This window comes from Cyprinus carpio, chromosome B19 (genome assembly GCF_018340385.1).
Source record: "Cyprinus carpio isolate SPL01 chromosome B19, ASM1834038v1, whole genome shotgun sequence".
NCBI classification, from domain to species: Eukaryota; Metazoa; Chordata; class Actinopteri; order Cypriniformes; family Cyprinidae; genus Cyprinus; species Cyprinus carpio.
The window spans coordinates 13,928,324-14,050,219 of NC_056615.1; the positions used below are offsets into that span (position 1 = coordinate 13,928,324).

Here is a 121,896-nt window from a genome sequence, read left to right on the forward strand (position 1 = left end):
GATTGAGATCGAGATGTTGTGCTTTGAGCGGGAGCAGATTAAGATTAAGGAGCTGCACACAAAGGATCAAGCTAAGATGGCTAATGTTGTGCCAACAGCATCACCAACCAACACCAAGCACTTGGGATATATGTCATATATGCACAACTAGTTAACAGTTTGAACGCACTTACGCACATATAATGTGCCTTTCATAACCACACCCTAATTAAAGACTTCCTGTCAAAGTTTTCAGAATTTCAAGAAACACGTGTTGCAGTGCCTCCTCAACGTTTCTCCCTTCCGGAAAGATATACTTACCCAGCGGGAACGGTGGAATGAGGGAAGCACAAAGCTCAGGTACTAATACTGTTGGACATATTAAATAAAGTTATACAACATTATATTTCAATCTGAACAGAAAATTACAATTTAGAAGCAGCAAATCTAAACCAGTTTTATACATATTCGTTGTATGATTTTCATACCAGGGCAATTAGTGACCTGCACATGCGGCTGACAGGCAATGACAAGAAGCTGAAAGCAAAGTTCTTGTCTACAGTGAAGGCCTGCATTGAAACTCGCCATCCAGACTTCTTGGGAGACCATCAGCATGTGAAGCAGACAGTGACCTGTACATACATGCTCATACGTATTATTGTTTGACTCGCATTCAACCTTGTCGTCCTTCACTCTTTCTCTTCCAGGATGCCCATTAGTTCTTGATGGTTTGCCTGTCTCATCTGAAAGAGGAGGGCGAGCTTCTGCGAAGCTACTGGCCTACATACACATGCCCAGTAGCTAATATGGAGTTTAAGCTCAACCGACTTCGCACCTGCAACAGGTAATACCACAAATCGACACCTGCGCTCGTTTCAGACTCTCAAACTCATTTATGTGATGCAAAAGTTCTTCTTTTGTTTCACCTGTGGCTTTAAGGGGAGCTTTAGAGAGGATTCCAACTACCTCTCTTTGGTGATCAGTCCTCAAGGATGCCTCACTGACAGCCTGGAACAGTACTTCAAGTGAGTGGCATTACTGATTTTATCATATTAGTAGAAGGAAGTCAATAAGTTTAAGCAGTTTCTGATTGGTTGATTTCTGTGTTGTTTGTTTTCTCCAGACATCTTCATTGGACTGCTCATGCAGTGAGTGTGCCGGCGCTAAAGCCTCTAAGGCCCTGGAATTAATCACCTGTCCACGGTACGACATCATATTAATCAGTTTGTACCTTGTAGAATAACTAAACATGAAGTTTTCTCATTTGGTGCATGATCTTCAACAGAAAGCAAAGAGAAAACAGTTGACAATGGAAAAAGAGGAAGAAGACTGCAAATAAGCCTGGAAGATCACAGGAAAGATAGACAGCAATTCGTAGATAGATAGATAGATAGATAGATAGATAGATAGATAGATAGATAGATAGATAGATAGATAGATAGATAGATAGATAGATAGATAGATAGATAGCGGCACACAGTAAAAACTAGCTGGTGTTGTGACATCTGGGCAGCAATTTGAATTGTGGTGAGAGTTTTTTCTATATATTCAGTAATCTAATTCACTCATTAAGCATTGTACTCAAGTTTCTCTGTCTTGTAGGGCACTACACCAGTTATATCTGTGTCATTGGATCTGAATGGCTGGAATGCAGTGACAAACTCCATCAAAAATCCAACTGGTCAAACGTGTCACGTAATGTGGGAAAGAACAGCTACATGCTCTTCTATGTGAATAGTTAAAAAGTATCACAAAACTGATGCACAAAATATGTTCAGTGCTCAGTTCAGTTGCATTAAGTCAGCGCTGATTTGTAGTTGAGCAGTTTTAAAGAGGAAAGGAATTACATTTGAAGCTTAACATCAGTTTAGTGAAGAACTTCTGGACATGCGCTTTGACATCACAACTTCAATGCACAAGATGGAAGACTGACTGGAAGTTCCAGAAGAGTTTTCACTGTCCTGCTGCACAGGTACGGGTCAATTCATTAAACATCTGCCCTCTGCTGACCAGTTATTGAACACACAGCTAAATTATTCTGAAAGACAGGGTCAGGAAGACATTTTCAGTGAAATACAACATTTGAATAATGATTAGGCACTGAACACTATGACATTTACTAAATTGGTTTCTTATTTGATGTATGATCTTTAACAGAGTGCAGAGATATGAAAGTGATACACTGAAAAAAGCCCAAAACAACAGAAAAAAAGCAAGAGGAAGAATACAGATTAGCCTGCAAGACCACAGGAAAGATATAGACAGCGAGAAGTAAATATATAAATAGTACCACAATTCCAGTGCTCAAATAGCATTCAGTGCTCAGTTCAGTTGTATCAAGTCACTGTTGTTTTGTAAGTTGTGAAGGAACCACATGTAAAGTTGAACATAAGCTTAGTGAAGATCTTTCTGTGGCTTCTCTGGCTGATGGTCTCTGTGCAGCAGCTCATCTGTCTTCCTTGATTCCTCGTTGTCACGCTGTGCATTGCATCCCTCCATCAGAACATCCCTTTGCAAGGCCAGTTTCTCAAGACTTTCAGTCAATAAGTGTCTGGATGGTTTATTAGCTGTACTTCCCCTGGCAGGCAGCCTTAAGGGTTGTACAGCATTTGTTTCATGGCCATCTTCATTGGAGAGATGCATTCATCTATTCAACTACTCAACTAGAGTTTATCATGTCACCCTGGTGTTTGATTGTGCCAACATCCTACCGACCACACCAAAATGTTAGATCAAGTCTCCACATCAGAAATGTCATATCCAGTATATCTGATCCTACCAGCAAGTCTTGTCTGGTACCCAAAACCAGTGTTTTGTCGGTTACCCAAACTGTATTAACAATCCACTCTCAGCCAATAAGTTGATTGAGAAAGCCAGAGCAGAGCAAAACCAAAAGTAATGATGATAAAGATAAAAAAAAAAAAAAAAAAATGAGCAGTTTATGGAATAATGACTTTGTCTGATACCTCAAATGTTGTTATACCACAACAAGCAATTACAATTAAGACAAATACACTTTGAAATTACACAATAAGATTAAACATTGATGGAAAATAATATAAAATATAATATAATAATGAAATGAGTGTAAAATTGTTTCAAAAACTATAATTATAATTAATTGTGTTTTCACAGGAAGGGATAGGGTAGAGAATCTGCCACATCCACAGGGGATTAGTGAATTTGCTTCAGTGCTGTACACAAAGTGTTGCCTCTAGTCTATGCCCTGGTCCAGGAGGGGAGCATGTGCAACAAGAAAAAAAAGACTGCATGTTAAATGAATAAATGTGTTAAAATAAGTAATGGTGTCAAACAATTCATTATTAGCATACTGTACGTTAACATGGACTTTTAAGAAAAATGGTTCTAAACAGTACCAGAAAAGGGTTCTTCGGCTTGTAACAATAACAGAACCCTTTTTATAGTGTTCCATAAAGAACCATGCTTTGAAAATGCTATATAGGTGTAATACATGCTGGTGTGTAAATCAAAGCGCACGACAAAGGAGATATCTAAATAGTTCTTTTAATGATCACACAAGAAAAAGGGCACATCCAAACACAAATCCAAATAAACGACCATCACATTAAACATCAAACATTACACTACATTAATAGCGGACAAAGGAATACTGGAGAACACAGACTATAAATAGAGAACGTAATCAGAGGGAAACAGAAACAGGTGTGGGGCTAATTAATTAACTAAACAATAACAAAAAAATAAAAAAAAAAAGAAACCAATAAATAACACAATTCCATAACTGTGACAATAGGACCTTAATGGTGTTATAAATAACCTTTTTAATGATAGTTTATTTTCATTAATATTAACATATTTATATTATTATTAATATTATCTGTGTGTATTATTTATTAATATTGTTTTTTACTACTCTATCTGCCTAGTATTACAATATCCTACAGTGTCTATTAGGGTTTTACATAAAAACAACAACAACGTGTCATTAATGACATGACATGTGAATTTGTACCAAAAATGACAGTGCCCTAACAACAGTTATTAGCAGAATACAACAATAAATGACAACTGACACTGAACATAAATAAATACTTAAAGAAGTAAAACACAATAGAAACTGGAAATAGTGAAATGAAGAACAAGTTCCAGTGAAATACTGTATTTTCGTCATCCTCTATGATGCCTGAGAGTCCATTATCATGTATTTTGGTGAGACTGAGTGGCCGTTTCTCTCTGCAGATGATGAGGTTGTAGGATGTGACAGCATCTGAAATACATTATTGAGTTCAGAGTTACAGTGTGTCTCCTTTCATTTGTTTTTGTAAAAACAAAACAAAACAAAAAAAAAAAGGACCACAAATTACATATTTTTGTTACTTAGTGGTGAAGAGGAGAGAAGTAGCCTATCCCTAACTGAACAGGGCTGGTCACACTTACATGTTCTCTTAAACTGAAAAGAGAAAAAGACATGATTTGTATGAAACCAGTTACCATCTGAAAGTTAAAGACATTTTAAGAAAGAAATCATTTACCTGCTGAGAGTGTGTTGACAGTCTGTGTAGTTTGATAGCTGAACTCCAGAAAATCAGTAGGCCTAATGAGCCATCTTTTTTTAGAGTGTAGCATCTGTTAGTAATAAATAAGTATAATTAAAAAAAAAAAAAGAAAATTCCAACAATATTGATTATAAATTCAATGTCTCTGTTATTTACTTAGTGGAGAAGAGGAGTCTCCTCAGCCAGAGCTTCTCACACTTAGACTACATCTGATCAAAAAAAACGAGAAAAGAACATGTTTGTTAGAAAACCAGATACAATTTTAAAGTTAATTTTGTATTTAAATTTAAGAATGAAATAATATTCCTGTTGAGAGTGTGTTGACAGTCTGTAGTTGGATCACTGAACTCCAGAAACTAAATGATGAAGCGCTTTGACCGTTACAGATTTGAAAAACAAAAGGGCGGGAATAAATAAATATATATAAACTTTAGTATTATTCAAAAGAAGAACATAGCCCTACTAGATGGCGTCTCTAACGGGCCAACACTTGTGGAAAAGGAGTTTGTATTGAATTATATTGAATAATTTAAATTTTAAACCATGTGTTTTAATAATGTTTCGTCATGTTTTAAAGACATTTGTTTTGACAAACATTCTAAAGGACACGTAAAGTATTTGATAATAATTATCAATTTAACTGTTAATTGAGATCCCATTTAAAGTATAATAAAGTATATTATTTCCATATTTCTGTTAAAGTATGTTAACGTGTACTTGTTTACATTGTTCATTTTCGACACAAAGTATCACAAAACAAATCGTACGTGTCAGAACAAGAGTGCCACCAGAGCGCGCTAGTACCCCGTTGGGCCGTGAGGATTTAATTTTGGGCGGAGGCTCGTGAGCACGTCGGTCCTCCCATTTCTATGGTCTTCTCACGCAACCAACGGCCATTTTACAAAGCAAGCCTCGGGAGTCCAGGTTACCAGCTCCACTGTAGTTTTTGAATATAGTCCGTTGTTTAACTCTATCTATTACTCTCGAAATATTTTAACGGTTTTCCCCAGTCTGCTTGTGTGAGAATGTCTCGTGACCGGTCCCGTAACCGTGGAGGATTCCAGCACCGAGGCCGCGGAGGAATGGGGATGCGCGGCGGCATGGGAAACCCTAACTTTCGAAATCAAAACCAGCATCCTTATCAAAACCGGGGAGCTCATATGGGTGGCGGGTTTAAGCCGAATCAGGGAAACCAACCCAACCAGCCCTCTACGCCACAGAAGCCGCAAGAATCCAATCAGAACAAGCCAGCGGTCCAGTCACCTCCGGCGCAAGCCCCGGGCCTGACCCAGCAGAGCAACAACAAAGGCCCGTCGCCGCAGCCGACCGCCAGCCCCGTTCAGCCGAAGATCCAGTCTCCACCGCCGCAGAATACCGTGAAGAGCCCGGACCTCGCTTCCCCGCAGAACCAGCCCAGAAAGAACCAACCTAAAGTTGGGATGGGAAATGGCCAAAAACCGCCTGTTCCGGTGATGAAAGCCCCAGAGCAGACACCTCCACCACCACCACAACAACAACCGATCACCAAGAGCGAGGACAGCTCTCAGCCTCAGGTACCATTACTTCACACTTGGGGAGTGGGGGACGTATACAATAGCGTTGTTTTTAGTGAGAAAGTAAGGGATTTGAGCACGTTTCATTTATGAGATTCTTTCTTTTACCACACACATTTGTTCGGTAACGTTAGTTGATGTTACTGAGAGAGATCCGCCATTTTGTAGACGTTTAAACAAAGGTTGAACTCCATATTGGTCCCTTGGTGTCTCCGTCCCTATAAAACGCATTGAAACCTGATAGTTTATACGTTTATTTAGCTTTTTGAACGTTTAGGACGTGTTTCTCTCTCTCTCCTTTTTTTTTGCCAACCTTTCGGTGTTTTTGTGTGGCCAGGTTGTTTGATAAAAGTAGGTAATGTTTGACTTGTGCATTGTAAATGGCTGTCGTTCACGCGCACTGCAAATGTGTCAAGTAACACTGATTTGTCGCTCAAATCTAGCCGCACGATAGATGTGTCTTAGATTTACGTTTTTATTTTATGAATGTTTGTCAGGAATTGAGAGCAACGCTGTCTTTGCTGCGCAAGCCCGGCGAGAAAACCTACACTCAGCGTTGCCGTCTGTTCATTGGGAACCTACCAAACGACATCACTGAACCTGAATTCAGGAAACTGTTCGCAAAGTATGGGGAGCCCAGTGAGATTTTCATCAATCAAAGCAAAGGTTTTGGATTTATCAGACTGGTAAGATTTATAGCTTAAACATAATGCTAACAAACGTATTTCTGCAACTAAAATGCGCATATAAGATGTGTGTGTGTGTATATATATATATATATATATATATATATATATATATATATATATATATATATATACATACATACATTTATATATTTATTTATTTACATTTATATTTTTATATATATATATATATATATATATATATATATATATATATATATATATATATATATATATAAAAATATGTATCAAAAGCTGAGCTGTTTTTAAGAATCCCGTGCCTTGGCAGAGATCGCAAAAGCTGAGCTGGATGATATTCCAATGAAAGGCAGACCACTTAGAGTTCGTTTTGCCACTCATTCTGCTGCACTTTCTGTGCGAAACCTGTCTCCGTTTGTGTCCAATGAGCTGCTGGAAGAAGCCTTCTCTCAGTTTGGAATGGTGGAGAGGGCTGTAGTTATCGTAGATGACCGTGGCCGCTCAACAGGGAAGGGCATTGTTGAGTTTTCTTCCAAGCCAGCTGCACGGAAGGCCCTTGATCGGATCAGTGATGGAGTGTTCCTTCTCACATCGTAAGATGACATTCTCTTCTTTTGTAAAGTTTGGCAGAAGAGCAATTTTGTGAGGTTTATAGAATATTGCTTTTTTTCTAGGGCACCCCGTCCGATTGTGGTTGAATTGTTAGAACAGTACGATGATGAGGATGGTTTGCCAGAGAAACTTGCACAGAAGAACCCCAGTTATCAGAAGTAAGGTCCAAATGCTTCATCATCATTTTTTGCATTCTTTTACTAGAAACCTAGTTTCTTGGGATTAACAATCAATTTTAAGTTATTAGCTGGTTGTAAATCACCTTTTTCATGTAAGTGAAGTTGGATAGATGGTCTGACAAGCATTTGAGTGAGATCATTTGGTAGCTGTAAAAAAAGACGTTATTCACCACATGTATAGTTTTGAAAGTTGAGCACTGGTTTCTTCATTTTTTTTTTCTCTTTCTTCATAGTTTATTTGTCATAACAGAATTATTAACGGCTGTGATTTGACCTCAGGGAGCGAGAGCAACCTCCTCGGTTTGCCCGTCCTGGCACCTTTGAGTTTGAATACTCCCAGCGATGGAAGTCTCTTGATGAGATGGAGAAACAACAGAGGCAACAAGTGGAGAAAAACATCCGTGAGGCCCGTGAGAAGCTGGAAGGAGAGATGGAAGATGCCTATCATGAGCATCAAGCAAACATGCTCAGACAGGGTGAGGATTGTCTCTGCTGAGTTGGTGTATTTGTTTGGCCTTTTTGCTATTTTAAAAAAATAAAAATGATTATGGGGTGAATAATTGATTTGGGGGATCATTTTGTTTCAAAAGACCTTCTTAGACGTCAAGAGGAACTCCGTCGCATGGAAGAGTTGCACAGTCAGGAAATGCAGAAGCGTAAAGAGATGCAGCTCAGGTATGTCTGATGTAGTGTGTTGTGGTTCTGGAAACCTTTGATGTAATAGTATAGTTAACTGATTGGTTCTCAACTTCAGGCAAGAAGAGGAACGCCGTAGAAGAGAGGAGGAGATGATGCGGCAGAGAGAAATTGAAGAACAGATGAGGCGCAAACGTGAGGAGTCTTACAGAATGGGTGGCTTTATGGATAATGTAAGTAATGCATTCAGAAAGCTCTTAGCATTTAATTACCATGTTGGTGAAATCCTTTCAAGTAAAGTATTTCCTTTTTTGTAGAGAGACCGGGAGATGAGAATGAATTCTAGTGGAGGCCTGGGGTTGGCTGGTAAGATGCGTTTTGTTTCTCTATGGTTCATTGTCTAATAATTCAGTGTTTCCACACTTATGTGTAAGAGTTTTGATGAAAAACTTGTACTCAGTCTACATGCCTTCTGACCTTTCTAGTTCATACTTTTCATAGCAAGTAGAAAGCGTGTGGAATGTTCAATGAATTTTTTTTTTTTTTTTTTTTTTTTTTTTTTTTTTTTTTTTTTTTTTTTTTTTTTTTTTTTTTAAGTAAACACTGTATGTTTTAGTAATATTTCAAGACGAACATTTACTAGATGAAGCAACTTAAATTTGTGTCATTCTTAAAAAAAAAAAGTGCAGTCAGCGTTGGCCATGAAAGAATCCGAATCAGGTTCAGTTGATGAAGAATTTAAACATCAGGATGTTGCCAGACCTTCCACTCAATTGGCAGTTGTGATACTCCTTAATATTCAGTGGGTGCTCCTAACTTAAAGTTGGGAGCACCAGTGCTACCAAGTAAAAAAAAAAGTTAATTTCAGCTTCTCATTAAATCTTCTAACCAATCAAATGCCCTCTAGAATCTGAAGCACCTGCCCCCTGCACTATAAATAGACGATGGATCGCCGGTTGAGATCGGTCACTTGTTCACAGGATTTGTATTTTCTGTATGGTGAATGGCACATATGCCCTATATAGTGCACTAGGGAACGATTCAGACAGTGTAAATATGCTTTACATTGGGGCAAAAGAAGTCTGTTACGTGCTATGTCGCGCTATGTCACGCTAACCCACACACTGCGCGCACACAGTCTGCTCCGGTCCAGGGACATGATAGCACAGAGCCAATCGCATGTGCGAGTCAGCGCAGACCACAAAATGTATTGGACCCATTTGAATTCTACACAGAATGCTATATTTTATAGCAATATGCATGAGATTGTGGCTGGTATACCCTGTCAAATGTGGCTTTACGAACGCTATTGGCTATTTAAAAAGAGCGTGGGGCTGCTTGATATGTCCCACCCTGTGTTCCTGTTTCATTTAAACTGACGTCAACACAGAATAACGGTGCATGTTTCAAGGCACTTCAGTGGGTCTTTAAGACTATCGGGAGCTACAGAATGACAGCACAGACATTTTATGTGATTACTCAGTGTTTTTAGTCAGTAGTTTTTCCTTTTTTGAGTGTGTGCTCTCATTATATAATCATTAGGTCTATTAAAGCATGGTTTATCAAATAACACAATACATTTTACAGGGTTAATGATACTAATAATGTATTTTTATTTATTTATTTACTTTTTTTTTTTTTTAACAAACAGATATGCCGTTTGGGTCACCTAGCCAGAAGTTCCCATTGACAGGAATGAATTTTGAAGGACACCAGGGAATGGGGGGAACAACACCAGGGGGCATGGCGCCCAACGAAATGGTAATGTATCCCTGAGTTGAAATCGAGAGTGAATGCGGTGTGTGTGTGTGTTTTTTTTATGCACGATAACATTTGAATGGAGCTGTTGTGGTTCATAGGAATTGAGGCCATTTTGTGTTTTAAGGTTTCGTGTGGAAGTTAGGTGTGGATGGATTATTTCTATACTTGTCAGTGGGCAGTGTATTTTGCTCCCTGTTGTGATTCAATTATAACGTCTCCATCTATTGGCAGAAGTCATTGTCAGCACTCAAGTTCAGCTCCCATCACTTTCCTTCTCGTTACTTTTGATGTCTGCCTGTACTAAAGCCCAAGAATTTTTGCTTGCAACACCTACTTGTAAGTCCTGTCTAAATTGCAGAAAAGACAGGCATGTTTACGCTCTGTTTGATGTGTAATCTTTAAATTAGCAATGTGCCATCTTTTCAAACACAAAGTCTGGTGAAATAATACCCTATGACATGCTGTTCTTGTTTTGTGGTGAAATACCTTTTGTAGGGTGTTTTTTTTTTTTTTTTTTTTTTTTATTGCAAATCCATGTCAAAGTCATGTAAGTGCTACATAGGTTCCCACATGGAAATGCTGTTTCCATGCTTTGAGCTCGTTGACCGACTGGGCATTTAGTGCAGATAGACTTAAAAGCAACTTAATCACAAAATGAATGCAACATAGTTACAGTGACAGTGTGAAATGATGTGGCTGAGCTTTTGAGGAGCTGTTTGGAGATGTGATGGTTGGCATACGTATTTAAATTTTGTTGATATTGGATGGCAAGAGTGGAACTCTGGAGTTTTTCCTTGGACGTGGCACACATTTCTATAAACACCAAGATATAATGCTTTTGTCCTACCTGGTGTACTTTTAAATATTTCTATTTTAATTAAAGAGTTTAAATATTTGTTTCAAAACAATTACTACAGCAGTTTGTAGTAATGTAGCTATACTGTGATGTACTGTTTAAGCCTTTTTAATCCATACATAGTGAATTTTTACGACGTTTACCTGTCCTGAGCCTTTGCTGGGAAAATTCTGTGTGTTGCAGCAAAGTAATTCAGCAGCAAAATCAGTGTTTTACTGATTGTTGAATGTGTTGCCTGTGTGCTGCTTTCACTGCAGTATCTTTTAATAGCTGAACCTTTTTGACGCCCTAGTTACAGGCAGTGTTGTTGGGAATATGGAATTGCTCTTTCCTTCCAATAGGCTTCAGCAAGTATCAGAAATAGCTCCACATTTCAAAAGGTGTTTGATGCGTATAATGTAACCAAAAAAAAAAAAAAAAAAGGTGAAACCTTATTTATGGGCATTTTCTCATTCTGTGTTCAAATGTAAAACCTGATTTTGGTATTATTTTACAGGTTTAATATAATGAGTTTATTAATACAATAGCCCAGTGCTTCCCAAACCTGTCCTGGAGGACCCCCTGCCCTGCTCATTTTGTATGTCTCCCTAATCAGACACCCAATAGTTCTTGCAGTGTCTACTAACGAGCTGATGAGTGGAATCAGGCGTGTTAGATGAGAGAGACAGAAAAAGTGCAGGGCAGGGGGGCCTCCAGGACCGGTTTGGGAAGCACTGCAATAGCCTACTATTAGCAAAACAGAGGCTTGATTTTGTATTAAAATTGAATTAATTGTTTAATAAGTGTCTGAAAGCAAATATTTTGTCTAAGTACACATTGTAGTTGCATATCTGAATGTTAAAAGTGGAGCTCTCAGATTTAACACTTAAAGTCAACATGAAATCAAAATGGACCTTGTGTTTTTACTGTGCATTATATATGTGTGTATATATAATTTATTTTTTCTTTTGGTAATTATCAAATGTTATTACTGGCTCCACCTAAAATGATTGCCTTTGTTGGCTTCATGGCCACCTACATTTTGTCATATGAGTGCTGGTTGTGTTTTAGGAGGAGAATAGTCCTCCACTCACCTTCAAATCTGACTTTGACTGGTCCTGCTTTGAATTTTTTTTCCCACCTTGTTGGCTATTGTTTTACTGAAATGTTGCTTTACAGAAGAAAAATGGGTTATAATTGCAGTTTCATGTTGGCTTTAAGTGGTCAACCTTTTATGCTGAAAGAAGTGGACTCACAGCAAGCAGATATAATGGCAATTATTTTTGCAAGTTGTCAATGTGTAGTTGCACTGTTTAATTTTAACTTACCGGTAGTCATGTGCTTTGAAAGTTTTTAAAGAATTATTTCAAATCTGCGTTACTTTTTTGTACAGATGGGTCAATCTTGAACACTTTGAAACTAGATGTGAATTACAAAAATGCAGCTTGCATTTTTACTGCAAACTCAGAATGCTGTATGTCACGTTTGCAGACATTCCATTTCATCTAGTTAACCAGCAGCACTACTGCAGGTTCTGAAAAGTACCGGATAAACACTGACAAACTGAAGAAATGTGGTTTAACATTGAGCTTATATGATGGATAAATAGTAGGGGTGTGACGAGACACTTATCCCACAAGACGAGACTGGGTTCACAAACTGAAGGCCACAGCAAGGCCAAAGCATAGTGTACAGTCAGCAGATTATTTTGCAAAAAAACCTCTGCATGGTGATAAAGGCTACACTACGTTATTTTCCTGCTTATCATGTGGCTGCTTGCCTGATAAGTAAATAATTGAATGTAGGGCTGTGCGATATGGACAAAAAAAACCTATCATGATTTTTTGATAAATTGTGATTTCGATTTTAATCATGATTTTAACACACAGACATGCTTTACAGTCATAAATGCATTCAGTATAAATTTGAAACCTATTTCCAAAAGAAAACCAATGAGAGCTTTTAGAGAGTTGTAACATGCCTCTAGAACAGACATAAGTTAAAATAATCACTAAGTAAAGATGTCAAACAAAATGTCTAGACATATGGCAAACAAAAAAAATAAATAAATAAAACCCCTGTCCAGGGCTTTTCTTCTTTTTTTTTTTTTTGCTCTCCATGCATTGGTCATAGAGCTCATTGTAGCGGTGCCTCAGGTGCTGAAATATATTTATTGCCCAAGGTTCACACGTACTCCGTTTGCAGTGCGTATACAGTATGTATATGAGGTGCAGAAGCAGCAGCGAGAGCGCGTTATTGTAACACGAAAGCACATTAAAATAATGCGCGAGCGCGAATCTCTCCACTCGCACGCAGATTTGCTTTGTCACAAAACCAGACACGTGTGCTCAGATACACGCTGCTCTCGTCTGGAGAGAGTTCGCGCAATTAAAACATGTCTCCACTCACTCACTCACAACTCTCTCTATGCTCATGCGCTAGATATTCATTCTTTTCGCACCTCTCGATTTCTAACCTTTTCTGTTCACATCTTTTACCATGTGCAGTGTGAATGTTCTGATCCATTAACATGGGCTCGGAAAAAATACGCATTACAGACAGTGTGTGTGAACCTGGAGTTAGGCATATGCCCAGTCTGTCCTGTTCTCGTGCTCCACTTAGGTGCGCTGCATTCTGATTGGATCGGATAGCATACTGCGGGAGGTTGGAACTGCGAAAAATCGTGCTATAAAGCGATTTAGAAATCGTGCACGTTCAAATCGTGATTTTATTACAATTTCGATTAATCGCACAGCCCTAATTGAAAGCAAAATTAATTACCTCAAAATGGCTCTCAGTACCTGCTTTAGCACTCCATTATCAGTTGTGGTTGTATCGATAACACACCACTAGATGGCGCGAGTGAAGAATCAAATTTGTATTGCAGGGAGCCATGTAGAAATATAAAAGAACTATGCATGGTTCTGCTCTAAGCTTGTGAGTTACAAGTTTGTGAAAATACTGCTAGTGCCATGTACGTAAAGCAGATGATGAATGTACATAAGATTCACAAATACTACGGCGTCTCTCTCCCATATGCTGTCCGAGCTGCGGATTTTTGTGTGCGCACAGATACGGTCTATCACAGCGCGTGAGTACCGCACTGAAATCTTTCACGCTGTCATGATTGAATGGCTTAAAACAGCTTTAATGTTTAAACTGACAAGGCTTAAAACACATGAGAATGATAAACTTTCATGAGGAAGCAGCACTAGCGTCTGAACGATCGTTCAGATAGGTGATTAGTTAAACACTGGAGCGTCCTGTTAACCGCAGGTAACGTTAAGCATATTGTATTTGCAGGTGAACATAAAATTTTTTAACATACCACTACTGGTGAACGAGGCAGTGTAATGCAAATATGTCTGAAAGGTCTGACATATGCCAATAGCGCGAGGATATCGTCAAATTCTTGCCGAGATCATTTGGATCTCGTCACACCCCTACTTAATAGTTTGCAGCAATTAATTTTTACTAACTTTTTTTAATCTGAAATCACAATCTCTTTGAAATGTAAAAGTGACCATTAACACGTTTTAAAATGCAATATGTATAAAAGATGTTAAACCCTTCATAAATACAAACCTTTAGAAATTGGTTTTAGGAAACAGAATAATTCTTATTAAAACTAATGTGTTCCTAATGTAGATGTTGGTAGTTGCCCACATGGCTCAGAGGCTTTTTGTGTAAAAGCACAAACCTCTCTACCATAATTATAAGTTTGGGGCATCCAACGCATTTCTGCTTTATAATCTCCCATGCAAATGGGGCTAGTAAATGTTTCCTGCAGCATTTATCACAGCAGCGCTATTGGAATGCATTGTAATGGGATTTGACTAATAAATACATTACCCTCTCTTCCTTTTCCTATGTCACCTCTGGCACCTGTGGATCTGCGTGTTGGAACGGTTTCGCCGATTGTTTTCCTTGGATCCCACTTTTATAATGCTTTGCTCAAAATACTCTTGGAACTCATGGAACTTGTTACCCCTTTGTTGCTTTTTCTCCCCTACCCATGGACGTAAACTCCATAATTTCTACAAAACTAAATACCCAACTGATACATAACTGAAAATGGTCAATGTAGCGCAATGAGCGTTTCCCGCAAGGTGGCCCAGGGGGTCCAAGGGGCATGGGTGCTGGAAACCCAGGATTTGGCAGGGTCCGTGAGGAATATGAAGGATCTGCCAAGAAGCCACGCTTCTGATCTGGCACTATAAAATCAAAATTTGTATGTGGAAATCCAGAGGCTCGATTCTGGAGTAACAATTGATGTATTTAAGTTTAAAGAATTTTCTTGCAGTTTTAGCCTGAAAACTCATCCCATTTGTGGCAAGATTTTTTTTCGTCCTATTTTTATTTTGTATTCTTAATAGGTTATATAGTAAAACCATTGAAGCCAGCAGTGGCTTAGTGCTACCAACATGTAATCCTCTTTCTTACTAGTCTTTATCTTGTCATGTTACTTGTGTTATACTGGTGAATATTGTAAATTGTTCTGATCTTACTATGGCTGTGTTCTGTGCCATTCACATTTAAAATACTACATGTACATTTTCAATAAAGAGTGCAGTTGGTTTTCCAAAACCCCAATCAGGTGTTCTTGGCACAATGATTAAATTTGTGAAGTGTCAGACATCAGACACCTGACACGTAAGATATCGGCACCTAGTGCTTTTACTTTTTTCTTTTTCTCCATCTTAAAGGTTGTTGCATATGAACCCCTTTATATTACATTTTAAAGCTCAGATTTATTGGTAACTTTGAACAACTTGGCTATTAAGGTAAATATGGTTTGATGGTCCGATATCAGTTTTCATTTTGATTTGGAAATAGGCTATATAGCTGAAACTGTTAACTAGACTTGTTTTTGTTTTGTTTTTACTTTGATTTGGTTTCATTGGTTAAACAATTGTGCCTGTTTCACACATACACCGATTGCAGTGCATATGCAGCCTGTGTGGTTCTTATGTGATGCAGAAGCACATAGAACGTCTTTGCTGTCTGCTACTGATCAGTAGCTGTATACCACAAACATAACATTTATCCATTGATTTAAATTTCAAAATCCAAACAGTGTTACTGAAAATGCTTTTTCAGTATTGCGATTTTGTACGATTTTCTATCGTACAGTAATACAATCTATCATAGAAGTAATCACATTTAAACAATTAATATAAACAATGTATTCAATTATTTTATGTTCAAAGGTAGTAGGCTATCATAAACATTTTAAATAAACTTACCATTGACAGACGCAGTCAACTCTTATGCTTTCTTTTGCAATTAAAACTTTATAAGCTATCTTACTGGTTGTAAAGAATTTTGTTTTTGCTATGTCCGTGAGTGCCATCCATTGTCACCATGTTGAGCACTTTTTCTTGCTGTAAACCTAGCCAAAAAGCCATGTGTTGACGGTGAATCATGCAGTTTAATTCTATGCATTTGACATAATTACAAAATTATTATAAAAATCCATGTTAATTTTTACTTTGAATAATGCCCTGTCACTTCAGCGCATGCAGCACAGCAGTGATTTGGAATGATTTGTACAGGAATAATTGCTGCAGATGCACCGCTCCAGGAACACATTTTCGGAGCGCATCTTTGTGCAGTGTGAATGATCTCACCTGTTAACATGGGCATGGGTAAAAATATACACTGCAAACAAAGTGTGTGTAAAATAGGCTTTAGCCCTGATCGGTTCTAGAACTTTCCCTATAACACACAATGTTATAACTTCAATCATACATTACATTTTAGTAATACATTTTTATTTTCCAAAAAAAAAAAAGTCTTTACGCTGCAGAAGGCAAGTTAACTGGATTGCAATTTTAGAAACAAAAAAAACAGTACACTCCTTTCAGAAGCAAATTTTGAGGTTTATGCAGCATTTTGTTTCCACAGTTGCGTGAAAATTTCTGTGCTCTATTAAAATCTAATTCTGCTAATCCATTTTAGAACATAGATTTTTATTTTGTACAGTTTATACTGGACAAGGCAGCAGTTTAAGGCTATTTCGTGACTGATATTTTTTTTAAAGTTTTTTTTTTTTTTTTTTTTTTTTTTTTTTTTAATATGAATCTATGAACTATAAATAAATTTGCTGATTTTTAAGTTCATTTAAAGCAACTTTTAGTCTTGTGGGTTTTCTTTTGTGATTACTACCAAAAATCATATATAATATCACTGTCATTTTTACAGTGGATAGCAGTACACATGCCTTTGTTGCAGCCATAAAGCAGTCTGCCCTTTTCACAGACAAGTACCTGCTCACCAAACTTGCATACTCCCAGAACAGACATTTGGACAAGACAAGCCATTTGCCTCATTAGAGTTCCCATAGGTCCCCAAAGTCTTAAGGCCCGTTCACACCAAGAACGATAACTATAAAGATAACTATAAAGATAACGATATTAGCGTCCACACCAGCGAACGATATCTTCTGTTTATTCTAAGCGCACACTCGTCTGCCGCTTTAAGTTCTCGAGCGCGTTACAGCAGGATGGATTCTGATTGGCTGTCAATTTTTTATCATTCATCAGCTGGAGAAAATCGTTTTGAAAGTGATTCCAACGATATAATTTTTCTTTGTCTTTATCGTTATAGTTGTGGTGTGGACGCTGCTGTTCTTTAATACTGAAAACGATTTTTAGAACTATATCTTTATCGTTATCTTTATAGTTATCGTCCTTGGTGTGAACGGGCCTTAAGTCTTAAATTTACTTCTACAGTTTGAGAATTTTTATGACCTTAAATTTGATATAAGAAAGTCTTAATTATGACTTCAAGAGGTCTTAAATTTGTATATGGACCAGAATTGTGATACAGCCTAATGTGACATTATACTTAAAAAGGCTTTGATTTCATTAAATAAAAATGAGTGCTGCACATTCAAAGTCCCTTGCTGGCTGCTTTGTGTACTGCAGTTACTGGGGAAACCGTTGTTGGTCTGCAGTTCCGAAAGCGCCTCCTGCTGGCAGAGAATGAATGTGCATTTTTAATATGCCTGTTGTTGTTGCCAGTTCCTATTTGCAATACCGGAGGCTGTAGTTTCAGGACTGCATTTCTAGGACCCCATCTTTTTTAAATTTTTTTTTTTTTTTTTTTTTTTTTTTATGTATGTATCAGCGGCTCATACCATTTTATAGCACTTGCTAATCAATTCTGTATATTATTATTTTTAAGGAATTGTGTAGTATATTGTATATAATTAATTATTGTCCCAACCAGCTCCTAACCCTAAACATACTCTCTTGAAATATTTAACCGAATTTATTTCAGTATATTCTGGTTTTAAATTCATTTTTCTTGTGAAAAAAAGACTTCTGTATATGTGAGACTACAGTTCATTAGCCGCAGCGCAGCTTCACATCTGATGTGTGACCCACTTAAAGTGCATTAAATGGTAAAACGATTGCAGTACAAATTAGTGGGATTTTAGTTCTTTAATAAATGTAAAATAATTTGAATACAGATAATAATTTACAACATCCAGCAGCACAATGAACAGTTTTGCACAGCTTTATAGGCTAAATGGAGTTTGCAGACTCCCCCTCATGTTCCCGCCAGCTCTTGCATTAAAAATAAGATGGAAAGATAAAAAAAATTAATAGTTTCCATGGATCTAGTCTTTGAATCAGGTCTCCTCTGTTGGAAGAGAATTGGCTAGATGGTGCTGTCACAAAAAATAGGGTCCTAGAAATGTGGTCGTAGAATGCAGGAACTTTTTTTTGTTGTTGTTCAGACCAATGCGAAAATTGACCCATGTTTTTACCCTTCAAACATGCAGAGCTCTAAACAGGGTTTCCGTGGGGTCTTGCATCACGTCTGTAAACAAAGAAGTTGTCCCAGCTAGTAGACTCTATCACATGTGAGGATCCTGCAGGTGGCGGATCATTTACAGCCTTTTCTCACAGCAGCTGAAATAATTAAACTTATAGTTTTGATGGTGTTGTAATCCAGAAATGATTGTTTATGAAACACACATGACTGAAATTCATTTATATTCCAGTTTTGTGCATCTGATTACAAATAGCCTGGGATTACACACAATTTGTATTTTAAAGATAACCAGTTCAAAGAAAGAATAATTTACTTTTTGGTTTAAAAGAACTGTACTGTACAGTTTGTACAGAAACTGAAATCTACTCGCTAATACCCACTAGTCACCAGTCACACAATGCTGATGTTAACATAAAAAATTGAAGAACAAAATATAATGATAATATGTTCGGTTTGTGATTATAAGCTAACTGATTTTTGTATTTAATCACCAGTGTAACACGATTTATTGTCATGTTTTTCCCTCAGTTGGTCAGAACAAACATGGCAGACTTGTTACTTGTTCAGATGACAATATCCGGTGAAAATTCTTATTTGGGTCATATTCCAAGACGTAGGGCTGAATATGTGATTACTAAGTACAGTATCCACACTCTGGATCACACGGTGACAGAACACCACATTCATAACTTCAATTGCAGGTTTTCAAACAGATGGTGAAAAAGAGGCAAAACTTACAAACTTATAATATAAACCATTTTCAGGTAATTCACTTAATATAACAGGTATTTTTGATTTATATTTGTAATACATTCTAGGTCAGTTACCAATAACAGCTAATAATGGTTCTCAAATGTACTCCTTATACGTCTGGGTTAGCATTATAATAACGCATTGCATTTTTATATTTAAGCTTGACTTCTATTGTTTGTATTTTTACAATTATCCAGTACTTGGATTAATAATGCATTTATACCTAGTCATTTATTGTTGTTATTATTATTATTAACTAAATTAATTTTTATTTCATCTTGCATGATGTGAAACCTACATTTTGCGTTGTACACTCCACTTCTGTTTAAAAAAATCTTATTACTCCTGCATTAGATAATTTACAAGTAACTATTTTGGTATCGCCTTGAGGACTACTAATTAGATTTTCTTCTACATCGTTTTCTTACTAAATTTTAAGCTTTTTGAAAACTTGGTAGCATGATTAAATCCAAATTGTCTTCATTTGAAAGCCATGTGTAATATGAGTTGACTTTAATTCTTAGCATACAATGTGTGTGTGTGTATATTTTTTTTTTTTTCTTATTTAAATCACATGGCTTATTTAAGGTAATTTCAACATCAAGAATGGAGCTGGAAAAAGGTAATTTCACATGCAGATTTTCTCAGATACATTGTGAAAGAAATGTTGTTGTTTGTGTTGGTTTTCTATACATTTTTTTTTCCTTAACAGGTTTGGTCGTGACTTCCGAAGTATCATCAAGTTTGGAACTGTTTTTGGATTTTAGCCATTTATCCACTATTCTTTTCAGCTTTATATGGCATATACCAGCTGTTAAATGCATAATGGTCTCAAAATAGCAAAAATGGCTTTTTCAGAATACAAGGCTCTAGTCTGATTGACAGGCTTTCAATTACCTGGAGTCAGGGTGTTTAGGTTTTGAACAGTCTACCTGGAAATATTTACAAGTTCTCAAGCTTCTTCAGTGAGAACTACAAAGGAAGAATACGTCGCTGGATTTGCAATCATTTTAAATATTCAAGAGCTTTAAGACACTTGGTAGCAAGTAGACAATTCATCCTCGACCCTGCCAGTATTACCCCTTTTCCACCTGCATGAACCAGGTGCTAGTTCAGAGCCAGTGCTATTGCCGGTTCGGAGTTATTGACTGACGAGCCTTCTAAGAACCAGTTTGCCTTTTCATCGGCTAGAGAGCCACCACAGAGCAAGCTTTAAATACGTCATCTGAATACGTCTTATTTCCCCTAGCAACGCTAGAGCGGCAGAGACAAACAACAGTGGGTTTGTTCTGGATGCAACGGCGCAAGGCGGACTGATCGGCGTTCAACACAGAGGTGCCGCAGGAGTGATCCAAAAAGAGTAAAGAGCAGTCGCCCCAGCACTGATGCATCCCGAACAAGCTTAAACACACAATCAACAATGGCGGACATTGTGTTGCTATTGATGTTAATGGATTTGCGAACCTACATCGGCATTCAAACATGGTAAATCTAAGATGTTCATGTTTAGCTGTTATTTCAAATATGGAGGTCAAAAGTTTGTTAGTCTTTTTGGTCACGGTAACCCCCAGCCCCTGAAACAAGTGGTTCTTCTAGCCCAGCAATGTTTAAGTGCTACTTACAAACTACATTTCCTAGGTTTGGAACTGGTGCTTTTGGTGTTGAAAGACATAGAACCGACTTGAAACTAGGCTCTGGCTCCAAACCAGCATTAAAACTGCCTTGAGGTAACCGTTACACAGAGTTCTTAGTTATATCTCTTCTTAAACACCAAGTGTTAAAATATACCATGGTCGGTCACTTCATGTCAGCTTAATGTCATGTCGCCTCATGTGGTTTGGGTTGTCTGTTTTTGAGCAGAATGAATAATGTGAGACTAATTAGCTACAAAATATGACCTCTTCTGGTGTGCCACTATTCAATTATTTACCAAAACTTTGTTGGCCTGTTTGTCTGATTTGAAACAAAATTTGTTTCACTTCATCACTAGTGCTGCACCATTGCTAATTATTATTGTTGCTGCTTGCATCTGTGTGTCACAAAATTAGAGCTAGTATTAAATTTGCCATCTCTTTATATTTTACAGTAGATTTTCGAAATGTCTTTCAAGAACCTTGTTTTTAGAAAGCTAAGTACTTATACCAGTTCTATGTCAAGATTCATAGACCAAGAGTAATTTTTTTTCTTACCTGCTATTTTCTTATTTTCTCATTTAAGAATAAAGTTTAGGAATATTTTGCATTCCCAAAAAATTCCCCAAGATATACATTTGTTTCTTTAGATCATTCAAATGAAGAAACGTGGAAATTGGAGATGAAATTGAAAAGAATGAAAAGTCATAATATCCCTTTAAATAACCCTTTATAATAAGGATAAACTCAACTTGTCTTAAATCTCCAAAGGTACGATGTTTGACAGCACGCACACTCGGATACAGGATGCTTTCCAGGGCTCATCAATAAGAACTAGACGTCTGCACGGGCTTTAAACTAAAGCCCGATCCTTGCCCGTAACCAGCGATTCTTTGACGCAGCCTGACCCAACCCAAACTGTTACATTTACAGCCAAAACCCGAAATAGGGCTCTCACAACATATTACGTTTTGCAAAATGCTGTATTTCAGGATTACATACAACCATCAGTAAATACATGTAAAACAACAGTTTCATCAAGGCACGGTGGCCCCCTCACCACAGGAGCAAAAGAGGAAAAAACATGTACTTACCAATTATGAAACATTGCTAGGTTAGCACAGGTGCAACAGTCACAAATTCCTCTTGAATCTCCTCTTGAACTTCTTCAACAAAAAGAGTTTCTCTCTCACTGCTGCTACTACTTGCAGGGATGCTGAGTATACTACGGGCCAGTCTTGACAGTAACAGGAAAACTCTGCTGTTGTTTTTCCACCAACCCAAGAGATCCCACTCCTCTTCCATGTCATGGTTGCGGCTGATGTATTGGTGAACTTCATCAACAGTGTCATTCAGGGGCGCAAGTTGACCCACTCCTCAAACTGCCACTACAGTCTTGCTTCTTTTAGTTGCCAGTTCAACAGCTGGCTCACCACCACTGGTAAAGCTAACTATCCGGTGCCTGGCATCTTGGTGGATATCCTTTCTTTCAGGTTGAGACCGCATGCAAAGTTGACAGAATTTTGGCCACAGAAATATGGCAAGTTTATGCAGCATCTCAATTTTGATTTTGATTTCAAGATATAATAATTATCACAAATAATTGCCTTGTGTGGACTGTCTTAAGCCACAGGCCTGCAGTGGCACTTAAGCCACTCATGCCACAAAAGAATCAGGCTAAGTGTGGGTTACTGGTAACCCTCTAGTTTCCTCTGAGCCTGGTAGAATGAGTGAAAAATTCCAGCAGGAACTCTTTAAGACATCTGGAGATACTTAGTTGATTCTCCTGCTTTCTCTGCCGTTGTCAATTTTTTCACAAAGCTCAACGTATACCTCTTTAATTGAATCCAAGGTAAGGAACACAGTGTTGAACCTGGTGTCCGACATTTGTCTGACAGTTTTTGTTAACTGGTTTATTATACCTGTTTGCTTGACACATCTCACGAGTGCTTTTGCTGCCAACAAAGTCTGTGTGATCTCTGAAACTTCTTGCGGTAATCGTCAGTCCACATGTCAGTGGTCATCCCAACATTGTCACACATAATATACAATATTTCTTTGACCACAGCATTATGTTTGGATAGGTATAAATAGGTAGGTAGCCCCCACATTTATTAGGTCTCGCACTAGGTCGATAAAACCTTTTTCCGCAACAGTATGAAATGGCCTAGTATTGCGACAACAAAACTTCACACACATTTCTGTGAGATTGGATTTTACAGAAACAGGCACTGACTTAGCTGGTGGAGGTAAATAGCTACTAGCGAACAGGCCTGCTGTTGAACAAGTGCATCCACGGTCAATGAGTCACTGTAAAGATGTACCTGTCTTCTTACTGTCGTAAGCCAAGACAGTTTTGCAAGCCCTACACTGCATGTAGCCGCTGTGCTCTTTATTGCTTGTAAGGACAAGATCGTAATTCCCCATAGTGCAGCTTTTCCTGCATCATTTGGCACCTTAATATGTTTCCCCTCAGTAAGTTTTTGCTTTATCGCACTCATCTTGTCTGCCGGGTTTTGAGAAAAAGCATGCCAGATCAGGAGCACTTGTGCAAAAGTTATATATGTAAAAAAAATAAAAAGTGTGTGTGTGTATATATATATATATATATATATATATATATATAAAAAATTATAAAATTTTCATTTGATACATTATAAAATATATATATATATATAAGTATAAGTATAAGTATAAGTATATATATATATATACATATATATACATATATATATATATATATATATATACATATATACATATATATATACATATATATATATACATATACATATATATACATATACATATACATATACATATATATATACATATACATATATATATACATATACATATATATGTATATATATATATGTATATATATATGTATATATGTATATATATATGTATATATGTATGTATGTGTATGTGTGTGTGTCGTTATTTTATTTTTACGAACCCGGCCTTAGCCTGAGGCTATCAGTTATGGCTGCATTTAATCTCGCAATTATAAAACAGAAGAAATTGTTCTGTGTTCTGTCATTAATCACTAGGGATGTAACGATTCACTCAACTCACGATTTGATTCGATTCATTTTGATTTCACGATTGGATTCAATTCACAATTTTTATTTTTAAACAAAATGATATTTAAGACAAATTATGAATTAAGTGTGCTTTTATTATTGCTTGGACAAAATGCTGTACATTTCTTTGTGAAATTATAATATAACTATTATATACTAATATAGCACTTGCATATTATTGATCTTTTGTTGGTTTTGATTGCTTCTATTGTCCTCATTTGTACGTAGCTTTGGATAAAAGTGTCTGCTAAATGATAAAATTTAAATAGAATGTAAATTTAAATAACAAAACTAAATTGACATTTTAAAATAAGCCCCAAATCAAATAAATAACACAAATAAAATAAATCTCTTCATATAAACAAAATAAGGCTTTGTCTGTGCTCGTTTCATTTAAATTAGAGGCAACCACTGCATTTTAATCATGATCCAAACAAAGATGCTGCGTACATGCAACATGAGCAGTTTTTTATTTAGATTGTATAATTTAAAAAGTTGGAAGCAAAAAGAGGATGGTTTGACTTCAGTTTTGTGAAACTGTACATAAAAATATCTGCACAAAACAGACCGAATTAGATGCAGATTCACTGTCTGCCAGCAGGTGGCGCTTAAAGCTTTCCCTTGGTTTCTGCTGTAAACGAAGTAGAGCTGCACTTGAAATTTAATTAAGTTTAATATGCATTATACAGAGACAAGATGAAAATAAAAAATATCATCTAAACTTTTCTAAAGACAGTAAGTTCCCCTCAGACAAGCATTCATATAAACTCCTACACCTAAATGAATCGCGATTTGTTTAGCATCTCAACCGATTTGAATTATCACAATTTGAATTGATTTTCACCCGGCTCACAGTTAATCACTTACCCCCATGTCATTCCAAACCCGTAAAAGATTTGTTCGTCTTCTGAACACGATTTAAGATATTTTTTTTTATGAAAACCGGGAGGCTTGTGATTGTCCCATTGACTGCCAAGTAAATTACAAAGTCAAGGTCCAGAAATGTCTGAAAGACATTGTCAGAATAGTCCATCTGCCATCAGTGGTTCAACCATAATTTTGAAGCAACAAGAATACTTTTTGTATGCGAAGAAAACAAAAATAATGACTCCCATTCATCAATTCGTCTCCTCGGTGTCTCCACGTCACCATAGCACCCTTTCGGAGAACATGGATATGTTTTATACATGTATTTATGCTTTGATTTGAACGAAAACAGCGCCTCCGTGCAGCACAGCTGACACAAAAGAGCATACGCAGTTTGCTTTCAGCGGATGTTCTCCAAAATGGCGCTATGGTGCTCCTGTCTTAACAACTTTTCAAATTACTTTGACCTTCTTGATGAAAGTCTTGAATGAATGTATGGGAAAAGTGTTCTCATTCCCACCTGAAGCCCTTGTAGCTAGTTGCCTGGATATTAGCAGGAAGGAAGAGAAATATAAAAAAAATTATCAGAATTCTCAATTTTCAAGAACACCACACCACCTCCAGGCTTGGTAAGTGCACAACGCATGATTACTTTACAGTCTGCCAAGTCCTCCAAGAAAACCATTTTAATTGTGCCTGTTTGATAGTGTTGAGGGAATGGGAGTTTGTCGTTTTGTTTGTTTTTTCTATTTATCTCTACAGTTTACTACCATAGTTATAAACATTTCAATCCAGATCCACACTTGGAGAAGAGGAATCATGGAATTTAAAAAAGAAAAATCATTGATCAAATTCAGACCACATTTAAAGGCATTGGTCACTCAATGAAAATTGGTTGCCCTCATGTCATTCCAAACCTGCATAATATTTCATCTACACAAATATAAAGTGGACTGCTTTTTTTTTTTAAAGCACCGTCAAAAAGCTCCATATGAGTCTGTTGAAATGAACCGTATATTCCAAGCCTTTGTGTTGAGGTATGGTCACATTAGTAAAATTTAAGTTTAAATCAAGTGGTCCATTGTCTATTGTGGCTACAGCCATGGCCAAAAGTTTTGAGAATGATACAAATATTAAGTTTCACAAAGTCTGTTGCTTCAGTGTTTTTAGAACTTTTTGTCAGATGTTACTATGGTATACTTAAGTATAATTACAAGAATTTCATAAGAGTTAAAGGCTCTTATTGACAATTATTTGACTCATTATTTGCAGTGTTGACCCTTCTTTTTCAAGACCTCTACTGTTCACCTTGACATGCTGTCAATCAACATCTGGGCCACATCCTAACTGATGGCAGCCCATCCTTAAATAATCAGTGCTTGGAGATTTTCAGAATTTGTGGGGTTTTGTTTGTCCACCCGCTTCTTGAGGATTTACAACAAGTTCTCAATGGGATTAAGGTCTGGGGCGTTGCCTGGTCATGGACCCAGAATTTTGATGTTTTTTTCCACAAGCCACTTAGTTATCACTTTTGTTTAATAGCAAGGTGCTCCATCATGCTGTTCATCACAATGGCATTGTTCATCACCAAACTGTTCTTGGATGGTTAAGAGAAGTTGCTCTCCGAAGATGTTTTTATACCATTCTTTGTTCATGGCTCATTGTGAGTGAACCCATTCCCTTGGCTGAGAATCAACCCTACACATGAATGGTCTCGGGATGCTTTACTGTCGGCATGACACGGGAGTGATGGAACGCTCACCTTTTCTACTCCAGACGAGCTTTATTCCGGATCCCCCAAACAATCGGAAAGGGGATTCATCAGAGAAAATGACTTTACCCCAGTCCTTAGCAGTCCAATCCCTGTACCTTTTGCAGAATAGCAGTCTGTCCCTGACGTTTTTCCTGGAGAGAAGGGGTTCTTTGTTGCCCTTCTTGACACCAGGCCATCCTCCAAGTTCTTGATGATCCAGTAAATGGTTGAATTAGGTGCATTCTTACTAGCAGCAGTATCCTTGCCTGTAAATCCCTTTTTGTAAGCAATGATGACTGCACGTGTTTCCTTGCAGGTAACCATAGTTAACAGAGGAAGAACAATGATTTCAAGCACCACCCTCCTTTTAAAGCTTCCATTGTGTTATTCTAACTCAGTCAACATGACAGAGTGATCTCTCCAGCCTTGTCCTCGTCAACACTCTCACCTGTGTTAACAAGAGAATCACTGCCATGTTGTCAGCTAGTCCATTTGTGGCAGGGCTGAAATGCAGTGGAAATGTTTTTGGGATAAACTTTCAACAGCCTTCAGTCTGCTACTAGTTGAGTGCTGCAGTTTTATTCCTTGCTTGTAGGGGGCAGCCTAAACTTCGGTTGATCACGGATAAATGTAGTAGCTTAATAGAAGAAGAGAGTATGGATACCTTTTGGTAGTGTGCCAATGTGCCTAGTAGCAGCGCTTTGAGCATTTGGGGAAGGCCTTTAAGAAACATTTTTCATTCTCAACTGTGAGTATGGTTACTTTATTGCATTAATTTATTTATGAAAGTTATTTTGATGAGCGATTTTTTTTTTTTTTTTTTTTTTTTTGGTGGTAAGGTAGGATAATAATTGAGTTTTTTTTTTTTCTTTTTGTAGAGGGATTTTTTTCTCTGTTATGCTTGATACATATGGAAGCGTTGTGGATTGAATTGTTATCTTTGGCAAGTAGGCCTACTAAAGTCTACCTGTTTGGTTCCCTACCATGGAGTTGCTTTAAGGACTGCTTTGACGCTCTATAATACGGATTATAATTGTGATTCAAGGACAACGTTTAGGCCTACTTCAGTCGTCGTCTCCATTGGACTGCTTCAGTGTCTAACATAATCACAGATAAGACCGTTTTCTTTGACTTTTACACACACAGTGCTTTCACACACAAGGACTTGATTCATAGTTTGATCAAGAAGGGTACATTTTTGAACTCAGATGAATAAGTGGTGTTTGATATTATCACTGTTGTGTTTGGTGTAAAATATGTATTTTCTCTACTATCATTTTAGTTGAAAGGAATACAAGTTAAAAAAAAGTGTTGTGTCTGCCTTATTTTAAGTAGAATTAATCAACGTTTATGTTGGAAACCCACCAAATCAGATATATAACTATCATTGGTTTAAATATTTATCTGAGTGCTTATAAAGTTAATTTTCATGGCAAAGAGGGACTTTGCAATTCATCTGATCACGCTTCATAACATTCCTGGAATATATGCAAATCGCCATAAAAAAAAAAAAAAAAAAAAATGAAGTAGCAGACTTTGTGAAAATTAATCCACAGCACCGCTTACAAAAACCAAGCAGTATTCTGTTGGTTAGTGCAGTGAATGTGTGTGAAGAATTTTTTTTTTTTTTTTTTTTTTTCACTCGATTCTTCAGAAATCATTGTAATATGTAGATTTGGTGCTCCGTAATCAATCTTTAAATAAACATTTTCCAAAATAAAACCACTTTTTGAAAACTGCCTAATGAAGATTGTGATACTTTTTTCTTCAGGCTTCTTTGATAAATCAAAAGTTCAAAATAACCTTTATTTGAAATGGAAAACTTTTGTGACATTCTTTTTGTAACTTATCTACATCACATGGTTTGGAGCAACACAAGGGTTAGTAAATGACATGCATTTTATTTTTTGGTAAACATTTGATTCATTGCCTGCTTAGAGCCATTGGAATAATTTTTATACAGCGTAAATTTCACAACACTTTAAGTTGAATAAATTAAAGGTGCAGTAGGAGATCTTGGAAAATGCTAACTTTATCCTGATAGCACTGAAAGTGAGCATCCCACCCTCCCTGCAATCGACGTCCCAAGTCACGTCCCCTGAAGGCATATACGCACACAAATCAGACGACCAGAGACAACATTACTACAATACATCATATGTTAATCACCGGTGAAAATTTCATTTTACAGTTAGTAAAAGTACTACAATACCAGGAAGGAAGATCAGGTCGTTTACCTGTCTCTCTCGCTCTGCATAGCGTACGTGATTGCGCTGATGACGTATCCTGTCTGCGCAAACAGGGTACGCAGAGGTATGCAAATAAATGTGTTGACAGGCAGATAGGAAAGTCAAAACAATCAAATGAGCATTTTGATTAGAGGAATATTTCTTGGTCCTACACCTTCCACAGAATATATCCACCTTTTTCCTCAATGCGGAAGTATGCCTATGGGTGAGACTTCCGTTTCATTAGCCGCTATAGGCAAATAACGAGGAGAATAACGACGTGCAGTAAACGGTAAAACTGTTTGCAGTACAAACCAGTGTGTTTGTAATTAAGGTAACCGTTTAAAAGAATATGATGGGCCACATCAATTGTCAATATCCAGCACTAAAATGAACTGTTTTGTACATTTAAAAATAGCTGGATGCAAATGAGACCGGAAGCTAGACCCATAGATTTTACATATGGCGGTGCCCATTTTTACATCAGGAAAAAGGTGGATAAATGCAGATAAATACATTTACATTTAGATCACTTAACTTAATGATCGCTATTGGGATGTGAAGAGATTTTTAACCAGTATAACAAAAAATGTTTCTAAAGACAGTCACCTATTACACCTTTAATAAAGTTAAGTTAATAAATTAACAATTTCTTGCTTTAATTAGAACGTCTTAATTCTTTTCTGAAATTTCAATAGTCTAGTTGGAATTTATACAGATTATATCACATAACAGTTGCCAACAGTCACCCTGCATGTAGTTAGCACTGTATACACTGGGACCATACATTTCCATATGCTATTGATCGTGTGACCATATGGTTTTTCCTCTTGGCAGAATACAGTGGAAACTTGCCTTTTCAGGCTCCTGAGATTTAGCAAGTGTGACAAGAGCTTGTCTCTGTCTGTACTGTGTATTGAGTGAATGGTGGTACAGTAGCTGAGCATTAGGGGCCAGTGTCCAGCTTACCCACAGACTCCAGCAGTTGGTAACATTGAGGATTAGTTCTACAGATCAGTGGACAGTTGAGCCTGGACTTATTTGCATCAAGAGGTATGCTTGCATATCACCGGAAAAGGTAAGTGATCTTGTCTTTTGTTCCATGCAAATAAAGTACTACTTTCATCAGCCGTGTTGAAATACTACCAGGGTTCTGGCATTACACTCCTGAAAATGGATTCACGGTGCAGAAATAGTTTTTGTAAGCAGTATTTCAAATGTGTTTGGTACTTTGGCTCCCTCTGTGTATTTTAGCTGCTCTGTAATGTGTTCCACACAGTAGCTGTCTTCGAGGACAGCAGCAGCAGCATCATTACTTCAGCGGGCATCATGTATTTAAGCACTGTACAATAATGAAGTTCAAGGACCTCATCAGTGGGGTTGGTGGCATTCTATTGACTTCAGGTACTGCTTGGGCAGGAAAAATGTGGTATGTTTATGGTGAAGGCTAGGGTTCTAAGAACTTGAATCTGAATAAAAATATTCAGAAAATGTGCTTATTTTTAGTCCACTTTAAATTCAAGTTAAATGGCACTTGAATTTCAACTTTTTTTTTTTTTTTGTCTTCAAAATATCCTTTTTGCCTGATTTAAGCTGAAGCAGCTAAATTTTTGACAGTTGCTGTTCAGTTGCTTATGCATACAAAAACTACAAAAAGTTTGGGGTTGTGAAGATTTCTTTTTGTTGTTTTTAAAACATCGTGTGCTCAAAGAAAACGATACAGTGAAAATGGTAATACTGTGAAATTAGTACAATTTAAATTTTTTCTTTTTTACTATACTTTAAAATTTATTTCACTGCTGAATTCTCAGCAGTCATTTCTCCAGTCTTCAATGTCACGTGATCCTTCGGAAATCATTCTAATATGTTGATTTGATGCTCAAGAAATATTTCTTTGTTAATGTCAACAGTTGTTTTTTTTTTTTGTTTTTTTTTTTTTTTTTGGGTTTTTTTTTTTTTTTTTTTCTTTTTTTTTTTTTTTTGTGGAAACAGTGACACATTCTTGGTTGCATGTTATTTTAAGGTATTCTTGTTTCTCTGTAATTATACAAATGTGTACAAAGTAATATTAATTAACATACTATAGGGTTAGGTTTAGGTTTGTTGCTGGTAATTATGCATAATTTACTGTAGTGTAGTAAGTACATGCAACCAGGTCACCTTTAAATAGTGTCATCTTTTTTTATTTTTTTATTTTCAGGATTCTTTGAAAATAAGTTCAAAAGAACAGAATTTATTTTAAATTGAATTTTTTCATAACAATCTAAAAAGTTATCTTTTTAGTATATTTATTTACCAGTTACCCCAGTGGTGCTCTGATTTTGAGTAGGGCTGCACAATAAATCACATGCAATTTGTCTGCGATTTATGAGCTAATATTGTGTAGCTTGTCAGTAAACTACGGATCTGTGTAGTAAACGCTGCTCCATCTGAAATCACGTCATGGAGCTTTACTACTAATCACAGAACCGACTTTACTGACAAGATGCACATGACAATCGCATGCGATTTATTGTGCAGCACTAAATTTGAGTGATGTTCATATTACACAATTTCCATTAATTCCATTCAAAAAGTGCTTTTTTCAAATGGCAAGCCTATTAGACCCTCAAAACTCTTGAGTGCTAAGACCTTGTCTATCAACTGTTGTAGTCTTTAACAAACTCCTATATTGGATAGCCTTTACCTTTGTTGTCGTGATGTTGAAAAATGTATTTAAGGCAGTGTAAAAGTTCTTCTTTCTCTCTCGTTTTCTCTCTTCTCAATCCTGGCAGTCTAACTAGTCTGTTTGCTTTATAACTACATGTATATCACAGTAATGCTGCCTCCACTCTTTACAAACCTCCCTATGTGGACTGGGTGGGAAATACTCGGGGTAATGAAACAGTGCTTTAAAGTACATTTATTTGGTGTTTTCTTCCCCAAATCTGCTATGATTCTTTTATACTTTACACAAGTGTTGCACTCATGCCATTGACTCGTTCTCCAGCATTGTATCACAGCCATGTTTCTGAACAGCCTGTATTAATGGTGCCCTAAATTCACTGAGTGTGTGCATATTCCTGCTCCTGTGGATGATCGGAACGCTTCTGTACAACATATTTATAGTGCTGGATCAGCATTCTGTCTGGATGTGCGTGTACATGTCTGTTTATCTGCACTGTGATCCATTCACCTTGGCCCCAATCAGTCATTTTGATAACCTTAGTATGGGCCATGAGTTTTTAGCTCTATGGAGTGTGATGCCAGAACTAATCTTGTGACCTAGTGGCTGCCTCAGAGAGGCAGATCTTTAACACAACTTCTGTTAGAAATTCAGGATTGTGTTTGAGGTGTTGTCTGTATGGAGTTCAAGTGTCATTGACCTTGTCAGTTAGTGAGCTGTACAGCAACTGTAACAAAGTGTTCCTGCATGAGATGAAGTAATATTTGTTCTTCAGCTGTATATTCAAAAACAAAGTGACTTAGTTTTAACTTCAATATACCAAACCATTTATTTCACCATTATGTGCTTGAGAATTTTTCATGATAGGGGTTTTCTGTTTTTTGAAAGAACTTTATTTTCAAAAAGGACTACTGAAACTTTTACCCAATGTTTTCCATTCTTATATGTAGTATTAAGTATTGTTAATGAAAATAGCTTGCTGTAAGTCAGTCATATAAAGCAGTTAAGGTAGGACTCTGTATAATGGTTTACTTCTGTATCCTCACTTCCTTTCTCTTACTGCAGGGGCCTCGGGTGATTGAAGGAGGTTAAGCAGCATCATATACTTTGAAATATGGGTAAGCATTCACCAAACACTTCACAATGACAAGCAAATGATGATACTGCATGTGTTTGTGTGATTGAGTAAAAAAATTTTTTTTTTTTTTTTTTTTTTTTTTTTAGGTCAACCAAGGAACCTGTTCTCAGCAACTGAGCACTATGAGCACTAAATTTTCCTGTACTGTGGATAATAATGTGCAGGTCTGTGTCATTCTTCTATGATAAATTATGACACTGAATTATTTCAATGTGAGAAAAGTTTCTAAAGCCCTATTCACGCGGGATTAGTATTATCTGGGGACCTTGTGTGATTTTGAAAATACCCCCCGCCTCCACATGTGAATTTCGTGTGGTGCATTCACACGGGATAAGCAAAGCCTGTGATTTTACTTGAATTTAATGACTTATCTGCCAGATATGATGTTAAAGCTTTGAGAGTCCCGTTCTATGGTCCAGTTAGATGGATAAAAAAAAGAAACTAATATAGTTTTGTGCCCTGTGTCATTTACATTTCACCAGGTTAAAATATAGCTCAAGCTTTATGCTTGATTTATTTGTAACACATTAACCTCAAAACCTTTTTCAGCTTTGCTTTCTGCAAATTGTGTAGCGATATGACATCTCCCAAAATACTATCAAACAATCCAACGCAGCTCCATTTTTCACGAAAGATGGATAAAAAGGCACACGGGGGGGAAAAAAACGCTATACGACCCACCAAATACTGACCAAATCACAGAGATCCCGATTTGCTCGGGGCTAATATTATCACAGGATCTCAGTGTTCGGTGAAAAATGGTAGGTCATTTGCGGGGGAATATATATATCTATCTCAGGGCTTCAGACTCATTCATCCCACTGGCCGCACCGGCAGTTAGCGCTCACACTGACTGATCTATATATAACTTAACCATGCTCTGGCCCAACTCTTCCAACCGAGCCAGGGACGGAGTGATCACACTAGTCAAACAAACTAGACTTTGGGGGTCAAACACGCTCGGGCACGGTTAGGATTGCCTAGTGTGAGTACACCCTTATTCTCCCACATCCAGCACACACACAAGTCTCTATCCACCTGCACTCGTCCATTAAGTGTTGTCCCGAGCCGCACTCTGCTGCGTTGGGTCCCGCAGTAGTGCAGGTCTCTAAGGTGCCTGTTACAAGGTTATGATCAAGGCTCTGAACTCATAACTTTTTTTTTTTTCTATAACAAACTATAAAATATTTTCTATAAAAACGTTAATGCCCTGGCACTGGTAAAAGCTTTGGTTTTATTTTTAATTTGATTTTTTTTTTATGTCTCTCTGTTTGTCCTATATAGTCCTGTTGGAGTGTGACGTGACGTGGCAGCTTGGGAAATCTTGAATGCGGCACTGGATGCATCATGATTATATCCAATTTTTAAATAAACTACATAAAGATCCCTATGTCTGGTTTTGGGAAAAAAAATTGAGATGAAACCATTGCATTTTACCTTGAACTGCAGAACCTTGATCATGTAGCTGACTTTGTTTTAGAGTTGCTAAATAATAATTTAATAGTTTGGATTAGCACAGTATTTTAATGTCTATTCATTAAACTTACTGGCAAAATTTAGAGAGGCAAAAGACACTGGCTGTTTAAGAGTTTGTCCTGTAGGTCTACAAATGCAGACAGACCTCTGTAACCCAGTAGCACCCAGGCTGCTGTCCAGTATCAATTAAGGTCAAGGTGCTATGTTTCTCTTGTTTTATCACTGTTGTGTCCTATTGGCTGACAGCTACTTCTGGAAATCGTTCAAAAAGGAAAATAAACCTGCAGTCTGAGAAGTGTGGTGCAGTAAATGTGGGTTTTTCTTGGCCAGTGTTTTTAACAAATGCACTTTTCACAGGGATTGTTGTTATTGACAATGAAATATTACATTTGTGTCATTTCAGACTGGTAAATTTGACAGTTTACTAACATGTCTGCTTGCAGAAAAAGTTGGAAGTTCCATGTGATTTACAATCAGAAATTGCTAGTAAATTTTACAATTAGAAATGATCAGCAAGTAGCACATTGAATTGAGAAAGTAGCACATTGAATTAATAAATGTGGATTTTTTTTTATAGAGGATTCTAGTTTATTTTAAATTGTTCTTTAGAAATTACATATTTCACACAACACTTCATGGATCTATTGAGTTGATGGTGATTTAATGATGACCCTGGCATCAGATAAACCATGTTCTGAGATATCTTTCAAAAGTCTTTGTGTGCTGTAAGCTGACAACAGAATCAGGGAAAGGGAGACCGGGAGGGAGAATTTGGTGGTGTGCAACCAATGGCTTGCCTGATGTATTTTTAATGCACATGAATGATTGATCACTGTATATGGACACATGCTCTCCTGAGGGGCGGCTGCAGTCTGTCTGGTGCTGTCAGTGCAGATATGAGTGTGACCAGGGGACCTTCTGGACTGAGCATGAACACTGTGGCGTTAAAGCATCAGTGGGCATTGCAGAGAAATCGTGCACTGGTCCGGACGTACCTGCTCTCCAGTTCTGTGCTTCCACTTCCTGGCTCGCGGAGCAGAGATGATTTCAGACTGCCATCATTGTCCAGATCAACACATGGTCGGACCACCACAGTGCCTCTCAAGTAAGCTGATACCTGGTGCCTTGAAACCCGGGGTTTAGCATCAGTGATAGCTAGAGAACTGGCTATTGTATGTGATGCTAAAATTACATTGTTTAAAAAAAATAAAAAATTTATTTTTTTCTTTGTAATATTTATAGTATGCATTTATAATATTTAAATGTTTTGATAAAATATACTTTCAAATAACTTTACATCTTATTTGAATTATTTTAAATCATTTTAATCGTTTTTAAAATTGAAAATAAGTGAAATACTTATAGCAATGCAATCCCTACAATGTTTTAAATTGGTTGGGATTTGCATTAAACTTTGAACCTGTACAAATGTGAGTTGCAGCTCCATGCACAATGCTTTAGAAACCTGAGAAACATTCCTCTTACATGGCAACAAACCCAAACAGCTCATGGGGCAAAAAACAACAGCTATATTACACAGATTATCCAATGAGAGCAGTCAATGTTTCCAGTGTTTCTTATCCCTACCGGAACTGATCGCGGTCATACTAGTCAAGACGCGCCGCGGCACGTTTCAAGAGCGTCCCAGAAGCGGCTCTGCTCACCACTTCGCTAAAGATAGTCGCCTAGTCTATTTTTGACGGACGCCGCGTCCAAACCGCACAGCAAAATAAAAGACAAAAAAATCACGTACATTTCAAAATAAACCCTGTGCAGACTCCCAATCGTATTTCACATTACTATATTCTTGCTAGGAGACCAGAGATAGATGACGAGAGGTTCATCCTCAAAGTGAAGAAAAAAAAAATCACACTATTATATGACACCACAGATCCTTTTTACAAGGACAATTTTAAAAATAAAATGGTGTGGAGTTTAATTGCAGGAGTTGTAAGAGTGGACAAAACAGAATTAAACCAGCCAAAACATTAACATTTAGCCAACCATGTTAGAACACAAAAAAGTTAAGAAAAACAATGTTGGACAGGCATATATATATTTTTTAATCATTCCTGAATCTTTAATGCTGCATTGGTTTAGATGATTGATTGAAAAGACAGTTGCAAAGACTTTAATGACCCACTTTGTCTTGTGTATCTGGACCGTTCAGCTCAATTGGTATTTCAAAGTTATCAAAAACTTATTACAGCAAGGATTTAATATGTTAAAGTTTGAGGCCAGTACAATTTTTTTGTTGTTGTTATTGAAAGTCTCCTTTGCTCATTATAGCTATATTTATTTGATCAAAAATACAGTGAAAACAGTAATACTCTAAAATACTATTACAATTTAAAATGATTGTTTTCTATTATTTTAAAAAGTAATTCATTCCTGTGGTGGCAAAGCTGAATTGTCAGCATCACTGCAGTCTTCAGTGTCACATGATCCTTCAGAAATAATTCTAAGCTGATTTGCCGCTCAAGATACATTCATCATTACCAATGTTGAAAACTGCTAATTTCAAATATAAGTCTTTTACAACATTGTCTTTACTGTCAGCTTAATTTGATCAGTTAATTTAATGTGTCCTTGCTGAATTATGTATTATGAATTCCTTTCAAAAATAAATCTTACTGACCCCAAACTTTTGAATGGTAGTATTTTTTGGGAAAAAATTATAATAATATTAACTAAAAATATATATATATATATATATATATATCTTTCATTCCTTCAGCTTTAAATTGAATATATTCTGTTGAAGCTCACGTGTCTGTTTTGGTCTCCTCTGATCTCACAGTGTCAGTGAGCCCTGCTTGTTCACCCCAGGACAGAGAGCGGTTTTCGAGGGGTTTTCAAAAAAACGCTGTCCCCTTCTAAACAAACGTGGCCCATCTTCTCCCTCCTGCGAGACCCTTGAGAACACAAAGACGCCTCAGCAGAGCTATCATCAAGTGTACATGCATTTCTCTCAGCCTCTGAAGCCTGTACCAAAGGTTGGACAGGCCTTTACTTACAGTCAGCGGCGGGCCACAGAGAGCAGAGGAATGCAGGCATTAGTCAGGCAGCCCAAAAACGTAGAGACTTTATCTGTCAGAGGAAAGACTTGCTTTCCCACCCAGCATTTACCTACCTCTTCATCTAGCGCGCCTCGCACACAGCTGCATGTGTTCTTGCCTGCAGAGAGCACCAGACAGGAGGAAGACAGGGACAGTGAGTCTGTTGATGAAGGTTTCATGGATGAGCTAGAAAAAGTCAACACTCTGAGACTTCAACAAGATCCAAAGATCCCCAAACAGATAGAAAAATCACTGACAGGTCAAATGGTGCAATTAACTTCATAGTGTCCTGCCTTTATTGTAGCATTTCATATTTTAATGTGTGTTGTATACTACCACTGATAACTACAGAAATGACAAGTTCTGTATTTACCAATTTGAACACTAGTTTAAATATTTGCTCTGAAGCAATGTATGTTAATCATAATTAATGTTGTTACAATAAATCCAAATGAAGATAAAAGGTGTTGTGTGCTGATATATAAAAGGAATGAAATGTTCCTGACATTACAGAGCATTCTAAACTGTTCATATAATGGTTATAAAACTCTTTTAAATGACTTCATAGAAAAAAGTAGGAAGGAGACCTATTATGTGAAAATCGCTTTTGTAAGGTGTTTGAACACTGTTGTGTGGCCAAGGTGTGTGAAAGCACCAGCCTTAATGGTAAAAATCCACCCACTCATTTTTCTTTAATCCCAATAAATCATGAACAGTCTCTCTGAACACGTGATTCCAGAGTTCTCCCTACTTTGACACCATTGTAGGGATCATCCCAGCCATTTGTGACGCTCTCTGCCCTATTAGCATAGACACAGCCCTAAAGCTAGAAGCAGCAGTCCTCCATTATTGTTGTCTCGCTGTAGCTGCTGGATATAAAATGTCAACACCAAAAAGGCATTACAAGTGTTCTGTTTTGGGATGCAAAAACAAACATAGGAGTCTCCATAGAATCCCTCCATCTGAGTCACTGAGAACACTCTGGATAAATTTTATTTTCAAAGCAAATGTCCCAGAAAAAAGTCAGTAAAGGCCTATATGTTTGTACCAATAATTTCACACCAGACTGTCTCACAAACGAGGGTCAGTATAACGCTGGATTTTCGCAACGGTTCTGAAACATTGGGGGTTCAGTGCCTTGCTCAAGGGCACTTCAGCCATGGGTACTGAGAGTGGAAGTTCATTCACTCCCCACCCACCTACAACTCCTGCCGGCACTGAGACTCGAACCTGTGACTTTGGGTTACAAGCCCGACTCTCTAACCATTAGGCCGGACCCCTTTAACAAGCTATAAGAATGATCTGTATGGAATGTTGTGCTAAAATTTCACATACACACTCTTCAGACATCAGAGACTTATTTTACATCTTGTAAAAAGAGACTTAATAGGTCACCTTTAAGATTTATGTGAAATAGTTCATTTGTCTAAAAGACATTACTTTATGAAAAGGCTTTGTGTTGGGAATAAAGAGTGGTGTTAACAGCCCCACTGAAGAGAGGGGCGGGGTGAGCAGTAGCTTATTATCATTTAAAAAGACATACACTGAAACGGTGGCTGTGAACAGAGTTGTTTGACAGGGTAAAGGGTGTTGTTTTACATGACCATTGAGGAATTCTAACCAAAGTGCTTTGCAGACATTTCATTAAGACCCTATAAAGAATCATACCAGCTTGTGGAAAATGGGCATCTGATGTCCCCTTTAATTATTAATTAATGAGTTGAATACTTTTTATGAAAGTTACATTTATTTTTTCGAGTATTTTTAAAATAATAACAGCGGAATTTATGATGGAAAACTTACCCATGATGCAGTACACAAACAGGGTTTTTGATGTGTCATCTGTAGTACAGTAAAAGATATTTCCATATTCTAGTGGTTAGGCTCAGAAGTATTAAAGCTTTAAGCTTTTTCTTTTTTAATTAAAATGTAAGGGATTAATGGTTGAAAGAAAGTTGTATTTTCAAATAATTAAATCTGCAGTCCGTAACTTTTTTGTGTGTGTTCAAAATGTACTTATTTTTTTATAATAAGCGAGTACACCATGAATCCATTATCCAAACTGTGTTTTTGGCTTGTCCTGAATCACTATGGTACACTCGTGTTTTTAGTGTTTTTATTCGAACTATTTTATACTGGTTCGGGTAGGTACCGCTGCGGAGTAGCCCAGTACCTGCGTGATTCGTCTTAGACATAAACAGAGAGAAGTAGCTCCAGCTAAAATGTTCTTCCGCAAGACGCACGCAGTTCTGTTTATTAGCCGCTAGAGCGCCAAAAGTTACGACTGCAGCTTTAAATGTTGCTAATACGACTAATTGTAGTGCATCCCTAATTTGTGGAAGACAGACACAGCTTATGACAAGAGCAAAAAAGTGGTTGTCAAACTGTTTTTCTCGAATGTGCTCCTTGAGCAAAAACATCCTCTGGACCAATCTCAGCTCAAACAAACTGATTGATTAGAGGCACTCTGACGGCTTTCATTCATGGTGACTGTCTCAGCTTATTTGACCACCTTTACTGTACCTTCAGAAGAAATAGAAACCTGCCTGAACCCTGTGTTCAGTGTAAGCAAGTGTAGCTCTGATCAAATGACACAGGTACGGGCATCTGCCACCAAGCTCAGGACAACTTTTTCAAAATCTGACAAACAACACACCCTGACATTTACATTATGTATTTGGCATATGCTTTTATCCTAAACGACTTAAGGCTGAAATACACTATGACTTTTAAAATCAGAAGAGATTTTAAAACACTGGGCATCATAGACTTACAGACTTTGTAATAGTCAAATAGAAAAAAAACCTAGTCTTTATACACTAAATGACTGAGGATCAAACACTACCAGACTTTAAAATTATTCTGATCACAACAAACGGCTCAAAATATCAAACGTGTTTGATATCCTCCAACTGGATGGATGTATCATCCTTCATCCATCCAGTGTACCATCATCCAAGATTTTCTATGAAATCTTATCAACTCAAATCTTCAGACTGGCTCTGACTTTCAGCAGCATCAACTTCTCTGGACTGTAAATAGGCAGAAAATTATGGCGTAGTGTATTCCAGGCTTTACAGTGCATTCAAGGTACACATTTGTTTCAGGTTAAAATTTTTGCTTTGCTGATAATCAAACCCGTGACTTTGGTGTTGCTAGTGCTGTGCTCTGCTGAGCTACATGAAGGCTGATACATAAGGGGCTCAAAGGGGGTTTGCTGCTTCTGCTACTAGAGCATCCTGTGCTGCCACGTTTCCTGAAGTACTTGGAGGCACCCTGCACCGCAACTGCCCTGGAAGTGGCTTGCAGTCCTGTTGTTATTCCAGCCCCCTAAAAAACAAACTGACAAACACACACTTGTTGGCTGGGGACTCTCCATAGGCGTAGCCGGTTTTATATTGTACAAACTGTATTTTCTATTGCCCTACATCAACCCTACACCTAAACCTACCCTTTACAGAAAACCTTTTAGATTTTCAAAAAAAAAAAAAAAAAAAAAAAAAGGAAAAAAAAGCTTTTTGAATTATGGGGACATTGGCTGTGTCCATAAACCACCTTCACATTGTAATACCTCTGTCACACTCATGTCATTATACAAATTTGTGTCCCTGTAAACCACCCAAACCAGTGCACACACACACACACACGCACGCACACACACACACACACACACACACACACACACACAGAGACGGAATACAGTGGTCAGCATTTGAAGCAGATCAAAACTACTAATTACAACTACTAATTAATTTTGTGTTCAGCAAAAGAGAAACATTTCTACAAGTTTTTAAATGTATTACAAGACATGACTCCTGACAAATTTTGTAGAAAAAGTGACAGTCTCAGGCAGTTAGGAAAAATTTTTTTTTTTTTTTTTTTTTTAACACATCGTGTCATTTTACGTCACGAGAGGGAGTTGTTTGCCGGGCTCTGTCTGTGTTGCTCAGTGCAGAGTAGGTTGGTATTCAGTAGGAGCGGTTGTGTGTTTTCGGTAGTTTTCTTTTTCAGTTTATCATCGTCATGGTAAATTATTGTATTTGTGGAGGTTGCACAAACTCCAGCCTGTCAGGACATCGAGTCCACAGATTCCCAAACAAGAAAAAGCACGGTGCTATCTTCCGTGCCTGGGTGCGTTTTGTGCAGGCGAGGAGACGGGACTTCACCAGTGCATCTGCTTCGAAAAACGCGGTGGTGTGTAGCGTTCACTTTACACCGGAGGATTATCGTCCCGACGATAAGATGGAGTTCAACATGGGATGCAAAAGCAAGAACCAAGTGAGACTCAAAGCCGGTGCGGTCCCTTCGGTGCACACAGCGCCTCCAGCCTGTGGTTCGTCTACCGCCGGGAGACACGTTGGTCATCGGTGGCCTAACTTCGTTGTAAAAAGTGGGTGGGACAGGGACAGGAGTGAGTGTGCGTGTGTGTGTGGGGGGGGTGGGGGTTAATGTATGGATATAGAAGTTTTAAAGTGATAGTTTAATTCTTACATGTACCATAATAAAATGTATTATAAGGGCACACTGATAATGGATAATGTATTGACAGGAACAAGGTTGAGTCAGTTCTGTATGTGAAACAATCTCGTGGAGAAATCAAAACAAATGAACGCAAATGCACACTCAAGAAACATACTGTGGTTATGTTAATATAACAGTGGTTCTCAAACCTGTCCTGGAGTACCCCCAGCCCTGCACATCTTGTATGTCTCCCTCATCTATCACTGATTCAGCTCATTAGTGGAGACTGCAAGAGCTGAAGTGGGTGTGTCAGATAATGGAGAGCCATGTAATATGTGCAGTGCTGGGGTACTCCATGGAGAGGTTTGAGAACCACTGTTGTATAAGAGTTCAAACGAGTAGTTAATATACAGTGCAGTATTGTCAATGTTGACTGTTTTTGCTCATTTGGTTAACGAAAATAGTTCCAAACAAAGATCACAGCAGAACAGTAGTGTATCTCTGAGCAGCACAGCAGTGTTTCGTTACTGAATGATTCGCGTTTTTGAACCACTCATTTAAAGCAGGGGTTCTCAAACATGTCCTGGAGGACCCTTAGCCCTGCACATTTTCACTGTCTCACTTATCAGACACACCCAATTCATGTCTTGCAGTCTCTGCCAACAAGTTGAATCAGGTGTGTTGGATAATGGAGACATACAAAATATGCAGGGCTAGGGGTCCTCCAGGACATGCTTGAGAATCACTGATTTAAAGTGATAGTTCACCCAAAAATGAACATTAATTACTGTCATTAATTACTCACACTCATGTCGTTCCAAACCCGTAAGACCTTCATTCATCTTTGGAACACAAATTAAGATATTTTTGATGGAATCTGAGAGCTTTCTGACCCTCCATAGACAGCAATATTATAGTTACAGTTTACAGTTAAACAATAATATTTCTACTTCAATTCATTTTTTTAAATAGGTTGTAAACATTTAAATGGTTGCTGTCATAAAAACTTGATGGATTTATTCAAACAAATTATAATGATCTTTTAAATGGTGCATATGCCCCATTTTTCTAGCTGACTAATAAGTTTATGGTCACTGAATATGTTTTTCTGAGGTAAATGTGACATTACGTGACATCAGCACATGGACTTCAGCGATCTAATTATTTACCTTATTCTGAATAATTATGATTAAGGTGTTTACATGAGTTGCTTTTAGAATATTTCTTTCATGTTCCCGTTTTACATGTTATAGTACATAGATCGATTAATGGCACACGTCATTATGTCACCATGCAACGCCATCTGACATCCCCTCCAGAATTTGTCATATAAACATATAACTTGGTGTTCGTTATGATGCCATATACAGTTTTGGGTGTTTCATTTCTAATTTACTAAAAGCTGCAAGTGCAGTTAATTATTTGTCATGCTGTGCAAACAGACGACAGCGTTGTTGAAGCCATCCTTTTCAGTCACCCTCATGACGTTCCAAACCTTATTTTTTTTTTTTAATAAACCAAACACAAATTAAGATATTTTTGATGCAGCCCGTGAGCTCTCTGACCCTCCCATAGACAACAAGGGTACTACCACGATCAAGGTCCAGAAACATAGCAAGGAGATCGGTAAAATAGTCCATGTGACATCAGGGGTTCAACTGTAATTTTACAATGCTACGAGAATAGTTTTTGAGTGCAAAAGAAAAAAAACGGCTTTATTCAACAATTCATCTCCTCTGCATCACCCTGGCACCATTTTGGAGAGTATCCACAGAACGTAAACACAGCATAAACATAATAGCAAAAGCGCAAACAACATAGAAAATGTATCCGCATGGCGCAGCTGACACAGAACAGCATACGCTGTTTACGTTCTGTGGATACTCTCCAAAATCAAATGTAATCGTTACATTAATAAAGTAACTGAAATAGTTACACTACTTTTTACATTTCAAATAAGGTAACTTGTTATCTGTAACCTACATTTCCAAAGTAACCTTCGCAACACTTTCTGTTACATATCGTAAGCAAACGTGTATATCAAAGCTAACACTGGTCTCTCACCAAGACCCCTGCCCTGTTCTTCAATTACACCACAACTCAGTTTGTCTCTGGCCGTTGTTCTGTCTAATCCTGGCCTGTCCTCACTGTCTAGGCTGCGTAGCAGGCTCATAATTGTATGGCTGTGGTCTGTCATATGAATAAACATTTACAATTTCCTCAGCGTCTGAACTGATCCATGGGCCTTCGGAGGCAGCATTCCAAGGCGGGAAGGCATCAAGGCACATCCGAATCCAAATTCTGCTTTACTTCTTGGCTGCGTCCGGAAGCCTAGGCAGCTGGAAACAGGAAGTTAAGCAGAATTTGGATTTGGATGTGCCTTGATGCCTTCCTGTCTTGGAATGCTGCCTCCGAAGGTGGCATTTTGGAGCTTTTGGATGCAGCCCTAGTCTCCGGAGGTACCTTCTCCTGATTGAATTTTGAAGGCAGCATAGATCTATCCATCGCTGCCTTTGATATCCCACAATCCTGTGCGTTTCATTCCATGGTGGTCGAGCTAAAAAAAGAAAAAAAGAAAAAAAAGATGGCGACTGAAAGTTGTGTTCGGTGGTCAGTTTGTGTGTAAATGTAAATTGTAAACTTTTTGCACTTGTTATTTCTAGCAAGAAACCAGTAGCATAGTAATTAAATATGTTTAGTTATTACCAAAACTAGTTATATTTTGTTGTAGATCATTAAACCATTACGATGCCTCAGAAGCCTGTCCGAAATCAGTTTTATGAGGTGCCTTCCTGCAAAATCGCTGCCTGCAAAGTCAGCTGCCTAGGCTTTCGAACGCAGCCATTATTTTTCTGTTGTTTAAATTGACCGTGCTCCCTCCTGTTACGTCACTTCCGGTGTGGCGATTTTCAGATGCAGAAGTCAAATTCTCGGAAAAACGACTCCAGTAGCGTATTTATGTGTATATTTAAAAAATACTCTAGGTTCTGCATTATTTTTCTATACATTGACTCGCTGGGGGCTCAAACCAATATGCTCTTTAAAGCAGCTCGTGGACAATTACTGTTTGCTACTTGTTGAAAATTATGATGGATGGAAATAAATCAGTTGAAACTGAGAGGCAGTTTCTTTTTTGCTGAGTATATAATATACAGTGATGATAACCCTGCTGGGAAAAAAACCCGCTAGCTGGTCAGGCGGGTTTTTAGCTTTTTTTCAGCAGGGAAACGATCGTTTATTTACTCGGACATGTTTAATCAACCACGTTAACCGATTCGATGCGAACAAATACGAAAGATCAGTAGAGTGGCTGTATTGTAACTGAATCATTGAAACGAACTGCTCGAAGGAGCCGATTCGCGGAAATGAATCTATAGCGTGCATCTCCTCCAAGTGCGCCTCACCCATAATGCACTGCAGCAGGCAGAGGGGGAAGAGCTTTCGCGGGAGAGCCAGCCAGCCCATCCAGCTAGTTTCTTCTGTTTCAGCAACTTTTGCTATATTTTGATGTTTTAATGCAGAAGTAGTCAACCGTGCGTCTCGCAGGGTTTGTTTATCGACTGTCTTTTGAGAGGGATTGTGGAAAGAATACGTCAGGCGTTTTAAGGTGAGTGTTTGAACTGTTGGAAAGGTTGGCCCGCGTGTTGTTTATCATCTCTGCAGAGATTCGCTGCAAAATATGCATGCCCTGCAGCGTGCTTCACCTTTATACGCTCGGCCAACTTTGCATTTATATTTTAAAGCCTTTTATGTTGGAGTATTTTGTTGTTGTTGTAATTGTTGTTGTTTTCATTTCTATCGAATAGTGAGTTAACGACAATAGAACGGCGTGTTCATGACATAAAACCGAGAATTAAGGCAGTATTGAGTTTGGTACGGAATGTATTAGCCTGTGACGATATTAGCCGAAGATGCATGTTTGTAGTCCTGTGACTTCATGCCTTGTGCAGCAGTTGCAAAAGTACATAAGTGTTTGCTGCAGACAGTAGACTAAAGTCCATTGTAGAGGTTTATATGGTTGTGTAGTATTTGAAAAATAACTAGGTTATCTCAATTATACAAAATAAAATATTGCAGCAATGGGGATGTTTTCATCCCGAATACCGTGGAAGATGTTATATTTTTATTAGATTTTAACTTTTTGCTGCCGCAAATACAATTTTACAACAACATTGTACCTTACATGTGCAGTGACAATAAAGTTGAATCTAATCTAATCTTATAGTTCATTGCAACATTTCTGTTCCCTAAATTTTGTTTCATTAGAAACGACAGAATAATTTTATATATATATAATTTATAAAAATTTTCATGAAAAATAGTATTGTTAGTTTATTGTTATTTTAATAGTATTGTTAGTTTAATAGTATATTATTTTCTGTTAATAAACAATGGTGTATGGCGCAAAAACTTACGTAGTTTAATTTTCTACCAAGTCTAGTCTGTGCTTCAAGGAAGTAATTCATTTCATATTTGAGCTTGCAGAATTTCTCTAAAATTGAAATGCATTGCACTTAGCCCTGAGAGACCCAAATATAGAGAGAAAAAAAACTTTTCACCTTTTTAATGATGTAGAAGATCTCAAATGCAGAAATAAATGGGCTTAGCCTTTTACATTTTTGACATTTTAATCGTTTTTTAGGGAAATGTAATCTTGCAGCGTTGTGCTCTTGCGTAGCAAAATTTCAATGATTTTACTCACTGTATGAACGTCTGAAGGTTCATTTGCAGAGTGTAATGCTAAGGTAACCCCATAACAATAGTCTTTATATGTATAGACACTAATAATCACAATGATAAAATAAGTCATATATTTTTATGGGAAAAAAAAAAAACATTTATTATAAAAATATACTCAGATTACATTTGCAAAACCTGATTAACTGAACGAAAGCTTTAAAACATTCATCATGACTTCACTTGATCATGAAACTTTCTTCTCTTGTATCAGAGTCCATCTCAAAGTCTCTGTTCCCATTTTGGATGGTATCAGTGATATCATGCACGTGATGAGGCGGGGGAAAAACTGATTAGTTTTCAGGCTAAAAATATCAGTGCAAATTAATCCCAATCATACACGTTTTAAAGAATTCACCCATTCACACATTCCACAGAATTCACACAATACTGTCTGATAGCTTATTGTGTCCATTAGTTATCATGCTAATAGCACTGATACCCACACATTCCAGAACATTATCACTTGTCCCTCATGCATCAAGCAGATAGTTGGGCAAACAAGCAAAATCTAGAATAACAACAGTTCGTTTTATAAATGAGATACAGATATAATATTGCTACTCAAATACTTTAAAATTTTCAAAGAAGTAATTTATTCTTCAACTTGAACTCATTTAATAATCACAAAATCTTGATTGAACCTCAAAATGGTAACAAAAAGACGTTTCAAACTTGTGAATGATAAAAAACAGTATGTTTCTGTTAGTATCTTTTTTTCACATTGAACAAGTGAGAAGCACAATTCATCAATGTAATGTGAAAGGTGCACAGGCAAATTACGCTAAACCTTTAACCCAATGTTGTAAAATTACAATACTGAAATTACATAAGCTCAAAATCTGAAATGATCAATGCATTCAACAATACCTTAATATCTACATGATCTAGACATTACTAATCACAGAAAAACTATATTTTAGGCTTTTTGCTTGCTTGAATGTAGATTTATCCAGTCCAGTAAAACAAGATGTGCGTCATGGGAAGTTGGCAGGATGTGTGAGTTTATGGTCAGGTAAACAGGCCAATTTTTAAATCTAGCATCCAATAGCATTGCAAGGCTAAACGGGATGACCTATTAGTTGTGTAAATGTGGCCATAGAGAAAAAAACATGAGCAGCTTTATTTTAGTCAAGCTAAAACTGATATTGTAATATTACAACAGTGGGCCTTACAGGGTTAAGCAAGTTTGGCTGTTTAATACTGTGATAATACTGTACAGACTTGACAGAGAGCCCCAGGCCATTCTTATCTTTGAACTCTACTCTTTGAACAAATGTCTTAAATTCTCACTTTCAGGAGTGAAGTCAGGCCCCTCACAGTCTACAGAGACAGTTTCACCGCTGGGCTCTACGTCTGTCGCAGGTGTCCCTATGGCTAGTGAGGGTTCAACTGAACAACTTCCAGGAGTTGCAGCTGGTTCAGAAGTGAAGCCAGATGCAGTGGAGTCATGCCTGCTGGATGCCACTGAGGCTAGTGAAAATGAACCAAGCCGTCAAAACAGCCTTATAGAAAGCCAAAAGGTGGAGCAGGAGGAAGTAGAGATGCTTCCAGAGGAGATGGAGGAAGATCTGGATTTAAAACAACAGTCAGGGGTGGAACAAGAAAATGGACCAGAAAAGAGCAGTGTAACTGACCAGAATAAAGAAGAAGAAAACTGTGCACAAGAACACTCTGAGCAGAAGAATTCTGGAGAAGAAGAGAAGAATGAAGTGAGGAACATCGCAAAGGATGCAGCACAGTGTTCAGAAGAGCTTGTGATCGCTAAAGTCGAAGACTTTAACAGTGAAATGGCTGTAGATGTGGACAAGGCTGAGGGTCGCGATGGGAGGATGGAGGTAGACGGATCAGATGATGCAGGTTGGTGTGAACATTTTGCCTGTTACAAGATGTGTCCCATTGTGATAACTTGCAAACACATTTTGGTAGTTACTGATATTGATTTATGATTTTGTGTATTGATGAGTGTTCATTTCTGAACATTATTTCACAGCTATGGAAAAGCATTCGATGAAATTCAAAATGTAGTTGAATTCCTAAATATGCGTTTTTAGAATGTTTTAGTATATTGAAGATGAAATGCATGTTTTAGATACTGCATAATGTTGCTTTATCATTAATATTTTTTTTAAAACATTCATTTAACAAAATAGAACTGAGGAACACAATTGACTTTTTTTTTCCTACATCATTTTTAAATTTAACAGGAAAACCTTTCCCTGAACCCATAAAAAGAGAGAAAACGGAACCACCTGTCGTGGTAAGCACAATCACTGTTTTATGTTTACCATTGAAGTTCATTGAGTTTGTTCATTAATCCATGGAGGAAGTAAACTCCTAAAACTAAAATCCTCTCCCTCTAAATCCAGCAAACACAGCCAGTGTTAAAAACTGAGGTGAAACCTCAAGTTGCCCAGCTCTCTGATGCCGTACCAGTGCAGGTGAAGGATGAGCCAATGGATGAGGAATATGAGAAAGCGTCGGTGTCACTGCGGCCAGTGGGAAACATTAAAGATGAGCCTGACACAGCAGCTGTGAGTTTCTTTCACCACTGATTTCTTAAATAAAGGTGTTAAGCTACCAATGCATTTCAGCATTTTTTTTTTTATACTTTTTGTGTTCACGGTGTCTTTTGAATATGTGTATGTTTGTAATTATACCAGTTCTGTGAAAAATCAGCACAGGAGTATGGATATGTTTTACAGTGTCTAGCATCAGAAAGCTTGTATAGATAGGTTTTCCAACTACAAAACTATAAAATGTTATAGTATGTATGTGAGTTTGTCATGATTTTGTCTACATATTACAACTGGTTGTAATATGAATAATTGTGATTAACAGTTTCATTGAAGTTAAATTAACAAGTTTAATACACACCTACTGTTTAAAAAGTTTGAGGTTTGTAAGATTATTTTTTTTTTTTTTTTTGATTGACACGTCTCTGATGCTCATTAGTGCTGAATTTATTGGATCAAAAGTGTAGTAAAAACAATAATATAATGAAATAATGTATTTGTTTCTATTTAAATATATTTTAAAATATAATTATTCCTGTGATGGCATAGCCAGATTTTCATCAACCATTACTCCAGTCTTCAATGTCACATGATCCTTCAGAAATCATTCTAACATGCTGATTTGCTGCTCATGTGACATTTCTTATCAGTGTTGAAAACACTTAATATTTTTTGTGGAAACCGTCAATTTTTTTTACAGGATTCTTTGAATACGGTGTTCAAAAGATTTTAATTTATTTGAAACATAATGTTTTGTTATGCCTTTACCATCACTTTTGATCAATTTAATGCAATCTTGCAAAATGTTTTTTCTTTCCTTACTACTGAACTGGAAAATAAACCCAAAATGGTATTTACAATGCAAAATGGTCAATTAGATGAATGAAATAACTGCAAAAAGCCAAACCATGTGACATGAGCTAAATTTACATTACTTCAGGTTAAATCAGGTGTACCGTTAAGTAAGTTATAAAATGTTTCATGGAAACTTGTATTTTTTTTTTTTTTTTTTTCATTGTTCATGTTTTCAGGAGTTCAGCCAGATACCTGATTCGATCAAGATCAGCGCAGTTTTCTCTGTAGGAGGAAATACCACATCCATTGGTACGAGCCCTAAAATTATATTATGATGTTCTTTTACCATTTACTATATAAGTGAATAGATGTGATGATAAATGGTTCAATTTAATTTATTACATCTCTTGTTATATTTCTTCCAAATTTTTTGTCATGTGACTGCAGTTCCAGCAGCTGCTCCAGCTAAGGTGGCACCAGTCCCTACACTATCCCTTCCTTCTCTGGCCCCTGCCAATCCAATTGGTGTGGTCTGCACAGGATGTAACAAAGTCCTCTTAAAGGGACAGACGGCTTTCCAGCGCAAAGGCTGTCCTAAACTCTACTGTTCACCTCAGTGTCTCTGCACCACCTCTAATGTGATGGTCAAGATGCCTCAGAAGAAACAATGTCACCACTGCCACAAGTATGCCTACAAGTCTTGGTTTCATTTTTTTTTACTAAAATGTAACTTTTTTTAAATGATCATACCAGGTGCATTACATTGTATTGTATTTAAATAACTTTTGTATATATGAACTCAACTTGCCACCCTAAGACCTAACTGTATTATAATAATGTACTCCTTTATTTTAAAAATAATATATAATACAAATTTAAATACAGCATTGGTGTTTAACATGCCCTTCATAGATGCAAATACTTCTTTCCCTGCAGAGACATTCTTGACCTGAAGGATGTGATCAATGCCCCGGTGGACATGTCAGGGACTGTGAAGGAGTTCTGCAGTCAGACATGCCTCAGTGCTTTAAGCTTCAAGTGCAGTGTTTGTCATAAGACAGGAATGGTAAGTGGTCATCTCTATCTGTGAAGGTGTGTCCTGCACTGTATTGCTGCTACTGAGAATGTGGCCCGTAAAATAAATCATGTTTTGCCCCTAAAGGCCTGTTCACAAGACAAATGTAAACATTTTAATTTGGATGAACAGGGGCCTTTTTCATAAAACAAGCTTACTAAATAAGCCTGGTTTATTTCATTTAGTCTGACTTATTGTCAGTTGATTTGGTTCAGAATAAGTCAGACTAACTGAAATAAGCCTGGCTTGTTTGGTAAACTTGTTTTATGAAACAGCGCCCAGGTGTTACTTTGTTCAAAGTGATACAAATATTTACATGCCCTTGTAATGCTTTCATGTACTTGTGCATATGCATACCACGACAATGGCAGCACTTTCACTGCTCGTAGTGCTTTTATCTAATTAGACATATGTATACTGTGTCTCGTTCCCTCTTCTTAGGGAACCAAGGTTACATTAGGTAACCAGAGACATTTTACTTCCTTTCTTCTGTCACAAGTGGATGCACTGAATATTAGTGCCAAACATGTTTGTGTGAACAAGCCTTAAATTTAGGTGGTCTGGGTACTGTGAAATAATTTCAAGGCAACGCATCTTCCTTTTTTTGCATTAGCTTTTCTGGATGTACTCAAAAACAAACATATAACTCAAATAAGTATTTTGAGTTCCCATAATAAATTGCACAAAAACAGTTTGATTAGTTTAATCCAATCCAGAATTCTGTTAGAGCGGTTACACATCAGGTAACATCTGACTCTGCTTGTCTTAAATTTCAGTTACTTTTGACTTGAAATGAAGCAAGCACTGTTTAGTGTATTTAACCCCCTTGAGGCTTCAGCGTGATGACTACCTTTTTACATTTAGTCATTTGGCAGACGCTTTTATCCAAAGCAACTTGCAAATGAGGACAATAGAAGCAATCAAAACCAACAAAAGAGCAATAATGTGTAAGTTGCGACAAGTCTATTTTTTTATTGACTTAAGGTATTCTTGATATTTATGGTTATGAAGATATAATGAATACATCGTTCAAAACTGTAATAGGTCTACTTTCATTTGTGGCCACTCAAAATAACAAAATTACTTTTGTGAAATGCAGAAAACAGTCAATGTGTGCTTTCACCATCTCATATGTATGTGTGTGCGTATATACAATATGTGTATATATATACAGGTGCATCTAAAAAAATTAGAATATTGTGGAAAAGTTTGTGAAACCACAATAATGGGGAAGACTGCTGACTTGGCAGTGGTCCACACTCTCCACAAAGAGGGTTAGTCACAGAAGGTCTTTACTGAAACTGAGTGCTGTATCAAAGCATATTAAATGCAAAGTTGACTGGAAGGAAAAAATTGGGTAGGAAAAGATGCACAAGCAACAGGGATGACCGCAAGCTTGAGAATACTGTCAAGCAAAGCCGATTCAAACACATGGGAGAGCTTCACAAGGAGTGGACTGTAGCTGGAGTCAGTGCATCAAGAGTCACCACGCTCAGACGTCTTCAGCAAAAGGGCTACCAAGCCACTTCTGAAACAGAAACCACGTCAGAAGCATCTTACCTGGGCTAAGGAGAAAAAGAACTGGACTGTTGCTCAGTGGTCCAAAGTCCTCTTTTCAGATGAAAGTAAATTTTGCATTTCATTTGGAAATCAAGGTCTGGAGGAAGACTGGAGGGGCACAGAATCCAAACTGCTTTAAATCCAGTGTCAAGTTTCCGAAGTCAGTGATGATTTGGGGTGCCGTGACGTCTGCTGGTGTTGGTCCATTGTGTTTGATCTACCAGCCATCTACCAGGAGATTTTGGTGCACTTTATGTGCTGACAAGCTTTATGGAGATGCTGATATCCTTTTCCAGCAGGACTTAGCACCTGCCCACAGTGCCAAAACCACTTCTATGTGGTACAACAATACAGATGAGCTGAAGGCTCAATAGTGCCTCAGCAGTGCCACAGGCTAATCGCTACATTTCACACCTCACTGATGCTGGAGTTTGTGCTAAAGGAGCCCTGACCAAGTATTGATTGCATAAATTAACATACTTTAAAGAACTTGAAATGTTCTGTTTTGCAAATACTTTTTAGATTGATCTTAGGAAATATTCTTATATTTTGAAATACTGGATTTTTTACTTTCAAGAGCTGTAAGCTCTAATCATCAAAATTAAAACAATTTTTTTTAAACATTTACTTCGCATGTAATCTAGAATGTCTTATTAAAAAAAAAATATATATATATTTGTAAAATACCTTTCACTTTTATTTGAAAAACACCTTTCATGATATTCTAATTTTTTGAGATGCACCTGTGTGTGTATATGTATATGTGTGTGTGTGTGTGTGTGTGTGTGTGTATGTGTGTATAACTTGTGCATCATGAAGAACACATTTTGTAGTTACATATCCAAAACATGTAGCTCTGCTTTGTATTGGCTTGGGAATAATCAAAAAAAAAAAAAAAAAATCTGAATTACTGTTCTTTTTGATTTCTTTTGAAAGCATAACTGAACTAAATGCAAGCATTTTTTGATAGAAGTTTGAATAATAAATAACTAAAATGTGGCAAGTATTTATGAATGCAGTATATAAAACATTTTCTTTCATGTTAAAATTAGCTTGGTGGTGGTGCTCCACATCGGTCAATCATTGTTTCTATGATAGTGGGGGTGGGGGGCACTAATACCACTGATAAAAGCACTCAAATGTAAAATATTTTCATTTGTTTAACAAATTTGATTGCAAAAAAACGACTTTTGCGCGCATCTTTCCTCAGGTAGGTTGTGTGTTGTAGCTCATTGTCTGTCGCTCTGAGGTCTGGCTCATGAATATTAATCACATTGTCTGCGTTCGCCAGAGCTGATTGGCGAGGCCGCAGAGGTGAGCGCTAGCCAATGCGATTACCGCTTCTTATTCTCCATCTGCCAACGGATGTGAACGGCAGAAATAATAAATAATAAACGATCTTCGTTATTTTGATAGGGAAAAAAGTACGAGTACCAATAACATCTAGCGCGTCAATACTACGTGGTTTATAAGGCTCACTATCTCTGTGTGAGGAGAGAGCTGGCGCTGTCAGTCAAGCGACGGTGAGTAGGGCGCCTACACAATAGATTACGCTGCGAATCCATACATATCAATAAGAACAGCGCGCTGTAGAGACAGAACCATAACGAAACTCTTCCAATTCGCTGTTTTCCAGCTTTATGCATGCATGCGAATGATTTACTCGAACGATTAATGTCTGGTTAGGTACCGTTTTTGTGCCTCATCCCCACCCGCAGAGCGCGCTATTCATACGGTTGAATACAAGCATGGTTAAAGCTCCCCTATAAATGTGATAAAATTAGCTTCAAGCTTCATCCGATTCATTCACTTTTCATCGCTTTTGGAAGATGGCACACTGCACGTGTGAGGAAACTCTTGAGACGGTCCTGGACAGCGAGGAAGAATTCACCTTTTCTTCAGAAGAGGAGCAGGATGAAGATGAAGGATGGTCGCATTTTGAAGAGCGCCTTGATCCAGCAGAGGACGCCCTTTCTGACGAGTAAGTCATTCATACTTTCTTAGTTTAGTTATTTTTAAATAAGTATGTACATGTTTTAATAGTTTATATTTTGAGTAAAATGTGTCTGTCCTTGGATTTAGGATAGGTCATAATACATATTGTCGTTGCATCTAAATGCTGTTTTATGCTGTATAATACACTACTGTACAAAGGTTTGGGATCAGTTTAGATTATTATTATTATTATTATTATTTTTAACCAAATACTTTTATTCATAAGGGATGCATTAAATTGATCAAAATTGGCAGTGAAGAAATGTTACAAAATGTCCCTTTCGAATAAATGCTGTCCTTTTGAACTTTGTATTGATCAATCATAATTTTATCACATTCAAAAGAAAATATGCAGCTGTGATCTCCAAATGTTTTTTGAGTACCAAACAAGTATTTGAATGATTTCTGAAGGATCAAGTGACAGTGACTTAAAATTCAGCTCGACCATCACAGAAATAAATTACATTTAAACAATTTTTTTTAAAATTGAAATCGAAATTTCACAATATTACTGTTTTCACAATAGTTTTGCTTGAATAAATGCAGCATTGGTGAGCATAAGAAACCCCTAATTTTTTTAAATGTAGTGTATATTGATATAAATGTGATATGTGATATTTATACTAGGTGGCTTATTTTAGCTTGTTTGCAAATATCTGATCAGACATAAATGACTGTAGTATCTTATAAACTTGCATGTTTTTGCTATGAGTGTGCAGTATTAGCAATTAGTAATGTAAAAAAAATATATAGCTTTGATCCAGTTGTCATCATGCTTACAATTTTTTATTTTTTTTTCTCTCCATAAAAACAGAAATGAGGAGAATGACATTGACCAGATGCCTGTTGCAAAGAAGGCCAGGAAAAGCAAGCAGCCAGCTATGACGTGGAAAACAGAGACTGAAGTTGACTTGGTTCCACAGACTCTGAGATTCCTGCCCGCACGAGAACCCGGACCGCAGCTGTGGTCAGCTGACTCGTACACTCCCCTAAGTCTCTTCAAGCTCTTTTTCACTGAAAATGCTGTCTCAACTCTATGCTACAACACAAATGCCCAGGCAGCTAGGTCACTTGCAAGGGGTCGCAAATACAAGTGGACGGATGTCAGCGTCAGTGAAATGTACCGCTACTTTGGACTCATATTCTACATGGGCATGGTGAAGTTGATCTCCATTAAAGACTACTGGCGGCAAGGCAGTCTTTTCTCTGTGCCTTTTCCTGCCACAATCATGTCAAGGGACAGATACCGCACCATTTCATGGAATATGCACATGAGTAACCCAGCTGAGGACAAGGAGAATGACAAAAAGAAGGGCACGAATGAATATGACCGGCTTTTCAGGGTCAAACCCCTCATGGACACGATCCGACTTGCGTGCAAAACCATTTATCATCCTAGACGAAATTTAGCTGTGGATGAAAGAATGGTGGCATGCAAAGCCAGCACAGGCATGACACAGTACATGAAAGCCAAGCCAACCAAGTGGGGCTTCAAGCTGTTTGTCCTCGCGGACTCTTCGAACGGATACACTGTTGACTTCTCTGTGTACACAGGAAAGAACAAAGCTGCCACAGGCAATGGACTGCCGTATGATACTGTGATGTCTCTCTTGGACAAAAAAGTTTTGGGATCTGGGTACCACGTGTACATGGACAATTTCTACACAAGTCCAAAGCTCCTATCAGACATGTTAGAGATGAAGTATGGCGCTTGTGGGACTTACAGAGACTACAGGAAGAACAGCCCACAAAATGCATCTAATTCACTGACTAAAAACTCTCCCAGGGGATCCATTAGATGGATTCGGAATGGTCCGCTTGTATTCGTGAAGTGGATGGACACACGAGAGGTGTCTGTGTGTTCCACTATCCATCCTGCCTACACCGGAGACACCGTGCAGAGGAGAGTGAAAACGCAAGATACATGGAGCTTCAAGACATTCCCCTGTCCTGCACCTGTTACTGCATACAACCAATACATGGGGGGCGTTGACCTGTCCGATCAGCTGTTGCAGTACTACACCGCACAGCACAAAACCTTGAAGTGGTACAGAAAGATCTTCTTACACTTTTTGGACATTGCTGCCACCAACTCTTACATGATTCACAAGGAGTTATATGGCAACATGACCCACAAGGAGTTTATGGAGCAGTTAATTGCAGAGCTCTGTGGCGTGTCACCGAAAATCCCACAGAAACGGGCCAGCAGTGACCATGTGCCCGTCCCAGGAGCTCCGCTGAGCAGTGATACCAGGAAAATTGCCTCTAGTGGTCGGCGAATCTGTGTGCACTGCAAAGCAGCGCATGGAAAGAAGAAGCAAACTCCTTGGAAATGCCAGGCGTGCGACGTACACTTGTGTCTTCAGCTGACCAGAAATTGTTTCCAGGAATGGCACAAATCCCTGTGACCGTGTGCTCAAAAATGTGCTTCTGACTTTCTGCCTTTCTTTTTGATCTGTCTTTCTGTCTGTATTATATTGTACGCTGTTGTAAATAAACTGCAAAAAAAAAACATTCTTCTTATATAATCTCTTTTGGTTCCCTCACAGTTGCATCCCACATTGATAGGTCTTTACCCACCTGATGTGAAATAAGTCAAAACAGTCGCACACAAGTTTACATCAATGTTTTGTTTTATGTGAATGAAAGGACGAAATGATTATGGCAAGATGTTGTAACAAAGGCTGTGGTCTATGAAATCCAGTAATCAAAACTTGTGAACAAGGTTTGCTGTGTTTTATTACCCCATGTCTTGTTTCATATATATCACTAAATTAGCTGATTTGGTGCTCAAAGAACAAATCTTATCAACGCTGCTTAAGTTCTTACAAATCTCTTTTTTGCTGTCTTTCAATTTCGTGGAGTGTAGATTTGGAAAAAAAATATTGAGTTTCATAACTGACTGGATGTTCTTGTGATTCATTTACATTTTTACTTTATAGTTTTGTAGAAAACACTATTGTTCTGAACATTATATCTTTGTTTTAGTTGCTTTATTTGTCTGTGACAGTTCTGCCTGCCTGTAAGGTCTATATAGAAATAAAATCTTTAAAAGATCTAAAATGTTGCATGATGCAATTGTATTTCTCATAGACTTACACTCACGAAGTGAACTTAATGGGCTCCATCCATAAGCTGTGCAGCAACAGCTGCTTCAACCAGTTCCGCTCCTCCAATAAGCTGAACATGAACAGCTGTGTGAACTGTGGAGGATATTGCTACGGCACAGACAGTCAGTGTCCATCTCTGCAGATAGAGGGAAGTGTTATGAAGTTCTGCAAACAAAACTGTGTCGTAGCCTTCAAAAAGGTAATGGCAAAACTAAATAACAGTCCAATAATTTGTAATTTGTTGAAAGTCATTATCAAATAAATCAATCTTTCTTTGTAGAAAAGTTTGAAACCTGTCAGCTGCAAAATTTGTCGTACCATGCGCCCGGTTGCAGAAATGGTGGACAGTCCAAACGCTGAGGGTGTCAGGGAACTTTTCTGTTCAACTTCCTGTGTCACAGCAAATAAAGTTCAGACTGTCAGTTCTTCAGGTAACATAACCAGCTGTTTACTAAGATTCTGCATTCTTAATGATATTCTCTTTTTGAAGTATACTCAAATGTCCTTTTTGTTTGCATGCAAACAAGGTGCTCCAGTGGAATGCAACAGCTGCAAGCTTAAACTAACGCCTCAGTACCATCTAGCCATGTCTGACGGAACCATCCAAAACTTCTGCTCCTTTTCATGTGTAGTATCATATCAGGTAGAGTATATTGACACTAATTTACTGATCTCTATTTCGAAGGGGACATCGTATGCACAATTCACTTTTACATGGTGCTTTCATATAAATGTATTAGCAGTGTGTGAACACAACCCCCCTATAATGATAAAAAAAAATCCATTCACTACTTTTTTTTTTAATCCCAAAAAGCCCTAAATAGTCTTTATGATCAAGCTGTTTTAAATTTCTGAGCAGTATGAAATCGTACTGCTCAAGCCCCGCCCACGACACTGACAGACTATCCCGTATTAGCATATTCCCGCCCCCAGTCAGTTGTACACTCCCGCCATTTTCTCTGGGCTCGAGCAGCTGTAGTGACAACAATGTCTCGTAAGCAATCCAGGTGTTTTGTTGTTGGATGTAAAAGGGAACAAAGGAGTCTTCATCTTCTACCGACAAAAGAGCCACTGAGGACGCAGTGGATTCGTTGTTTTTGATAGTAGTTCGCCACTGAATACACCTAAAATCATTTATGTCTGCGCAAATCATTTTAATTCAGACTGCTTTCTGAACGAGGGACAAATCAAGGCAGGTTTTGTTAAAAGGTTGAAACATTTTTTTTTCACATTTACAAGTGACATGGCATATGTAAAATATCATATGATCATTCTTTAGTGTACTATAACTTCTAAGAAACACTTCATACGTGGCCTCTCTCAAGTATAAGGGGCTTTCCCTTCCATTAATGCTTAGACGATTTACAATGCACATATCTGCGGCAGTTGATCTCGGCCACTCTTTAATCAGTGATTGTGTTTACATGAGCGCGCACGTTTCTGAAAAGATACATGCATATGCCTCCTTCGATTAAAGCTGCAGTCCGTAACTTTTTTTGGTTAAAAATGATCCAAAATCAATATTTTAGAGAGTACATAACTAGCAAGTGTTCAAAACTATCACTTTAATTTAGCCCAATTCACAATGGTCAGCTTATAATAATGTTTTCTAATTTGAGTGGAATGGGTAGGTTTTTGTGGGAAATTCGAGCATGTTGCTGCGTCATTACATCAAGTCTGTAAACATAAAGAAATTGTCCCGGCTACTAGACTATTTCATGTGAGGATCCTGCAGGTGGCGGATCGTTTACAACCCGGAATAATTAAATGTATCATTTTGATAGTGGATTGTAATCCAGAAAGGATTGTGCGCTTATGAAACACATGTAAATGAAATCGAATTATATTTCAGTTTTAAATGTGCCCCTGATTACAAATAGCCTGGGATTACATAAGATTTGTATTTTAAAGAAAACTAGTTCGAATGGTATGACAATTAGAGATTAGATTGTACAGAAATTGAAATCTACACGCTAATACACACTATATACACAGTTATGCAGTGCTGATGTTGTTAACATTAATAATTTGAGAATGAAGTATAACAATAATAATAATTTGCATGGTTTGATGTGATATGAGCTAACCGATCTTTAGATTAAATACCCATATAGCGCAATTTATTGTAATGCTTTTTTCCTCAGTTGCAGTGGCAGACTTGTTACTTGTTCAGATGACAATATCCGGTGAAAAATCTTATTTGGGTCATATATTCCAATGCGTAGGCTAGAATCTGTGAGTGCGAAGCACAGTAAATATCCACACTGGTGTGGTGACTGACTGCCACATACTCATACTCAGATTCATCCGCGCTGGAGCCGTGCCGGAGCACAACCCACACAAGAAATATAACACAAAAAACACCTAAAAATTAACATCTTCAAAAAAAAAAGTACACAAATAGTAATAACTTTAAATATAGCAAAAATCTGTCATAATCCCCCCAAAATCTGTTGCTATGACTTATCGCGAGATAAATGTTTTAAGTTTTTGTCACATAACATCAGTTAATGTAAATGCTGTCATTTCACAATACTTTTTTATCAACATTTATAAAATATCACCAAAGTTTCGCGCAAATCTGTAATGGAAAACACACCTACAGTTTAGATTGTTTATGATTATTTGCAAATCGCCTTTCCTATTAATATATTTAAAAGTGTAGTGCCCGGCGTTAGCAGAGAAGAGAGGGGCGGGGTGAGCAGCAGCTCATTATCACTTAAAGTTCCTGTGAACAGAGCTGTTTGAAAGGTTAAAGGGTGTTGCCTTACACAGCCATTGAGGAATTTTAACCAAAGTATGTTGCAAACATTTCATGAAGACACTAAAGAATCATACCAACTTGTGGAAAATGGGCATCCTATGTCCCCTTTCAAGACATGTCATTCACAGAGGTAGAGCTATTTGAATGTTTTTTTTTTTTTTTACTTCAGGAGTCCTTCAGTAAGATGAAACCTGTCATGCCAATAAATACTGTAACCTCTACAAGCAACAACACACCTACCCCAAAACCTCGTGCCCCCAAACCTGCTCCCTCAGAGTCCAGCTCATCAGTGAAGACCAGTACTTCCAGTGGTCCAGCACAGACAGCCACCAAGATCCCCTGCTCTCAGTGTTTGAAATCATTCTACCACAGACCAGAGCTGCTGGAGTTCAAGGTACTCTTATCAGTAATCAGATACCGACAAGCATTTTTTTGTTTAAAGCCAATATACTGATATTTTGGCCATTTATTAGATAGCACTCTACATTTTGCGAAGCTGGTTACCAAATTAAAAGATAAAGTAAGAATAAATAAATTATTCCATTTTATTTTATTTTTTTTTAACAAAAAATAGACCAGCTAGAAATAAAGTGAGATGTTATTTATTAATTATGAGTCTTAAATATATTAGCATATTTGACTAATTAGACCAGTATCAACAACTTTAACATTGCAAAGTTGATAGGACTCCTGATACATCACACATTTATATTTGTATTGTAGAGTTTATAATTAACATTCTTACAGTTTAATAATCTAAACAGTAGTTTGTATTTGTCAGCGACGAACGGTTGACCTTAAACCTTACTGGTTGCATGTTTTCTTGACCTTTCAGAGGAAAATGTACGCTTTCTGCAATAATAGTTGTGTTGAGGAGTTCAAACAGATCAACAATGTCATGGCTCGCTGTGAATACTGTAAGATTGATAAGGTTGTCAAGGAGGTGAAGAGGATAAACAAGATTGACCGCTCTTTCTGCAGTGAGGGTAAGGTCTAAGAGCAAAATAAAGATACTGTTGGTAAAGATAGCTGGTAGTTTTTCTTTTTGCTTCAGACATGCATGTCTTGATCAAGTTGTAGGTTGTGATATCACAATTACTTGTTTGTTTATCCCTGTACAGGATGCAAGTTACTGTATAAGCATGACCTGGTCAAGCGCTGGGGGAAGAAACACTGTCGCAACTGCTTTTACTGTAGCGGATCCGCTCAGGCTCTAGTGACTGAAGTTATTGATAATGTAGAGCAGGAGTTCTGTGGGAACATATGCTTATCACAACATTCATTACTGATGCGTAAGGTAATATTTGATCTCTTTTGCTTTATTCTGAGAAACAATTTACAAGGCTGTTTTTTGCTGTGGCGTTAATTTCAAGACTTTATGCCGTGGATTTGGATTTCAACTCACAGCAAGTATATTTTTGACAGGAAATAAAGTGCTCCATGTGCAGGCAGGCTAAGAAGATGACGGAGACTGTGAAATGGCTGGGCGAGATCAAGCATTTCTGCAGCTTGCAATGCTTGATGTTCTTCTGCAGTCTGCAGGGAACCACTGGGGCAGTCAGACCTGCAAACAAGACTTTGTCCACACAAGGTATGTCTTCCTGTAGATTTATGAGGATATTTGTCCCTTTTGTCTCTGTATCTTATGTCTGTTATTCTTTCGGTGATTGTTCTCCTCAGGGACAAGCCCAGCACCATCTCCAGGCCCTCAAACTACAGTTAATCACACACCACTGGTAACTAAAGAGGCCACACCGGTTATTGCCAGTGTTATATCACTCTCTAGTGCATCCAATGGACAGCCAGGTGTTTTGGGGAGCAGCGTTCTGCAAGGTGACTAACCTCTTTTTACTTTAATCATCTCTGTATATTGAGGGATTTATACTTAATGTATATTTAAATTGTTACTTAGTTTAATTACCGGAAAGTGAACCAACACCAGCGTAAGGCTAAAAACAGCCTAATGTTTTTAAGGACTACTAATTATACTGCTTTTTTAAATGCTTTTACATTTCCTCAGTTATTCAAAAAGGAGCTACAGAAAATGAGTAAAGAACATTTTCATTACCAAAGAGCATCATGCTCTTTTAAAAACACTCCCGTTATAATCACTATCTACACTGTATGATGAATAAAGCTCTTGCACTGTTATGGCTCTGACACGGCCACCGGAGCTGATTAACTATAAATAAACTAACTAAACCTATTAATAAATGGGATCTTTAGCAAATCTCAAAATGAATATCTATTTTTATGTGTGTGTATTTGGATCTTGTTGAATTTAACCAGCCATAAAATGAAAGTAAATATGAGCTAATCAGATCTGTCAGAATTTTAATATCAGTGCCTACACAAAATGTTGCTAGTTATATAATCATGACATCTGTTGTCAACACTTTTTTCTTTAATTGTTTTTTTTTTTACAAACTGAGGAATGAATCAACTATTTTCTGTGGCACATCTCTCACATTTACCTTTTTGTTTCCTCAGCCTCTGTTCCAGCTGCTACAGCAAAAAGTTCAGGAATTGTGAGTTTTTTTCAAAAATATCAATAAACCAGCTTAAGTTCCTTTTGAAATGTGAATGAAAATCAACCAATTATCAATCGTTCTCTGTGTTGTCAGACGGCCAGCACACAGACAGACGGCGCGAAGGTTTCTGCACCAGCGCCTCGAATCCTAAAGAACAAAGCTTTGCTGTGTAAACCATTAAGTCAGAACAAAGGCACATCTTGCAAACCCAATGTCTGCGACATGAACACACAAACAGGTACTAGGAAGCACTGTTGCAGACATGTTTCTTTTGAGTGTCAGCATATGCATCATCATGTGTCTCTTGACCTAATATAATGTTATCCTGTTTTCCAGAAGTTAGTGTTACATAGTGGACCATGAAAATGAGAGGAGGCACTTGTTATAAATGTCATGCTTGTCTTTTGTCCTCTAGATGGACCTTCCGTGATAGTGCTGCCTGTGCCAGTGCCAGTCTATATTCCGCTTCCCATGAATCTCTACACCCAATACACTCCGAAGTCTGTGGGGCTTCCGCTGCCGGTGTGTATCTCTACCTCTGTTGTCCTTATACTCATCTTTGAGAATTAAAACGATTAAATCTGTATGCATATTTGTAGTTATATTACCAGTATGTCAATCTATTAATGAGTGTTACAATATTTTCATTGTTAATGAAAACTAAGTAAAAATATTTGTTAACTGAAATAAAAAACTATCAGGGAACTCTAAATAAAAATGTATCACTCAATTTTAAATAAACAAATGGAATAGTATTATGACTAAAATAACAATAGATTACTGAGAAATTTAAAACCGCTATACATTTTTAAATGATTGCTCATTAAAATAAAAACTAAAATCTGAAACAAGAAAACAAAGTAAAAGAAATAGTAGTGAAACATAATGAAAACAAGACAATGAATAAATAAAAAAGAAACACTACATGTATAAGGATAAGTATTATAATCATTTCAAATGAATTGCAGATTCACCAGGCATCCCAAAGACTCTCCTAAATACACCATTAGTATGTACTTGTTTCATCATGTGTCTCTTGTCTGTTTATGCAGGTTCCGGTGCCCTTGTTCTTCCCCACTACTCTGGACAGTGCTGAGCGCATTGTGAAGACCATTCAAGAAATCAAAGAGAAGATCCCTGATGACCCTCTGGAGGCCGACCTCATCATGATGGCAGAGATGGTGGCTGAGGATGCAGAGAAGGAGAAAAGCATCATCGTTACTGGTAAATTAGGGACAGTTGGAAGGTTTTTAATGTTCCTGAAACTTCTGATATTTTTAGTTAACACACCGATCGACTTAACTGGTTCTCGCCATGAATATAGCCATAGATGCTGGAATGCCGTTAAGAAAAAAATAAATACACACACACAGTTCGAACAAAACTTGGGTTGTATGGGCACTGCACAGGCTTTAAACTTTGAGATGTAATAAGATATTGCAGGTGCACACACACACATATATCTATTTTTGTTCATAAGCCTCCTGTTTTGTTATTCAGATCAGACTAGTAACATAATGGACGACCTTGATCTGGAAGCCTTATCTAGCAATCTGAGTTGGGAGGAGGACTCTGTGTCTTCTGCCCAGACATGGGATCAAACCCCTGAACCTGAGAGGCCTCCTCCATCCAGATCTGCCACACTGACCCCTGTCCCCACCGCCGCAGAAGAGCCACAGATGGACTTGGAGGCTGATTTCCCAATCGGTAAGAGCTTCTGCTGTGGTTAAGAGGTGTAAACATACATGCACAATTCAATTTTCATGCATCTTTATCCTTTCATATTTCAGAGAGCATTGAACTTTTCAGAGAGCCAACACAAACGGAGACAACAGATTCTGGCAAACGGAGATCTCGCAAGAGGAAACATGATGGCTTTCCTCAGAAGAAAAAGGTAAGAACAGCTAAAGCGGAATTATTCTTGACTTATGTTGCCACCATAATTTCCACTATATAACACTTTACCTTATGGAAACAGGATAATATCACATTAGGTTTTTGTGATATATACCAGTTTATTTTTTCTACGGCTTTATTTTGAAAGCGTTTCTATCGTTATGCAAAATGTCACTACATGGTAGGAATGTTTCTATTTAGCCACAGTGTCATTTTCAGAGGACAGGTGGAGCAGCAACATCAAACATCACAAAGAAGAAAATAAGAGGAGGCACTTGTTACAAATAAGTGTTGTAGAACTGACACTCTTCTCAGCCCCTCACCCTCAATCAAGCCTTCATTATGGCACTTGTTCTGCTGCTGTCAAAAGATGCATGGAAAGGGAAGCAATATCAAACTGAGCAAATTGTTATTAATTAATCCCTGGATGAACCGCAGCCACTGACAAGATTTTGGCATGCCGAGGAAGGTTACATGGAACATATTACATTGGCCAAAAATATACCTGGCGAGGTTGTTCTACAGTTTCAGTAATTTCAAAACTGTTGTAAATTATTAGTAGGTGTGTAATGGTGCAAAACATTTATATGACTTTGCGTACAGAATTTTTCTGTTTAGAACATCATTTTAAGCTCAATTTCCCCTCTAGGGACAATATCATTTGTGTCAGTGTATTTTGATTTTGCCGTCCTATCAGATGAATGCTGTTTAATGAATTTTAGTCAAATTTTCTTGAGCATAACCTCTTACAGTTGTGTACTTGCCTATAAATAATACAAAATCACTCAAGTATTTCCAATTTGTATATTGACATGGTACACAATATTGACACTTTTTTTTTTTTTTTTAATGATAGACATAGTTTTTCAGTAATCTACTGTTTAATTCGCTGTACCGAACACATGCCAAACAATGACATCAAAACTGATGTACGTACTGAACTGTCATTTTTGTGTACAATTACATCGCTATAAATTAGTAAATACTACTAAGTTTGGGATAATTAGGGCCTTTTCATACTAAAAATCAGTCCCTCCAGGATTTTGCAATCGCTGAATTTATCGCAAAATCAAGCACGGCAAGCACGGCTTAGAAGCGTCCCGTGACGTCATTGCAATGCGCATTCAGTCAAAGAAAGGCCTTGCATTCTCATCATGACCGATTTACAAGAGCTACATTGGATAAACCGAAAGCAGAACGAATCCGTGCTACTAGTTCAGGCTATGCAGCGCAAACCGTTTATCTGCTCGAGCCGCGGGCTGATCTCGATCACGCGACACCATTATACACAGCGCTGGGAGATCCAGTGTGAAGAAAGCAGTCGAATTCCCCACAGAATCAATAACATCTCTGTGAAATCCTGTGAGAAGCATTTAAATTCAGCGAAGAATTCTGTTAAAGCTGATATCAGAACAAACGCCACTGATGTGGAGACCAGGAAAAACTGTTCAATAAACACAAAATCTCCACCATTCACCATTGATTTAACAGTAAAACTACAGGAACAACTTGTGGCAGAAATGGTCTAATGTTTTCGAGTGTTTTTAAATGCTTCACACAACTTTTCCCAGCACTTCAAAGCTTTAACTATTACCGAATTTGAAAGTTATTTTTAATGTGACGATATTTGGTTATCATAGGTTTCCCCCATGTATAAAACTAAAAGTTTTATAATGTAGGAAAGCAAACACTTATTTGAAAATAAAAAAGAGATTAAATGACCACTAGTAGATGGCTGCAGAGAAGTACTTAAAGGCCATTTCCACTCCCTAATATAGCCTATATATTTTTGTATTCATTAAATTATATTTAGACATTACGAATGACAGTAATAAAAGAACATTTTATAAGATGTAATATATTTATTCATTAATCATCTGCTGTGTACTCTGATAAAGGTCTCAGAAACAGTTTTACATGCATTCTAATAAATGTCTATTTGACATCTGACAGGAAACATCTTAGAGACATACTGCAGATGAACACGCACTCTTAAAAAAACATCTTGCATATGTAAATGCAGACATTAGATGTCTCCGAGATGTACATGTGTAATTAGGGTGAGTGCTTTACTGTCAGGTGCTGGTGCCACTTTCTGTAGAACTTAATGGCACTCATGCTGGTGTCCTCAGACATTAGTCTGGAGCCCTACAATGGTTCTCGAAGTCAGAAAAGTCATAACAGTGTTAGAAGAATGTTGTCTGTGGTATATTTTCACTGCAAAACAATAAGAAATGCCGCAAATATCATTGCAAATTTTGAGAAAAGCCGCAGCAAATCATTAATTTTGATCGCAAAAATCACAAAAAAAAAAAAAAAAAAAATCGTAAAATCCTGGAGGGACTGAATAATCTTTGCAAGCTTTGCATTTTTGTTGGTTTGTTCACGCAGCTGCAATAAAAGAGCTATTAAATGTTTCTAGGCATTAATTTAGTTTTTTATTGCAGTTAACTTGTGACTTTTACTTTAAATTTACATAAAGTCCATAAAGGAGTGTATTACTTATCGCAGATTTACATAGTTCTAACACATAATTTTGTCATTCCTTAAAAAGGAACTGATTACCTTACTGCGTTCAACACAGCAACAACAAACTTTTAATTAATCGCGATTGACAGCACTATTTTTCCTGCTCCACCAAGCTGTTTCGCCCACATGTGCATTCGTCTCTGTGGAGTTGTCAAGTCTTCAAGTTTCAAGCTCCGGACAACAGGGACAGAATGTGGTGGAGGACTTCAATCCTGAGCTGGCGAAAAGGGACTGCATGATTGAAGGGCTAAAGCGGGAGCTGCGTCACTGCAAGGAAGTTTATGACATCACCAAGGCTGCTCTAGGAGATTTGAAAGACACTCACAAGGGGCTCATCGAGGCCCACAAGTCCGTCGTGTTGCAGCTGAGAGAGGTACAAGTGACAACACAGACGTTGAGGAGCGAGCTTGACTCTGCACAAAGCCTAGTGGTGGACTCTAAGAGCGAGGATGCTGTTGCCCAGAGTAGCGATGTGGACAGTCAACAAATAGAGCCATGTTGCCATCCTGATCTGGAGATTCGTCCTCCCTCGGACAAGCAGCTGGAGTTTCTGTTCAAACAAAGTCGGAGGCGGCCGGATCGCTATGGTTGCTTGTTGTTCCGTGCTGTTTTACCCCAGAGGAAGTATATGGAGTGGGCGTCCAATACCAACTGGGATGGTGCGAGGGGCAAATTTGCATTGCCTGTGAACCTACGCCACTTTATCATTAAGACTGTTTCCCAGAGGTTCCCCTGCATAACCAACAGTGATCGAAAACGCATCAAAGACAGAGTCAATGAGTTCTTGCGCTCACCAAGAAACAATGTTGGCCACAAGCTTTTACATGAGACAAATGCCGGAGACGATATCTAAATATTTTGATGCTTAATTCAAAAACCTGATTTTGTCTTTCTTTAGTAACCCTTTAGAGACTCTCAATTATTCAAACTGTTAATATCGTGATACTTAAGCTCAAACATAGTGTATTATATTTTAATTGAAAATTGAATGTGACCGTGATAAATCAGCCTAAAACAAAATAAAGCTGAATCCAGATTTGGCAATAATTACTGTCATGTGATTGCTTTAAAACCATTTTCATCTTGTCATGATGGTAGCATGTGCAAACCAAACCAATTTGAGGTTTATAAGCTGTGGCTTCCATCTTTAATGTTGTTCTGATGATTTGTACTTGATTTTTCAATATGTTGCGCATGAAAAGGGTATATTTATAAGTGCAGGGATATACTTACTTTTTTAACATTATACAGATTAAATGTACACTACTGTTCAAAGTAAGATATTTTTGCAAAGTCTCATCCACCAAGGCTTTATTTGATCAAAAATATACACTGCTTAAAAAATTAAAGGAACACTTTTTAATCAGAGTATAGCATCAAGTAAATTAAACTTCTGGGATATTGATCTGGTCAGTTATGTAGCAGAGGGGGTTGTTAATTCATTTCAGCTGCTTTGGTGTTAATAAAATTAACAACAGGTGCACTAGATGGGCAACCATTAAAAAACCCCCAAAACAGGAATGGTTTTACAGGTGGAGGCCACTGACATTTTTTTCCCTACTCATCTTTTCTGATTGTTTTCCACTAGTTTTGCATTTGGCTAGGGTCAGTGTCACTACTGGTAGCATGAGGTGATACCTTGACCCTACAAAGGTTGCACAGGCAGTCCAACTCCTCCAGGATAGCGCATCAATATGTGCCATTGCCAGAAGGTTTCTCGAGGGCATGTAGGAGATTCCAGGAGACAGGCAGTTACTCTAGGAGAGCTGGACAGGGCAGAAGACGGTCCTTAACCCATCAGCAGGACCTGTACCTGCTCCTTTGCGTGCAAGGAGGAACAGGATGAGCACTGCCAGAGCCCTACAAAATGACCTCCAGCAGGCCACTGGTTTTAATGCCTCTGAGAAAACAATCAGAAACAGACTTCATGAGGGTGGCCTGAGGGCCTGACGTCCTCTAGTGGGCTCTGTGCTCACTGCCTGGCACCGTGTAGCTTGATTGGCATTTGCCATTGAACACCAGAATTGGCAGGTCCGCCTCTGGCGCTCTGTGCTTTTCACAGATGAGAGCAGGTTCACCCTAAGCACGTGTGACAGATGTAAAAGGGTCTGGAAAAGCGGTGTAGAATGTTATGCTGCCTGTAACATTGTTCAGCGTGACCGGTTTGGTGGTGGGTCAGTGATGGTCTGGGAAGGCATATCCATGGAGGAACACAGAGACCTCTACAGGCTAGACAATGGCACACTTACTGCCATTAGGTATCGGGATGGAATCCTTGGACCCATTGTCAGACCCTACGCTGGTGCATTGGGTCCTTGTTTTTCCTGGTGCATGACAATGCCCAGACTTATGTGGCAAGAGTATGCAGTCAGTTCCAGGAGGATGAAGGAATTGATACCACTGAATGTCCCTCACGCTCGCCTGACCTAAATCCAATAGAACACCTCTGGGACATTATGCTTCGGTCCATCTGACATCGCCAGGTTGCACCTCAGACTGTCCAGGAGCTCAGTGATGCCCTGGTCCAGATCTGGGAGGGAATACCCCAGGACAGCATCCTTTGTCTCATTAGGAGCGTGCCCTGATGTTGTCAGGCATGCATACAAGCACGTGGGGGCCATACAAACTACTGAGTACCATATTGAGTTGCTGCAATGAAATTTCAGCTTAATGGACTAGCCTGCTGCATCCTTTTTTCACTTTAATTTTGAGTGTCTTTGAATTCAAAAATAGAAAATAACTATTTTGGGTTTGAATATATTCTTAAAATGTAGTTTCATTCTGTGATGGCAAAGCATTTAGCAGCCATTGCTCTTGTCTCAAGTTTGACATGTTCCATCAGAAGTTATTGTAATATGCTGATTTGTTGCTCAATAAGCAGCATTATTATCATGTTGAAAACAGTTGTGCTGCTTTATATTTTTGTGGATTATTTTTTTGTTGGTGTGTAGGGCCGTAAGAGTGCAGCTGTTGTTCCAGTCAAATCAGCGTTAGACAACCTCTCTAACCTCTCAAACCTGCAACACGAGTATGCTGTAAATGCTTGGAAGGAATGGGTACGCTGGAGGAACGCCCAACCCAACATGGAGACCCCCAAATTTGGCTGTAGGTCTCTTTTTATCCAGCATTTCATCACAAAAGAAAGTTCCACAATTTGAAATGAACAATTATACATAAAATTTAAATTTTCTCATTGAAATGGATTTGGAAAAATTTACTATTACACTTGCTCACCAATGGATGCTCTGCAGTGAATGGGTGCCGTCAGAATGAGAGTCTAATAGGCTGATAAAAACATCACAATAATCCATAAGTAATCCACATGACTCCTGTGCAACAATTAATGTATTGTACAGTGAAAAGCTGTACGTTTGTGAGAAACAAATCCATCAGTAAGATATTTTAAACCATCACTTCTGGCCAAAATACAAGTCCATAATCCATAATAATGGTTCCTCTACTGAAAAAGTCCTTCCCCTGTTTTCACACAAAAACATTTCAGACCATTTTCACTTGTAAATGGTTCATATATGTGTTCTGTGCATATATTTCTCTCCTGATTCAGACCAGACTTTTTTTTACTAGACAAAGCGAAATTATGAATTGATGGTTTAATCCTTGATGAGGGATTTGTTTATTACAATCAAATTGCTTGTGGATTATTGTGATGTTTATATCAGCTGTTCGGGCTCTCATTCTCACTAGAGGATCCATTTATGAGCAAGTGAAGCAATGCTCAATTTTTCCAAATGTGTTCGGATGAAGAAACTAACTCATCTACATCTTGAATGGCCAAGGTTGAGTAAATTCTCAGCTAATTTTCAGTTTGTGGTAAACTATTTCTTTAAAGTGTATTTCAAGGTGTAGATTTTTGAGTACATGCATTCAGAGGGAATGGAGCCTTATGCTAACATCATGCTGTACTAATTAAACTACAGAATCTTCAACAGGGCATTTAAGCACTAAACACTTTCTCTTCATCCATAGCACGAAGTATGACACTAAAGGAGGATTTGTTGAAGTGCTGCACTGCTGAAATAAGCTATGGCCTCTGCAAGTTCATTTCTGAGGTTCGTCGACCCAACGGAGAGAAATACAGCCCTGACAGCATCTTTTATCTCTGCTTGGGAATCCAGAAGGTAAATTCAGAAGAAACCACACAAACTGAACACAACCTTATTATAATAGTTTAATTGATTATTTAGCTCTTGTTGTTAATGTTTGCAGTACCTGTTTGAGAACAATCGGATGGAGAACATCTTTGCAGATGTTTTCTACACCAAATTCTGCCATGAACTGACCAACATACTCAGACAGTGGAAACCAACTATTTTGCCCAGTGGTGAGTCATTTAAGACCGGAACGTGTGACTGGCTTGTTTCACTGTTGCTCTACTTATGTGTGTGTGTGTTCAGGTTATGTTCATTCTCGTGTGGAGGAGGAGTATCTGTGGGACTGTAAGCAACTGGGGGCGTTTTCACCCGGTGTGCTGCTCAACACGCTGCTCTACTTCTTCACCAAGTACTTCAGCTACAAGACAGTTGAGCAGCACCGCCGCCTCTCTTTTGGCCACATGGTGCGCTGCTCTCGGAGCAAGGGCAACACAAAAGTGGCCTGTTTACGTTTCTATCCCCCGAAAGAGGACACAAGCACAGGTCAGTGGTCAGTTATACAGTCCTAGCTTGACTGTGTGTTTGAGTTCTTGTTGTATCACTTGTTTGTTTTAATTCAGTTGGCATCCCTGCAAAGAAAAGAAAGGAAGAGGAGGAGGAAAATGACACTGTATATGAGATAAAAGAGAATGCAGACAATCCTCTTCGCTGTCCTGTCAGGCTGTATGAGTTCTATCTCTCAAAATGGTATGTTTGTTTGAACTTCCATTGAACAGCATTTATTTGAAACTAAAATTTGAACTTTATTAATACTGTCACTATTCATCAATTTTAATGTATTTCTGCTGAATAAATGTATTCTTCTATTATATTAAGTTTGTCATAATTATGCAGCCCTATTAAATACCGTCTTACTTTCCATCCAGCTCACCCAGCGTGAGGCAACGCACAACTGACTTTTACCTGAGCCCCGAGCGCTCCTGTGTACCCAACAGTCCCATGTGGTTCTCGACCACCTCTCTGAGTGATGAGGTTCTGGACAGCATGCTCACACGCATCCTTACTGTCAGAGAGCTGCACCTGGAGAGAGACAAATCACCCAACGAGACTGATTCAGACAGTGACTCTGACATCAGGCCCTGACTTTGAAATCAGACGCACGGCATAACCGCACACCAAATTTATCTCGAGTTTCTCCTAGATGATTCTGAGTATTGCTACAAAGCTGACAAAATCTGGATGCCATTAAATGGGCCTTTAGGATATTGATAGATTACAATGGATGGAAAGCGAGTGTTTTGTCATTGTATTTTCCATGTTTAATTGGATAGTAGTTATGAGGCTGTACAGTGTTTTTGTGATCAAGTGTATGAAAAACTATATTTGACAAAAGCAGCTGATGTCAAAAAAAAAATTCAAAAGGTGCATATGGTTGTATGGATTTTGTTTAGAGGACAATGCTGAGTTTCATGCAATGCCACATCACACATAAGTAGTATTTAATGTGGTTTCTGCACATTCTTTGTATCATATTGAAACACTAAAGACATTGACAGCATCTTTGTACAACAGGCATTAAAAACATTGGCTGGTATATCTACCCCTAAAATGAATACTGTTTTTTTTTTTTGTTTTGTTTTGTTTTTTCTTTTTGCAACCTAACCAATCCAGGATTTCTTAATTCTTGTATGGACAAGGCTGCATCTCTTTGGATAAAAAAAAAAAAAGACAATGAAACTGAGTCTTTTTTTTTTTTTTTCAGCATATACTGTTAAGTCATGTATTTGATGTCAACTTTTAATAAACAAATCAGTTAAAATTACATGCATTTTGCACAAAATTATTTTGTGCATGCGGTCTCATTTAAAAAAAATAAATAACTGAAATAGTTTATATATATATATATATATATATATATATATATATATACATATATATATATATAAATGTACTGTACAAATCAGACATTTGACAAAAAAAATTTTTTTTGTGTGTATATCCTGGATGCTTCAACATAGCTAAACCTTCAAGATTACGCGCGCGGACATCAAAGAGAGCACCTTTAACATTTCACACATTCCCTGTAAATGATCCTGAGCGACTGAAGCTATGTCTGCTTGCTTGGATGTAAATACATACATCCCTGGAAAAAGTCAACAGATGCGTGCTGTGCGGTGAACATTTGGAGATGGGTCTGGCTACAGACCGTGGGCCCCTGGAGCTCCACTCTCGTACAGGAAATACGTCACCTCCACTCAGTGTTGCCAAGTCCGCGGTTTTCCCCATAGACTGTATGGTTTCCCTCGGCATTGGGCTACTTTAAAATCTGTTGCCGTGGATTGTTTTTCATGTCCACGTACTGAAGCAAACCCAATAACGTGATATTTAGCCCCCGCAATGCGAACTTTACCAGTGGAACATCGCTAAAAAACGTGTCTTTTATCTCCCTGAACGCGATTTTTACCGGGGGACCTAGATAGATATATAGATATATATATATATATATATATATATATATAGATATATATAGAGAGAGAGATAGATAGATAGATAAACATTAAAAAGAAAAGGAAAATAAAATAAGGTAAAGGACAGAAGAAATCACTACAAATAGGAGTGGCCAGGGGAGGTAAGTAAAAGTTCAAAGATACAAGAGCTAATTATACATACCATTTACATTTAGTCATTTGGCAGACACTTTTGTCCAAATAAAAAAAAAATATATTAATAATAATAATTATATATATATATATATATATATATATATATATATATATATATATATATATATATATATATATATTATAAAGTTCACAAGCTTTCAAAGTTTTTACAGCCTTTTTATTTAATCTCTGATCCTGTCTATATATATAGAGAGAGAGAGAGAGTAAATGATTTGCTGAATAAAATCTGTCAATGAGCTTATAAGAAACTTCTTTAATCTTATTTCTAAGATAACACTTCTACGGTAGCAACCACACTTTTCTCCAACAAATAAATGTTCCATTTAATAAAGAGTTCTACTGAGACAAAACATAAGGTACAGTAACAGTTTCTCTATGGAAAAGAGTATGAATAGCTCTATTGATACTCTTGGGATTTCATGCAAAACAAATTTAACAAACATAAGATTTAGTAACATCAAGAGACACCTACTTGGGAGAATGGTCTTTATCAATGCCTAACTTAAGTACCTGAAGGGATTGAACCAATAACAATTGAGAACTCTCTTTGAGTAACTGGTAGGCACATGGCTTCTCCTACCATTGCTATGCTGATGACACACAGCTCTATCTTTCATTTCAACCAGATGTTCCAATGGTAGCTGCACGGATCTCAGGCTGCCTGGCGGACATCCCGGCATGGATGAAAGAATATCACCTACAGCTCAACCTGGCAAAGACTGAGCTTCTTGTCTTCCCTGCCACTCCTGCTCTACAGTATGATTTCTCCATCCAGCTAGGTTCTTCTACAATTTCCCCATCAACTTCAGTCAGAAATCTTGGTGTAACCATTGATAACCAGCTGACCTTCAAAGACCATATTGCAAAGACTGCTCTAACTTGCAGGTTTGCATTGTACATCATCAGAAAGATCAGGCATTCCTAACGGAGCATGCTGCAAAACTTCTTGTCCAGGCCCTTGTCATTTCTAGGCTGGACTACTGCAATGCTCTTCTGGCTGGACTTCCATCAAGCACAATCAAACCTCTACAAATGATTCAGAATGCAGCGGCACGACTGGTCTTAAAGCGATACTCCACCCCAAAATGAAAATTTTGTCAGTAATCACTTACCCCCATGTCGTTCCAAACCTGTAAATGCTTTGTTCATCTTCGGAACACAATTTAAGTTGTTTTGGATGAAAACCGGGGGGCCTGTGACTGTCCCATAGACTGCCAAGTAAATAGCAGTGTCAAGGTCCATAAAAGGTATGAAAGTCATCGTCAGAATACTCCATCTGCCATCAGACGTGCAATCTGGGTTATATGAAGTGACAGGAACAATTCTTGTAAGCGAAGAAAACAAAAATAATGACTTTATTTAACAATTCCTTTGTCAACAGTCTTCTCTGTGTTTCTCCATATCACCGTATGCTGTGCAAACAGCGCATCCTTGTGGCAGATGGAGTATTCTGACGACGACTTTCATACCTTTTATGGACCTTGACACTGTTATTTATTTGGCAGTCTACGGGACAGTCACAGGCCTCCCGGTTTTCATCCAAAATATATTAAATTGTGTTCCGAAGACAAACAAATATTTTACGGGTTTGGAACGACATTGGGGGTAAGTGATTAATGACAAAAATTTCATTTTGGGGTGGAGTATCCCTTTAAACTAGCCCAAAAGAGCCCATGTTACACCTCTCTTTATCTCCTTGCACTGGCTACTGGTTGCAGCTCGCATCAAGTTCAAGATATTGATGCTTGCATATAGAACAGCCACAGGCTCAGCACCCACCTACTTCCACTCACTACCACCAATCTACATCCCCCTCAGAAGTCTGCTTATATATTAATGACCCAGATGGGAGCATTTGTTTGTTTTTACTAACTGCTTGAAAATTTACGTTTTCTTGCATTGTAGAGCAAAAGTACTGTCAAGTTATGTTTATCACAGACCTTAATTTATTAATTATTTGTAAAACCCCACTATAAAAACCCATAGGAAAACCTTGAGGGAAAACAAGAATTGAAACCTGATCTAAACCTTTTACTTTTGTACTCACTATTTTATCATCACTTTAGTACAATTAATGAACATTTCAGCTCTGAGGATTACTTCCTTTCCCGAGAAAAAAAAAGGGAAATTCAAGACGACTTCTGAAATCAGCTGTGCCTGCGCTGTTGTTGTAGCCAAAAGAGGTATAGCCTACGTTCAACTATGCTGTGATTGTTATTAAGTTATGAACGGTTGTAAAAGTTTTTTTATTTTTTTTAATGCAATTTAACATTTAAAACAATAGGGTGGATTGTTTAAAGTAGTATTATGTCACATTGTGAGTGTATATTAGCACCGTTTGTTGTTTTCTCATGGCATAAAGCGTTTTTTTATTATTATGCTTTAAATGACAAAAACAAAACAGTAACGCATGCAGTCATGCAGGACCTTTACATAATTCAAAATATTTTAAGATGGAACACAAGTGGACAGTTTTATTTGCCTTTCTATTTGTACTATGTTGAATAGTACAAAAATAGTTTTCTAATTCTTTATAAACTGTAAAACAGGCCTTTTCGTTAGAAAACGTACATTTTTGAATGTGAAACTTGACAAATAAAATAAACAGATTAATGACAAAAGCTTAGTTATACTACAGAAGGATCCCATTCTGTAACATTCACAACTTCTTACAATGGAAATTATAGCATTATTTATTTTAAAAATATTGGAACTTTTGTTTTCATGGTCAATTATGGGCAGAAAAATTAAAATTCTGTCATTAATTACTCTCCCTCTTGTCCTTCCAAACCTGTAAGACCTTCATTCTTCTTCGGAACATAAATTAAAATATTGTTGAATAAAATCCGAGAGCTTTCTGATCCTCCATAGACAGCAAGGGTCACCACGTTAAAGGCCCAGAAAGGTACCAAAAGAATCGATAAATTAGTCCATATGACATCAGTGGTTTAACCGGAATTTTATGAAGTTTTATGAAGTGCCAAAAAATAAAATAACGACTTTATTCAACATTTTCTTCTCTTTTGCGTCAGTTTTGGAGGAACGTTCACGAATCACGAGAGCACCACGACGCGTGCGTGTGGCGCTGCTGACGTATAACCCGGTGCGCCGAACTTTGTTTATATTCTGAGGAAGACCCACGCTGTATGCAAGCTAGTGAATTTTACATTAATTGTGTTTTGGTCTTGGTGTAGTCTTCGAAATGGTGCTGAAGTGTGCATGTCCAGGATGTCCGAATCGTCAGAAACCAGTGAGAATACGTAAAAGTGCCTTAGCAACGCCGAGAGATGACAGACTTACCTTTCACGGTTTCCCAGTAAACGATCCCAGACGACTGAGGCGATGGCTGCTGGCTGTTCAGCGGGATGTTGATTTTCCGCTTCGATACGTGAGTCAAATGAGGTTGTGCAGTGAACATTTTCTGCCAGACGACTTCAAACCGGGTCAAGGAAAGATGCGACGCTTTCTGAAATCGACAGCTGTGCCCAGCTTGTTTTTAAAAATCAAAGAGGTATGAGTGAGCTCGTTGAGGGTGTTACATTTAACGTTACGATACAGAAATTTATTAATATGACTTGACTATTTCTTTTAAATTGATTGTTAAAACGTTAAAATTATGTAATGCTTTGCATGAAACTGTAAATAACATCCAAGTCACAGCAGTGAAGTGGTTTAGGAGCAGCTCCGTCAGAATGTACATCACAGGACCCTCAGTCAGCAGGTCCTCCTCCTACCAGTCAGCTCCCAGTAGTAACTGGAAAAGGTGGGAACACAGAGGAATTATTTCCGACTGCATATTTAGCTGGTGTTCCCCAGTCACCCCAGTGAAGCCACATCACATCCAGAGTACTATGCTAGAAGCTCAGTGTTAGGGGTAACGCTTATTAAGTTTTACCAATGCATTTTTCACTTACCAAACCACAACAAGTATGCATTTGGCAATGTTTCAAACACATGAAGTCCTAACATGATGGAAAAAGACTGAACTGTCATGCATGCTGTCAATGAGAATACCTATTTCTCAGAATAAGTATAAGATGGGTGTGTTGTGGTTTGAAAACATAGTTATGAATGAATTTGGATGGATCTCTGTGATCTCTCTTTGTTTCACCCACTGCTGCTGCGTCTGGAGATCCTTAGGAATTTTTATGGCGGTCACAGGCCAAACCTTAGGAATCGGTCACAAGGTGGGTGAAGGGCAGAAACTGCATTTTGACCAATGAGAAGTCCTGTCCTTCCCGGACTTGGTACCAAAGGTCTTCATGCCCTTAAAGAGGTGTCTAGCTGTTGTCCTAGCATCTTTATCCGATGGCGTCGAGTAGTTATGTTTACTTATATTAGTCCACCAAGATGTAATCAAAGTTTAGCAAACCTTTGTCCACTATTGTAGTCAGAAGAGGGGCCCCACCATAAACTGGGCCCTGGATTGTGCTGTCCACTACAAAACAAATACAGTAATTATTAAAAAAATTCTGAAAGAAAAATTTAAGAAGATTAAATTTAATATATAATCAAGTTTTATACATTTGGTGGCATTTTCAATCATTCATATAATAAATGTAAGGTTAAAAAAAATTTATCTGCAGCAAAATGTTTCTTTTTCAGTGCCTATTTACATTTGTGGATAAATAATTTAGAATGTTCCAATTTCTCTCTTTGCAGAAAATACATTTCAAATCGATATCTTTACAAAACTTTGGTTTCACAATTTTCTGGAGCTCGGGTTTTCTGTCGCGCGATGACGTATGTGCGTAGCAAAATCTCGCGTGAACCGACGCCATTGTTGTTTACAGAGAGGGAGGACGACGCTTGTGCAGAAGGTAGCTTGTTTTTAGCAATATATTTATACTCGAATCGTATTGTTCCTCAGAATGGTGCTTACATGTGCTTATCCTGGATGCCGCAACCTATTTAAAAGCGTCAGATTACGTGCGTCAACTCAAACCGGAAAATTGACTTTTCACCGATTCCCAACATATGAGCCGGATCGACTGCATTTATGGTTACTTGCTCTTCAGATGGACGTTACTACGCCTATGAGGTTACTCAAAGTATGGAGGGTCTGCAGTGAGCATTTTTCCCCTGATGACTTCAAAACCATCAGTGGGAATCAAGTCTTACTCAAATCATCAGCGGTGCCTATGTTTGTTTCAGGACGAACCGAGGTATGTAAAACTGTCAGATCACCTGCAGCTGGATTAGAAACGAACAATGGCGTCAGTTCACGCGAGATTTTGCTACCGTGCGTACGTCATCACGCGACAGAAAGCTTGAGCTCCAGACTCTTGTGAAAATGAAAATAACAGAACATTTTAATTTGGGTGAACTATTCCTTCAACTAACAAGGCAATCAAGAGTATATATTGAATTGTTAAATTATTTGCAACAACTGGATTTGATAGAGATGGTGCACCTAAAAATGAAACTACATCATTTGCACATTCTCATGCCATCCAATATATATAAGTTTCTTTCGTTTAGAAGAAAAAAAATCGGGGAAAAGTATTTTCATAAAATAGGGTTTAATGAATTTTATTAATTTTCCAGGTCTAATAAATCACACTTATTAAACAAGGTTTTTCAGGGCAGTAGAAACACTGGTTCTTCAAAGATTTAAAAAGGGATGAATTAAATAAGGAAGAACTGTCTTTTTTAGTTGCTTATTTTATTTTGTGTTTTGTTTCATTTAAAATGATAGTAAAGGGATAGTTCACCCAAAAATGAAAATTCTGTCATTAATTACACTCATGTCGTTCCAAACCCATAAGACCTTCGTTCATCTTCGGAACACAAATGAAGATATTTTTTATGGAATCTGAGAGCTTTCTGACCCTGCATAGACAGCAACATAACTACTACGTTCAAGGACCAGAAACTAGTAGGATACAGTTTAAATACTCCATGTGACGTAAGTGGTTCGACCTAATTTTAGCAAACTACGAGAATACTTTTTGTGCATAAAGAAAACAAAAATGATGACTTTATTCAACAATTTTTAGTGGTGGGCAAATGAAGCCTCGAGAAGCATTGATGTTTTCATCTGACTGTTCCAGGTAAAGATTCAAAGCTTCGAGAGTGTCAGAAACAGTGCCATCTGGTGGTTAGTAAAAATAAAGTGGCCAAAAGCCCGTGAAAGAAGCTCCTTGTACAAAGCCAGTACCCCATCACTTCAGTAGACAAGATCCAGGGGGCAAGGTTACATCCACATCCAGAGATGGAGATGGGTTGGTTTAGGGTAAGGTGGGAGAAGTTGGATCTGGATCCAGCCTCGCCCCATGGATCTTGTGTTCTGAAGTGAGGACCATGTCGACAAAGCACCCACACATTCCATAGATCGATTCATGTTACGTCCACAAATAAAAGCCTGGAGTGTGTGTTTGTTGAATTTCTCTCTCTGATAAGTTCATTTACCCATTAAACTGTGGCATTAAAGGCCAGTGTGAATATTAATATGATGGAATAGAAAAATAATGTAAAGATATTTGAACAGCATATGGCAAATATTTTATTTTCATAAAATAATTAGCATTCTTTGTTACGTTTATGACTGGGTATTTAAACATTGTAATTGAATAAGACTGAATGATAACTTTACTTGTAGAGTAGGATCTGGGGTTCAAACATTCCTACACACAAAGTGAATCGCGCACCTGATGAGACAGGAAGTGAGGCTTTGTTTGTCATTGGTCAAGTGGTTTTTACATTAAAGGGTTAGTTCACCCCAAAATGAAAATTATGTAATTAATTACTCACCCTCGTGTTTTAAACCCATAAGACCTCCGTGCATCATCGGAACACAAATGAAGATATTTTTGAGGACATCTGAGAGCTCGCTGACCCTCCCATAGACAGCAACGCAACTGAAATGTTCCCAGACCCAGACATGTAGTAAAGCACATTGGTAAAACAGTCCATGTGACATCAGTGGCTCAATGTCAGTTTTGTGAAGTTACAAGAATACTTATTGTGCACAAAGAAAACACATATAACTTTATTCAACAAATTCTTCTCCCCGAGTTACTGTCTTCCAAACTTAATCAACGTTGTTTATGTTCAGGAGAAAACACACACATGCGTCGTGGTACTAAAGAGATGAATGGAAGTTTTATGGGTTTGGAACGACATGGGTGTGTAATTAATGACAGAATTTTCCCTTTGGGTGAACTATCCCTTTAACAAAAATCAAGGCTTCATTTGGCACAACTATTTATTACAGGCTGCGTTCCAGTCCATTTTCTTATGCTCTTCACTTGCAAACTTCCCTCTGTCTCGTTTACTCGATGTACGTCATTGATTACATTGCATGAGTGCCCACTACTGACCGAACCCTTGCAATGGGTTGAACTGGAATGTCCTAAGCCCTTGATCACTTAGAATCTGCTATGGAGCTGGGTTATTGTTTACATTTTCCCCTTACGAATTTGTTTGGTGCAGTAATTTATATGTATATAGGTATGCCTGGGCTGTTATAAAAGTAAAAAAAATTTTGTTATATATTATAGACTTGTTTGGGGTGGGGATAAATGAAACGCAATCTGCGATGACATCATAATCGTGTTGCATTGTGGTTTATGGAGCAGCCTGAATTGTGGATATGAAGCAGTGATGGGAAGTTCGGATCATTTTACGACTCTGACCTTTGAGTCTCGTTCAGCAAAATGAACAAATCTTTTTTTTCGAGTCATTTAGTAAATAAAATCAAAATTTAAACAAAACTAAACGTGTTACTTCCCTAACACATCTACTACTTAGACAAACCTTGATCACACTACAAACAATACAAAACTATAATGCTGTAAGAAACAGAAAAGATTCATTCATTGTTTACCTGGGTGTTTAGCCTATGATTAGCTCACCTCACTCTTGTCTGACAAGTCTTCGGGTTTGAGTCGTTCATTCATCACGTGGCAGGCCCATACGCTAAACCTATGCTGTCTGAGCTGGAAAGAGAATTGATTAGTTCATCTTCCGTGTCCTCTTCGTTCATGTGACAGCATTGGATAGAGAAATGAATTTCCTTACAAACGGGTGCATAGTTATTATATTATTATTATTATCATCATTATTATAATTATTATTTACTCTTACAGTTACGTGATGCGTTTCTGGTCTCAAATTGTAGCTTTTTACTTCTTACAGTTCATAAATGTGTGAATTTCTGTCATGATGGTTATTTTCCATAACACTGAATGCTGTAACAAAGGTGCTAAAGAATTGGTTGTTATTATTAAGTCTCCGGCTCAGACTGCATAGGTTTAGCTTATAGGTCTGTCACGTGATGAACGAATGACTTGAAAAACCTGAAGACTCGAGGGATGAACTAAGCAATTCTCTTTCCGGCTCAGACTGCATTGGTTAAAGGATTAGTTCACTTCCAAATTAAGATTTCCTGATAATTTACTCACCACCATGTCATCCAAGATGTTTATGTATTTCTTTCTTCAGTCGAAAAGAAATTAAGGTTTTTGATGAAAACATTCTAGGATTGTTCTCCATATAGTGGACTTCAATGGACTCCAGACGGTTGAAGGTCGTAATTACAGTTTCAGTGCAGCTTCAAATGGCTATAAACCATACCAGACGATGAATAAGGGTCTTATCTAGAAAAACGATTGGTCATTTAAAAAAAAAAAAAGTTTATGCTTTATAAAACCTTTTCTCTCACTTCTCCCGACTGTCAAAACTGGAAGCCGTTCCGGCGGAAGACGTAGCACGTGCGCCTCTGGGAAATGTAGGAGAAAAGGAAACAACGTTTCCTTACTAGGTCTGGGCGATATATCGCATGCGATTGTCACACACATTTCATCAGTAAAGCCGGTTCCCTGATTACTGCTAAATCGCCATCACCTGCTTTCAAATGGAGCGACATTTAATAGACAAGAGCCGTAGATCAGTGACAAGCTACGCAATATCTGAGCAGCAACCTCGCGCTCTTTCTCATGAAGCCGATAAGGAAGTGACTAAAACTGCAATTCACTGACTGGCCGTTTGAGGCTGGCTGCAAAAGGGAGTCAATCCCATAGACTCCCCATGTTAAAATGCCCAACTTTACAGCAGAAAAAAAACATGTTTACAGCCTGGTGCAAAAAATTATTTTGGTCTATATAGCAAATTTTGCCCTTCATGACAACTGTGAGGGGGGTGAATTTTTTTATAACTCATCCGTTTAAATTATATAAAGCCTTAAAGTTCTGCATAATTAAGGGCATGGCCACGTGAGTGACAGGTGGACTGCCGCTGCTGACACGGCTGTCGAGCTAGGTGGGCGTGGCTTCAGCAACCAGCTCCCGCCTTTTTGCCCATTTTCGATTATCCGGGAGAGTCGCGTGGTGACGTGCTGCCAAGATGGCGACGGCCCGCTCTGCCCACTTTGAGCTTCAAAACCGCTCTTGAGGAGTCTATGGGTGACGTCACGGACACTACGTCCATGTTTTTATACATTCTATGGCAATATCGCGTTCATTATCGCAGATGAATCGCCTTCGATAACGAACGCGATATTGCCTAGCTTTTCAGTAAACTACAGATGCGATATATCGCCCAGCCCTATTCCTTACTTAAGCAAAGGAAAACCAGTCTCCTCTTGGCTTATATCGAAATCCTCCAACATTGTCCTTAATAAATCCACGGTTTGTGTTTCTAATTTGTTTTTTGTTTTTTTTAAATGACCTATCGTTTCGCTAGATAAGACCCTTATTCATGGTCTGGTATGGTTTATTGCCCTTTGAAGCTGCACTAAAACTGTAATTTTGATCTTCAACCGTTTGGAGTCCATGACCTCTACATGCTGGAATGTTTTCATCAAAAACCTTAATTTCTTTTCGCCTGAAGAAAGAAATACACAAACATCTTGGATGACATGGGGGTGAGTAAATTATTAGGAAATTTTCATTTGAAAGTGAACTAATCCTTTAAGTATGGAGCTGTGACGTGATGAACGAACGACTCGAAAAACCCGAAGACTCGAAACAGTTGAAATAATTTCAGTACAGAACCCATAGGATGTTGCGCATGCGCAACTGAACGAATCACGTCCTGAGACGACTCGTTCGTCCCGAGTCACATTAAAGATTCGGTCAAAATGAATGAATCGTTAAAGAACGACCCATCACTAATATGAAGCAGACTCGCTCCCTCGGTCAAAATCGAGGGGTCGAGGATCTGTCCATATAAACTTACCTCGTCCACTTCGCGAAGTGGAACGCACTTCAAAACGGCAGTGTGGATTCTCCCGAGGGGAAGTGCTTAGGGAAGTTCGCGAGTAAGTGTCGAAACGCGATTGGGCTAGTTTTGAATAGCAATTGGGCGGGTTTTGTTGTGAAAACCTGGCAACCCTGCTGCCTTGCAGATGAAGACACGCATATGCAAGCTAATGTGTAACGTTAGTCGTTGAAATGGTGCTGAAGTGTGCATGTCCTGGATGCCCGAATCGTGAGAAACCAGCGAAAGTACGTAAAAGTGCATTACCAACGTCGACAGATGACAGACTTACCTTTCACACTTTCCCAGTAAACGATCCCAGACGACTGAGGCGATGGCTGCTGGCTGTTCAGCGGGATGTTGATTTTCCGCTTCGATACGTGAGTCAAATGAGGTTGTGCAGTGAACATTTTTCATCAGACGACTTCAAACCGGGTCAAGGAAAGACACGACGATTATTGAAATCAACAGCTGTGCCAAGCCTGTTTTTACAAAACAGAGAGGTATGAGTGGAAGTGTCATGGGGAGATCGTTGAGGGTGATAAAGCTACGATACAGTAATTAATTAATGTGACTAAAAATATTTTAGAACTTTATTTTATGATGCTTTGCATGAAACTGTAAATTACATCCTAGTCACAACAGTAAACAAAGTGCTGCACCACATGCATGGGTCATGACATGAAACAGAAGACGGTGTTGAATAAAGGCATTATTTTAGTTTTCTTTGTCCACTGAACAAGTTTGCTCGTGGCTTTATAAAATTCCAGTTGAACCACTGATTTCACATGGATTATTTAAAGATGTCCTTACTACGTTTCTGGGCTTTGGACGTGTTAGTTGCGTTGATGTGTATGGAGGGTCAGAAAGCTCCCAGATTTCATCAAAAATATCTTAATTTGTGTTACCTAGATGAACAAAGATCTTACGGGTATGAAACCATATGAGAGTGAGTGATTGATGACTGAGGTTTAATTTTGGGGTGAACTAATCCTTTGAATGTTGACGGATGAAAGCCAATGAGCTAACGATGTGGCACCAGTCCAGTAGGTGGCGAAAATGCACCATATATTTGTAAACAACCACAAGAAGCACTCGATTCTGCGCCTCCTTTTTCCATTTGTAAGTGGATGGAGAGAGCAGCTGTTAAGCTGCAGAAAGAAACATAACAGCCCACGTGACTCGTGCGTCCTAAAGCCTCCGACGAGGCAGCTCTGCGGAATAGAGCGATTTTTGACGGATATCTTGTGTCTTGCCATAGCTATCAAGTCTCGTTCCGCTTCTGCACGTTCAAACATGGCTCCTTTACGTTTCGCATAGCAGTGAGTCCCTGCAAATCGGGGTTTGATTTGTTGTTTTCGCAATGGTACGCGTGTGTGCGTTTCCTGGGTGTTTCAACCGAGAGAAAGCGATACGACTCCGTCCAGTGGCATCATCCCAGGAGGAAAGTTTGACTTTCCACACATTACCGCTGCATGATCCAGAGAGGCTGAAACTGTGGCTGCTCGCTCTCAAACGGGATATAAATTCACCCATTGAAAATATCCGGGCGTTGAGAGTGTGCAGTGACCATTTTTCGCCGGACGACCTCACAGGGCCAACTCGAAGATATCTGAATTCATCTGCGGTGCCCAGGCAACAAACTGAGGTGTGTGTTGTTGATGGACAGGCTAATGTTCGCACACGGCAATAGGGCTTGCGGAGAAAAAGATGCGATTAATTTTTGGATGATTGATGATGTTCGCAATTTTAAAAAATCTGACAATGATTGTTATGAATACCACGCATACGTCATATGGACTACTTATTTTGTTCAGTCATTATTAGCGTTTGACAGACTCTGTGGTCACCATGAACTGCCACTGTATAAAAAATAAATTATTATTTTCTTTTGTGTCTTTAATAAATACATAGTTTTGAAACGGCATGAGAGTGTGTAAATAATAAAATATTTTTTGTATTTAGATGAAATTTTTTTTTTATTTTTTTTTGAAGGAATGGTTCACCCAAATTTTCAAATTTACTCACCCCCAGGGTATTCAAGATGAAAGAACAGATTTGTAGAATTTAGAATCATTTTCTCACCAGTGGATTGTCTGCAGTGAATGGGTGCCAAATGAGAGGCCAAACAGCTGATAAAATCCTCAGCTGTAATAAGTAATAGATCAATGTCTTGTGAATCCATCAAGGAGCATTAACACTAGTGCTGTCAAACAATTAATCGCATACAAAAAAGTTTTTGTTTGCATAATGTGTGTGTTCTGTATATATTTATGTATGTATAAATGCACACAGTATATATTTTGAATTTTTAACATGTATTTATGTGTCTATATTTATATTCATATAATTTGTTATAAATAAATATATTTAATATATAAACATAACCTATTTTTCAGAAATATATACATGCATGTGTATGTGTTTATATATACATAATATAAATATACACAGAACACATACATATGTAGACAAAACTTTTATTTTGGATGCGATTAATCATTTGACAGCACTAATTAACATTTACATTTATGAATTTATCAGATGCTTTTATCCAAAGTGACTTAAAGTGCATTCTGGCTATACATATTTTTGTCAGTATGTGTGTTCCCTTGGAATTGAACCCACAACCTTTTGTGCTGCTAACACAATACTCTACCACTGAGCCACAGGAACAATTAAAACACTGCTTCTGGCCAAAATACCAGTACATAATCCATAATAATGCTCCCTCCAGTGAAAACACTTTTTTTAATCAACATATTAGTTTAGAACTTTTTTGGGCTTGTAAACGGTGCTTGATCTGTGCATATTTCTCTCCTGTCCTGTTTCAGATGAGATGATTTTTTTTTTTTTCAGTGGAGAAAGCAATATTATTATAGCAAAAAGAAATGTTTGAAAATAACAAAAGATCAATCTTAATCCTAATGTTGAATTTGTTTATTACACACACAGCTCTTCACTTCACAAATGTTAATTGACTGGTTGTAATACTTTTATCAGCTGTTTGGACTCTCATTCTGACGGCACCCATTCACTGCAGAGGATCCACTGGTAAGCAAGTGATGTAAAGCTTCATTTCTCGTAATCTGTTCTGACAATGAAACAACCGCGTCTTCCTCTTAGATGGCCTGAGGGGGGATACATTTTCAGCAAGTTTTCACTTTTTCTTTAACTATTCCTTTAACACTATCTGCTGCTGTTTTAGGAGACTGTGATTGAACCAGACGCCCTCTCAGCAGACAACAGTTGGGATACAGAGGAAGATGATGAGGTGTATTATGCAGATGATTTTGAGTCAACTTCAGGAAAGCAAAAGAACCCCAGAACCTGCCCTGAACAACGTGGTAAACTCATTTTGAATGTTACAAATCCACCTACAGAGCCATCTACATCTCTATCTACTTTTGGGTCCTACTATGCTCTTCCACCCACATGGCACTACCAAATGGCAAGTCCTCAAATATTTTGTCACCCAATTTGAAAATGAACAGGTTGTGCTGTTTTACTTCTAAACCATAACTCAGATCCACTAACTGTTTTCTGACAGGATGATCCCGCTGAGGCTGGGCTACAGATGGAAGAATGTTATGATGTAAACGCCAACATGGATTCTGTTGCTTATTTAGAAGGCAAGAACGGTCTTCGTTTTGTTTCTGTGAGTTTAGCCTCTCCAAATTAGCCGCCATCCTGCAAAGAATGCTGGGATTGTAACACGACAGTGTTTCTATGTAAATTGTGTTTTATATTTAAATATGAGTTTAGAAATTAATTTTTAGAACACAACTAATTTTTCTGTATCTGGTAACCTAAATTTCTTATTTGAAATGGATAAATGTCATAATTTCCCACTTTCAGATGAGAACTCTGGGCTGGGCTCTCCGTCTGCAGCAGGTGTCTTTATGGCCAGTGAGGATTTTAAAGGGCATCCAGACATGTGCCAGGGGGAGGACATGGCCCAGTGTTCAGAAGAGCTTGTGATCACTAAAGTTGAGGACACTAATGAAATGGCACTGGACCAGAATGATGATTACAATGGGATGACGGAAGTGGATGGTTCAGAAGTTTCAGGTAATTGAACCAGTGTTCTTGTTTTGATAAAACAGTGTCCTTAACACTAGTAAATTCACAATAACTGTGATCATGTTTGTTTTTGTTGTATTTGAACATGATTTGTACTTGTCCTGTTCAACAGAAACACAGAGAGCCAAAGACATAAAAAGCAGGACTATGGAATCATCTGCTGAAATGGTGAGCACAGCACCATTTTATGCTCACCACTACAGGCAAACGGGTTTGAGATCGTTTGCTAACCCATGGAGCAATACACTTCTAAAAATAATATCTCTTTCTTCTATTCAGGCTGTTGACAAAGAAGTTAAAGCAACCCAGCCCTCTTCAATAATGCTTTTGAAGATCAAGGATGAACCGATGGATGAGGAATGGAAAAAAGCACCACATTCCCCGATGGGAAACATTAAGGATGATGAGGTGCTCTTCTCTAGACGTTACTGAATTATACTGAAATTTGAATTATCCAAATGATAAGGTTTTTTTGGTCAATAAATTACATATGTACTATACAACATAAACTACTGTTCCGATGGTTTGAGTCAGTATTTTTGACATTTCTATTCATCAGATAATCCTAAAAAATGTGTCATGGTTGAGCAGCAAATCAGCATATTTGCATGATTTCTGAAGGATCATGTGACACTGAAGTCTGGAGTACTAATGGCTGCTGAAAATTTAGCTTTGCCGTCACAGGAATGAATGACATTTTAAGACTTCTTTCAAAAACATTTAAAAAAAAAGATCTTGCCAACCACAAACAATTGAATGATTGTGTGTATATTATAAAAGATGTGACAAAGCATATATGACATTTCTAGCCAATAAATTTGATTTAATTTTCCATATTTATTCTTCATTGTCAACCCCCTGTTATTCATTACTGATGATTACACACATTTTTGTATATGAATGATTATGGATTATCCCAATATGTTCATGCTTTCAGGATTTTGACCAAGCACCGGATGATATCAAGATACAAGGTATGTTTTCTGTTGGAGTAAATATGAGCATTAGGTAGCATTATATTTGTTACAAACCTATATGACTTTCTGTCATTTAGTGCAAAGTAACCATCCTTCAAAGTGGAGTTTTTTAGGTGCGCTGTTTCTTTAAGGGTCTGAAATCAGTTTTTGCATTTTTACATTGCCTTCTTCATGTCACAGAAGCTCCAGTAGGCGTCCCAGAAAAGGCACCATCAATCCCAGCAAAATCCATTCCATCTTTAAAAAGACATGGGGTTTTGTGCACAGCCTGTAATAAGGTCATGCTGAAGGGACACACAGCATTTCAGCGTAGTGGCTCTTCTAAACTCTACTGCTCGCCTCAATGTCTCTGCAACTCTAAGAAGAAAACATGTCACTGCTGCTTTAAGTACGCTTACGACATTTCATTCAGCTATAGTTGTATGCGATTGGAATGATCTGACTTAATGTATGTTCATTCTTTTCAGAGAAATTCATGATGAGAATATCAAAATTACCCTGGTAGACATGTCAGGAACTGTGAAGGAGTTCTGCAGTCAGGAATGCCGCAGCGCTTTAAACTTCAAGTGCAGTGTGTGTGAGAAGACAGGAGTGGTGAGTAGACATCTACATCAGTCCCGAAGAATATTCTTGTGTGCTCAAGTCATATTTCATTGCTTTGATTGAGTTTTTTTAGGATCTGAAATTGTTGTTTCTCTTAGACTCATAGTCATGAGGTGAATTACATGGGCTCCATTCATAAGCTGTGTAGCGACAGCTGCTTCAACCAGTTCCGCTCCTCCAATAAGCTGAACATGAACAGCTGTGTGAACTGTGGAGGATATTGCTACGGCACAGACAGTCAGTGTCCATCTCTACGGATGGAGGACAGAGTTATGAAGTTCTGCAGCCAAAACTGCCTCACAGCCTACAAAAAGGTGACAGCACGTCAATAGTAATAATACTCATTAAGCTATCATTCTTTTTGTTGAAATATCATTTTTAAGGTGAATTATACATTGGATAAACTCATCTTTATTTATAGAGGAGTCTGAAACTTGTCACCTGCAAAATGTGTCATGCCCTGCGCCCAGCTGAAGATGCGGTGGACAGTCCAAACTCAGAGGGCATCAGGGAGCTTTTCTGCTCCACTTCCTGTGTCATGGCAAGTAAAGTCCAGACTGGCAGTTCGTCAGGTACCGTGATCACATTTGCAACACAACCCAGTGTATTTAACTGTAGTGAAGCACAGATACCAGTTTTAGAGTCAGAGTATGAGTACCAGTACTTTAAGATACTAGCCAAAACCTAAACTACTGTCTATAAGTTGGAAGTTTTATATATTTATTTATTTACGTTTTTGAAAGAAGTCTCTTATGCTCACCAAGGTTGCATTTATTCAATCAAAAAAAAAAGTTATAGAAAAAAACAGCAACATTGTGAAATATTAGTATTATTATTTAAAATAACTGTTTTCTAGGCTAATATCATTTAAAATGTAATTTAATACTGTGGATTTTTTTTGATGAACAGAAAGCTCAAAATAACTTTTTTTGCAACTTAATGCATCTTTGCAGATTTTTTTTTTCCAGTAAGTCGTACTAACCCCAGCATTTTGAATGGTAATATATATTTCATTACAATAAGATGTAATTTAAGTAATTAAATGAAATGTTAACTTAAAAAGAAAATGTATCACTGCTCACTCATATTGTTCCAAACCTGTTTTTTCTTTTTTTTTCTTTTTTTTCTGTGGAACACAACAGAAGATATTTGACCCCATTAACTTTAATTGTATAAACAAACAACACTTACACATTTTTCAAAATACTTTCTTTTGTGTTCCACAGAAAAAAAGAAAGTCATACAGGTTTGGAACAACTTAAGGGTAAGTAAATTATGATTTTGTCTAAATTGTGACAAAATGTAAAAAAAAAAAAATTAGGAACAGTAATTAAAAAAAACATTGCTAAATACATGATAACCAGGCATCATAAAATCCACTGGATTAATTATTTTAGTCAACACTATAGCTTTTAAAGTCGATGCATTTGGTTGATCAAACACATTTTTATTATTTTTATGTTTTATAAAAAAAAAAAAAAAATGAATTTTAGTATTTATTTAGTTTCATAAATTAAAATTGAATGCATTATTCATTAATACATTTGTTCACAATTTAGTTTGGATACCAATTCTAACTGAAATTTTGCCTCAGTGAACTCCTAATATGCTGCTTATTAATAATTAGTAAGGTAGTTAAGTTTAGGTATGGGGTAGAATTAAGGGGTGTAGAATGTCATGTAGAATAAGGCATTAAAATGTGGTTTAAAAAAACGGCCCTTATATGCTAGTAATATGCATGCAAATAAACAACTAGTAAATAGTGAGAATTGGTCCCTAGCATGCATTTATTTAATATAACATTTACAACTATTTAATTTTATTCTGTTTAAAAAAATGATACTTGAATGTCTTTATTGTCTGCATGCAAACAGGTGTTCCAGTGGAATGCAGCAACTGCAAGCTTAAACTAGTGCCTCAGTACCACATATCCACGTTAGATGGATCCGTTCAGAACTTCTGCTCTTATTCCTGTGTACTAGCATATCAGGTACAGTTCTGTCGTCTGGCACTGATCTTCTTTAAAATATTATAGTACTCCTACATACTGATTGATTTGAATGATGTCAGTTTGTGTTGGTTTTTGTTTTGCTTGGTACAGGAGTCCTTCAATAAGACGAAACCTAACATGCCGGTAAATAAAGTAACCTCTACAAGCAAAAACACATCTACCCCAAAAACTTCTGCCCCCAAACCTGCTCCCGTAGAGTCCAGCTCATCAGCGAAGACCAGTACTTCCAGTGGTCCAGGGCAGACAGTCACCAAGATCCCCTGCTTTCAGTGTCTGAACTTCTTCTTCCACAGACCAGAGCTGCTGGAGTTTAGGGTACTCCTGTTCTCTAGACCTACTTGTTTTTATTAGGCCAATTACTTTGTTTTAAAAATGATTAAAAACTTTTTTATTATTACTATTACCCAACCTACAGTATTATTTTCAACAGCAATTATACAGCTGTGAACTTTAATTTTGCTCATTTAAAAGTCCTTCAAAGTATTTTAATATTAGGATAACTAGGACTGTGTGGAAATGGCCTACTTGTCTGTTTATTAATTATTTTATTGATTTACTTCTTAATATAACAGAAAGGCCAACCAAAATATGTTAATAGTTGCCTAAGTCCCTGGTTGAGTACATGCTTGTAACGTTTATTAATTTTTATCTGCTCTTTCAGAGGAAAATGTACGCTTTCTGTGGTAACACTTGTATTGATGAGTTCAGAAGGATTTACCGCATGGAGGCTCGCTGTGAACACTGCAAGCTCGATAAAATTGTAAAAATAGTGAGAAGGATAAACAAGGTTGACCGCTCTTTCTGCAGTGAGAGTAAGGATAAGGATAACTCAGACCTTATTATTTTATTGTTTGGCAATATTTTAATGTTAGATTATTAACCGTATCAATTTGTACGTGTGACCTTCTCCTTGTGGTTTTCCTTTCTGTACAGGATGCAAGACGCTCTTTGAGCATAGCCTGTTCAAACGCTGGGGAAAGAAACACTGTTGCAACTGCTTTTACTGTAACAGCACTTCTAAGACTGTAGTGACTGATGTCTTTGATGGGAAGCAAGAGGAGTTCTGTGGGAACGATTGCTTGTTAAAACAAAATTCACTGATGCGTCAGGTAATATTTTATTTTGTTTACTCATGCAGTTGAGTTGTTTGTTTAACTGTTTAGTTATGTAGTCATTTATTTCTGTAGTTACTTAAATACTTTGTTATTTGCTTATTTAATCTGCTTGCTTAGTTATGTAGTTATTTATTTGGTTATCTAATTTACTTGGTTACATATTTATGTACTAGCTCATCAGACTTAGTAGTTTTAGTTGTTTAGTTTATTTACTTTACTACTTGTTTAGTTAGTTATGCAGTTATATAGTTACTTGGATAGTTATTCAACCAATTATTTACTAATTTAGTGATGAATTTAGTAAGAAAAAGACAATGAAGAGTTCACATAATGGGCTTTTGCACCGGAGGAACCTTTTCATAGTTCTAGAAATATTGGCAGTAAGGACACGTTTTTTGGTTTGTTCACATAACCGGAACTAGGAACGTATTTAGTTCTAGGAATTCTGGGAACTAAATTCGGGGAACTAAATTAGCTCAACTGCAGAGTTCACTTCCATAGAAACTACCAGTGACTTAAGTGTACACTGATTGGCCAAATGCATACAAAACACCAGCATTTTTAAAAAGCTGTGTAAAAATATTTACTCCACAAACATGGAAAACACAAACATTCTATTTCTGTTATCATGAAACCAACGACACACAACAAAAACTGCTCCGATCACGGCATCCTCAATACACTGGTTGTTGACGTCTGTAAATGGCGCGCATTAAGACCTAGCTGTCGGCCACTTCAGAGTTCCTGCTGCCGTTGCTCATGCAGCCAGGAAAATGGCCTAAGGAGGAAATTGGTTCTCTAGGAACCACCCTGCTGGCTAGTTCCTAGAACTGAGTTCCTGGAGCTACATGGTGCAAAATTCCCTATATTGTTTCAAAGTACCTTTGTGCTGCATCATTAGACTTAGGATATAGCATTAAGATATTGATACAAGATGTTGCTTCTGAAAGTAACAGTAAATGTTTCTGCTGCACAATTTTGACAGGAAATAAAGTGCTCCATGTGCAGGCAGGCCAAGAAGATAACTGAGACTGTGAAATGGCTGGGTGAGATGAAGCATTTCTGCAGCCTGCGGTGTCTGATGTTCTTCTGCAGTCTGCAGGGCATCACTGGAGTCGTTGCAAATAAATCTCTTGCCACACAAGGTATGTCCTCTTACAGATATTTGGGTGTATTGGTCTGCTTTTATCCCATCCAGTGTTTGTTAATTACATCTGTAGATACTGTAATTGGCTAGCTAAAGCTATTACATCCTAAATGTTTAATTTTCTGCATTATCACTGTCTCCAAAGGAGTGACCCCAGTATCCTCTGCAGTTCCTCAAAGTACTAAAGAGGGCACCCCTGTCATTGCTAATGTCGTCTCGCTTTCAAGTGCATCCAACAACCAGCCAGGTGTTTTGGGAAACGCAGGTCCAAAAGGTAATTAACCTCAGATGCATTAACTATCTAAACTCTCATGTCAACCTGAATGGAGCACTTTTACATAATGCATGCATATGATAAAAGATTAAGATGCGTTGTTTGCTTAAGTCATTCATATATACCCCTTTGTTTCCTCAGGCTCTGTTCCTGTAAAAGTCACAGGAAATGTGAGTTCAGGAAAGACCTGTATTTATACTTGTCGTGTAAAAACTGACTTTACTTATTGAGAGCAAAACTGGCATTCAAATCGTCTAATTTGTAAATTTTTTTAGCTTTAGGAGTGCTTGTTTAAATCAGTCTGGTTTGCTGTAAACAAATCTCTTGTTCTTTGCTCTGCTCACAGAAGCGTGCTGTGAAAGCTCCTGTCTCTTCATCCCAAACCCAGAAAGACAAGGACTTGCCATATAAATCCATAAGCAAAAACAAAGCCACATCCTGTAAACCTCACACCTGTGATGCTGAAACACAAATGGGTACTAATCAGTTACAGCATGACAATGACAATCACTTTTTTAGCATCCTTATTCTGGAAATTCTTCCCCATTTGTTTTTCCCTTTAGTAAACAACTTCCAATGCATATGCTGACACTTTTATCCTGCAGATGGAACTCCTAAGGTGATCGTGCTGCCCGTGCCAGTGCCAGTGTATGTGCCAGTTCCCATGCATCTCTACACTCAATACATTCCACAGTCTGTGGGGCTTCCACTTCCGGTACATCTACTCTGCACCCTTCCTCATCCTCAACTTCTGAGTCAGAAATATTTTCTGTATTAACAACATATCACAGAAGTGTATTTAGCCTTGAATATTTCTTTAAACTTGTTAAAAGTAGATATGTAGACAGTTGCTGCTCTTGGTTAATGTAGTTTTGTAGTCTATGAAATAAATATGGCTTCTATGTAGGTTCCAGTGCCCTTGTTCTTCCCCACTACTCTGGACAATGCCGAGCACATTGTGAAGACCATTCAAGAAATCAAAGAGAAGATCCCTGATGACCCTCTGGAGGCCGACCTCATCATGATGGCAGAGATGGTGGCTGAGGATGCAGAGAAGGAGAAACAAATCATCTCTAGTGGTAAATGATGGAAAAAAATATTGAGAGTTATGGTGTTTAGACTGTATAATAAATCCGCAAATGGACATTTAATTGTTTCCCTCACATACATATATTTGAAGACACCTGTTTTGTTATTCAGATCAGACTGGTAACATAATGGAGGATCTTGATTTGGAAGATCTATCTAGCAATCTGAGTTGGGAGGAGGACTATGTGTCTTCTGCACAGACATGGGATCAAACCCCTGAACCTGAGAGGCCTCCTCCATCCAGATCTGCCACACTGACCCCTGTCTCCACCGCCGCAGAAGAGCCACAGATGGACTTGGAGGCTGATTTCCCAATCGGTAAGAGCTTCTGCTGTGGTAAAGGTCAAAACACACCAACAAGCTTTTTTTTATCATCTTAAATGCATCTTTATCCTTTCCCGTTTCAGAGAGCATTGAACGTTTTAGAAGGCAAATGCAAAAGGAGATCAGTTCTGGCAAACAGAGATCACGCAAGAGAGGACATGATGGCTTCCCTGAGAAGAAACAGGTAAGAAAAACTAAAGCAGAATTATTCCTGACCACCAACCAAACTCCAACGTATCACATTATGGAAAACAGACTATCAGATTGTGTGTTGTTGGAATGTAGGGCAGTAAGTGTGCATCAGCACCTCCAAACAGCCTCTCCAAACTGCAGCATGAGTACGGAGTCAAAGCCTGGAAGAAGTGGGTACGCTGGAGGAGCACCCAACCCAACATGGAGTCTCTCAAATTTGGCTGTAAGCCTGTTTTTATACAGCATTTCATCCCAAAAACAAGTATATTCATATTTTATTCAGAAGCAATACTGGACCACATTAACTCGGGAAGAATTAAATAAATCAGCAATGAAAATTGGGATTAATTAGTCTTTTTTACGTATAGGAGACATGGTGAAAGATTTTATGGCATTAAACATTTCTTCATCAATAGCGCGAAGTATGACACTAAAAGAAGACTTATTGAAGTGCTGCACTGCTGAACTAAGCTATGGCCTCTGCAAGTTCATTTCTGAAGTTCGTCGACCCAACGGAGAGAAATACAGCCCTGACAGCATCTTTTATCTCTGCTTGGGAATCCAGCAGGTAAATCATGAAAACAAAAAAGCACAAACTGAACACATTTAGTTATGTTGTATATAATTTATTTGATTTAGCTTTTGTCGTTCATGTTTGCAGTACCTGTTTGAGAACAATCGGATGGAGAACATCTTCGCTGATGTCTTCTACGCCAAATTCTGCCATGAAATGAGCAACATACTCAGAGGGTGGAAGCCAACTATTTTGCCCAGTGGTGAGTCATTTAAGACACAAATGTGTGATTTGTTTGTTTTGCTGTTGCTTTAGTAACGTGTGCGTGTGTTCAGGTTATGTTCATTCTCGTGTGGAGGAGTATCATCTGTGGGACTGTAAGCAGCTGGGGGCGTTTTCACCCGGTGTGCTGCTCAACACGCTGCTCTACTTCTTCACCAAGTACTTCAACTACAAGACAGTGGAGCAGCACCGCCGCCTCTCTTTTGGCCACATCAAACGCTACTCTCGAGGCCAGGCCAACAACAAAGTGTCCTTCCTGCGTTTCTATCCCCCGAAAGAGGATGAAAGCATGGGTCAGTGGTCAGTCGTACTATTTAATAGTGTGTTTTTTCTTAATTATGTTTCTGCTTAATCATTTTGTCCAATTTAGACGGTGTCCCTGTGAAGAAGAAGAAGAAGGAAGGTGAACGGCAAAGGGTGCTAAAAATACGACAGAATTCAGAGAATCCTCTTCGCTGTCCTGTCAGGCTTTACGAGTTCTATCTCTCAAAATGGTACATCGGCATTTTGTTATAAAACGAGTCATGGTGTATTTGGTTGTCATACAATGTTGTTTCTTCCAGCTCGCCCGGCATAAGACAAGACACAACGCAGTTTTACCTGAGCCCCGAGCGCTCCTGTGTACCCAGCAGTCCCACGTGGTTCTCAACCACCTCTCTGAGTGACGAGGTTCTGGACAGCATGCTCACACGTGTTCTCACTGTCAGAGAGCTGCACCTGGAGAGAGACAAATCACCCAACGAGACTGATTCAGACAGTGACTCTGACTTCACACCGATTTAGTAACAATACTGAGAAAACCTGAATGCGTCCTCTGGGACTGTTGTTCTGAATGCTGGAAAGCAAGTGGCCTATTTCGTTTCCATTTTCAATCTTCTTTTAGTTACAGTGGGATTATTGTAAGTCGCCACGTTTGTATTATATTTAAACACTAAAGACATTGAAAGCATCATTCCAAAACCAGATTTTGAAATTGTTTTTCATGCAAGCCATGTTGGTTTAAATAGATGGAATGTTCCTGAAATTGTCTCTTGATGCCTTTTTTATGGATAAAAGAAGACTATGAAACTGATTCTGCACATCTTTTATCTTTTTACTTGCACAGAAACACTTGATGCCTAAACCCACACTCTTTTTGTTTGTCATGTTACCCTGGTGGTGATATTAGAAATAATTTAATTTACTTATAACAGTGTTCATATATTTAGAAAAGATTGAAAAGATAAAGCTGCCTGCGATCAAGGTTTTTTTTTTTTTTTTTTTTACTGTTTGTTGCTAATTCATTTTCTGCATGGCAGGCAAAATAGATTTTATGCTGCAGCAAATATATCCACAATGAAAAACAATTTGAGTAGGATTTACTTTGAAACCGTTTTCACTCAAAATTTCTAGTGCGTTTCACAAAAAAATAACAAAAACTTTTTTTTTTTATTTTTTTACAAAAACACTACATTTTAGTTGTTTTACATTTTTTTTTTTTTTTTTTTTTTTTTTTTTGTTTAGTTAAGAGACTCACAGGCAAAACTATGGGTGCTCCAGAGAAGGAACAGAATGTCAAAAATGATAAGTGGATCCTGATGGAAAAAAAAAAAAATCCACATCCAGGCACTACAAGCTTTAGACAGGGCTAAATATTAAAAAGACATTAACGTCTATCAGCCCAAGCAAAGCCCTGAAGGATTTTTTTTTTTTTTTTTTGCAACAGGATCCACTTATCATTTATGGCCAATTTAGAGTAGAGATTCAAATCAGTTACTTCGCTGAACTCAAGGCCTCAAAGCTTATTAGCAGAAGCGAGTTAGATTAGGATACAGCAAAACTGTCTATTCAGTCCTTTCCAATCACATCTTATTACCAAAGTTCTTTGAGGTTCCACAGACCCCCAGCCAGAGAGAAAAGATGTTAGAACAAAAGCAACAGGGGCTTATTAACTTAAGCGACACTGATGCTAGGCCATAAAGTAAATATACAGGACTGATGTTCCCTTGCCATAAGCATCAACTCAAAATTCGTCAAAAGGGTATAATATTTAGGGTTTAGAATTTAAAGAAATACATTTTTTGTTACAAAGATTTGTGTTGTCTACCCATAGCCATTGATCCTCTATCTTCTCATCTGTGAGGTCGATCCAGAATGACTTTTCTGTTTTTATAACGCCCATCAGGAACTCCTTACAGGACAAAGCGTAGACTTGTTATTTATACTACAATATTCCATATTTATTTCAAACAGTCATTATTTATATGTACATGGACAGGTATATTCTCTATCTGTAAATGTAAAAAAATCCTTGAAAATTTCCATTTTGCTGTCAGAAGTGCATAAGCTTTTGCTTTGCGATTCTCCGCTAAACTCCACAGACTTCATTTGCTGCTCAACAGATCCTGAGCTCATTGACAAATATCTGATCTTCCTTTACACAGAGCGCGTGATCGCAAACTCGAAAGTAAAAGTGAACAGCGATATTTAAACACTCCGCATACTGATAGTGGCTCCCTGAAGCGCGCAAATTATATGCAATACTAGAAAGTTTGCGGGAGCACTGGACAAAAAAAATAATGCAAGCGGGCGTCTATGGTCAGAAATTCAGCAGGAGCGGGATTAAGAAAACAGTCCCTTGCAGGGCTTTGCACACAATGAATGGTGACTGTAGAAAAGCCGAATCCCAGACATTTTGGGCGATTTAGAAATCCCGGCCGGACGCATTTTTTGAGGTTCAAAAACAGGACATGTCCGGGAAAAAGACGATGTATGGTCACCCTATACATGGACAGGTATATTCTCTATCTGTAAATGTAAAAAAATCCTTGAAAAATTTCCGTTTTGCTGTCAGAAGTGCATAAGCTTTTGCTTTGCGATTCTCCGCTAAACTCCACAGACTTCATTTAGAACGAGCGCCGCCGACTGAGCGCAATAACTCTGACTAAAATATACATTTTGCTGAAATATTTGTAGTTGGACAATAAATGTGACATATGTAGAATTTTAAACCTAAGTAGCCTAATTGTATTTGTATGACAACACTAACTGTAAAGTGTTATGGGGTAATCAAAATAGCCTTCTTACTCAATTAGTCTGTGCTTTTTATTTTCATTTTTAGTTTAGTAACTTCTGCTTTAAAATGATTATTTTTGTTTTTAGATTCAATGTTACAGTGTAATGTAATTTTAACCCTTTTTGCACATAATATGTGCCCACATGCTTACATTCACTTTATTTGTTTAATCCAAATACAAAATACCGAGATATATATAGGCTACCATAATACCGAAAATCAGCTAAAAAATACAGAGATATGAATTTTTGCTCATATCGCCCAGCACTATACAGAAGTGTACTGGAGTTTTTTTTTTTTTAAATGGCATAAAAAAATAGTAAACATTTACAGTAATCAGTTACGTAAACAGTAAAAAAAAAAAAAAAAAAAAGACTTTTATTAAAATTATTATTATTATTATTAAATGACTTTTTCTTTTCACAAATATGACATCAGCATATACAACGTCCTCAGTATTTTTCTAAGTCTTTGTTTCAGAAAGGATGCTTCTCAATGCTTGTATCATCAAATTCTGAGAAGTTAATGAACAGAGGAGCTTCATGTGGTCTTTGACAAATTCATTATTAACAGTATAAATGGAATACTTCAGAACACTGCTCAATATATATAGGGTGACCATATTTTAGTTTTCCAAAAAGAGGACAGTGGGTGTGGGTGTGGGTGGGGCGGGGGGGCTGAGGTGTAGTTGGTTGGTGGTTAAAGTAATACCAAGTATCAAAACTCAAAATGTCATTTCCATACCTAAAATACATATTTTACAGTCACTGTTATGCATATCGATCATAAACACAGCTAAAAAGCTTCCTACCAGTGGCCCTCCTTCACAAAACTTAACATCTAGCACAGTTTTATCATAGGTTGTACCATGGGCCCTGTTTGAAATTGTGTAAATAGCACAAATAGATAAATAGAACAAAGATAGAAATTAAACAATTTTTTCAAGTTTGTAGGCATTCATGTACAGAAACTGAATAATCAAATATAAAATAGCATTGCATAGTCTTCACTGTATAAATTAAATACAGATTAGGCTAGTTCTTGTTAAAACTAAAAATTTATTCAGTCAAGTGCAGTGAGTGATTTTCTTTCTTTTATTTTCTTGGATTAACATTAAGGACACCGTCACAGCTGTGGGCCCCTATCATCGTATTCGTCACCACCTTTGCAAAATGTTTTAATATAAGCATTTCAGTCAAATGTAATTTATGCAACATTTGTCAACAGTTTAAAAGTAGCCTAATTCCATGGAAAAAAAACTGCGGGACTTCCCTGCATCCAACACGAGCTGCAGGAGTCAGATTTGACTGATCACGGGATGAGAGGAGATATGGCTGACAGCTCATGCTGGAGGATGTGCTGCTCAACAGATCCTGAGCTCATTGACAAATATCTGATATTCCTTTACACAGAGCGCGCGTGATCGCAAACTCCAAAGTAAAAGTGAACAGCGAGATTTAAACACTCCGCATACTGATAGTGGCTCCTTGAGGCATGCAAATTATATGCAATATTAGAAAGTTTGCGGGAGCACTGGACACAAAGAATAACGGGAGCGGGCGATTATGGTCAGAAATTCAGCAGGAGCGGGATTAAGAAAACAGTCCCTTGCAGGGCTTTGCACACAATGAATGGTGACTGTAGAAAAGCCGAATCCCAGACATTATGGGCGATTTAGAAATCCCGGCCGGACGCATTTTTTGAGGTTCAAAAACAGGACATGTCCGGGAAAAAGAGGATGTATGGTCACCCTAAATATATATTCATATGCTAAGGCCTGGTTTCATAGACAGGGCTTAAATTAAATCAGGATTATGTCATAGCTCAATTAGGACATTTAAGCTTTTATACACATGCATTAGAAACAAACAAAAACGTTACTGGTGTAGGCTACATCTTGAGACAAATCAATGCCACTTACATATTTTTATAAATGCAAGTAAGTTTCTTTCAGTTAAAACAGTTCAGACATGCGTTTTAGTAGGCTTAAAGGGTTACTCCACCGCAAAATGAAAATTTTAGGCAGTCTATGGGACAGTCTCAAGCCTCCCTGTTTTCATCCAAAATATCTTAAATTGTGTTCCAAAGACAAACAGAGCTTTTACGGGTTTGGAACGACATGGGGGTAAGTGATTAATGACAAAATTTTCATTCTGGGATGAAGTATCCCTTTAAGCCTTGTCTGTAAAATCGGAGGAATATGTATTAAATTAACCCTTAGGTATTGTTCATTTGGGAATTGCTCTTTATATTTCCCATTCATTTCCAATGAACGCAAACAACACAGGTGTGACTTGAACAATGGCCGAACAATGCCAGAGGGTTAAAAATTATAGTGAATACATTTTAAATTACATTTAAATATGAAATTGTAATGACCTTTATTAAATGCTAAGTAAATTGCATTAATTTAATTGGTTCATACCATGTTTAATTATGAATTAATATGTCAAATTAACTATGCAATTGCAAATCACTACGATAACATATCGTTTAAAAACTGAGACTTTTATTTTGAAACCTGGTGAATTGTTTACTTTGGTCGCTGACTTCACCACACAAAGACAGCTCGGTCGCCAATCCTTCTGTGTGGGACACACAAAAAGTGTTTAAACACCATGAGCAACGAAATGTTGCCCAAACCCATTTAGATGATATCCATAGACTACATAAAGAGAAGGTTCTTAAGGAAAATAGGGATGTGTATATTAAAAAAGATAATGAGGAAAGTACTATGGATGCAGAAATGAATATGAATGAACTAGTGATAGTATTAAATGGTATTAGGAATACTGCTACAGGAGAAGATCAACTTAGTTATGTTATGTACCAGAAACTACCTGAAAAAAGTATTACAGATAATATTACACTTATTTAACAAGATATGGGAAGAAGGTAAAATACCCAAAAGCTGGAAGAGTGCGTTAATATTGCCATTTAATAAACCTGGGAAAAATTCTAATAATGCTGGTAACTATAGACCTATCGCCCTAACATCACATCTCTGCAAGTGGATGGAGAAGATACTAGTTAGAAGACTTAACTACACCCTTGAACACAGAGGATTATTTGCACCATATCAAAGTGGGTTCAGAAAAAGGGCATTCCACAATGGATGCTGTTGTGAAAGTAAGCAACGAGATAGAGAAAACATTTAAAATGAAAGAAATAATGAGTATTGTATTCTTTGATATTGAAAAAGCTTATGATTCCATGTGGAGGGAGGGGTTACTAATTAAAATGAATAAAATGGGAATTAGAGGTAAGTTATATAACTGGGTATTAGAATTTCTGTCAGAAAGAAGATTTAGAGTCAAAGTGGGATCAGACGTATCTGAGGAATTTGAAATTGTTAATGGAATTCCACAAGGTAGTGTTATTAGTCCAGTTTTATTTAATGTTATGATCAATGATATTTTTATGAATCTAGATAGAAGGATTGGGTCAGCTCTGTATGCAGATGATGGGGCCATATGGGTAAGAGGACGAGATGCCATAAGGGTGAGAAGTAAAATCAAGGAAGCAATGATATTTACCAGGAAGAAAGTCATATAATTGGGGATTTAAGCTTTCTACAAGTAAGTCTTGTCATATGATATTTACCAGGAAGAAAGGGATAGATAAACAGAAGCTACAGTTATATGGCCACAATATGGAAACAGTAGATCATTTTAAATATCTTGGTATTTGGTTAGATCAAAAGGGAACATGGAAAATACACATTGAAAAGGTGGAATCAAAATGCAAGAAAGTCATAAATTTAATGAGAGCGGGAGTGGGGAAAGATTGGGGAGCAAATAAACAATCATTAATGTATATTTATAGGGCTCTAATGAGGTCAACAATAGATTATGGATGTTATGTTTATGGAGCAACAGATAACCCATTTATTGAAGTTAGATAGATTTAGTAATAAAGCATTGAGGATCTGTGCAGGTGTAATGAGATCAACACCAATTAAAGCAATCCAGGTTGAGTTAGGAGAAGTGCACTCAGACCTGAGAAGAGATAAACTCATGCTTATATACTGGAGTCGCTTAAGTGGATGTGGGTTTGAAAACCATGCTAAGAGCATTATTCAGGAATGTTGGGAGTATAGTTCTTTTAAAGGTAATGGTTTTGGATGGGTAATAAAGACTAAATCAGAGGAATATAGAGTAAATAATATATGGCTTAACTCCCCTACACCTATCAGTAATATCCCTATTTGGTTATTTCCAAGAACTGAGATAGACTTAAATATATTGGAATTAAAAAATGAATGGGAAGAGAGTAGGAAAGGACATTTGGCAAGTCAGTACATAAGGAACAAATATTACAGTTATTTAGATATGTATACAGACGGATCTAAAGATGAAGAGGACAAGGTAGGAATAGGAATATATATACCAACAATGAATATAAGCATTGGGAAAAGATTACCCGATCAGGCATCAGTGTACACGGCAGAGATGATGGCGATTATTGTAGGACTGCAGTGGGTTGAGGAAGTAAAACCAGACAGAGTGGTGTGTTTTGTTGACTCTGTAGCAGCTCTTTATAGTATTCAAAATATGAAATCTAATAGAGAAGATCTAATGCTAGAAATTCAACAAAGTTTATTTAGATTACAGAGACTACGGATAGATGTGAGATTCTGCTGGGTACCTGCCCACACAGGTGTACAAGGGAATGAGGGAGCAGACAATATAGCAAAAAAATCAACTAAGATGAACAATGTCATAAATATACCTCTTGGAAAAGGAGAAGCTAAGGCGATAATTAAAAAAGAAATGTTAAAGAAATGGCAGGATAGGTGGGATGTGGATAAAAGTGGAAGGAAATATTACAGCTTGCAAAAATCTATTAATGCTCAGGGTGTGAACAGAAGTAACAGAAGAGAGGAGAGTGTTTTAACCAGGCTAAGGTTTGATCACACAGGGTTAAATAAAACACTGTTTTTAATGGGCAAAAGTCCATCAGATGAATGTTTGGAATGTAGGTCCAAGGAAGATGTAGAACATGTATTGCTATATTGTAAGAAATATAGAGATGAGAGGATGAGGCTAAAAACAAAAGATAAGTCAGACAGGAAGGAAGTGGAACCTTGAAGGTTTATTAGGCACAACAGGAGATGGGGTAAAGGATACACAGAAAGCAGTTATACAATATCTAAAAAATATAGGGATATACAATAGGATATAGAAAATTTTTTTTTTTTTTTTTTTTTTTTTTTTGATATAAAGTAGTACCAATGGATATAGCTCATGTTACATACTCTGATACAGTAGGTGGCGGTATGCACCTTTAAAAGTCATGGTTGCAATCTGCCAAAAAATGAAAAGAAGAAAAAGAAGAAGATGTTGCCCAAACACGCCCAAAATACAGAGAGGGAAGGCGCCTCAAAGCAGTTAAGGTGGGTTTATTTTATAAATGGTTTTAGTTTATGTGAGCACCGTATTTTAGCTTGTTGTATCAGTATGCACTAATGCACAGAGATGTTGTAAGTTAGTCACCTAACTAGGTTTTGAGCCACAGCCAATGTTAATAATATTTTTGACTGTACCACTGATTTCAGGTATATACCATCAACCTGGAGTCTCGGTTTCTATTAGTTCAAGGAGTGCCCGCCATTGGAGTGATGGCAGAGCTGGTGCAGCTCTTTGCTCTCTATGGAGTGATTGAGGAGTACAGGGCGCTGGATGAATACCCGGCAGAACAGTTCACTGAAGTCTACTTATTTCAGTTCCAGAAACTCACGAGTGCAAGGTAAAGACAGAGTAAAACATGTTTAAAGTGAACATGTGCCACACTAGATGTTTTTAAATGTTTGTCTCTTATGCTTATCAAGGCAAGGCTGCATTTATTTCATCATCAAAAAAAAAAAAAAAAAAAAAAAAAAATTGACATTATTATACTTTAAAATAAATCTATTTTCTGTTTTAATATTTATTAAAATATATTTTATACTTGTTATGGAAAAGTTGAATTTTCAGCAGCCATTACTGCAGTCTTTATTGTCACATGATCCTTCAGAAATCATTTGAATATGCTGATTTGCAGTTAATTTCTTATATGTTCTAAACACTTGTTCTGCTTAATATTTTTGTGTTTTTAGATTAACAGAAAATAGAAATAGAATTAGTTTGTAATATTGTAAATGTTAAGTGTCCTTTTTTAAATAAAAGTATTTTACATGTACACTTTCAGCAGACTTTGTATTCAAAGCAACTTATAAAAGCAATTCAAAAAATTGTCAAGGAGCCAACAATATTCATAATATACAATGTGAGGCTTTTTTTTGGTAACAAGCTATAAAAGGAGAAAGGCAGAGTTTTTGTGTGTGTGTGTGTGTGTGTGTGTGTGTGTGTAATTTAATCTTTTAACCTTTTCTCAAGGTCATGACACTGCAAGCTGAATATTATAAAGAATTTAATGTTAATATTTATCTAAATATGATTAACTTAAATCTAAAAATTAAATAAAAATGTGATGATTTATTGAACTTTTTAATGTCATATATGTACCTATATGTTCATGAGGGACTCGAAAGGTCCTTTTCTCATGAAATGACATGCGTATTTTACAATGTGGAAATTTTCAGGGTAGCTAAATGGAACACTGATGAAAAGAGCTTCTTTGGGGGTCAGTTGCACGTCTGCTATGCCCCTGAGTATGAAACTGTGGAAGAGACGAGGCAAAAGTTACAGGACAGGAGAAGATATGTTAACAGAGCAAGCCAAAATACAGGTATTGTATAATACAGGTATTGTAATTGTCTCCCAATAGGTTACATCTATAGAAAATCTATATAACTTATGATTTAAAAAAATAATAATTTTTAGCAAAACAACAAGATCGGCAATTAGAAGAAAGCACAGAGTCATCAAGCACGGACACACGGACAGCTGCAGCACCTGAGATCCAGAAAGGCTTTGAAAAGGCCAGAATGGAGAATGTGAACTCTGATGACATGGGCTTTTCTGTGCTGCCATTAACACCAGTGGAGGATGTTTCTTATAGACTTCACGGTTTTGAACAGCCATTACAGTTGCAGTGGACCACTGATACAACATTACCTACAGAGGATAAGATGGGCTCTCTACATAATGCCATCCCTCCTGTCACAGAAACTTCAAAGCAGTGTGCATCCTCTGCATCTTATAAAAAAGAGAGAGATTTGATTGAAAGGCAGAAGAACCTGTCACCATCTGTTAGATTTATGCCAAGGACAACACATTTAGAAAGTAGAAAAAGAAAGTTGGAGGGACAAGCGTTCTTCTTGAATGAAGCAGCTGAAACTGAGACTCTGATTGGTCCTAAATTACCAGAGCTGCCCAAGGTAGACATGGAGGATCACTCATTAAATGTAACCACCAATTTGATCCGTCAAACAATGAGCAAGGTTAGTTTGTCTCTAATTCCTGCTGTAAATATGATGTAATTTACATAAGTACATTGTGTACCAGTAATTATAGTTAACGAAAACTGAAACTAAAATGAAAAACATAAAAAAAGTTTTCATTACTTGAAATAAATATTAACTGAAATAAAATATATATAAAAAACTTATTTCAGCTTTTCAACATTTCTCATTTTAGTTTAATTTGTTGTACTAAAATAGCTTAAACTAAAACATAAATAATCAAAACATATGTATGTGTGTATATGTATGTGTGTATATATGTGTATATGTGTGTGTGTGTGTATATGTGTGTGTGTATATACACATACACACACACACACACACACACACACATACATATATATAAATAACAAAAACTGAATGAAAATGACAATAACATTACAAAATTTCTAGACTTTTAACTGAAATTACAATGGAAATATAAAAATAAAAATTGATTCAAAATAGTAATAAAAACTATAATATCTCAATGATACTAAAATAGAATGTTATGTACATTATGTAATTTTTCATGATCGCATTTGCATTGTTGCAAATACCAATATATTTTTTTATTTTTCTTAGGTTACATCTGTTCCAGAGATCAAACCTGTACAAGTGAAGACCCCTACAGCAAAGCCACGCAGAAGAATTTAATCAGACAATCATGGTCTCACATTGAGCAACATTTTATATATTTATTTCTGTTCCAGCCACAAATATTGTTTAACTATCTTTTCTCTTATATATATATTTTTTCCATAAAAAAAGTAGTGGTTCTTTTCAATGTCCGTGTGGTTCCTGGAATGCATGTTGCTCGAATGCCAGTACACTCTGCCAAACAAATAAAAGAACAATTTAAGAGCCTGTCCTTTAAAATGACAATACATTTTACATGCAAAAATAGTTGCTTGTGATTTCTACCTTTGCATCCGGGAGGCAGTTTCCAAAAGCTTCTAGTAGAAGGTTTTCGTCTTTGACTGTCTTCTCAAAATCAGAATAAGAAACTTTCCCATCATGGTCATGATCCTGAAAAAAAGATTGATGTATTTGGTAAACAATGCTATAATGTTACATGTAAGCTTTAGGACACATAGTAGTACCATTTTCTTCAAGGCAATCTCCACAATGTCCTTAATCCCCTCATCGGGATCCTCTTCAGTGGGTTGTCTGATGAGGCTGTCTTTCAGCATTTGTAACATCTCCTCCCGTGAGATGTATCCGTCCCCATGCAGGTTGTATACGTCAAAACAGACTGATAGAAATATAAATGAAACATTGTGTTCATAACATTTCATGATCACCTCTTCAAAGTGAAGTTTTAAAGAACTTACATTTTATTTTCTCATCCAGTGCGCCTCGCAAAAAGACAGACAGTCCTTCCACCCATTCTTTGACGCTTATGTAGGTGTCATTGTCCTTGTCAAAGGCACGAAATACTGTGAAAAAATATTATCAGTAATGTTAATATTATTTGATAATTAAGAAGCATCGCAAATATTAATTAATATCCTTTACTAATTTCCTCATAACTTTAAACTTAAGATATATTTTAGGATGTATATACTTGTTTATGTATTAAACACACTTAACTATATACTACTGTCCACTTGTCGATTATCAGTGTTGCTAACTTAGCAATATTGATGATAAATTTAGCAACTTTTCAGACTACCCTAGCAACTTTTTCTTCCAAAAGCACCTAGCAACAAATTTAACCATTTTTTTAAATTTATTTGGCAACTTTTAGCAACTTTTGATAAGTGACTCAAACAATAAAAAGGCACACATTTTCCATCCAAATTACACAAAAAAAGGAAACCAAAGATGCCTAGCTGTACATATCATATGAATAGAATTAGCTGCTATTTTCATTTGTTCAATTTAATAATAATAATTTAATAATTGTTCATTTATGATACACTTTGTTAGTAGCTTGTACCTGCGATTGTTGATTAGTTAGCACACTGTAAGAAAAATGGAAAAGATACTAGTAATTTCCCAGGACATTATCCATGATCCATCATCCATTGTAACCCTGTAACCCGATTATTAGATTAAATTCATCTAATCTAATCATAATTTAAAATGCAGGTAAAAAACAAATACGGAAAATTATTATATATTACCATAGTAGATTGTGTCCTATTTTTACAGACTTTTCTTATAGTGAAGCATACTAACTAATACACTGCTTAAAGCATAATTGTTGAGAATGAGTAGTACTACTAGTTTACTAGCTATTAAAAAAAAACTGTAATAATTCAATAATGTATGTTTAATAATTCAGTGTATTTAAAAATAGTTGTTTATATTTTAATATTATATTCAGCATATTGTTTTCCAAACAAATCTAAACTAATATATTAAATATTTTTTTGCTGAGATTTGATTTGACAATTTTGCGTTGTGATTACGCAATGACGTCATCGCGCAATGACGTCACAACGACTTTCAGCAACAAATCCACCTTCCTTTAGCAACTTTCTCTGAAAATGAACTGGCATTATTATTATTATTATTATTATTATTGTCCTCATCCAAATCGGAAACGTACCGCTGTCCATCATCATATCGTCGGTCATGCCGAAGGTGTTGTGCAGTATATTTCTAAACCTGACCCGGTCCAGTCCATGAGCCGCTCTTCTCTCCGCCTGCTCTCCCAGCAGACCGCTGAACAGCCTTATTAGACACTCCGTCTCTCTTTTATCAACTACAGCACGAGCACAGTACTGTCAAATGATTGAACAGGCAGTAAACAAGGCATTTTCTTCTGACTTTTCTAACGCAGGACATGGTAATGAACTAAGATCTGATAGCAAACGTTTTACAAGAATAATATAAAGAATATCAATTGACATGTTAGAAGAAAACATAATAAGTATAGATACCTACAATGTTTGACTTGCTTGCATAACGTTTCGGCGAGGTTTTGAATTAATTTTCTGTTCATCGCCGACATTTTCTGCATGTTTTTCTCACACAAGTCTTTGGTTAGATGTTGCTATAGAAACGCATCATGGAGGCGGAGCAATCTCGTGTCGTGTCTAAAAGAAAAAAAATGAATTCGTCATCCGTTTTATTTGTACGTAGACGGTCGTTTTATTTTATCCTAACAACATTTTAACCATATCTGGTTATTGTGAGACTTACTGGGGAAGCTGTCAAGTGTCAAGGCTACAGTACTGTGCTGTGCGTGTGCTGTAACTGTGAGTTTTGATTCATCTCAGTGACTCGAATCTTTTGAATCACATTCAGATTTGTTCAATGATAGTTTGTTTGTTTGTTTGTTTGTTTGTTTGTTTCTGCAGATTGTTATACCAATAAGTTGCAACCAGCATTGAAAGAATCATGTTGCTGTCAACGGGCAACCAGGTGAGACACAGGGCCCACTACCGATCTAAAATATCCAGACACATTTGTTACCCATTCTCAATGGGAAAGTGCCCAAGCAAAATTGCTCAAAAAGTTGCCCCGTGTATTACCAGCCTGAGGACTTTTCATTTAAAAGCACGACTGCACACCACTGATACATAGTCTACTGTATATGCTACATCAATAGCAAGTAACACAGTAGTATCTATTACAAATGTACCTGGAGAGACTTCAGTAAACAAAAATGATTAGTTAGTTTAATTAGAATTAGAGTTAGTCACAGTGAAGTGAAAGAGAACAAGTTGTTTATTTTAAAAGATTCATTTATAAAGATTGATTCATTCATAAAACAATAATACGATGGATGGATGATTAAAAATAGTAAGACTTTCTCAAAAACAAATCATGTATTGAATGACTATGCAATTTATTGTAATTAAACTATGATTCTTCCCATTTTTATTTTGTATTAATTCATCTTGGATGTGGGATTATAAATTTCCTGACATTTGAAAGCCTCTTGCACTTTGGCAGTTTTTGATGAGAGGTCCATTCAGGTCATGGGGGTCCTTTATTTACAACACCAAACCTATAAAAGACAGAAATACATTGCGTGAGTTTTGTTAAATTTATATGTTATCTTAAATCTATTATTTACATAAGCGTCGTGATTAGGAATGATTAATACGGCAACATAAAGTTAGTTTTACCGCTGCAGCACCCCCACTGGCCAGCTGATGTCTTGCAGCAGAACTGCTCAGTTGGGCAGTAGACATCTCCATCACAATGAACCTGCTCAGTCTGGCTCTTCTGTTGGAGAGCCTGGTCAAAGGACAAAGACTGCAAAGTAGATAAAGAAATAAATGTTTGTAGTATAGAATATAATATAATATAACTGAGATTTCGGCGAGATTTGCCACTCGTAGCGGAAGGCACTTTGTACTTCTCATCGCTCTCACTCTATTTTGGTGGCATATATCAAGATAAAGTGGCACCGGCCCCATCTCAAGTCACACAGAATTTCTAACTGGCATGTCTTTCTTCAAATCAGTCGCTGATTAGTCTGCATAGAGTCACATCAAATTCGAAAATATATAGACAGAGTTTTGACGCACCTGAGTTTTTTGGATAGCTTTTAAGGCCAGTCTGGGAGAAGATGGCATTCTCAGCCACCCACCCTGACAATAGGTCGATGTCGAATCACACAGATAACCATGAGGACAGCAATGTAATCCATCTCTGCAGCACTGGCCCTGCAGGAGAGGAGAGAATGAACAAAAGTTTAATTTAATGTATAACTAGAAAACATTTTACTGTGATTCACTTACCATTGGGTATGGACAGCAGCCCCAGGACCCATAAGGATTCAGACAACAAGTTGTTCCATCAGGACAGTAAGTAGAGGCATCACAGTGAACCACAGAAACAGAATCAGTATCAGATTCTGCAGCTACAAGAGCCACCATGAGTAACATCAACACTGGAACCATCTGAAAACATGAAATTAAAATATAATATAATATAAATACCACTTTTTTAATTATTGAAAAAATATTGAGGTACTTTTTTTACATCTGCTATAGCATTTGATATTATCGACAATTTGACAAATAGATTCATTGACAGTGAGAATCAGATCATTACCTTGCTGGTTGGATTGTTTTGCTGCTGGCTGTGCTGTGATGTTCATACTGTGCCTCTTATATTTATACACATGGCTCCTCCCACTGTAAAAACAGGAAATCTGTTCTGTCAAATTTTAATCATGAGATTTAGACACCACATCACAAGTTTCATGTGAACATGTGGAAGTCAACGTGATGTATTAGAACATGAAAGAATAAGACGATCCTTACAGACGTAGTTAGAAGATTACTTCCTCACATCCAAACATAAATGTTTAAAAATATTTGTAATTAGGCCTAACTGTAATCAATTAATCAATTAACCTTTACATAGATTAATGTTTCATCAATGATTATTACATATTTGGGTCTTTAGCGACCCAGAATGTACATTTAACACAGATGGATCTCCAAACTGCTCCAATATAAAACTGTCCTGATATTTTAATAATAATTACAAAATTATAAAGTAAAGCATATTTCGTTAGCTATCTGCTGGAACTTGTAAAGGTTTGTTTTGAGTAGCTGCTCCCTGCCATCACTGCCATTTTCACACTTAATTTCTTAAATTCATCATCTGGCTTATTTCAGGAATCTGAACCACTTCATGTGTTACTCTCAAAACTATTGCTGTCTGTTTAATATTTAATATTACAATTTTATTTGTTTCTTTTAGGATAACATATAAGCCTATTGTAATATTTCTACAAAGATGCCCTTATTTAATGTTGTGGTAATAACACATTCTCATGAGCACACACCTGCAGTACTAGAATTATTCAATTTATCTACTTTTTCTAACATGTTTTCAGTAATACAATGATTTGTTCTGTGTAGAATTTTTGCATCACAGTATTACTATTACAGTATTACAGTATTACTGTCATTCAGAAACATGGCTTTTCATACCATTGCTATGCTGATGACACTCAACTCTACCTCTCATTCCATCCTGATGATCCATCGGTAGCTGCTCGCATCTCAGCTTGTCTAACAGACATTTCTTGCTGGATGAAGGACCATCACCTTCAACTCAACCTTGCCAAGACAGAACTGCTTGTGGTTCCAGCAAACCCATCGTTTTATCACAATTTCACCATCAAGTTAGGCACATCAACCATAACTCCTTCAAAAAACAGCCAGAAACCTTGGAGTTATGATTGATGATCAGCTAACTTTCTCAGACCACATTGCTAAAAACTATCCATTCCTGCAGATTTACTTTATTCAACATCAAGAAGATCAGGCCCTTTCTTTCGGAACATGCTGCACAACTCCTTGTTCAAGCTCTTGTTCTGTCCAGGCTAGACTATTGCAACGCTCTATTGGCAGGTCTTACAGCCAGTTCTATCAAGCCTTTACAATTAATCCAGAACGCGGCAGCAAGATTAATTTTTAATGAGCCGAAAAGAATACACGTCACACCTCTATTTATCAATTTGCACTGGCTACCAGTAGCTGCTCGCATAAAATTCAAGGCATTGATGTTTGCCTACAAAACCACCACTGGCTCTGCACCCCTTTACCTAAAAGCACAAAGTCACTTTTATGGACTTTTAAATTAAATGTTCCCTCCTGGTGGAATGACCTGCCCAACTCAATCCGAGCAGCTGAGTCCTTAGCCATCTTTAAGAATCGGCTTAAAACACATCTCTCCCATCTTTATTTGACCCTCTAACTATTTCACTCACTATTCTAATTCTATTTAAAAAAAAAAAAAAAAATCTAACTACCTTTTTAATCTTTTTGTATTCTATCTATTTTCTTTTCATTTATTATACAATTATAAAAAAAGACCTCTAACACTAGCTTGCTCTATTCTTTTTCTATTCTATCTGTTTTCTTTTTATTTATTATATTATTAAAAAACGCCCTTGCTACGTATACTGTGTTTAGGCTAACTGAGACTTATTATAGCACTTATATATCATTGCTCTTTTGTTGTTTTTGATTGCTTCCATTGTCCTCATTTGTAAGTCGGTTTGGATAAAAGCGTCTGCTAAATGACTAAATGTAAATGTAAATGTAATGTACTATATTATAATTAGTACAAATATATGATTAAAACCCCCTTTCAGGCGAAAATAACATGTAAGCATACCACACCAATCAACATCTCGTTGTTGACATATTTGGGAGATGTCAGCTGAAATACAATTAGGTCCCAAATATGTACAGAATGGAACATATCTGGGACCTAATTGTATTTCAGCTGCCTGAAATATAGCCAACAACCTGGCACCATATCTAAACCACTGTTTTAGTTTGCTTCTGAAGAATGCAGGAATGAAGTTCCACACAGGTACACTGTAAAAAATGTGGAGTAGGATTTACTTGAAAAAACTTTGGAAAGTTTTTTCACTCAGAAAAGGCTAGTAAATTTACAAACATTTGTCAAGTAAAAGCCTAAACATAATTAGTAGTAGGTTTAATTAGACATATTTAAGTTAAGTTTACTTGGAAATTCCCAGTTAATTTTGTTGACTCTTTGTTTGTAAATTTTACATTATGAAATGCTTATCACTGTAAAAAAAAAGTGTACACATTTTTCCTTCTTTTGCACTCACATATTTTAAGTAAAACTCAAACATTGAATTAAATAAAATCTGCAAGTTTATACAACTTACTTTAACTAGGCAACACTTGAAAACCACCTTTCTATTACAGCATGTGATTCACTTGCAAACATGCAAGTAAGCATGTAGACAGACTGTTATCCTTTTAAGATAATATGCCTACTCAAAAAAATGGATAGTCAAATGAACACAGAGACCTCAATACTTGGTACACCACACACAATGACGGTAACAATCAGTGAATAGTGTTTGAGTATGAATGGGTCATTTTGAGTAGAAAATGAACTCCAGGTGTCACAAAACAGTATGTTACTAAAACAAACAACAACTAACAACCTAACTAAACAACTAACAACAAAAGCAACCATAAAACAGTGTACATTTTTAATTATTCATGCCCCACTGCATGATAGGAAAAATGGGATCATAACTATTTACTTAAAGAATCCTTGTAAACATAACAAACGGTTCTAAGTAAAATATACTTATGAGTTTTTTAACTTTAATTTCTACTTAGGCAGTTCCATTTGAATTTACTTATGTATTTAAGTAAAATAAATAAAAACGAAACCTCAAGTAGCTTATTGAATTAAATGTGATATTTTGAAGTAAAATGACAAAATAGTATTTGTTTGTAAAATTTACTTAACTGATGCTATCTTTATTTACAAGTTCAAAAAAATCGCTTTTTACAGTGTAGTATTGGCCTTAAGGTTCTTTATGACATCTTCAAAGAGGGAAATAATGTGATTCAAGAAGGTAAACCTCTGTAAACGCCAAAGGTAAACGCAGCATATGTTAAGCAATGGGCGTGGCAGTTAAACCTATTGCAGATTAGTTTGGCTTTTCTTCAAGATGGTGTACACTGAGTGGTGAATCCCATAGTTAACATGTATGTTGTCAGTACTGAAATTTGACACTTAATCCAAGGACAACATAAGTTTTTCAAGAGAGAACAGTATGCACTCAACTATTCATTCTGCCGATTCATTCAGATTCTCCATGAAATCCAGTTTGTTCATCACCCCATTTTCTCTTTTCTTTTTATGATGCATCACTTTGAACTGAAAATTGGAACTGTTTTGGTTATAATTGATATTTTAATTGATAGTTTTAAATTGAGGTTCCCATTTATCGATTAAGTAATGTTTTGAACATAAACATATATTTCAAAACCACACCAATTGCTTACACTTTCACTTCACTTTTTTAATGCAGATTGTGCAGTTATAACTTCTATGCAAGGACATATGATTGTGGTGAATTAAACCTTTTGTATGCATGGTTATTGTCTTGAGGTTTTTAGTCAGGTATAACCTCATGTACAGTTAAAGTTATACTAAGGCCTATTCCTTGCTTAAGCTAAGCCCCATTTGTGAAACTGACCTTATTGTAATATAGTATAGCAATTTAAAATAAATAATTTCTATATAAATAATGATATTCAAATATTCAGTGATGAATAATATTATCTGTGAATGCATGACTAATGAAAGCTTATGTTTGGGAATTAAATGTACCATTTTATGAGTCATATTATGAGTATTTATAAGATCTAATTATGAAGCCCCATTTTCTCTGCCCATTCCTTCAAAAAATTTTCAGATCAACATTTATTTACCCTTTTAACCCATAAATGGGAACAGAAAGAGATTTTGCCATTCTAAGTGCTTGACAGAGGTTCCCACTGATGATTATGCCAAATTTAAGGCCTACTCTCAAAATCAACAAGATTTCAACACCTTCCCAACTGCCCGCCCTTACACATCGTTTTTCACAATTAGTCTGGAATTGGCTTGTTAGCTCAAGTTAGTTCCCAAATCATCTTTTGTTTGTTAGGTTTGTTTTCCTTTGAAAGAAATGAGGTGAAAACTGGTGACTACTGGCCCCTCACGATTTTAACTGGGGGGGCCCACAGCAACAACCTGCACCAGAGCCCCTATAGCTCCCACCCTGTCACTTAGGCTGCATTTTTTTGATTAAATAAATGCAGACTTAGTGAGCATAAGATACCTCTTTCAAAAACATATAAATCTTAATCATTCCAAACATTTGACTAGTAGGCTAGTGTATAAGAATTACTGTTCCCAGAGTGTGTGTTAGTGCATTTTGAAGGTGTGTATTCTGTACACAATACAAACAAATTCTGGGCCAAGAATGGTTTGTAATCGTGCCATGCAACACCAAGATCGTCCAGTGTGTGATACCTGTGAGTTGTCCCAGCTGCGACGCAGAGATGCGCTTCTCGTCTGGTGTGCGACCACCTTATACATTAATACATTTTAAAGTTGGATCTGTTAAAGGGATAGTTCACCCAAAAATTTAAATTTGCTGTTAATCCAGCATCAGGCCATCCGAGATGGGGAGCAGGGGAATATGGCCAACCAATAGTTATGGAACCATGCAAAAAAAAAAAAAACCAGGTAATCAATATAAATGTTACGTGACCTGGGCATGGAACATGTAGGCAGATTAAAGCAAATTATCAGGGGAAATAAAGGACACAAAAACATCAGTGGCTTTCCTCAGGCTTGACTTGTCAGCGTCTCTTTATTAACATTTCTCAGCAATATTAACCAGTTCTCTTTTCAGTGTTTTCACAGTTAAATCATTAGTTCTTTTTCACATGTATTAATTGTTATGCACTTGTTGTTTTAGTTTAGTTCTTATAGTAGATCTGTTTCACAGACTATTTTTTATAACCAAAAATAAAATTTTATACCCATGTATTGTCTTATTTCACAACAATCAATTTTAATCAAGTTTTAACACATAAAGTTTCCCAAACCCCTTTATCTAAATCTCTCTACTTAACTGTTACTTTCGCACATCCTCCATGTTTTTTATTTTTTATTTTTTTATTTACATTTTAATTCATGTTTGTAGTTCTTATTGAATCCGCGACCAACATGCAATGTGCTATGGGCAATATTAGCCATTAATGTGTGCATGGATCTTCACTTCTAACTGGTAAATAGTAAACCATTCTGGTACCTTTGGAATACTAATTTCAACACACTCTGATTTGTGAATACTATAGTATGCAAATTGGAATGCAGCATTTGTCTTTTTCTTTTAGGTTATCTGTAGGATCATTGTCATGGAGGATCACAGGTAGGTTCTTTCAGGTAAGTCTTTGGTTGTTCTCTCGGTTGTCTGTAGCCAATAGTAGTGCTTGCCATTCTGGGTTATTCTGACTTGTTTTGTGGCCCTGTTTTTTTTATTTAATCTTGTTTGTTTATCTTTTACCTCTTGCACCTCCACAGGTAAGGCTTTGATTTGATGCAGTAGGTTTTCTGTGGAGGTTTCTTTGAGCTGTTGGTCTTTGCTACCACTCACTAGGCTGGTCGATCTTTAACCCTTTAGCGCGTACGATCACACCGGTGTGATCAGTCTTGACAACTCCCAGAACTTCACGACAACAACTGCTTGATTAGAACTTTCAGTGCGTCACGTCATCAACTGCTGAATTTAAATCCACTTTCGCACTTTGGCTGGCGCAGAGCCAGATCGGATGCGCTGACCACTGGACATATTATCACAAATATTCAGTGTTTTCAACCATATAATGCTTATTTTAGGTTTCAGATATTTAAAAACACATAAGTACTAGCAAAAACATACATTTACAGTTTGTAAAATACACACTGATGTCTATGGAAATGGCAATAATGACCCTTTCAAATATAATCTGACTACATGTTTTTATTGATATCATATACAGATTGTGTAGGTAACTATAAAGTTTACTCTGTCCTTCTCCGAGTTTACCAGAGACCTACTTTAACGTGTTTTGGGAGGAAAGGATGAATTTGCGTACTGTAAATCCCACAGCTCGGATTCAGGGCAAACTAACATGGCGGTGCCCATCACCCGGTATAGATCAACTACCACGGTCGATATAAAAGTGTTTAAACTACCAAATATATTTACTTGCACATATTTCAGAATCGGAATATCAGATATACCATAATATAGTGAGCATGTTTGTAAATATTTTGAATAAAGCAGGAAAAACGAAATAAAAGTGATCCATGTGTCATACAGATCTATTTTGGCTTTGGTGTGTCACATGACAAGCATGACGCGTCGCCATGGAAACAGTAAGGCGGCACACTCTACATAACGGTCGCCTGAAAAAGAACTCACTCCGGGGTCTCAGCTTGAATATTTTAAACTCACGTGCGAAAGGGTTAATCTGCTCTGATAATGTAGACAGTTTGCTCCCAGTACAATCTCAGTTTTCCTGGTCTTCCTCTCTCACATACTTTTCGTACTAATACTCACTTGCCAGGTTGGAGAACAACTACTCTTAATTTCCTGTCATGGTACCATTTCCTTTGGGCACTTGAGTTCTGACTGATTTCTGAAGTGATTTCTGTCATTCACTTTGCCCACTGCATGGTGTATCCTCTTGGATCATTCCTGTCCTCTTCATTGGTCACTCTAAACTCAAGATAAAAAGAGTGTAGTCATGGATGTCATCCAAATAGTTATAATAATAGTTGATCCATGCCGCATGGAACTGCACGCAGGCACAATCATCTAGAGTAGCATTCTGTTAATCCTCCCTGTAGATGGTATGGTCCTTGAATGGCTCAATTCTGAAATACAGCACAAGGTCTTGAAAAGGTAATTCTTGAATTCTCTGCCCTGGTCATGGTGTAGTTTACTTGAAATTATATCCTTCTTCTCGAACAGTCAATAAAACCGGTTTCTTTGCTCTGTTCTCCTGTACAGCAGTCCCCCCTTCAAATGCTGTGACCAATGCGACATCCTTTTTAACAGCAGTCCTTGTTCCTTCCCATGTGGCTCTGATCACTTCACTGGACAGTACTTGATGTTGAACGGAACATTTTAAAAGTTCTCCAACCCATCTGTACCCCATGGCATTGAGTTCAGTGGTTCTCTGGATGTATGTTAAAGAGTTATTTTTTGTGCAAATTATGAAATTTGAAGATTTATGAAGAATTATGAAGATTGCTCACTTCAGTGCGAAGAATTCAAGCTTCCCTGAATGAAGTCTGTAATTCCACTCTCTTGACCCATATCAGATGACTCTGTTTCCCAGCCTGACTTTGGGTATGCTCCTAATCCTTGTTCTGAGGCATCCACGTTGAGTATGAATGGCAGGTCAAAGTCAGGATAAGCTAGAACAGGTAGAGTGGTCAAAATGTCGACCAGTTTGTGAATTCTTAGAATTCTTTTATGTTATTCTGTCCACTCTTTGTGTGTCCACAACAGTGGCTGAACATTCTTACTTTATTTTTGTTTGGTTGGACACCTACAGTGGCTTGTTTTACATGTTAGGGTTAGGTCATGTATCAGTGCAGGAAGGTGAGACAAATCCTGGACGTAGGTTTGATTCAGGAATCGGGGCATCTTCCAGACTTCACAGACTGTGTTGGTGTCTTTGTTTACCAGACTTGTACTGCATCTAGATGTTTGGGGTCTATCTTGACTCTATCTTCACTGACTAGTCGTCACATGTTACACACTCCCTTCCCAAACATCTCATACTCAGCTTAATGCCATGTCATTATGAGGCTTGTAGTACTTTCTGCAGCAGAGCCGGCGCCATGGCACCTCCATCGGGGGGCATATTCATTTTTAGGTGTGGGCAGAAATCACGTTGAGCGGCTGTGGGATGGGGGGTTGTTTCGAGTGGGAAGCGTGCAATATGTGATTATGTGCATTTGCTGAAGCTCGCGAAAGCGGGCAACCGCTTTCTCATGTGTGCTGTTTTTTAAGTTTCACTTTCACTTTCAAAATCGATCATGTTCAGCAAAGAGGGGAGAGGATGGGAAGGGGGGCACGGCCCACAAATGCCCCCATGGCACCGGCCCTGTTCTACTGTCCTTTCACATGTCCCTCAAAGGTCTTTGCGTAGCATAAGATATCGTCAAAGTAAGGGATACAATATTCATCTTGCATGGAGCCAACATCTCTTCTTTGCTTCTTTGAAAGGCAACTGATGCATTGGTTCACTAAAGGGGATTTATGCAGTGGCTTGGGGACTGAGGAGTATGTTCTGTGAATAGGAATGCTGTAGGTTAAGTTGATGACCTTTTGCAAACTTGGGATACAACCCATGCCTTTGTCATTACGTGCAAATGCCACGGATTCTTCTTACAAAATTCTCTTGACTGTGCTCACAGGATGATCACTTCAATCACAAGGTGGCTACTTTTTTTCAGGTGATTTTAATAACTATAAAGTATTTAGAAGCATAGTACAAAATAAGATAAAAGTAGCAAGGAGTAATTTTATTAAAGATCAATTAAAATGTAAGACTGAGGATCCTAAATCATTATGGAAGGTTTTAAAGGAGATTGTGCCAATGGGAAAATCTGAACCTACCTCAATTAATATAGGGTTAGATGTTAATGGAGGGCTAGAATATGATAAAAGAATAGTTTCAAATAAATTAAAATACTTTTTTACATCTGTAGCTACCAATTTAGTGGAACAGCTTCCCATGAGTAGGGGAAGCTATGGGATTGATAGAATTTGTCAGAAGGTTTTATGAAAGAAAGGGGGTATTGCCAAACTCTTTTTCTTTTCGTAAGGTTTCGGTAGAAGAGTTTGTGGGCATGTTAGAGCAATTATAAGTGTCTAAGGCAACTGGCTTGGATGGTATCCCAGCAAAGTTTTTGCGGGACACAGCTACTATTAGCTACCAGCAGATATGAAGATAGCTAAAGTAATTCCACTATACAAGAAGGGAAGTAGACTGGATCCTGGTAATTATAAACCAGTTTCAATTTTGAGTGTTTAAAAAAAATTATAGAAAAAGTTATACATAAACAAATGTATGATTATGTCAGGCAGAATAGATTAATTTATGATTTCCAGTCTGCTTTTAAGAGGTATTATTCAACAGACACTTGCTTATTGTTTTTGACAGATTGTATTAGATTGTATTTTTAAAAGAAGATGGCGCCAATGGGGTCAAAGTGAATTGGGCTAAACAATCTAAAGAGGATGTCATATTTTATTGTGGGTGGACAGATGTTCTCTTAAGGGAAGTACAGCTACCCATGGATGCTATTTTATGTTCAAATATTAACTGTGATGATGACACTCACTGTAATGACCTATGT

General features: G+C 37.4%; 7 protein-coding genes and 2 long non-coding RNA genes across 24 annotated transcripts; 6 read left to right on the forward strand and 3 right to left on the reverse strand.

The window, feature by feature from the left end:
- Nucleotides 1-3,839: 3,839 nt before the first annotated feature.
- LOC109051068 lies at nt 3,840-5,035 on the reverse strand. Its single transcript, XR_002011316.2, has 4 exons — nt 4,674-5,035; nt 4,494-4,587; nt 4,399-4,411; nt 3,840-4,228 (listed from the first exon to the last, which is right to left on the reverse strand). It is a non-coding gene; the product is annotated as an uncharacterized LOC109051068 (long non-coding RNA).
- Nucleotides 5,036-5,372: 337 nt separating this feature from the next.
- On the forward strand, nt 5,373-34,438 carry sfpq (splicing factor proline/glutamine-rich). Of its 2 annotated transcripts, XM_042745462.1 has the most exons (12): nt 5,374-6,070; nt 6,568-6,756; nt 7,027-7,328; nt 7,410-7,505; nt 7,806-8,002; nt 8,117-8,201; nt 8,281-8,395; nt 8,480-8,528; nt 9,814-9,923; nt 32,595-32,647; nt 32,754-32,831; nt 33,952-34,438. In XM_042745462.1, the coding sequence occupies exons 1-10, from the start codon at nt 5,543-5,545 to the stop codon at nt 32,619-32,621; spliced, it is 1,698 nt and encodes a 565-aa protein (XP_042601396.1). In that variant the 5' UTR covers nt 5,374-5,542; the 3' UTR covers nt 32,622-32,647; nt 32,754-32,831; nt 33,952-34,438. The 2 variants fall into 2 exon arrangements, with proteins under 2 accessions (XP_042601395.1, XP_042601396.1); XM_042745461.1 differs by lacking the exons at nt 32,595-32,647; nt 32,754-32,831; nt 33,952-34,438 and adding an exon at nt 14,846-15,351 and having other exon boundaries at nt 5,373-6,070.
- A 6,728-nt stretch (nt 34,439-41,166) lies between these two features.
- zmym4.1 (zinc finger MYM-type containing 4, tandem duplicate 1) lies at nt 41,167-72,896 on the forward strand. Of its 3 annotated transcripts, none has more exons than XM_042745447.1 (27): nt 41,174-41,592; nt 47,700-48,260; nt 48,608-48,660; nt 48,770-48,934; nt 49,948-50,020; nt 50,159-50,396; nt 50,648-50,777; nt 57,435-57,650; nt 57,732-57,882; nt 57,979-58,094; nt 60,385-60,609; nt 61,051-61,201; nt 61,337-61,512; nt 61,641-61,806; nt 61,896-62,048; nt 62,706-62,743; nt 62,840-62,984; nt 63,162-63,268; nt 63,799-63,970; nt 64,247-64,453; nt 64,537-64,640; nt 70,123-70,276; nt 71,159-71,310; nt 71,399-71,513; nt 71,587-71,826; nt 71,904-72,030; nt 72,210-72,896. In XM_042745447.1, exons 1-27 carry the CDS (start codon nt 41,226-41,228, stop codon nt 72,424-72,426), a joined length of 4,719 nt encoding a protein of 1,572 aa, XP_042601381.1. In that variant the 5' UTR covers nt 41,174-41,225; the 3' UTR covers nt 72,427-72,896. The 3 variants fall into 3 exon arrangements, with proteins under 3 accessions (XP_042601382.1, XP_042601381.1, XP_042601383.1); XM_042745449.1 differs by lacking the exon at nt 41,174-41,592 and adding an exon at nt 45,054-45,270; XM_042745448.1 differs by lacking the exons at nt 70,123-70,276; nt 71,159-71,310; nt 71,399-71,513; ... (1 more) ...; nt 71,904-72,030; nt 72,210-72,896 and adding an exon at nt 67,284-68,215 and having other exon boundaries at nt 41,167-41,592.
- LOC122140728 (piggyBac transposable element-derived protein 4-like) lies at nt 53,199-57,388 on the forward strand. The gene is made up of 3 exons (XM_042745463.1): nt 53,199-53,869; nt 54,176-54,327; nt 55,156-57,388. The coding sequence occupies exons 2-3, from the start codon at nt 54,176-54,178 to the stop codon at nt 56,747-56,749; spliced, it is 1,746 nt and encodes a 581-aa protein (XP_042601397.1). The 5' UTR covers nt 53,199-53,869; the 3' UTR covers nt 56,750-57,388.
- A 4,164-nt stretch (nt 72,897-77,060) lies between the features above and the next one.
- LOC109050951 (zinc finger MYM-type protein 4-like) lies at nt 77,061-97,850 on the forward strand. 11 transcript variants are annotated; one of them, XM_042745458.1, is made up of 30 exons: nt 78,732-79,132; nt 87,171-87,221; nt 87,376-87,618; nt 87,718-87,799; nt 88,026-88,238; nt 88,363-88,418; nt 88,530-88,658; nt 89,188-89,224; nt 89,408-89,615; nt 89,695-89,821; nt 89,929-90,144; nt 90,252-90,402; nt 91,705-91,820; nt 91,932-92,156; nt 92,503-92,653; nt 92,775-92,950; nt 93,942-94,101; nt 94,249-94,377; nt 94,519-94,547; nt 94,724-94,853; nt 94,983-95,092; nt 95,285-95,456; nt 95,578-95,784; nt 95,874-95,974; nt 96,076-96,205; nt 96,399-96,550; nt 96,644-96,758; nt 96,832-97,071; nt 97,149-97,272; nt 97,342-97,850. In XM_042745458.1, the coding sequence occupies exons 3-30, from the start codon at nt 87,616-87,618 to the stop codon at nt 97,559-97,561; spliced, it is 3,909 nt and encodes a 1,302-aa protein (XP_042601392.1). In that variant the 5' UTR covers nt 78,732-79,132; nt 87,171-87,221; nt 87,376-87,615; the 3' UTR covers nt 97,562-97,850. The 11 variants fall into 11 exon arrangements, with proteins under 11 accessions (XP_042601385.1, XP_042601388.1, XP_042601390.1 ...); XM_042745460.1 differs by lacking the exon at nt 78,732-79,132 and adding an exon at nt 84,694-85,815; XM_042745451.1 differs by lacking the exons at nt 78,732-79,132; nt 87,171-87,221 and adding an exon at nt 77,061-77,478.
- A 4,510-nt stretch (nt 97,851-102,360) lies between these two features.
- On the forward strand, nt 102,361-108,004 carry LOC109045882 (RNA-binding protein 48-like). The gene is made up of 6 exons (XM_042744758.1): nt 102,361-102,463; nt 105,173-105,228; nt 105,391-105,581; nt 106,417-106,562; nt 106,658-107,217; nt 107,803-108,004. The coding sequence occupies exons 3-6, from the start codon at nt 105,454-105,456 to the stop codon at nt 107,872-107,874; spliced, it is 906 nt and encodes a 301-aa protein (XP_042600692.1). The 5' UTR covers nt 102,361-102,463; nt 105,173-105,228; nt 105,391-105,453; the 3' UTR covers nt 107,875-108,004.
- efcab1 (EF-hand calcium binding domain 1) lies at nt 107,902-110,323 on the reverse strand. Of its 2 annotated transcripts, none has more exons than XM_019068537.2 (6): nt 110,113-110,323; nt 109,775-109,930; nt 108,552-108,656; nt 108,321-108,472; nt 108,142-108,246; nt 107,902-108,051 (listed from the first exon to the last, which is right to left on the reverse strand). In XM_019068537.2, exons 1-6 carry the CDS (start codon nt 110,186-110,188, stop codon nt 108,001-108,003), a joined length of 645 nt encoding a protein of 214 aa, XP_018924082.1. In that variant the 5' UTR covers nt 110,189-110,323; the 3' UTR covers nt 107,902-108,000. The 2 variants fall into 2 exon arrangements, with proteins under 2 accessions (XP_018924082.1, XP_042600693.1); XM_042744759.1 differs by having other exon boundaries at nt 109,775-109,949; nt 110,113-110,196.
- Nucleotides 110,314-111,107, forward strand: LOC122140606. The gene is made up of 2 exons (XR_006157189.1): nt 110,314-110,426; nt 110,529-111,107. It is a non-coding gene; the product is annotated as an uncharacterized LOC122140606 (long non-coding RNA).
- LOC109051021 (progranulin-like) lies at nt 110,881-112,347 on the reverse strand. Of its 2 annotated transcripts, none has more exons than XM_042744763.1 (5): nt 112,237-112,347; nt 111,921-112,082; nt 111,708-111,845; nt 111,303-111,414; nt 110,881-111,181 (listed from the first exon to the last, which is right to left on the reverse strand). In XM_042744763.1, exons 2-5 carry the CDS (start codon nt 112,080-112,082, stop codon nt 111,168-111,170), a joined length of 426 nt encoding a protein of 141 aa, XP_042600697.1. In that variant the 5' UTR covers nt 112,237-112,347; the 3' UTR covers nt 110,881-111,167. The 2 variants fall into 2 exon arrangements, with proteins under 2 accessions (XP_042600697.1, XP_042600696.1); XM_042744762.1 differs by having other exon boundaries at nt 111,303-111,432.
- Between the last annotated feature and the right edge of the window lie 9,549 nt (nt 112,348-121,896).

What these genes read in the sequence shown, in the direction of transcription:
- sfpq (XM_042745461.1), top strand. Translation starts at nt 5,543, where the DNA reads ATGTCTCGTGACCGGTCCCGTAACCGTGGAGGATTCCAGCACCGAGGC. An exon ending in GTTTTGGATTTATCAGACTG is followed by an intron (nt 6,757 to 7,026) that starts GTAAGATTTATA and finishes AGCTGTTTTTAA; the next exon opens with GAATCCCGTGCCTTGGCAGA. An exon ending in AGCAAACATGCTCAGACAGG is followed by an intron (nt 8,003 to 8,116) that starts GTGAGGATTGTC and finishes TTGTTTCAAAAG; the next exon opens with ACCTTCTTAGACGTCAAGAG.
- zmym4.1 (XM_042745447.1), top strand. Translation starts at nt 41,226, where the DNA reads ATGGTAAATTATTGTATTTGTGGAGGTTGCACAAACTCCAGCCTGTCA. An exon ending in CGACATGAACACACAAACAG is followed by an intron (nt 62,985 to 63,161) that starts GTACTAGGAAGC and finishes TTTGTCCTCTAG; the next exon opens with ATGGACCTTCCGTGATAGTG. An exon ending in GGAGACCCCCAAATTTGGCT is followed by an intron (nt 70,277 to 71,158) that starts GTAGGTCTCTTT and finishes CTTCATCCATAG; the next exon opens with CACGAAGTATGACACTAAAG.
- LOC122140728 (XM_042745463.1), top strand. Translation starts at nt 54,176, where the DNA reads ATGGCACACTGCACGTGTGAGGAAACTCTTGAGACGGTCCTGGACAGC. An exon ending in GAGGACGCCCTTTCTGACGA is followed by an intron (nt 54,328 to 55,155) that starts GTAAGTCATTCA and finishes CCATAAAAACAG; the next exon opens with AAATGAGGAGAATGACATTG.
- LOC109050951 (XM_042745451.1), top strand. Translation starts at nt 77,170, where the DNA reads ATGGTGCTGAAGTGTGCATGTCCAGGATGTCCGAATCGTCAGAAACCA. An exon ending in CCACATGGCACTACCAAATG is followed by an intron (nt 87,619 to 87,717) that starts GCAAGTCCTCAA and finishes GTTTTCTGACAG; the next exon opens with GATGATCCCGCTGAGGCTGG. An exon ending in GCTTCCCTGAGAAGAAACAG is followed by an intron (nt 95,975 to 96,075) that starts GTAAGAAAAACT and finishes GTTGGAATGTAG; the next exon opens with GGCAGTAAGTGTGCATCAGC.
- LOC109045882 (XM_042744758.1), top strand. Translation starts at nt 105,454, where the DNA reads ATGGCAGAGCTGGTGCAGCTCTTTGCTCTCTATGGAGTGATTGAGGAG. An exon ending in CAGAAACTCACGAGTGCAAG is followed by an intron (nt 105,582 to 106,416) that starts GTAAAGACAGAG and finishes GGAAATTTTCAG; the next exon opens with GGTAGCTAAATGGAACACTG. An exon ending in CAGAGCAAGCCAAAATACAG is followed by an intron (nt 106,563 to 106,657) that starts GTATTGTATAAT and finishes AATAATTTTTAG; the next exon opens with CAAAACAACAAGATCGGCAA.
- efcab1 (XM_019068537.2), bottom strand. Translation starts at nt 110,188, where the DNA reads ATGCAGAAAATGTCGGCGATGAACAGAAAATTAATTCAAAACCTCGCC. An exon ending in AGATTGCCTTGAAGAAAATG is followed by an intron (nt 108,247 to 108,320) that starts GTACTACTATGT and finishes TCTTTTTTTCAG; the next exon opens with GATCATGACCATGATGGGAA. An exon ending in ACTGCCTCCCGGATGCAAAG is followed by an intron (nt 108,052 to 108,141) that starts GTAGAAATCACA and finishes TTTGTTTGGCAG; the next exon opens with AGTGTACTGGCATTCGAGCA.
- LOC109051021 (XM_042744762.1), bottom strand. Translation starts at nt 112,082, where the DNA reads ATGGTTCCAGTGTTGATGTTACTCATGGTGGCTCTTGTAGCTGCAGAA. An exon ending in GCTGCTGTCCATACCCAATG is followed by an intron (nt 111,846 to 111,920) that starts GTAAGTGAATCA and finishes CCTCTCCTGCAG; the next exon opens with GGCCAGTGCTGCAGAGATGG. An exon ending in AAGCTATCCAAAAAACTCAG is followed by an intron (nt 111,433 to 111,707) that starts GTGCGTCAAAAC and finishes TCTACTTTGCAG; the next exon opens with TCTTTGTCCTTTGACCAGGC.